General features: G+C 62.0%; 2 protein-coding genes and 3 long non-coding RNA genes across 6 annotated transcripts in view; 2 read left to right on the top strand and 3 right to left on the bottom strand.

Moving 5' to 3' along the window:
- Positions 1-402: 402 nt before the first annotated feature.
- On the bottom strand, positions 403-2996 carry LOC147574595 (uncharacterized). Its single transcript, XM_086686452.1, has 2 exons — positions 1947-2996; positions 403-1728 (listed from the first exon to the last, which is right to left on the bottom strand). The coding sequence occupies exon 1, from the start codon at positions 2994-2996 to the stop codon at positions 2019-2021; it is 978 nt and encodes a 325-aa protein (XP_086542578.1). The 3' UTR covers positions 403-1728; positions 1947-2018.
- A 5921-nt stretch (positions 2997-8917) lies between these two features.
- Positions 8918-13265, top strand: LOC147574594 (uncharacterized). Its single transcript, XR_015244353.1, has 2 exons — positions 8918-10001; positions 12284-13265. It is a non-coding gene; the product is annotated as an uncharacterized LOC147574594 (long non-coding RNA).
- A 9738-nt stretch (positions 13266-23003) lies between these two features.
- On the bottom strand, positions 23004-86053 carry BAHCC1 (BAH domain and coiled-coil containing 1). 2 transcript variants are annotated; one of them, XM_086685552.1, is made up of 28 exons: positions 85873-86053; positions 81649-82044; positions 58383-58562; positions 48167-48289; positions 43316-45034; positions 42893-43001; positions 42356-42561; positions 42024-42182; positions 41599-41777; positions 41132-41468; positions 39240-40067; positions 35258-35457; positions 34989-35125; positions 34519-34647; positions 32371-32488; positions 31597-31888; positions 30717-30899; positions 30323-30624; positions 29969-30076; positions 29703-29877; positions 29523-29637; positions 29346-29421; positions 29106-29214; positions 28740-28859; positions 28471-28647; positions 27123-28327; positions 25832-26068; positions 23004-25279 (listed from the first exon to the last, which is right to left on the bottom strand). In XM_086685552.1, the coding sequence occupies exons 2-28, from the start codon at positions 81830-81832 to the stop codon at positions 25067-25069; spliced, it is 7920 nt and encodes a 2639-aa protein (XP_086541678.1). In that variant the 5' UTR covers positions 81833-82044; positions 85873-86053; the 3' UTR covers positions 23004-25066. The 2 variants fall into 2 exon arrangements, with proteins under 2 accessions (XP_086541678.1, XP_086541679.1); XM_086685553.1 differs by lacking the exons at positions 81649-82044; positions 85873-86053 and adding an exon at positions 63011-63278.
- A 2017-nt stretch (positions 86054-88070) lies between these two features.
- Positions 88071-90403, top strand: LOC147574592 (uncharacterized). The gene is made up of 2 exons (XR_015243689.1): positions 88071-89118; positions 89844-90403. It is a non-coding gene; the product is annotated as an uncharacterized LOC147574592 (long non-coding RNA).
- A 30972-nt stretch (positions 90404-121375) lies between these two features.
- The window catches only part of LOC147574591 (uncharacterized), a 3978-nt gene continuing 3457 nt past the window's right edge, over positions 121376-121896 (bottom strand). Inside the window, exon 3 of the long non-coding RNA XR_015243688.1 lies at positions 121376-121896. This exon is cut by the window's right edge and continues 923 nt beyond it. This is a non-coding gene — a long non-coding RNA (uncharacterized LOC147574591).

The raw sequence follows: 121896 nt of genomic DNA, 5'->3' as shown, positions 1-121896 counted from the left end.
CCCGAGGAGAGGTCAGCATCCCCCCCACCTCAGCCCAGAGACTACCTGCCCCCCTGGGAGGCATGGACAAGAGAGGCCAGGGCCAGGCACTGCTGCCTGGAGGGGTGTTCTGGACATGGGTGTCCACCATTATGGACAAATGAGCCAGCTGCTAAGGACAGCACAGGCTCTGGTGATACTGCACGGGGAATGGCCCAGGGCCAAACGAAGGAGCATCCGGGAGACAGAAACGGGGCCTTCAGTGCTGGGGACCCATTACATCAGCCTTCCAGGGTCAGGAGATAATTTGTCAGCTCTCTGCCCCACGTGGCCCCTGTGGAAATCAAACAAGCAGTCTTGCCCATTTTTAGAGATAAATTAAACGCATCAATATAAAAAAGTCAGGCAGCAACGCGGAGAGGAGAGTGTGGGGAGGTGGACAGAGCTGTGATTTATTGGCCCTTTAATAAGTTTTTCTGGGGCTGTCCTGGCTGCCTCCCGCCAGTCGCATGGTGGCCGTGAGCCCCTCCACGGAGATCGTGAGGGGCGCTACCACCCCGACTTGCCAACCCACCGGCCAGAGAGGCGGCTCTCCTCCCAGCTGGTGTCTCGGAGCATCCAACACAAGCTGCACGGGGAAAAAGACGGAGAAGGAATGAGGGGCCAGCCGGCAGGGCGAAGGTCTCACCAGCTACCCTGGGGCCAACTCCTGTGCAGTCACAGTGCACCGAACACCCCTCTGAGCTACACCTGGGTTTCAGCATCCAAGGAGCCTGGAGGGTCCTTGCTGGCTATACCTCTTCAGTATGAACCTGCAAGGGCCCTGCGGGGCCACTGCCCGCCCTCCCACCACAGGCACCTTTCCCCTGCACGCCCAACACCAGCCGCGACCACCCTGTAAAGTGTACCAGTCTGGTAGGTGAGAAGTGACCCTTCCTGGTTATTTGGACATGCATGTCTGATTTGGGGGGGGGGGGGGCTAGAGCACTTTTTCATTTTGTCTGGAGCCACAGTGGGGTGTGTTTTTCTCCACTGATTAAATAAAGACCCTCTGACATGTTGAGAATGTTATACACAGTGGCCCAGTTTGTTGCCGTGCACGGGTTTTGGGGTGGGGTGGGAGAAGGGTTGACCTTGATCGGAAAGGTGGTCTGCGGATTTATAGTGGATTTATATTCACTACTTTATTGTCAACCAATACTTAGGGAGGGCCTCGTGGGAAGCATGCAGGACACAGCTAGAAACACAGTGGGCAGAAAGAACTCGAAACCTAGTACAGGGAAACAGACTTAAAAACCAGGAAACTGGAGAATGTCAGAGGGCGTGTAAGCTATGGAGAAAAAGCTGGGAGGGGGTTGCCAGTTTACAGAGGGGCCAGAGGAGGTCCCTCTGAGAAGACAACATTTGAGCAATCTTTGACAACAAAGATTTGAAGGAGGACATGGGGCACCTAGATGAAAAAGAGAGGTCCCCAGAGACAGATGGTGCAAAGGCCCTGGGGTGAGTACAGGACTGAGTGTATTCCAGCGACTGCAGAACAGCCAGAGCAGGGAGGTGGTCAGATGGCGTGGGGCTGTGGGCTCCTAGGAGGACTCCGGCTTCTCTTCTGAGGGCTGGGTGAGCAGGTGTCAATTGTATAGCAATGCAGTTTGGGCAGCTGAGTGGGATTCCCAGTGTGGGTAGAGAGCATTGAGGCTGGGAGCCAATTTACAGAGGTTTGCCTCCCCAGCCCTCCACCCCAGCCAGGACCTGGGGTTTCTGAGGCACACCCAGGCAGCCCTTGGGGTACAGAGACCCTGGACAGGTAGGATATGCCGCCTCCCCCCCCCCCCCCCACCCCGGACTCTCTGCAACAGAGAGGGGAGGGGAGAGGACATGGGGTGGTGCTTGTTGCGGAAGCGTGGCTTCCATTGTGCACAGGGGCGAGGTGTCACCCATACCCAAGGGCTCCCCGTTAGAGTGGGGACAGCACCTGCTTGGCTCTGTCACTCAGCCCATTCCCCTTCCTGCAGGCCCAGGGCTGGCCGGGGGCCTCACCCTCACTCTCCATCAGCTGGGGCCGGGTCACATGTGGTGCTGGTGGGTGTACGTGCTGAAGCTGCGGGTCCCTGCGGCTTTTGTGCGGAGCCCCGCCCCGGGCACCTGGGCAGGCCCCAGGCGGGAGCCGGCCGGCCACGGACGGGGGGGCGGGGATCCGAGCGCTCGGCCGCGTGGGCACGGGACCGCAGGAGAGACGGAGCAAGGTCCTGTGCTGGAGATTCCGGGTCCCCGCGGGCCTTTAGAACCCGGGAGAAGTTGTCTCCGCGGAAGGGGCGGGGGTCGCAGCCGCTCAGATTCTGAAGCAGAGCCGACTTAATGGAAATTCTCCCGAAGCCTTTTCTCGCCGCTCCGCCGAGGGGCTGGAGCAGAGGGAGGGAGGGAGGGAGGGAGGGAGGGAAGAGAGCCCGGAGGAGGGGGAGGCCGGCCTGCCTTGGGGGGCGGGGGGCGCACCTGCAGGCCGCCGCCTCCCGCGCTCGCCCGGAGGAGGAGCGACAGGACCCCCCGCCGCTGCTGCCTCGCGGGCCCAGGGACGCCTTTGTCTTCGGGTGAAGGGACCCCCTCCCAGCCCGCCGCAGAATGCGCAGCCAGATGTCGCCCTCCGCGCTCTGAGGGGGCCGTCTCGTAAATTTTGCGTCTCTTTTTTGTACCGAAGCGCTGGTTCTCCTACAATAATGACCTTCCCGGGCAGAACAGCGCCTCCTGCTCCCACTCCTGGTTGGAGAGTTCGGGCGCCCGGGGCGGAGGAGGGGCGGGCGAGCACTGACCCCGGGCAGGCTGGCGGGGCCGGCGGGGGAGGGGGAGCGGCCGTGCACCTGCAGCACCTCCGGCCCGCACCCCGTCAGAAAGCAGGAGCGCGTCCACACCCCCAGCACAGGGCACGGTCGCACCCGGCGCGGGAACCCCGAGCTCCCCCGGGGCCGAGGGTCGGCCGCGGGCGGGCCCCCAGAAGCGCCGGCGGGGCCGCACGTAGAGCCCATTGCGCACGCGCCTCCTGCCCCGCCCACCGCGCTCCCATTGGGCGCTGGGCCGCCGCCCCGCGTGATTGGCCCGGGCTGCCGTGCTCTCGGCCAATGGGCGTGTGGCTCCTGGTGAGCCGGGCGGCAGGGCGAGGCGGGCTGCGGTGGCGCGGTTGCCGGGGCCCCGGGGCCTCTCCTCGAACGGTCGTGTTGCCGCCCTTCGGTGCGGGCCGTGAGGCCCCGGGTGAGCCTGCGGTCCCAGTAGTGGACCTTTGCACAGTTGCGCAGTCCGCCCAGCGCGAAGCCCCCGCCCCACGTTGGCCGGGGGCAGCGCTGGGCGACCCTCGCAGGGTGTCGTAGTCCCCCCCCCCCCCCCCCGCCACCTGTGCTTACCCCCTTGCTGTCATCCTGCCGGCCCAAGAAACAAGGCCTTAGAAAGCAAACAAGCCTACCCTTGTAAAAAAACCAACAGTATCACCAAAAAATGAGCGGTTGGAGGTAAAGACAAAATGTTTCTTTCTTACATAGTTTATAAATTATCTTCAATGGATATATAATTTGTAATGAAAATATTACTTTTTAAAAAGTTAATGGTGGGGCGCCTGGGTGGCGCAGTCGGTTAAGCGTCCGACTTCAGCCAGGTCACGATCTCGCTGTCCGTGAGTTCGAGCCCCGCGTCGGGCTCTGGGCTGATGGCCCGGAGCCTGGAGCCTGCTTCCGATTCTGTGTCTCCCTCCCTCTCTGCCCCTCCCCCGTTCATGCTCTGTTTCTCTCTATCCCAAAAATAAATAAACGTTGAAAAAAAAAATTTTTTTTAAAAAGTTAATGGTACACATTAAGGGAAGGGAAGCAAAAATAATATAAAAACAGGGAGGGGGACAAAACAGAAGAGACTCATAAATATGGAGAACAAACTGAGGGTTATGGGACGGGTTGTGGGAGGGGGGGTGGGTTAATGGGTCAGGGGCACTAAGGAATCTACTCCTGAAATCATTGTTGCACTATATGCTAACTAACTTGGATGTATATTTAAAAAATAAATTAAAAAAACAGCTAATGCTACACTATGAGAATAACACTAAGGAAAGGAACAAGTGTTGCCCGGGGATGTAGAGAAAAAGAAGCCCTCATACCATGCTGGTGCATCCCGTAGGGAAAACAGTCTGTCCACTCTCAAAGAGCTAAAGATAGAATTACCTCCCACTGTTAGCTAGATGCCCAAAGAAATCGAAAAGAGGAGTTCCAACAGGTACTTGCATTCCGATGTTCCTTGTACCATTAGTCACAACAGGGAAAATGCGGGAACAACCCAAGTGTCCATCAGCAGATGAACAGATAAACAAAGCGTGGTCTCTTCACACAGTGGAATATTATTCAGCAATAAAAAGCCATTGTGACATACTGCTACAACATGGTGAGTCTGGAGGACATTATACTAAGTGACATAAACCAGACAGGAAAAGACAAATATTAGATGATTCCACTTACGTGAAACCTTGAGCATAGGCGAACTTTAGAGACAAAGTAGATTAGCAGTTACCAGGGGTGGGGTAGGGTGGACTATGGAGCTATTGCTTAATGAGTACAAAGTTTCTGTTTGGGATGATGAAAAAGTCCTGGAAACGGGTAGCGGAGAGGAGATGGTTGCACAATATTGTGAATGTACTTTAATGCCACTGAACGGTACACGTAAGAGTGAAAATGGCAAATTTAATGTTCGATCTATTTTACCACAATTTTAAACAGTAATGATGAGGGGCACCTGAGTGGGGCACCACTCAATGGGTTGTCTGTCTGTCTTCGGCTCAGGTCATGATCTCACGGTTCATGAGTTCGAGCCCCACATCCAGCTCACTGCTGTCAGCCTATCAGTCAGCGCAGAGCCTGCTTCGGATCCTCTGTTCCCCTCTCTCTGCCCCTTCCCTACCTGCGCTCTCCCCAAAATAAATAAATATTTAAAAAGCAATGATGTAATATACCAAAACCATGGTAAATTGCATGGTGTGTGAATTACAACTCAGCAAAGCTGTTGAAATATTTAAAGCAGTACTCTTGGAAATAGTGTCTGCTATCCCTGCTCCAAAAGTGCTCTTGACCTGGGTGAGGCAGGATTTGAGCTCAGAAGGAGGTGTTGACTACTTCTGGGTGGGCTGCCTTAGCAGGTGTGTGTGGCTCCTTCTCCATCACGCTGGGTGAGCTGTGAACAGGGCCTGACCAGGAAGCCCACCACTCCAGAGGCTGTGTCCCCTACAGAGACAAGGCCCCGGAAGCACACAACCGCACCTGATGGGGATAAAACTAGACCCAGCTCCTCACGCAGTGCTCCCTCCACTCCTCCTCAGCTCCGCCCCCTTGGGGATCCAAGCAGAAACCGAGCAGAGTCACCCCAAAAGGTGTCTTGGTTTTTACTCTCACAGGGCAGCCTCCTCTTTGGTTCCTAAGTTACCTCCCTTCCCATCAGGAACACGGGCGCGGGGACGGGCGGGGGCGCTGTCCACTGGGTGCAGAAGGGTCGCGGGGCGGGGCGGGGCGGGGGGGGGGGGCTGGAGAGCGAACAGCTTCCCCGCCCCGCCCGCGCGTCCTGCAGGTCGGCCGGCCTTCCGGGCCGCGGCCGCTGGAGGGCGCCCCGGGACCGCTCCTGCCGACCGGCTGGCTCCCGCCGGGAGGGCCCTTGGCGGCGCGGGAGGTTGATCTCCTGGTTCACGCCAGAATGGTGGGCGGAGGGCAGGAGCGGGAGGCCGCCAGAAGTCTTTAGACCTGGTCCCCAGACCCGCCAGGCGGCCACTTCCCGCCCCAAGGCTGCACTGCAGCTGGCGAGGTAGCGGCGAAAATGCAGCAAAGACTTAGTGGGCGGAGTAACCGCTTTGCGTTCCTTCCAAGGCCATGTGCCTCCCTGTTAACTGCTTGGTGCGCGGCTCCTCTGCAAGCAAAGCTGAACTAATCCCGCCCTTATGAAGCCGTGTCCCTCTCGGGTTTCTCTGGCCCATCCTCAACCCCTCTGTGCCTCAAAACTCTACCCTAGGGAGAGTTGGGGGATCCTCAGCAGGTGACCTGTGAGCAAGAACCAAGAGAGTGACTGTCACCCTCTCCTTGCACCTCCATGCCTTTCCCCCACCTGGCAGGACCTCTGGCTGCAGCAGCTGGCCTGGAATTCAGGCTGCCTCCCAGTGGCCTGGCTGGGAAGGGGGCAGCGTCCACACCGACGCCTCCCCTGCGTGGGCTGTGGAGACTGCAGGGGTCTCCTCTTCGTCTTCCAGGGAATTAGCCCAGGCTAGTTCCGAAAAGCGGGACCCTCAGCCAACCCTTTAACCCTGCAGCCCTTTCCCAGCCTCCGCCCTGTGGCTCCTGAGTGCCAGCAGATGAAGGTCTCCGGCTGACCACTCTGTCCTCCATGGGAGTTTACTGATAAGACCCTGTCTGCCGCAGGTGGCCCAGACACAGTCACTTGACATCAGGAGACAGACGTGGTCTGGCTGTTCAGGGTGACAGTGAGAGCATCACTGCCGTGGCCTGTGATAAGCAGCAGCCCTTTGGCAAGTACCTGTTGGGGGGAATGGCAGCTGATTCACTGGGACCCCGCCTGCAGTCCTAGGAGAAGCCAACAGCCCCCCAGGCTCCTGGGAAGCAAGTTTGAGGAGGTAGCCCTGCTGCCCTTGCTGGAGTGGGGGACCGGGTACAGCTTGGGCAGGGGAGCGCTCCAGCAGCTGCATGGGCTCCCAAGCAGTGGCCAGCCCTGGGTCAGCTGGGTCACAGAGCAGCCAGCCCCTAAATCATTCTGGGCCCGGCCTGCCCGAGGGGGAGGCTTCCGCTCCAGGTGGGTGACTGGGGCCCTAGCTATCACCTCCACAGTCTGTTTCCTCTTTCCTGTGCCGGCTCCCTTGGCCTCCTGGGGCAGCCTCCTCTTAGGTGGAGCCTCCCAGCTTCCGGAGGCCTCCGTGGGAGAGCAACAAAATACCTCTGAAAGGAGCCTGTGATGTTGGGAAGCTCTGGTGCCCCGAAAGTTTGTAGGGCAGGCAGCCAAGAAGCCCAGAGTGCCTGAATCTTAGGTGGAGAAGTGGGTCTCACTCAGCATGGTAGAGGGGGGCAGGCACCGCTCACCACTCGCAGAGTCTCCTCCACATCACCCTGGTGACTCTGCCCAGCACCCCTGGGCTGGCTTTTCCTTCCCTCCCTGTGGTCAGCACAGAGGGTCCTTGCCCCCCGAACAGCAGGGAAAGGGTGCATCCCACTCCCATGTCCACCCCGAACTCTCACCAAGGAGACGCCCAAGAGGAGGGCGTGCTGTCCCCTTCCCTCTGCTTCGCTTCTTCCTGTGCGCTATGCGCCCAGCCACCCGGATGGGGCCTGTTTAATTGATTCAATTTGTCCAACAGTAAAAACACTCTGCAGATGTCAGCCTCCCAGCACCCCACCCCCAGGGAGGCAGCAGACACCTGCCAAGGCCCTGGGGCTGGGAGTCCTTCCAGGGGCCACTACAGCCAGACTGCGGGGGAGGCCCCTGGCTCCCATGCTGCTTGCTGGGAGCTGGAGCCAAAGAGCCACCTATGGCTGAGGGACTGTTCCAACAACCGCCGAGAGGCATTCTGAATGCTGATCAGATTAGAATCTTTCTCAGGGAATTGCGGGTTTTTCGGACTCCCGGTTCCAGGCAGATGACTCCTGTTTTGGTCAAGGCCCTGTTCCTGGACCAGCGTTAGGGTTCCATCTTCTCCATCCTGTAGGGCTTGGGGGCTCTCTCAGGTCACTGTGGGATGTGAAGGGGACTGAGGATTCCCTGGGGCCTGACAGCACCCCCCCCCCCCCCCCCCCCCCCCCCGCCTGGCACCTCCCCCCATAGCTTGGTGGTCTCCTTGGTTGCCACCTGGTGGAATAAAAGGAGCTGAGGCTCTGAGCTCCTAGCTTGTTGGGGATTCCAGGCCCCTGTGTAGACAGGGTACTCCTGCATCTCAGGTCGGGGCAGACCTGCAGTGCCTCTGTCTGCCTGTGGCGATGTGTTCATAGCCCCGGCCTCATTGGAAAATGCTTTCCAATGCATTTTCTGGCCCTTTCTGGGGGGAAGGTGGTGGGCTAGGAGGGAGGCTCGGGCCTGAACCCCTCCCTCCGTGTGAGGGCCCCTGGCTCCTAGAGTCACCACTTTCTACCTCAGAGGGAGACCCCTGGAGCGAAGAGCAGGGATGATTTAGGGAGGGTGTGCACAGCTGGCCAGGCCGTGCTTCTTTCTGCCCCACCCCCCACCCAGTCCCATCTGGGACAAGAAACCTCAACCATGATTGGGAAGGGCCTGTCACCCGGAATACGGCCACGGGTTAGCCAAATCCGGACACCCAGTCTCCCCTTCGCAGCCCTCCCCCACGTGCACCTTCTCGGGAAAAATCGGGAGACTTTCTATCATTCACTTGTTACATTTTACAAAGATCCCAAGCTCATTTTTTTATGGCCTCTTCTCCACAATTCCTAGGAGACAGGGAGAAAGCAAGGGTAAGGGAACCGAGCAACGGAGAACGGAAAGGGCTTGTCCAAGGTCAGACCCTGCACAGGCCGCGTGTCAGGCGGTTGATTCTTTCTGTTGCGTGTGAATAAGCTAGGGGCTGGGGGAGGCCGGGCCCCCCCGAGCGGCCATTTTGGAAGGACGTCGGGCGGCGGCCTGCAGCCCCCCACCAGCTCCCCTGCGGCCCCGGCTCCGGGTGGGGGGGACCCGGGCGGCAGGGAGCGAGAGGCGGGGCCCGCGGCGCCGAGGAGGAAAGAACAAAAGGGAGCCCCGCCCCCTCCCCCGGCCAGCCCGCGGCGACCAATCGTCGCGGCCGCTGCTGATGGCGCTCTATGATTGGCTGAACGGAGACCAATCCGGCGCCGGAGCCGCGAGCCCGTGCGGCCCCACGTGGGGCGGCGCGCGCGCGCGGCACTTCGCGGGCCGCAGCGGGCGGGGCGTGTGGCTCGGGGCCGCGCCTCGGAGACGGGACCGGCGACCGCGCCCGCGCTCCGGCCCTGGGACCCCAGCCGCAAGGCTCCCCGCGCCGATCCAGCCGTCGCCGAGGCCCCCGAGTGCCCGGAGCGCGCGAAGTGCTGTGCCGCTTTCCGGGTGATTTGCTGTGCGGGGCCGGGGTGGTGGCTGCCCTCACTGCACACGCGGAGGTGAAGTGACAGCCTCAGAGCCACCCAGCCTGTTAGGGAGGAGGCCGCTGAGGACACTGTTTCCTGATCCCTCTGCTCGGCCACGGAGCATCCCTTCCCCTGAGGGCCTGGGCGCAGGGCTCCCAGCCCACCCCAGCTCTGTACCCCCAGAGGACTGCGCCCAGGGTGTTACGGGGCTAGGCCCTGGAGGCTGGAGCAGGTGGGGCGGGAGGAAGGACCAGGTGGTCTGCTGTTGGGTGGTGGAGGGACCTGGTGGCATCAGTTCATTCATTGACTGAGTCAGCTATTGATGCTTCTACGGTAATGTCCTGGGGATACAAACACCAGTGGCCCCAGCGGGGGCTTGGGGGCTAGCCTCCCCCTGGTTTCCATGAGTTACTCCAAGCTACACCAAAAGGAACATACAAGAATGTTCTTTGATAGGAGTAATTGACATGGTCTTACATTTTCATTGCACCCTTGGAGGGGGTATTTGAACTGAGGGTTGAATACACGGAAGTCCAGTGAATTAAAGGAGAGAGAGATTGTGCGGTACCCAAGGCCAGCAACAAAGGGGAGCTGTTACCGCTCCAGACCTGAAGGGCAGCGGTGGTCCTGGGAGAGGCAGAGCCCGCAGGAGCTGTGACCTTGGGGAGAGGGACGCTGCGACCTGGCACGGAGAATGAATATGTATACTGACCTCACTTTCCTCCTGCCTGCTTTTCTTGTCTGCGGGCTCCTCATTGGCTAAGTCCAGCCAAGCAGGGGCAAAGGAGTCCCCACTGATACTGGACAGCTTCTGGCTACTGTGTGCAGGGCAGCTGGGGCAGTAAGGTGCCTAGCGCCCTTTCTGAAGTGTGAAGAAAATCATCTTTGAAATGTTGCTGTTTTGTTTCGTGGGCAGTGGCATACGATGTAAGTGAAACGCATGTGCATCCTGTGCGGAGGTAGCCTCCAAGTGGGTGGGGGAGGGCACAGCTGAGTCCCTCCCTCCTGCAGAAGCCTTTGGAGCCTGTCCTGCGAAGGCATCAGGCAAATGATGAGTGGAACACAGGCAGGGAGGTGCACGAACAGTGCTCCTGTCAGTGCCTATGGGCAATGAAGTACAGGTGCCTCTCCTCCTCCAGGAGGCCTTCCTGGTTGCTCCGATTTCATTAACAGTTGTCACGGGGGACTAAATCCCAGTGGCGGGGACTGGCCTCGTTCACTGTCCTCTCTTCACGGCGGTCGTACACACGGAGAATGAATGGACCATGCTTTTTGCCTGGATGAGGCCAAAGACTGTTCCTTCCCTCTGAGGCGGGGGCATTTATTCGCCCAATAAACCTCTTTTCAGGGGCCTTTCTCTGCCCAGCCAGGGCTCCCCCTCCCAGGGCCCCAAGGAGAAAAGGATGTGTTCCAGGAGCGAAGTCCATGGTCGAATAGCACAGCCACACATGCGTTTAGGATGAGGAAGCCTGAGCCAGGGATTCCTTAGAGGTTCAGGAGAGAGAGGAGTCCTTGCAGACCGGGAACAAAGGAAACAGGTGGCACTTGTGATGCCCCACTCTGAGGGGCAGGTAGGAGTTGGAGCAGTGGACAAGGTGAAGCCAGGGGCAGAGCTGAAGCCAGAGGTGAAATCACGTGGCATCTGGGAGCCTGATCTCTATATTCATACTGACGGAGCCACCCTGCCTGTCCTCCGAGGCTGGCTTCTCGCTCAGCACAAACCGTGTCGTTCGTGGCATCACTGCGTCTGTCTGGGGCTTGTTCTATTTCGTCGTATGGGCGTGCCACGGTTTACGGTCCCGGTCTCCTGCTCGCGGACACGGGAGCTGCCTCCAAAGTTTAGGAACAGTAGTGCTGTGGACATTTTAGCGCATGTCTTCCGGGTCTGTGCCTGGCAGCGGAATGCCGGGGAGGCAAATGTTCAGCTTTGGTAGATGCCACAGTCCTTCAGGTGGCGGTCCTGACCGCCGTTTCCACCAGCAGTGTGGGACGGTCCTGGTGGCCCTGTACCCGCGCCAGCCCTCGGGGTTATTTGTCCTGTACTCTTTGCCATTTGGGGGCTGGGGGGACACATTCCATCCCTCGATCGTCCTCATGTCCCTGTGAATAGGATGCTGACCTGAAGCAAGGGGTCGTGTCCCGGGTATAAGACGGACGCTCTGGGAGGTGAAGCCACGGCTGTCGGTGAGCCCTGGAGCTGCTTCTGGAAGCCCAGTCTCCATGCTTTCAGAAAATGGAATGTGGCTGCTGTGGCTCTCTGGGTGGCCGCGGGGCCTGGAGCTCCCATGCGGGGTCAGGACTGGTGCGGAAGAAACTGCGCTGGGGAGGGGACTCTGGGCTTCGGGGGAGGGTGGGCAGCGGCAGGGGCTGTGGGAGCCCAGGAGGGGCGGTGGGGAGGGCGGTGGTGTCAGCAGGGCCAGCACCCATCTGGTGGGGCTTTGCCGGGTGCACGTTTGTGCCCAGACCCCGCGTTGGGTGCCGGGACATAAGGGTGAAGGCACACGGGCGGGGGCCCTGCCCTCAAGTTAATGGCAGTCCAGGGCAGCAAGGCAAAATCAAGGAAACCCACAATAAATACCTAATTACAGGCTGTGATGAGCTCCCTGTGCCGCGAGAGGGCTGACCTGGCCTCAGAGATCACAGCCTCCCGGGGACTCTTGAGGAGGTGTCCCAGCAGCATGCGGATGAGGGGCCGGAGGAAGGGGAGAGCTGGCCGTGAGGGCCCTCGGTGTGTGGCCCGCAGCCACAGAAGGAGGAGCCCCAAGAGCCTAGGGGTGGGCTAAGCCATACCCAGGCTCTCCACAGGAACTCCAAAATAACAGCGACTTCGACAGGGAGGCCTTTCTTTCTCTTTCACATGAAGGCTCCGGGAGAGTTTTGGAGGCTCCAGAGTCATCAGGAACCCAGGCCCCTTCTTTCTTTAATATTTAAAAAAATTGTCTTACTGTTTATTCCTTTTTGAGAGAGAGAGAGAGAGAGAGAGAGCATGAGCAGGGAGGGGCAGGGAGAGGGAGACACAGAATCCGAAGCAGGCTCCAGGCTCCGAGCTGTCAGCACTGAGCCCGACCCGGGGCTCGAACTCACCACTGTGAGATCATGACCTGAGCCGAAGTCGGACACTCAACCAGCTGAGCCCCCCGGGCGCCCCAAGAACCCAGGCTCCTCCTGCCGGTTGGCTCCGTCATCCTCAACCGTGGCCTCCTCCTCAGGATCCAGTGAGGCTGCTCCAGCCATCAGTATACATTACCGGCGGCAGGAAGACACAAGGGACGAAGAGGAGCCTGTATTTAAGGACCTTGCCATTGCACATGACATTGCTATGCACCCCGCTGGCTAGAACTCGATCCCCGTGTGGCATCTAGCTGCAAGGGAAGCTGGGCAGTACGATCTCGCCCCTGGACATCAGTAACTGGAAACCAGGGGCTGCTGCTGAAGGCCAGAAATGACCAGTGGATCGGATCCCCGTCCTCCCTGCACAGAATATGTCCCGCAGCGTCCGGCGGCAGAGGCCGTGGGGTCACGGGACATGCTGGAGCCTCCCCACGCTGTCCTGTTGGCATCTCACTTCAACTCATTTTCACAGATGAGGGAACTAGGTCTCAGGGGAGCAAGTGGCCTGTCCAAGGGCCCACAGCTGACAGGCCAAGAGAGGCAGGCCCTGCTGAGAATTTTCCAGAACTTTTACCTACCGGGCGTGCGGTGGGGGTGGTTCAAGACCATGAGGCCCCCATCACTCCCTCACCCAAGATGCCTCTTCTCTCCTGGTCTCTTGTTGACTGAGGCTGTCGCTGCCTCCTCTTTAAGCAGGACACAGGAGTGACCATAAACCCCCTCCTATCTTCCAGAGCACGGGAGGCAAGGCAGGGACAGTGACAGGTGGCCAACCTCTGGGTGACCAGCGTGCCCTCAGCACTGGATGGGAGCCCAGGCAGAGAGGAGGGGACCTGGAGCTGCCCCTCTCAGTCCTGATGTGCTCCCCCCTGCGCCCCCTCTGCTCACCCCCACCCGCCCCACAGCGGATCAGCTCTCCGCTTGGGCCCCAGGGCAGCATCCTCCAGGGCCAGAACTCGGTCTCAGTCTTAGTCACTGATGCTAACTCCCTGCCGTATTCTCTGTCTTCACATTCACCTTAAAACTCACAAAGGGGCACACGTTTATAAAAATAAAAGCAGACATTTCCAAGGTGCATAAGGTCAAAAGTCAAATTCTGCTCCGCAGGTGTGCTGATGCCTGGGTCGCAGGACCCGGAGCTGAGAGCTGACCTGGGGTGGCGGTTGCCAGACCGTGTCTATACCCGCGTGACTGCCGCACGCACACAGATGCACGCACTGTGCGCTGCCCTGCGGGCCGGTGCACGGCCGAGTTTGCTCGGGTGGCTGCAGATGGGCACGTGGGTGCTTCCAGTTTTCCGTGGGAAGCGTTGGCATTGCGGTACTTGCGCAGCGGCTCTGTGGGCGTGGGTCCCCAGAAACTCACCGCCCTCTCTCCCTCATCAGGCCTCCACCCCCCCACCCCCCGCCACCAGAGCGCCTGCGGGACCAGAGCCACCGGGAGCAGGGGGCACGGTGGCCTGGAGGCTGTCCTCTGGCTGCCTGGGGAGAGGCGGCCGCAGGGCTCCGGCCCCAGGCACGGCGCTGGCCTCTGGGTCTCTTGTTCCTTGGCTTTGCTTCTCTCTGCACGCTGGCCTCCTTCTCTTCAGGTTTCTCCATGCCGCGGGGGGGGGAACGGGACATGACCCAGACAGGGCCCAGCCACCTGTCCCAGCTTGGTTACCCAGTAGGAACACAGGGTTCTCTCTCCACGTCCAGGAAAGGGGCCAGGGGTCAGCGTACTGCGATCTCCAGGCCTGGGTCCCGAGCTGCCCCCTGCCTTGGGGGTGGGTGGTGGCTCTACAGATCGGGTGAAGGCAATTCCTGCAGGAAGCGGGGACATCTGCTATGGGAAGAAATGGCCGGGAGGCCCACACTCTGGCCCCGTGGAAGCCGCACATTGTCCCTCCACTCGCACCCCCCCACTCGGGGGGCCCTGCCTGGCACAGCATACTCCCTTCCCAACAGAGGTCGACCTGGGTCACTTGACTGTGACAGTGGGAGGCGACCTGGGCCACAGTCCCCTGGGGCGTGTCCACCTCCCTGAATTCTGGTCAGGTTCTGCCCGGTGTCTGCAGCCTGGAGGAGATGCCAGGGCTACCTGCTGCCAGCACGTCTGACGCTGCACAGCAGGAAGAAAGAAGAGGGAAGGAGGAGAGAATAAAGAGCGTTCAACCTCAGACAAGTCAAAATGATGTCCTTGCTTCTCCCCACTGGGTCACAAGCCACCGTCGGCATCTGTGACCCCTCTGCTGCTGACTCTCCACGTTGCCCTCGCCTCCAGCCAGTGCCTCGGACGGATGGGTTCTTTCCCTGCTGGGCTGATCCAACCTTTACTGCCGAGGGGGGCGGGGCCCTTGTGCCTCTTGCCCTCCTGGGGTTGCAAAAGTCTCCCACCAGCACATCAGCATGGCCCAGGGGAATGCTCCTGAGGTCCCCAGTCCCACCTGCGTCCCGGAGGCCAGACGGGTACTCCACACCTTCTTTCCCCATTCACTCGGTGTGGCCCCAGCCCCTATTTTCTGGGCTGGCAGTGTCCTCCCCTGGGAAACACACTGCAGACCAGCCTAGCTCTGAGTCAGGACAGAAAGCAGAACCGAAGATCACTGGTGTGACATAAGATGCTTGACCTGCTCCCCCAGCTCCCGGACCCAGGTCCAGGGCTGAGCAAGAAACACCCCTTCTGCGGGTGTGTGGGCTGCACCCCCGAGCCTGGGCACACATGCCCGGCTGCGCGTGGCCCAAGGGTGGTCGCGCTCCTTGCTGTACCTGTGCTCACAAAGGAGTCCCTTGGTTGCAGGGACTGGGTGGGGTTTCCTGAGCACGTCGAGGGGTCCACAAGGCCCATGACACAGCCACATCCAGAGCAGCGCCTACTCCTGGAGGGCACACGCCATGATGGAAGGACCCAAAGTAACCCACTGGCCGCTGCACAGCTGCCTGGTCCCCTAGGGTATTACAGTTGGGATCTGAGGTCTCTTGTTGTTGCTGACAACTGGGTATTTGTCCGAGGGGACCCAGGTCAGCTACAGGGAGGAGAGGTTCATGGTGGGGTCCTTGTCCATATCCTTCCCGCCTGCCCACTGACGGCGGGGCGGGGGGGGGGGGGCTGGCAGGCAGCCCCGGGGCGGGTCACATGCCTGCCTGACCATTACTAGCTCTTCTGCAGCGGGGCCTCCGATGATATTCACATGAGCAGGCAGGTGCCCGCTTCTGGGCACAGTCCACCATGTCGGTCCGCTCTCTTTCTTGAACCTGCCTGAGTCATCTGTCAGTCATTTGCTCTTTCCAAGTCCCTCACGTCTGGCCAGATGGTCAGACACTGCCCAGGACTCTGTGTAGACCTTGGCCTTGGACATCCAGGGCCTCTGGGATGACTGTCCTGTAAAGTTATGTCCTCTGGAAGGACTGTCCTGTAAGGCAGGGCTGTAATGGCACCGTGGTCCCCTTGGGGCTGGTGTTGGCACACGGGTGAGCCCACGCTGCTTCCTCGGCCAGCAGATCAGGGGGCTTCACAGAGGCCGTGAGTTTGCAGCAGGAAGTCGGCTCCAGCGGCCTCCTGTGCCTTAGGGCCTGCTCGGCGTCTTCTGTGGGCACCCTTTCTGCTCCATGATGGACAACTGCTGGGTGCACCTGCTTATGCTCAGGTGGGCAAGGGAGCGCCCAGTTTGACAGTTGGGTCTCAAGGTCAACCCACTGCCCCGCAGTAGCAAATAAATACAGGATGTCGTGTAAATTAAAATTTTAGGTGAAGGGCGCCTGGCTGGCTCAGTCAGTAGAACTTGTGACTTTTTTTTAATGTTTTTAATATTTATTTATTTTTGAGAGACAGAGACGGAGTGTGAGCGGGGAAGGGGCAGACAGAGAGGGAGACACAGACTCCAAGGCAGGCTCCAGGCTCTGAGCTTCAGCACAGAGCCCGACGTGGGACTCAAACTCACGAACTGCGACATCATGACCTGAGCAGAAGTCAGATGCTTCACTGACTGAGCCACCCAGCTGCCCCCACAGCTTGTGACTCTTGATCTCCAGCCGTGAGCTTGAGCCCCACGCTGAGGGGTAGAGTTTACATAAAAATTTTAGATGAACAGTGAATAATTTTTTAGTATGAGTATATCCCTAATACTTCACGGGCCATACTTACGCTAAAAGGTATTCCTTGTTTATCTGAAAGTCGAATTAAACTGGGTGTCCTGTATTTTTATCTGCCGACCCCCATGGGTCAGGTACGCAGGCCTCCCTGAGCACAGCACGAAGCCAGGAGACCCAGGTTTCACTTGGGTCCCCCAGGAAGTCGGTCACCAGCTCAAGCTCTCTGGTCCACCTGGTGCTGACGCAGGCCTTCGCTGGCCTCCGAGGCTGGCCTGCGAACCGAGGGGCAGACTCTGATTGGCTCAGCTTGGGTCACGTGCCCACCCGAAGCCAATCACCTTGCCAGAGGGGCCAGGCACCCTGATTGGCCCGGCTGGGGTCATGTGAGCGAGGGGAGGCATGGCGGCCCGCGTGGCTGCGTTCAGGTGGCCCTGGGAGGCCTTCGAGGGCTCGGGACTTTCTCAGTTCCGCGGGCCTGGGGCGGCGTCGTTTCCCGCTCTCTCTCTCCCCGGAGGCTCAGGCGGAGGTTGTCGCCGCGCAGGTTGGTGCCTGGCGGCGGCCTCGCGCGCCCTTCCCGTAGTGAGCCCCCAAAACCCGCTTCCAGCCGGCGGCCAGCGGGCGTCCAGTGGGGAGCCCCGGCCCCCGGGTGCCTCGCCCAGCATCGGAGGGGCGGCTGAAGGGCGCGGCGGTGAAAAATACAATTACCCTGTCAGTGCGGGGGCTCCCGACGCTCGCCCTGCTCACTGCCGGCCCCCAAGTCTGTTTCCTATAAGTGAAAACAGATTTCCTGACAAGGGGCAAGATCTTAAACTTGTTCAAAGGCTCCCAAATAAAAAGGGTGGTTTTAACTTTCCCCGCTCAGCAAACCAAATTGTGAGGAGGCCTCTGAACCCTTCCATCGCTGCGGGCAGGGCTCGGGGTTAGCCCACCCCCGCTGCCATCTGGAGCCCGAGCCCCGGCCTGCAGGCTCAGCTAGAGCATGGTTCCTACTGGTCTCAGGGCCAGCCTCCCCCAGGGTCAGGGACCCGGGCCCAGAGGTTGTCTTCCACGTCACTATTTTCTGAGATGATGCGGATGGAAGGTGGTTCCCACCCACCAACCCCTCCTTCTGCCCTCCTCTGAAAGCTGCTTCAGCTTGGATGTTTTTCTTTGGATGAAACCACTTAAAGGAAGCTGCTGACATGTCCCTAGAAGTACTTTCAGCTGGGGGCTGGGTTTCCTGGGAGCAGAGCAAGAGGGCTCCCTTCCTTGGGCTCCTTGACCTGGACTTCCTGGCCTCACTAAGGAGGGGCCTGCTATCTCTCTCCGTCTAGGGAGACAAGGCCGGTGAAGGTTTTTTTCTGGACCGTAGGCATTGGCCTTGGACACCTTGGGTGCTGGGTGAGTACCTTGCCTTTTCTTCCTGCAGACAGGTGCAGTCAGCCTCGGGAGCCCTGGAAAATCAGACAGGAGACGCCCATGGGAGAGGGCCCCCGCCGACTGAATTTGGGGCAGCATGTGATGAAGAGAGCACCTGAAAAGTCAGGGTGACTAAGCCAGAGAAGGGGGGCGATGTCAGGGGAATGCGGAACCAAGCAAACAGTGTTCTGAGTTTGCGGTGGCGTCAGGTGCCCGTGGCCTTGTGGTGTGCTCCTTACGAGCCCTTCTCTGGGCTGCAGGCAGCTCGCTCTGTTAGCTCACCGCCAAGGCAGTAACAGGGCAAGTGTTTGGGTGCCATCCAGACACGGCTCCTTCCTGTTTCGTTTGGGAGGGCTTCTCCCCAGCTGTCAGGACGCGAGTGGGCTGAATGGAGTCAGAACACGTGTCTGAACTTCACACATTTACATCTGATGTAAATGCTGGAGAACTCGGCTCACGGACTCCATCCCCTCGCTACCGTGCCAAACGGGGGCAGTTTGGAGGCTGCCCCGTCCCCTTTATGCCTGAACTGGGCCCTCTCAGGACTCCCAAGGGTGTGGGCTGGGGCTGGGAGGCTCTGCAGAGGTGGGTGTCAAGACTACAGAACAGTGGGTCTGGGGTCCAGCCAGGTCAGCGGGCCTGCCTCCCCCCCCCCCCCCCCCGCCCCGCCCGCCCCGCCCCACCCCACCAGCCAGTTACAGCCTTGACGATTGCAGCGGCCTCTCGCCGTCCTGGCCAGGCTGGCCACGTGTGACCAAATCTGCCATGCCTTGAGTAACCAACTGCTTTTTGTTTCACGGGAGCTGGTCTGGGCTCCCGGTAAGGAGGGCGATGGAGGGGGTCCCTGTGCAGCCCGCCCACAGTCACCCAATCCGTCTGAATCCTCCTGGAGTTCTGGTCCCTCGCCGATCTGACGGAGACTCGCCGTGCGGCCCTGTGTCCAACTGGACACTTGAGAGTGTGAGTCTCCCGACAGGGCAGATCCCAGGAGCTGGGGCCCGGGGACGTGGCACCCGGCGCAGGGAGGAGGGGCAGCAGAGAAGGGGCTTTGACATCTCCTACCCTGGCTTCTGCTCAGAAGCCTCCTCCCTGGAGGCTTCTCTGCTCACCTGGCCCGGAGGCCTGGGTGTTGCCTCATTCGTCTTCCTCTGGTGCTGTTTGTCGCAGAGCACTTGTCGCTGCAGCCCCCATGTTTCTGCCATCCTCGGGGCTGGTCAGGGAGCTGCATGGGGCCATGGCATCCCAGACTAGCGTGGGGAGGGGGCGGCTTGTCCGGTGGCTTTGGGACCCCACCAGGCCTTCTGCACCCTTCAGGGGTGGCAGGTGGGTGCATCCCTGACACTTAGGTGGTTCTGTGATCATTTGTCAGAGAAGGGGGTATAGCCCCCTCCATGCACCCCCAGGGAAGCCCCTGTGAATCCCTAGGCTGAGCCTCTGGGGAGGCCGCAGGGACCCTTGGTGGATTTGCTGTGGCACCTTCCTGGGCCCCGAGGAATCGCCAGGTGAGGGACAGCGGGGCCCTCAAGCTGGGTGGGGGTAGAGTCTGGCTCCGCTGCGTCCAGCCTGGGTCCTGGTGTGTGTCCCCAACCCCAAGTCCTGTCACTGCTGGCCAGAGGATGAGGAGACAGGGTGCTTAGGCATGTGAAGGGCCCAGCCCTGGCCCGGCCATTGTCCTTTTTCCCTGGGGCAGCGGTGTGGGGCCCAGAGGAGGGCCCTGCCCGCATGTGGCTCCAGAAATCCCTTCTGCCACCTCTTGTGAACCTCACCTTACTCTCACCGGTGGGCAGGGGTCAGGGACCCTGTTTTACAGATGAGTATTCTGAGGCCCAGGCTCACCCCTGCCGCCTCATCCTGCCCACCTCCATCTGTCGTCCTCTCTGGAGGCCCGAGTCATCCGGCCTCTTGGTGCCCCTGCCAGTGGTGGGCACTGAGAGGACTCAGCCTTTAGCGACCCCCAGCCTGTCTGCCTGGAGCTGGTGCGCGGAGCGGCCCTGCTTTCGTCACCGGCCACTATCCCGGGTCTGAGCAGGGGGCCCGAGTCAGGTGCCCGGAGAAGGGCACAGGAGGCCTGACTTTTAGAGGAGAAGCAGCTTTGGAGATGTGCTGGCGTTCACTGGGAGCCCTGGGGACTGGGACGGGGTGGCAGCAAGGGGGCCGAGACCCCTGGACTCCCGGCGGGAAGCAAAGGAGCCTTTCAGGGGCACTCTCCTCAGTGCCACCTCCGTCCACTTCCTTAGCTGGTACCCGGGGTCCCCAAGGCAGGTCGCTCCTTGCCTCTCGCAGGGGCCGTTGTGGCCCGCGGCCTACAGCTGGCTGTGTGCCCGATGCCCCCTCGCCGGCCGGGCCGCGGAGCCAACCTCTCACCTGTCTGCGGCCCGGGTCTGACACCAGCTCCCACCCAGCCCTGGGGCCGGGGCATAAACAATTTTAGCCCCGCGTCCCCAATTGGTTTGTGGTATTAAAAACGAATTGCGATCAGCCAGGTTGTCATTTCTGCCTGATAAAACATCACTTGTATTGATCTCCCCCACCTGCTGCCATCATTTATCCTGCTTCGACGCTTCACATAATGGCTCGTTTGTCTTGATCAACGTGTAGTCCTGCACGTTTAACCCTCGGGGCTCCACTCGTGTCCACCCCCTTCCCTCACTTGGGCCCTGTTCTGTGGGGTAGGAGGTTCTAGAAGGCAAGGGCCACCTTGAGTTACGGTGGGGAATGGGAGGCGACAGGGAGGCAGCTGGAGGGGCTGGGGGATGGGAGGAGGTGGTCCCCACTTGCTGTGTCCTTGAGGTCACCTGCCCACGTTCCCGGTTCCGTGGCAACCCCCCCTCCCTTCCCCTCCCGTGGTTTCCCGCCCTCAACCCCCCTGAGTCCCTGGCCTGGCCCCGTGCTCCTGGCCCCCACCTCAGGCCTTTCTCTGGGCACCAGCTCCTTCCCCTCCCCGGGGCTGGGCTGGCCCCTCTAACCCTGACCCAGGGCTGCAGAGGCAGTGGTCCCAACCTGATTGTGGACCCTCTGCCTACGGCCTCGGGTGCGTCCTGCTGTCCGGGAGACTCCATCCTGCGCTGGGGTCACGACCTGGCCTGTGCGGAACTCTGGCTCCAGCACCAGGCCCGCGTGCCTCCCAGCCACCGGCAGTGTTCCTCAGCTACTTTCCGCCTGCCCTGCCCTTCCTCCAGGACGGCCCAGGGCCTATCCCCTCTTCCAGGAAGCCCCCATTGACGGTTCCGGGGGTGGTGGTTCCTTTGTGTCCTTGGATGTCCCTGTCGGTCTGGCTGCAGCAGGGAGCTCAGTGCTGGAGCTACCAGGCCTGGCTCAGCCCTGGCGCTGACCGTGTAGTCCATGGGGGAGGTTGTCTTGGCCGCACGGCTGTTCTCGCCCTTGGCCGTCGGCCTCTCTTAGGGCCCACAGTGTCGGAGAGCTGTGGCTGCGGGCCCGGCATCCCCACCTTGGCCGATGCACCCTGCTGGCGCCGGTGCTGGCTGGAGGACTCGAACCCACACCCTGCCAGCAAGAAGAACTTTCCCACCAGCTCCTGGGCCCAAGTCAGTGCCGCCCTTTCTGTATTTTGTCACCCCTCCCACCCCGGCCCCTGCCCACTCTCTTGCCCCATAGCTTCCCTTGTGACCTCTGGTGTCTGCTGACCTCCCCACACCGTACCCCCCGTGCCCTGCACTGCCAGGCAGGTCTTGGTGTGGGCAGGAGGCGGTGCGCTTACAAATGCTGGCTCGGGGGCCCCAGGCCTTCCTCCCTGCCCTGGCCCTGGTCCCGCTTCCCGCCGCCGCCGCACGTAACCAAAGGTACTGGAGGTACTGAGGCTGGGGTCTCCTGAGCCTCTGGCCCCGCCCTGGTCCCTCCTCCCCCGCCCACAGAGGCTCCCTAAGCCAGAACCCTAGGTTAGCAGGCTCCCCTTCCCCCAGAGCTGCCGCCCCCGTCCTATCAAGTCCCAGCACTCAGCCTGGCCTCTACGGTCTTCTCTGGGCCCTCTCTGTCCCTCTTCCTGATGCAGCCCTTGGGAGAGTTGGGGCCACGGGCTGCCACGGCTGGAACCTCGCCAACTGACCTGCATAAAGTGGGGCCTGATTCCCGGACTGAGTCTAGGGGTAGAATGTGCCCGCCTTCAGGCACAGCTGGCTCCGGGGGCGCAGACTGTTTGGTTTGGGGCCGCTCAGAACAGGTTTGCGCCCCGCCCCGGCTCTACACAGCCAGGGGCCTCCCGCTCAGGAACTCGGCTCGAATCTCTTGCGCCTGGTGGGCTCAGAAGAGTTCCTGGGCCTCTTCCGTCCCGTCTCTGTGCTCAGGGCCCTGGCCGGGTCACACGGCCTTGAACCTTCTCCTGCACCCTGGAGAGGGGTCACGTTCCCTCTGCCCTCTCTGGCCAAGTTGGTCCAGCGGAGGAAACAAGAAAGGGGAGCAGGCTGTCAGCAGGGCCGGCCGAGGGCGGCCCCAGTGTGGTTGGTGGTTGTGTGTGTGTGTGTGCGCACCCAAGCACGCACGCACATGTGGGAGTTACATACCCACAGAGGCGGGGGGCAGGCGTCTGGGTCACGGCCCCGCTCCCCGCACTCACCTTCCTTCTGCAGATCTGCCCTAGTCTGAGTCCCTCACTGAGGTCTCCAATCCCAGCTGGGACCTCCCTCCCCAGGGACCCTGAAGGTGGGGGGAGAACAGAGTGTGCCTCCTTTCCGGCTAGGTGGCAGGGTTCCGGAAAGACCTCAGGCCTGCAACCTCGGTGGGCAGGGCTGTCTCTAGCTAGGAGCTTGTTGGGGTGGCTTCCCTGCCCCAGAGGTACCCTTCTTCCTGACACCCTCCAACCTGGGGACTTCAGCTCTCCATTTAACAATCTGGAGCACTGTTTATTGCCTCTCTACACAGTCATCAGCTGGGAAAATGTTTGTTGAACGAGTAACTTCACGCTCTCCTTGAGGAGGGTGTCTGCTCTCCAGTGTGCCGGCACCCCTCCCCCAGCTGGCCACGGCGCTTTGGAGGCCACCCTTCCCCCTGTGCCCTGTGGGGGCTGACCCTCCCTCCTCTCTTCTGGGGCACCTGCCCTGGTCACGTGGACAATCTGACTCAGCTCTGGTGAGACCTGTAAAGAGGGGAACCTACATCTTGGGGGGTCACGAAGGCCAAAGCCACCCCAGAAACTGGTAGCACGGTCCTGTCGTGTGTGCGGGGCTCGGTGCCCAGGGGCTCCGCTCTGGCTAACGTGGGGACAGACCTGGCCCGGGCCTGGACGTGGGGCTTGGGCACGTCCGCCGGGACCCCCGAGACTCCGGGGCCTCCAGGGAGTTGCCGTGCGAAGTGCACACGGGCGCCGAGGCACAGTTAGGATTCCGGACCACTGAACACCTGTACAATAGTTCATATATTTATTCTTAAGCAAGTTATCAATAAAAAATTTAATACTAAAATGCCTTTACATAGAGTTTGCTGTTCATAAAACCTTTGTGTTTTGTTTTTTTTGTTTGTTTGTTTTTAGTGTTTACATTGGAAAAAAAAAATCCAACCATCTTAGTTTACACATTTACAATAGTCGTGCTTCGCCAGGTCTAACCACGGTTAGAGGGAGGGCCGCACCGCCCACACGCACAGATAGAGGGAGAGAGAAGAGGAAGAGAAGGCGGGGGAGGAGGGCAGAGAATCGACACGAGGGCCAAGAAAAAGGGTTTCCTTCGCTCGGTGCCTGGGGTTTGAACTTTTGCGGCCGGGCTGTCCCCACTCGGCGCCCTGGCACCGGGCAGGTCTTCTCCTCCGGGCAGCCTTCTGCTTCTCCAGCCGCGAGCAGGCCCTCGGGCACCGCCTCCCGGGTGACCGCCAGGAATGAAATATTGCACTCGTGCGGAGACAAAGGGGAGAATGGGGTGGGAGAGGTAGGCCGGGACGCAGGGGAGCCCCCCCCCCCTCCCTGCCCCTGCACTTCCCACGGAGCCAGGAGTGGGAGGTGGGGCCGGGATGGTTTCCTGGCTGAAAAGGAAGGGGGCGGAGAGGGGCCGGGTTGGGGTGCCGGGCACCTGCCGACACCCCATGTTTCCCGGGGACCTGGGCTGCAGGTCTGTGGTCACACAAAAACTCGTCCTAAGGAACAGTGACTAACGTGGGGGGCTTTCCTGGGGCTCCCAGTGGGTGTGGTGGCACATGAGGACATGTGGCCCTCAGTACGTTTCAGGGACAAGGGTGGTTGGGCCGCATCTGGCTTGCCCTGTCTCTCTCTTGGCCTCGGGAGAAGTGAAGAGGTGACAAGTGTTCTGAGGCTCCTGGGGTGGCGCCGAGAGTCTGGGCCACCCGTCCAGCGCCGGGTGGAGGGGTGAGCGCCCCAGAGGGGTGCTCCCTGCACTTGGCTAGGGTGTGGGCTCGGGCGGGCAGGAGGGACCCCTGCTCGCTCCGCACCCCAGGCACCAACTGGTCATGCTGTCTGCCTTCCCAGTGGCCACAGAGAAGGCCCAGAAACCTCCATGTAAGTTGGTGGGGGCCAATCCCGTCCCTGCTCTGAGTGGAGGCTAGGCAAACCGGCCATCAAAACGGAAATCAGAAAGAACTTGGAATATTCAGGAAATAAAATGAAAACATCGCTTTTTCGTATCGATACTTAAAAATATTTGTTCATTTTTGTTTCGTTTTTAACAGAGGTAAGATACATTTATGGCTGCTGTCACGATCCCGGGCTGGGGGACCCGCTGATCCTGATTTTTATCTCAGCTTCTGGAATCCCTTCTCTCCCCAGGGACCCTCACCATCGCCCTCCTCCCCTCCCCCGCCCCCCAATACGGTCTTCCTAGGAGGTGGATTAAAAGGAAATAAAGTCGAGTGTGACTTCCATCTCAGCCCCCGAGATGGGTGGTGTACCCGAGGGTCCCCCTCCTGTGGCCGCCCCCACCCTCAGCTGCCTCTGTCGCCACAGACGCCCCTGTCGGAACTCAGCCAGGCTGAGCAAAACAGTGCATTTTCAACGAAAACCCCCCAGAACAAAGCCTAGACACACACCCACACACACACGCACACGCACACACACACATGCACATACACCCTTGTCACGCGTGTGGGGAAAAAAATCCTTTTCCACTATTTTTTTCCATAAAACTTCCCGCAGAAATACAATATTTACACAGAGAAATAAATAGACAACACACCTGATTTCTGCTTTCCCTGGTGGGAGACAGTCGGAGGTACTAGGGAAAATATGGCTTGGATTCTAATCTCTCGGGAACGGCCGATGGGGATCCGGGGCGCCGGCTGGGCCGGCCCAGGCTGGACGACTCTCCGGACGGGACGGGCCGCACGCGGGAGCGCCCGCTCGCCAGGGACAGTGATGCGAAGCCGGCGCCCGCCGCGGGGTCGGGGGGGTTGCATATTTGCTCCTGGCTGCGGCGTTGGGGGGGGGGGGGCTCCCCGGCTCTGCCCACGCAGCCGGGCTCAACACAGGATGGGCGCCCCGTCGGCTGCCACCAGCCGGCCCGTGGTGGGGTCATAGGTGCCCGCCAGGTAGTAGAGGTCCCGCCGGTCCTGGTCCTGGCACTTCCGGCTCCGTGTCATTTGCTCGTACTGCTCCCGCCCCACGACCTGGCACTTGTGGGAGATGGTCTGCACGTCGTTCTCGTCCTCGTGGCAGGACTGGTACAGCGCGTTCTGGGGGAGGAGGGGGGGCGGGCAGGAGCGCTGGGACCGGGGCCTCGCGCCCCCAGGGGAGGGCTGCTCGGTCAGCCTGTGGACCGTGCCCACCGCCTGCAAACCTGGGCTCCTGCACACCAGAGGGCGGTGGGGGTGTGTTCCGCCTGGAAGTACGGGCCGTGGGGGGGCTGCGCGCCCCCCACGGTGAAACCACCACCCCTTTCACAGGGAGCCATGGAGGCCAGGGAGGGACCCTGTGTCGTTTCCTGTGAGGCCCGGTGGTGGCCCTGGGCTGGGAGGCCCCGCGGTGTCGGGGACGGGGAGGGGGGTGTTCATGAATGAGACCACTCCTCCCATTTTGGCTGCCACCCCCCCCCCCCCCCACCTGGTCTCCATTCCCCCAGGCCCCTGCGTGCCCCCCACCTGTCCCGGGCCCCCTTCAGGCTGCCCTGTTGCCCAGTCCTCCCAAGCTCCCCACTTGCCCCAGGGCCCCCCACAGGCTCCCCACCTGCCCTGAGCTCTCCTGCCCCAGGGCCCTACAGGGCACCGCCCCCTCCCCCATTCTCTCACCTTCCCGTCACTCTGCCGCTTCCCCAGCTTCGTCTCCTCCGGGTGGTAGAACCACTTGACCTTCACCACCATGTTACTGCCCCAGGACTCCCACATGCTCTCAATGCGGCCGATGTAGGGCAGGTTGGGCCGCCCGGCCGACAGGAAGACGGCACAGTCCCCGATGCGCAGCGTCTCCTTGCCCCGGACGATGGCCTTGTAGAACAGCTTCCTGGCTTTCCCCTTCATGCCCCGCCTCTGCAGGGACACAACCAGAGGCCGAGGGCAATGAGGGGGCCCAGGCGGCAGCCAGGACAGAATGACGGGGACACACCCACAAGGGGAGGGAATACGCAGGAGGGACAGACGGCATGTCGTGTGTGCAAGCGTGTGTGCACGGGCACCCCAGGTCCACGCGGGGCACTGTGGCGGCTGGAGGAAGGCCAGCACAGCCAGAGGTCCAGGACGAGGTGGCCACACCCAGACCTACCCTGCCCACCGGTCAGGATGTCAAGATCCAAACTGACTATAAAGGAACAGTGGACCTGGGGCAGGGTGGGGTGGGGAGAGAGCACGAGGCGTCCGGTGCACACACGTTTGCAAGGACAAAACGCCCCGGACAACCGAACGTCCACACGTGGAGTGTCGGCAAAGAACAACGTTCGCGTCCATGCAATGAGGTGCTCGAGGTGCTCAAAACGCTCAGAGCTGCCTGTGTTGTTTACGGACACGGAAAGACGCGCAACCAAGTGGACCTGCCGCTCGAGAAACAAAACACAGGCTGGGGCGCCTGGGGGGGCTCAGTCGGCTGGGCGTCCGACTTCTGCTCAGGTCATGATCTCACGGTTCGTGGGTTTGAGCCCCGCGTCAGGCTCGGTGCCAACAGCTCGGGGCCTGGAGCCTGCTTCGGATTCTGTGTCTCCCTCTCTCTCTGCCCCTCCCCTGCTTGCTGTCTCTCTCTCTCTCTCTCTCTCTCTCTCTCTCTCTCAAAGATAAACATTAAAAACAACAATAACAAAAACAGGCTGTCTGCCCCAGTGCAAACATCCTGTACACGATCTTACAGGCAGAGACAAAGACTTGGAGGGGACATAGTGGCCGTGGTCATCTGCCTTGTCCCATCAGGTGGCAAGGTTTTCTCTTTCCTCGTTTTCCTTTGATTTTCTTTCTTTCTTTTTGTTTGGTCGACATTAAATAGGACAACCCAAAGAAAGAAGCGAGAGAGGGAGCAGGCCGGCCTCCTGGGCACCAGGGGCTCCTCGCGGCCCTCCCCCTCCCCCTCCCTCCCGGGCCGGGAGACGGGCCCACCTACCTGCGTGGGGTTCCCCGACCACTTCCAGAGCTGCCGGGCAGGCAGGAAGGCTGAGATCTTTGGCCGGTTTTCCACGGAGGGCAGCCGCTGCCTCCGGGAAAGCTCTTTGGCTTTGGAGAAGCTCAGGGCCTCCTTGCGCTTGAGCTTGGACTTGCCGCCGCTCGGGCCGGTGCCCGCGCCCCCGCCGGCCACCGCGGCCCTGGACAGGAAGCAGCGCTGCGCATGCGCGTGCGCGTGGGGCCCGCCCCCCTTGGAGCGCAAGGCCTCGGGCTGGGCCAGGAGGGCGGGCACGGGGTGGGTGAGGCAGGTCTGCAGGAGCAGCGCCGGGTCCTCGTCGTCCGAGCTGTAGGACGAGCCCTCGTCGTCCGAGGAGCAGAGGCTGGAGGTGGACAGGGAGCCCGAGGAGGAGGAGGTGGTGGAGCCTGAGGAGGAGGACGACACGGACAGGCGGGCGAGGAAGCGGGAGGGCACGCCGGGGGCCAGCCCGGGCCCGTCCTCCTCGTCGTCCGAGTAGGAGCTGTGACAGTCGCTGTCGCAAGGCAGCGGGAACTCCGCCTGGCCCGCGAACTTGCGCAGCGCCAGCCCCATGGGCAGCGGGTGCACGGGCGCCCGCCCCTTCCTGTCCTTGCCCACGAGGGCCGGGTGCGCGTAGCTGGGGCTGGGCAGGGGCCGCCCCAGCTTGGGCCCGAGGTCCTTGTCACCCATGAGCAGCGCCTTGCAGTTCTTGTTCTTGGGGGAGGTCACGCCCTCGTGGTCCAGCTTGACCAGGAACTCGCCGCCCGCCCGCCGCCGCGCGCCCTTCTCGGCCTCTGCCCGCTCGGCCTTCTTGGCCCGCAGCAGCTTGTGGGCGCCCCCGGGCAGGCCCGGCCCGGCCCCGCCGACGAAGGGCGCGTACGAGCTGGCCAGGCTGCTGAAGGAGTCGGCCCGGAAACCGTTGCCGAACACGGGCGCGGCCACGCTGTGCACGGGGAACAGCGCCTCCCGGGCCCGGAGCTTCTTCGCGCTGCCGTTGAGCTGGAAGAGATTCTGCAGCACGCCGGGCCCCTTGCCGCCCGCCGCGGCCGCCGCCGCCTTCCGCTTTGTCTGCGCCACCGCCGACCAGCTCAGCAGCGGGCTGCCCCGGCGGCCCAGGAAGTGGTCCGAGGCCCCGGCGGCGGGGGCGGCGGGCGGGGGCTTGGCGCCTGAGGTCAGGAGCTCCGCTTTGCCTGGGGGGAGGCCGGGTAGAGTCAGGGCCCCCCCCCCCCCCCCCCCCCGGCTCCACCCTCCCCCTCCCCGGCCCCGTGCCTCCCGGTCCCCCACACCCGGAGGGGGACCCCCACGCCAGGGTTCTGGGTGGTCCCACGAGTACCAGCTTTGTCTTTGCCGACGGATTTCTTCCCCGGGGGCTTGGAGGCTTCGGGGCCTTCGTGCGCCTTGGGAGACAGGCTGGGGGCGGGGGTCTCGCCGGGGGGAGGGGCCTCGAAGGAGGCTTTCTTGGTCCTCCGGCAGCTGCCGGACACCAGCAGGGCGGGCGAGGGCTCGGTGCCTGCGGAGCGGACGCGCGGCCTCAGCGCTGGGCCTCCAGACCCGGGCGCTGGCTCCGCAGGGAGGCCCCACCCCCGCGGCCCCGGCACTCACACTGGATTTTGAAGTCCGGAGGCAGCAGCCTGATGTTGGAGATGGCGATGTGGCCGGTGTCCCCGTCATCAAACTCCACGACCACGGAGTCCAGGTCCCCTTCCTCGTCACTGCAGGCACCTGGGGACGAGGGCCCCGTCACGGTCGACCTTGGCGCCGCCCCAGCAGCCAGGAAACAGACGCCCCCCCCCCCCCCCACCTCGCCGCCTCCCGCCGCCCGGCCTGAGCGGCCACAGCACCACCGTCCAGCACCCCCGCCTGGGGCACTGCCCGCTGGCTCACCCACCTGCCCGCCCCGGGGGGCTCCACATCTCCTGCCTGGATGGGGGGCTGCTGGCGGCCTCGTGGGGAATTCGGGGGGCTTACCTCGGACCACGTTGCCTGGATACAGGCAACGTGACTTCTGGCTCCAGTAGGCACAGACCCTCGTGCCGGGTGGGAGGTAGCGGCTGGACTGTGGCCGGACATCCAGCACCTGGAGGACCGGTTGGGGGGGGGGGTGTGAGTGGGCGGGGGAGAGGCTGCGGGGGAGGGGGCCCAGGAGGGGCGGGTGCAGCCAGGCCCACCTCCCCGGGGCGGCGGGTCCAATGGGGGCCGTCCCCTCACCGCCTCCTGCAGCAGCTGCTCCAGCGAGTAGATCCTCTGCCTGTTGCCTCTCTCGCCCTCGATGACGATGCTGTAGCTGAGGGGCGAGGGGGGCGTGGAGCGTGAGAGGGGCCTGCCGGCCGCGTCGCCCACCCTGGCCCAGGCCTGCCGCCCTCCCTCCCCGCACCCGGGCCTCACATGTCGGGGGGCTGCAGGGTCCTGACGCTGCCCGCGTACAGCAGACTGTCCTCCTTGGGAATGAGCACGGGCAGCCCGTCCTGCAGATCCTCCTTGTGGATGGTGCACGAGCCAGCTGAGGGGACAGGCTGTCAGCGCCGGCCCCGCCCCCACCCCCGGGGCTGCCTCCCGGCCACTCACCCAGGGCGGCGCTCTGCTCCGCGCTCAGAGGACCGCTGGCCCCAGCCGGCTCTTCCTCCACTTCGTCCTCCTCCTCTTCCTCCTCCTCCTCCTCAAAGCTGCCGTTGTCGTCAAACGCAAAGTCGTCTTCCACAGCAAAGCTCTCCAGCAGCCGACTCACTGCCCGGCCCTTGCCCTGGGGGGCCAGAGGGGTCAACTCCCTCTGGAGGTGGGGGCGGGAGAGGTCTGCAACCCCGACTGGGTGCCCGGGGGGGTGGGGACGCTACCTGCTTGCCGACAGCCTTGCTTTTCACCTTGCCCACCTTCCTGCCCTTCCCCAGGATGGCCTTGGCGTTGCGTGGCGACAGGGCGATGGACAGGGCCCCGTTCTTCCGCTGTTCGGGGCGGGAGGGAAGGAACCACGGTGAGGGGGGCCCCAGCCTCCCTGCTCACAGCCACTGCCGGGCGTGGTGCAGGCTGACCCGGAGTGTGAGTTCAGGGGCGCGGGGCAGGATCACCCCCGGGCGGGCCACATGAGCGGGCAAGGGGGACAGGGTGGGAGCTCCTTCTGTATCTGACGCCCGCCCGCGGAGCCCAGGCCGGCCGGGGTGCCCCGTAGCAGGGGTGCCCGCAGAGCCTACCCGCAGTCCCGGCTGGAGGATTGTGCTCTTGCGTGTGGCCCTCTTGAGGCGCTCGCTGGCCAGCTTGCTGCCCTCCTCACGGCAGGTGAAGGCGCGGGCGGGGCTGAAGAGGGTGTCCCTGCTGGGGGTGGTCCCCGGCTCCGCCCGCAGGCCACCTTTGGCCTTGCCCTTGGCTTTCTTTTTGCCTGGTGCGCCTGGGGGCCTGCGTCCTGGGGCCCGCTCCAGCTTGGTGCCCACCTTGGCCTTCACCGTGCGCCTCTTGACCTTGACCTCGCTCTCTGGGCTGGACAGGCGGCAGGCCCCTGTGCGGGGAGAGGGCGGCCGTCACAGGCGTCCCGGGTGCTGGGCCCCCAGCCGCCAGGCTGGCCCCAGCCCGCCCTGGCCTCCTCGTTACCTAGTAAGCCCTGCCTCTCCTTCTTCTTCTTGGCCTTCTGGTTGGCCTCCATCTTGACCACGGAAGAGGGTGAGGGCCCCAGCACGGCCACACTGGCCCCCCCAGGCAGCGCCAGCCCGGGCTCCTTGGGGGGTGCCTCTGTCGCCAAGAAATCTATGCCGTTCTCGCTGTCATAGCCGGCGCCTGGGGAAGGCAGAGCGTCCAGATGACTTGGTGTCACGGCCGTGCCATTTTGGGGGCGGGGGATCTGTCCACCTGCGTGCACGTGGATGGGCTGGGGGGCAGGGGTGGGGAGGGACAGGCACCTGGGCCGGTCTCCCGCTGAGGGTGTGTGGACGAGCACAGGTTAGGGGGGGAGCCCCTCTCTGACCTTCCTTTCCCTGTCTCCATTTTCCTCTCTTACGCCCTGGGCAGTGGGGCGCCAGCCCGCGGGCCTGGGGATCCCCCTCCTCAGGGCAGCTCCGGCCCCTTACTGCCCTCCTGCTTCCTGCTTCCTCTCGCCCTCCCTTTGTTCTCAGGCGCGAGCTGGGTGCAGGCGGGGCGAGGCCTGGTGGGGAGGAAGCACCTAGTTCTCCAGGCTCCTGTCTCTGGACACGTGTGCCTGCTGGAGGCCAGATAACCCCTCCAGATCAGCCTGCAGGAAAGCCGCCTCCAGCCGGCAGAGGGGCTATTTTTAGCCCCCTTTCCGGGATGCATCCAGAGGCCTCTTTCTTTCCCGTGGCTCTCGTGGCCCCACAGGGAGCCGCGGGGCAGGGTCTCCTTCCCCGGCTGCCCCAGCGGGGAGGCTGTCCCCGGGTCCCCCACACTCCACAAGCCGCCACCTGGCTCTGATGGCCGTCCGGGCCCGGCGGTCCCGGCTGCGGCCCTCGGACCCACTCGCCTGCCTCGTGTGCCGGGGCCACCGCCGACTGGGCTGGGAACTTGGGCGTCTCCCTGCCGCCGCCACCGCCATCCGGCTGCGTGTGCCGGGCGGCCCCCGGCACCTTGGTGCTCTTGGCTCTGGACAGCTTCTTCCGGATGCGTCCCCCTGGGGCGGCCTCCTTCCGCCTGAAGGGGCTGAGGCCGGCAGGCAGCCCCTTGCTCTTCACTTTCGGCTTCAGCTGGGCCACCTTGTGGGCCATGGCAGACGCCAGCTCGCCCTGACCGCTGCTTCTCTTGCACCGGACCTTTTCCTGTGAACGGGAAGGCGGTGGCTGCGCTCAGCCCTGCGGCCTTCAGCCTGCCCTCTGCCAGCGCCGGCTCACAGGTGGCACTTCCTCGGCCCCCGTCCTCTGAAGGGGCCCAGGGGGCACGGGGCTCGGCCACTGGAGCCCAGCACCCCTATCCCCCGCTCCACGGCACCTCCCAGACCGCCCACCCTACTTGAGCTTGGGGGACGGACGTCGAGGGCCCGGGTGTCTGTTCTGGGAGGGCCGGGCAAGGTGACAACACGCTCAGGCGGGGTGACAGCTGCCTCCAGGCCACCCACTGCACACGGGGTGCACCTGACACTGGGTTCACTGCTGAAGACTCCGCGACCTATAACACCGTGCACTTTTTCTTTCTGCTGGAGTGAGCATTGCCAGCCCCAGTCACACCTGCAGGCCCAGGGCCGGCCTCTGCCGCGAGGCTCACCGAGCCCCAGAGCCCAGGGCGAGGCCGCTGCAGTGCTCACCGCAGAGGCCGGCTGCAGGCCCACGTAGACGCTGCTCTCCAGGCGGGTTTGCTTCCTCGCAGGCTCCTCGCCACCCCGCAGCTCAGCACACAGCAGGCTCAGGCTGGACCGCACCGCCCTGGAGGCATGGGGGTGCAGGTGGGCACGGGCCAGCTGCAGGCACGCCTCGGCACCCTGGCCCCGTCCTTGCTCTGCCCTTTCCCGAATGAGGCTGCGCTCCTGTGCCGGGCTCCTCGGAGCACGCGCCGTGCTGCCAGGCGGCCCGGAGGCCGAGCCAGCACCGAGCCCCAGCCCGCCCGCCTGCTGGCCGGTCCTCTCGCTGACCGGGGAGGGGCGGCCTAAAGCTCAGGGGCCAGGGCTCTGTGGCCAGCTGGACCACTGTGTGTCCCAGCTGTGGCCTCAGTCTTCACACCTGGGAAACAGGGACGGGAACTATTACGGCTCTCTGCAAGGGTGGGGGAGGTCGGTCCCGGTCCCAGGACTGGCCCTCGTTGAGTGCCAAGGCCAGCGGCCACCACGGTTTGGAACAAGGGCGGTGTTAGAGAGGCTCCTGAGAATGGGGTCCCCTGCTTCCCTCTCCGCCACTGCCAGAAAGAGGTCGGGGCACAGTGGCCAGAGACACTCCTGTCCAGGGTCTGCCTCCCAGCCTCCTGGGACCCTGACTGCTGGGCTCAGACACCTGCTCTTAATCCCAGTTCTTGAGGGAGGGGAGCCTGAACCCCAGCACCCACATCCCGGGGTGGGGGGGTGGGGGGCTGGGAGTCTACTGACACCAAGTCTCGGTTTCCCCATGTCCCACAGGTGTGGGTGGGGCTGGGCCTGTCACCTGCCCCCTCCCCCACTCACATGGTGTTAATGAAAATGAGTCACAGACGGAGCCTGAGAACCCTGGCTTTGTGGGGACAGACATCACCTTTCACCTTCCCGCCCAGAGAGGGGACCAGGCAGGAAGCCGGCTGTGCAGTGAGGCTGCCCCCACCCCCCACCCCCCCACCCTTCCACTTCCTGCCTGGTCCCAGCTGCTGGCAACCACTGCAGGGCACGGCCCGCAGCGGGGGAGAGCCTGGGATTCAGGAGGGAGCCGGATCCTTGAGGAGGGAGGGCCCTGGACTGTGCGTCCTTCCTTGTCCCGAGGCTGCTACCCTCCAGCCAGGGCCGGGCTTCGTGGGTCGGTGGAGGAAGTGTTGTAATGCCAAGTACCAGGCCGGGGTTTCCGGGGCCGGGGGCCTGAGGGCAGCTCGGGGCAGCCTCGCCAGGACTCCCTGACGCAGCCACTGGCCACACTCTGGCCTCGGTGGGCCCTACCTTGGCCAGAGGCCCCGACAGCGCTGGCTGGTTCTCAAAGGGAGAGCCTGGGAGTCCCCTGGCTGGGGACACCTGGGCAGTGGGGGGAGGGGCAGCTCGGGGAAACGCCCCCCCCCCCCCCCCCAGCCATATGGCCTATCCCCGCCACCGCCCACAGGCGATGCGAACCCCCCTCCCTGTAACCTTCTCTGCATTTGCTAATGTTTTGTGACATAAAGCCCTGAGATTAATTTTTTGCCTCTGTCTTAATTGAAGGAACCATTTAGTGCCGATTTAACTATTATTACCAAATCATCAGGATTGATGCAGCGCGCACGCAGGCTCGCCAATCGCGTTTGGAGCAGCTCGTTGGATTTATGCAAATAGGTCTGCCGGGAGAGGCAATTTGTAGCCGGGAAGGACAATTATGCCCGGCCCGGGAGCGTGCCAACGAGTGCGCCGGGCGGGTAATGGATAATAACACTGCGCCGACAGCGTGCGCAGCACCGCAGCGTGACCAACGGCGTTACACGGTGCAGACAGAGAGGCTTTTCCGCAACGCCGCCTGGCACCCGAGGGGGCCGGGCGCGGGCAGGGGTGATGCCACGGCCAGGTGTGTGGACCTGGTGTGGCCACGCGCCGGGCCCAGCATGGGGCAGAGGGAAGGGGAGAGGTCTGCAGCGGGCTCTGTCCGTGGCTACAGCTCTGGGAGAGGGGAGCTGGGTCCTCACGGGAGCTTGAAGGGGGGGCGGGGGCCAGCAGCGTGCGGACAGGGGCGTCGAGGGCACCCTGGGCCCACCCCAGCCCCGCCACACGCACCCCCAGCCCGGGGCACCCCACGGCGGCCCACGCACCGGGACTTACTTGACTTTCTTGCCGTCGCCCCTGGGGAGCTGGCCCCCAGGACGCAGGGCGGGCAGCAAGCTGGGGTACTTGCGCTTCCTCGGCCGGCCGGGCCCCCGCCTCGCGGGGCTGCGCGAGCTCTCCTCTCTCCTGCAGGCCACGGGGGTGGGGGGTGCTCAGAGGCTTGCACCCACCCTGGCCCCCCTGACAGGGGCTCAGCAGAGGGCGCTGGCCTCGGAGGGCTGCAGGGGCAGGGCAGGCCCCCCCGACACTCGGGGAGCTGGGCCCTCACGTGGCCCAACGCACCAGCCTTCCTCCCACGGCCTCCGGGGGCCATCCTGGACGCCAGCCTCCAGCCCAGCTCAGCCCGGGCGTGCGTGGGGTGGCTCCCTGACCCCGAGGTAGTGGTCCCGGGCCCGCACAGCGGGGGGGGGCCCCCCACCCGGCCCCCTGCCGCGCACGCCCCGCCCGGCTGCCGCCCGGGGCCCTACTCGTGGTCGTGTCTGCGCTGGAGGCGAGCCAGCTCCCGCTGCTTCTCCTTGTAGCGCCGCTGCAGCTCTGCCAGCTGGACACGCATCTCCACCTCCTGCGTGTCCAGCCGGTCGATGGCGGCCTTCAGGGGGCAGACCTGGCGGGCAGGGGCGCGGGGGCCTGTGAGCCCAGGCGGGGCCCCACGGCGGGGGCGGCCGGCGTGGGCGCTCGGGGTGCCCCTTGGGTTGTTGCGCCGGGGGCGACCGGGCCCCCCCTTCCCCCCACTCACGGGCTTGGTCTTGGGGGTCCAGGTGTCCTTCCGTTGCAGAATCTGCATGCGGGGGGTGAGTGCGGGAGCCCTGCAGGGGTCGGCGGCGGGGGGCTGGGCAGAGGAGGAGGGGCTGTCCAGGCTAGCGGCCTCCGCCAGGGACCAGGCTGAGGCCAGCGTGGCCAGGCGCTGCAGGTCGAATGCCAGCACGTCCTTTTCCTCTGCGGGGGACACGAGGGTCAGTGTGTGTGTGCGGCAGGCGGGCACGTACCGCCCCTCACAGGGTCTCTTGTCCGCCTGCATCTTGGTACGGCCCAGACCCTCCAGGCTGCCCGGCTCCCCCAGCCACGAGGACCAAGGACCAGGGTGAGGTGGTGGGAAACAGCGAGATGGGCACAGGGTCAGGCACCGAGCACCCTGCCTCAGCTCCGGGGAGAGGAGGAGTCCCCCCCCGGCTACTGTGGGCCAGGCCAGTTGGGGAAGCGCCCAATCCATCCAATAGAGGCTTGTGGCTTATTCGGCCTCAACAGAAAGCGCCCGTGCGTTTCCTGCCCCTCCCAGATTCGTGAAGAGTGGGGTGAGAGGAACGGCCCAGTGCAGGGTCCGAGCTGAGCCAGTGGAGGGCAGCGTCCATCCAGGGGTGAGGCCTGGAGCGGAGACTCGGGACGGGGCGGGGTGGCGGTGGAGGTGGGGAGTCGGGTCCCCGTGGGCAGGCTGTTCCCACGAGGAGCCACAGCCGGGGAAGGGGAGCCGGCCAGGGGCAGCCCCGCGGGGTCAGACGGCTGCTGGGGCTAAAGCCGTCCACGGGCAGTTGTGCTTTTCAGGACCTGCAGCACACACACCTCCTCCGAGGTGGCCGGGGAGCAGCGATACCCCAGGGGCAATGAGCACATCTAACACCCTGAGCGTGGCTTCTAATTCCACCTCCCAGGAAAGGAGACTGGCTCCTGGGAGAAATGGCTGTTTCCAGGGGCGGGGGCGGTGTGTGGTCAGCCAGGAACACAGGAGGTGCTCAGAAGGTGAGGGGGACACGGCGGCGGGCACATGGGCCAGCTGCAGGGGCCGAATCTGACACAGCTCCAATCCTCCGGTTAAATAGCGAGAGTGCAGATTACAACCGACCAAAGAGAGTAAGAATCCGCGAGTCACCCTGCCACAAACAGGTAAAATGCACGGAGAGAACGCGTGAAGAGGCAGGGAGAACTGCTTCTAAGCACCTCCCTGCGAAATACTCGTTAACCGCAAAGGGGGGCCGCGGCCATCAGGGTGGGACAAGGCGGCGAGGCGGGTGCCAGGAGCTGAAACTTCTGGACGCCGGTTCTGAGCTGAGGCCACAGGGAGGCCGTGTTGGGTGGCCCCGGAGCGGGAGGCTAAGGGGCTCTCTCCTCCTAGGGCGTGGGCTGCTCTTCCCTCTAGAAGCCAGGGCAGGGCTGTCCGGAAGCCCTACTTCAGCGACAAGTCCCACACAGTGTCCTATCTGTTGGGGTCACTGTGGTCACCAGGAAGCTCCTTTGCTCCCCTGTCCGGCCGGCCCGGCCCCGGTCCTCAGGCTGAGCCTGCTGAGCCGGTACAATCGCGTGGGTGAGCCTGGCGGGGGGGGTGGGAGACGAGGCGGGGGTAGGTGGGGGGGGTGGGAGACGAGGCGGGGAGGGCTTTTCTTGGCTTCAAACAACACCCTGCAAAGCTCTGCAGCCCTGGGGGCTGTGGAGAGAGAGACAGCCCCACCCCGTGCCCTGGGGTGTCTCTAACTCCTGTCCCCGGAAGGGCCTGGGGCCAGGCTACCCAGACAAGCCGCAGCTTTGCAGACCTGGGTCTCAGGCTCACTCAGGAGGAAAGGGGCATCCACACTCGGGGACGGACAGGGCCTGGGCTCCCCAAACATCCAGGGTGGGAGGGAGGCTCAGGTGGCTCTCCAAGGGCGGGATGTTCTGGTGTCTCAGAGCTGGGCTCCTGGGTACAGACCTCCCATCCAAGGCCAGGCAGACACAGGGTCTGACTCCCCGCCCTTCTCCCACCCCAGGGCTCAGTCTGGGGCTCAAGTCCCTGCATCTGGTGCGGAGGTCTGAGGGCCAGGCAGTGCCCCCACTGAGCCCCCCGCCCCCAACTTGAGCCCAGGTGGGGGCAGGCCAAGGGTCCTGCAGCTGAGGTCTTCCGGGTGGGGCTGAGGGGCTCTGAGCACCCAGGTCAGTGAGGTTGCCCTTGAGCAAATGGCCTGGGGTTTGAACTCCTGCCCCACCACAACTCGGCTGCAAACCTGCCGACCTCCTCGTCCCTGCGTCCCAGGGGCCTTCCACCAAATCCCGTGCCCGGCCTGGAGGGGGTTCAGGGGGTCCCTTCTGGGGAGGAAGGGACAGGAGGCTCTGCTGTCCCTCGGGACCCCTGCTTCTGGGACATACTTCTCCCACTCTCTCCCTCTGTGAATCTTGCTGCTCATCTGAGATCACAGCCAATCTCCTAATTCGTTTCAGGCAAGGCGGTCATTGTGCTCATAGGGAACAGCTCCGGATCTGAGAGTGCACAGACTGGCCAGTTAACTGGGACAGAGGACAGGATGGGGCCTGGGTGCTCCAAAAGGGGAGGGTGGAGGTCTGGGGGTTCCAGGAGGGGAGAGTGGGGGCCTGGGTGCTCCAAGAGGGGAGGGTGGGGGCCTGGTGGTTCCAGGAGGGGAGGGTGAGGGCCGGGGGGTTCCAGGAGGGGAGGGTGGGGGCCTGAGTGCTCCAGGAGGGGAGGGTGGGGGTCTGGGGGTTCCAGGAAGGGAGGGTGGGGGCCTGAGTGCTCCAGGAGGGGAAGGTGGGGGCCTGCGGGTTCCAGGAGAGGAGGGTGAGGGCCTGGGGGCTCCAGGAGGGGCGGGTGGAGTGGCGACCTGGCCATGCATCTTCCTTGGTCCACACACCCCAGCGACTGAGGCGCCTGGCCTGGGCTGCAGTTGCAACGCCCACAGGGGACTCACGTGGTCTCCACGTGAGCGTTCTTTCAATGAATGGGCCGCGGTCCAGCAGGCATTCACATGCACAGACTGGGTGGCCACACACACTGGGCCCAGCATCCGCTCGGCACTTTCGTGCCAGCCACGCTCACGTGGTGGGTCTGGGCAGCCCGGCCCCGGCCCGGGGCTCCCCCCCTCACCCTACAGCCCGGAGCCCTAACTTAGGCCCTCCTGGGGTCCAGCTGGGAGTCCACGGTGGGTGCTCCCCAGCAAACTGCCCTCGGCACAGCGGTGGGCCCGTCTAGGTGGGCAGGAAGAGTGACACAGAGGCCTCTGGGGAAATTAACTTTACGAGAACATTTGCTTTATCTCCAAAGAGCACAAAAGGCGCCTGTGGCTGGCAGCAGAGCACTTTATGCGTCAGGAAAACAAGTGGGCAAGCTGAGAGAACTCTGTTGGGCTCTGTCTATAAATATCAGCGCGCACGATGCCTGGCTGGGGGTGCTCCCGCGCGAGGGTTTCCTCAGGGGGCCCCTCTGGGGCGACTACCCCGGCTAGCCTGTGTGGGGTCCCCACGGGCTCCAGTCCAGGGCTCACCATGGGGTGGCACCAGGCCCTGTGCCCGCACCCTGGGGCCCCTCTGGGGCCGGGAGCCCAGAAGCATCTCAACCTGCATTCCGCCCCGGGACAGGAAGGACCGGCACCCCGGCCCTGGTGACATTGCGGGGGACACGTGGTCAGTCTTGGACCACTTCCCCTGGGCCTGGGAGGCAACAGCCGGTGCGTCCTAAGCGAAGACCTGGCAGGCCTCGGGCCAGGAGCCACACAGGCTTTCCTCTGCCTTCCCGGAGGCAAGGCCCCAGTTCAGCCACCTCATCCCCCGAGGGTCTTGGCTTCCTCGTAATGTGACCGGGGGACAGCGTATGGGGACAACTGTAAGGCCCCCACGGGGCGCTGTGGACACTGCAACATACACGGGGCATGCTGACCCAGACTCTGTCCTTCTGAAAGCACGGTCAGGGTGCAGTCCTGGCCCCGAGGGTCCAGCTTCCAGAGCGTTCACAGGGTGGTGCTTACCTCGCAAGGTGGGCTCCCTCCTTTGCTGCTGGATCTCCAGGTCGGCCAGCTCGCTGAGCAGGGCAATTCCATGAATCCCTGAGCTACAGGGCGAGGGGGCTGTGCGTGGGGGCCCAGGGGCAGCGGCAAGCTGTGGGTCCGGCGGGCTGACACCTGGCAGGTCCCCCAGGTCGATGGTGGCGGCCACCAGGGCGTCCAGGCCCGGGAGTGCCCTGGGCAGGTGGCTGTTCTTGGAAGCTGGCCCCCGGCCCTCCTCCTCCTGCAGCTCGACCTCCTGATACTCAGCCCCCTCTTCCGGCTTTGCTTCCCTGGGGGCCTGCCAATTGCCCGGCCTGGCCTCACTGAGGGCACCTGGACTCTTCGGCTGCTGCGGGGCCGGGGCGCTGGCCCCCGATGAAGGCCCTGGCCCCACCTCCGTGCCCCTCTCCACCGCAGCCCCCTCCTCTGCAGCCCCTCCCTGAGTAGAATGAGCCTGGCCGATGGCCTCGGGGCCCCCTCCCTCGAGGAGGGCCCCACATCGCAGTTCTCGAAGCCCCTCCAGTGGGCTGAGGTCTGCTGCCTTCCCCAAGGGTCCCCGCTCGGCAGGGTGGGGGGTGGCGGCAAGGTCCTGGGTGGCCTCCCTGGCCCCCAAGGGCAACCCCGGCTCCTGTGGGCTCTGGGGGCTTCGGGGGGGCAGCTCCCCGGGTAGTAACGTCCTCGCTGGCTCAGGCTGGACCCTGGGAGCTGCAGTTTGCATAGTTTTGGGGTCCGAGAGGTCAGGAGAGTGCACGCTGGGGGACAGGGAGAAGCCCGAGCTGGCCACAGGGCACGTGTATCCGGGAGGCAGGTCTGTGAAAGAGGGAGTGTTGTCAGGAGAGGGCAGCTGGGGGCACGGGTGGCCCTGTGCCAAGAGGGTGGCCTCAAATCCCCGACTGCCACCTGGGAGGGAGGGTCTCCAGCCTGCCCTCTGCCTTCGAAACAGGTGAGATGAGGACAGGGAACACGTTACACTGAGGGGGCACCTGAGGGCAGGAGAGGAGGTCCCTGGAGCCAGCGCCCCCAGCCCAGCCCAGGACGCTCTCCCTGGCCAGACGGCTGTGACCACCTCAGCTCCTGCCGTGGCCCCAGGGGTCCACAGGGGTGTGCAGGGGCCCTCTGGGGCACGGCGTGCTGTGGCTAACCAGAAGGGGGGTGGTTTAAAACAAGATACTTGGACCAGGCTTTCTCAGAACCAGAACGAGCCGGCAGCCTGTCGGAAGCATGCCCCATTAACTGCATTAAAAAAAAAAAAAAAACAACTAAGAGGAAAAAAGCTAGCAACACTCCCCACCCCAAAACCCAAACCCCCCAAAAACAAAAACACAACTTCTGTTGGCTCAGTCTCCTTATTGTGGGACGGGGGCGGGTTTTATGTTCGCCACACGGGTTTGCCGCGTCAACGTGGGGCCTCGTTCCGGGACAGCGAGAGCCAAGGGGCGCGGCGGGCGGGCGCTGGGCGGCAGGGGCCCAGACGGCTCCAGGAGGCGCTCCCTCGCCCCGCTTCGCCGAGACCCGGAGCCAGGGATGGGAGCCGGTCCCACGGCTGTGCCCAGGTCCTGCCACCGGCCCCAGCAGGCCAGGCACTTCACTGTCCGTAGCCCCCACTGCCGGTCAGCTGAGCCCAGCCCTCATCCCGCCCCGTCTGCCAGGAACTGGGGAGGAGGTGGTGGGGTCCCTCAGTGCTCGCCGCATGGGTCATCCAGGATTGTGGACGGGGAAGGACAAGGAACAGCGCCCTGGGCCCTTCCTGGAAGGCCTTTGCAGGTGCCAAACCAGGCAGCCCCCTCAGTTCAGCTCTGCCCACCCGGAAGTGGAGAAAAGCCTCCGAGTGGAAGGGGGCGGGCCAAGGTCAGCCCAGCGCTGCCCGCTCTCACCTGGTTCCAACGCGCTCAGGTTGGCTCCGGACCGCCGGCCCTCCCCACTCTTGTCCTCGGAGCTGGGCAGCTTGGAGCCGGGCCCGGGGCTGCCCGAGGGGCGGACGGATAAAGTGCACGAGGCTCCGGGACGCGGTGGCGGTGGCGGTGTGGGGCAGCTGGCAGGGGGCTTCGGGGTAGGCGAGTGGCAGCAAGGGGACAGCTTGGCAGGGCCTATGGTGGCAGGTGAGGGAGTGCCCTTGGCTGTGGGGGTTAAGGCAACTGGCTTGTGGGTGGACTTCAGGGTCTTCTCCTGGGTGGGCTCTTCCTGCTCCAGGTGGTGGTCCTCGGGCTTCCGCTGTTGGTGGGGGAGGGAGAGGCTCAGCCGGCTCGACCCCCTGCTCAGGGCGTTGGGGGGTGGGGAGGCCTGGAGCAGGGAGGGAGGAAGGAGCCCTGGGTCCCCGCTGGGTGTGGCCTGGGGCAGGTACCTGGACGGGCGCAGCCCTCTGCTGCTGCTGCTGCTGCTGCTGTAGGGCATAGAGCTCTTGCTGGCGCAGGAGCTGGGACCGCGAGTACACGGGGAGCTGGCCGGGGTGCTGCACGTGGGAGGCGGGGCCCCGGCCCCCATACATGGGGGGCCACAGTGAGGCCTGGTCCATGACGTCAGCTGTGGGCAGGGCCAGAGGAACCATCAGGCAGATGGGCCAGGACCGGGCCCTGCGCCCCGTGTCCCGAGCCCCCTGGGCCGGCCCCTTCCCCGCCCCTCACTTACCTCGCGCCTGCTTCCTGGGCCTGGGCCACGGGCGGGCGGCCCCGCCTCACTGTCCCCACGGCCGCGTGGGCTGCTCCCTTCTCCAGACCCACTTCCCACAGCCCCCTCCCCATACAAACAGCCGGCCCGGGAGGCTCTTACCAAGCGTGTGGGGGGCTGTGTGGGGCGTGGGCTCCGAGGGCAGAATGACGAGCTGTGCAGGGCTGTCCTGGGAGAGGGGGAAGACGGAGGGTATGGAGCCGGGCACAGAGGCGGCGAAGCCGGGGGGCAAGTTCTGGTGCAGGGCGGGGTGCCCGAGGCCTGGGGAGACAAGGCCCGGTCACCAGGGCGCGTGCAGCACCGGGTCCTGCCACTCTCGGGCCTCCCACACCAGGCTGAGGACCGTCCAGCCCGGTCAGGACGCATGCCCCGCCCCAGGCATCCTGGCTGTCCCTCCCCCCCCCCCCCCTGCCGCCTGCCCTGGGAGCACTGACCGTAGGAATGCCCCCCCATCCACAAAGAGGGGCTGCGGGTGCGGGGCAGCCACGGAGGGTGGGCGGGGTGGGGGTGGGGGGCTGGGTCCCCGCCCAGCTGGCTGTTCTGCAGCGAGGAGCCGCTGGCGATCATGAGATGAGGGGCCAGGTCTCCGGGGCAGCCGCCGGGCGGGTGGATCCGGGAGAACTCCAGGCGGTCCTTGTCCCTGTGCATCACCGAGGGTGGAGGGGGCTCAGCCCAACCGCCTGGCCACCTACCCACCTCCTCCACCCCATCCTGTGGACATCAACCTTGGAGGAGAGAGTGAGGCTCAGAAGGTCCCAGGTACACCACAGGATAGGGCGGGCCTCAGTATTGGGGGCCTCCTCCCCCACAGCGGCCCCGACAGCAGAGGGAAAAGTTCATAGAGCTCCCCTCGACACGGGCAGAAACCCCCGCAAACCCGGGGTGGGGGTAGGCAGACCCGCCCGAGTCAGGCCACAAAGCCTGACCCCCCGCCCCCCCCGCCCCCGCGGCGGCTGAAGCCCTGTTCTCACTGAAGCAGGAGCTCCCGGCCGGCGAGCCCCAGGCGGTCCTCGGACAGGCGTGCCCTTTCTTCCTCAGCCTCCAGGTCCAGCACGTGGGTGGAGCGGGGCCCAGCTCCTGCTGCGGACATGGCAGAAGGGACAGGGGCTCGGGCGGCCGGAGAGCCAGAGGCTAAAGCAAGCAGGGCAAGGGGGGTGACAAACCGAGGGAGGGTCTCCCGCCCCACGGGCCTCGGGGGTTCTGCCGAAGGCAGGTGTGGGGAGTGGTGGCTTCGAGGGATGGGGGCGAGCCGGTCAGCCCAGCGAGGGACGGGACCGAAGACGTGGGGCGGGGACGGCGGGTGAGTCCAGGGCCCGCCCTTTGTTAGCTCCGGATGGGCAGAGGAGAGCAGGCCGGCCACACTCCCCGTCTCCCTCCCTTGCGCAGGGGCCTACCTTTGAATGCAGGGGCTGCCCGGCCCTGCCGCCCGGTGTTGGTGCCGTAGGCCGTCTCGGGCCGGCTCACCGTGTCCTTCTGCCGGGACAAGGCCACCGCGATGCCCACGGGAGGCTGCCTCACTTCCGCGTCACTGTGTGGGGTGTCGTGTTCCCGGCTTCGGGCACAGTCGGGCCTCTCTGCCTCGCCCGGGGCCTGGGCTGGGCCTTTGGAGGCGGGGAACTTCACATCCTGCTGGGCACAGCTGGCCTTGAGGCCACCCAGGCCCACGAAGGGTGCCTTCTGGCCGACGACCAGCGCTTGGTTGCTGTATTTGAGCAGGTTCTTCATGGCCGAGACCTCATCGGGTGGGGCGGGCAGATCCTGGGGCAGGAGTGCGGCCTGCTGCAGGCTGCCGCTAAAAGGGTCCAGGTAGGTGCCAGCCTTATGCTCCTCGCCAATGGCCATGGCAGTGCCCTGGCCCGACTGGATGCTCCATGGGGGTAGGTGGGGCCCACCATAGCCCAGAGACGCCAGTTCCAGGGACGTGCGCTTGGCTTCGGCCCCACTGCCCCCTGGCTCCACCTCGGGGGTCACCAAGTGCTGCTGATGCCGGATCCGGGCCACCTTCTGGGCCCCAGGGGGACCGGAGGGGGCCTCCTTGCTGGCGGTCTTATCTAAAGTGCAGCAGGCCTGGGCGACCTTCCCACCCAGCGGGTCCTGGTGACTCGGCCGGGCACAGTCCTGTGAGTGGGCAGGCAGCTCGAAGTAGCCACTTTTGTCCAGACCACCTTTGGGGAGCCCGGAGAAGGGGGTCTCGGGGCCTGTGCTGTTGAGATACTCCAGGCCCTTTAGCCGGGGGTTGAGAGCCGCCTCGAAGCCCCCAGGCCGCCGCTCGGCCTTGCCCTCGGCCTTCAGGTGAGCGTAGGAGACCCCATAGGGCACAGCGTGTTCAGGGGCCAAGGCCCCCTCGAGGTGCCGGTCTTTGCCGTCGCCTGCCACCGCACAGGCCTCGGCTGCCTGAAAGGGGCGGCTCTTGTCGGCCAGGTGTCCCACGGAAGGCACGAAGGTGGGCCCGCTGGCCTTCAGGTCTCGGGGGACTTTGTCCTGCAGCGGGCAGAGCCCGTCCGGGCCCGCGTGCAGCTGCAAGCAGGGGAAGGAGCCGGTGGCTGTGCTGAGGGGCGGGGGCGGCCCGGCGGGCAGGCCAGACGGCACCGCGTAGGACGCGGCCTGGCACCGCGTCTGCCGCCTCTCCGGGCCCTCGCTGAAGGCCGGCCCGGGCTCCGCAGGGCCCGCCGCCTCCTTGGTGCAGCGTCCGGAGGCCGCGACGCCCACGCCGGGCCGCACCAGCATGCCCCCCGCGCAGCTGGCCAGCGAGGCCTTGCCCGTCTCGCCGTTGAGCACCTTGGTGTTGAGGAGGCAGGAGGCGAGGTGCTTGGGGCGGCCCTCGCAGGCGCCCCGGGGCGCCCCGCCGCCGTCCTTGCAGTGGCCGTCCTCCTCCCCCGCTGCCGGCCTCTCCTTGCCCTCCGCAGCCTTGCCGGCCTTCTCTCTGCCCAGCTCTCTGCCCATGAGGAAGCGGTCGAACTCCTTGGCACCCTTCTGCAGGGGGCCGGCCTCGCCTCGGTCGCGGCTACAGGAGCTGATGGGGTGGCCGGGGGCGGCTCGGGCCACGCCGGGGAAGTTGTGGTTGGCAGGCAGGAGGGTGGGCTGGGGGGGCAGGTTGCGCAGGTAGAAGTTATCTGCGTGCCGAGAGAACCGCGCGGTCACCGGAGGGCTGGGGGACTTCCCCAAGACACAGGCTCCAGGAGCCTGTCCAAGGCCTGCTGGCAGTTACCGTCCGAGAAGGTTTAAAGTTGTAAAAGAGACCTCATGTCGGGTCTACCCCTTTAACCGTGTTTAAGTGCGCCGTCGGCTGGCACTGCGAACCTTCACGGTGCCGTGCAGTCGCCACCACCGTCCGTCTCCAGAACTTTATCGTCGTTCCGTCCCCGGGTAAACACTAACTCCCTCTCCCTTGGAAGGTTCTGACTCGCGTTCGGCCCCCCCGGGAGGTGGGAGCTGCGAATGGCCCGGGGCCCCTGCCCTGCCCGGCGCCCACAGGCCCGGCGCTCACAGGGATTAGAGCCGGGAGGGGTACGGGGCCACAGGCATCTCCCCCGCCCCAGGCAACGCCAGGGCCTCGCAATCGGCCATCAGAACCTTAAAAGCAGGGGAGGTCGCTGACTCACGGTTCGGGGCTGTCTAAGTGGCCGGTGGCACACAGCATGTGGCGTGATGTGGCCACCACACCGCTGGCTGTGCCCGCACACCCGTCCACTGCAAGCGGGACCGTGCACTGTGGACTGCGAAGTGCCCGTCTCTGACTAGGCCCCTGTAAGGGCTAAGACCCAGGAGAAAGGGAGGCCAAGTCTGAGGATGGGCTGGGGGCGGAGGACCCCGCTCGCCTACCTCCTGAACACCCTGGCAGGCCCCCAGCTCCTCTCTGCATGTCAACTGTGGCAACCTCAGGCCGGGGGATCCGGGGATGCTTTGAAGGGAGAAGAGGAAGTGATCACAGATGGCAGCCCCCACAGCTCTGGGCCCGTGGAGGCTGGCGGTGGGTGGTGGGCAGTAGGGGGCAGTGTACCCCCAGCTCCCTGGGCCGGGCCGTGGCCTGCTGTCCAGCCTGGGCCCTGGGCCAGCCCTTCCAGCCTGGGGCCACGCTCTCTATGTGGGTCCCAGGCTGGCCCTGGGGTCGCACGCTGCTCCCAAAGCCGGGCTCCTGTCTCTGTGGACCTGGGGTACCCCGAGGGGGCAGACAAGGGGGAACAAAGAAACATTTGGAACTTGTAAAACTGTCCTCGTGCACAGAAGTTCCTTGTCAATTTCCTGCTAATTAAAACTGGCAGGGAGGGGGGCAGGGGGCGGGGCGCTGGGGAAGAGTAGCCTGGGTGAAACCTAATTAGCTTGATTTCTGAAACCAAAACGTTCTTGGGTGGGGCTCCACCACAGCACTGAAAGCCGAGAGGCCACGAGCGCCCCATTACTGCAAGGGCAGTTCTGGGCTCGGGGTCACCGGGTCGGGCTGTCGCCCCTGACAAATGCTGTCAAAACGGCTGCACGCGTGGGAGTTTGGGGGACCCCGCCTGGGGCCGGTGGGGGCTGTCCTCTGGCTGGGTAGCGGAGCACCTGGCCCCACATGCGGGAAACTTGGTTTCCGGGGACCATCCCTCACCTACCCATCTCCTGGGGCAGGGGGTGGCGGGCTTTCCTGGCCCTGGCACAGGCCGACCCTTGTCCGAATCAATCCCAGCCAGCCCATCCTCGGCTGGGTCAAGGCCAAAGCTTTCCGGACCTCAGCTGCCCCGCCCGGCCCAAAGGCACAAGACACAGCAATGTCCGGGAGTGGGAAGCTTGTTGGGAGAAAGGACTGGGGCAGGGCTAGGAGGACATGAGCACTGGCCATAGGCTCCACCCCAAAACTGCCTCACTGGGGGTCACCTTGCTGAGGGCCTCCCTTCCTTCCCTGAGGCCCCCTTCAGCACACTCTGATTGAACTGCTAGGTCCTGAAGCCCAGCCCGGTGTCCTGTCCATCAGCCAGACCCTGCTGGGTGCTTTGTGGTCCCCTCCTCTGCCTCCACTGAGGGCCCCAGGCTTGGGGCTCCTTGGGATCCCCGGAGCTGTGTGTGTCCTCACCCAGGTTGGCCCCTCTCCCTGGGCTGGCTCAACCTGTCCTCCACCATGTGTGTCCAGCCACCTCCTGGATACCCCTAGGAAAGTCCCTCTGTGTGGAAGACGAACTCACCCCTCCCCTCTGAACTGCTCCCCCGCAGGTGCACCCCTCCCACAGCCTGGCCATGAATGGGGGTCACCTAGGACCTCTCGACCTGCATGTCCCCTCCACATCCCCAGTGGGACCCCCATGCCCCAATTCAGGTCCATATCACTGGTCATCTGAAACATGGTAAGGAACCCAACAGCCTCCCTGCCCATCTACTGGCACGACCCCAGAGAAACCTTCCTAAAATGCAAATGAGATGTGATCCCATCCAGGAAAAATCTAGGAGACAGGGCACTGAGGGCCCCAGCCACTCCCCCGGTGGCCACATCTCCTGTGGGCTCCCTGATGGGATCCATGACCTTGAGGTTGGGCTTTTGCATGAGAGTGCGTGTGCACGCCCGAGAGGGCATGCATGCACGTACACACGTGTGCACGCACACCCTCCCCACAGTCCCGTCAGCACTGCTTTCTCATCAGCAAAGCCCTGACCTCGGTGTCCCCTCTCCAGAGACACCTCCTGGGGGCCCCCTCCTGCCGATGGAATGAGAGCCCCTCCTCTGCCTGCTGGGGCACATTGATGCCCCAACACAGCCTGCAGCCTCTGTCTGACCTGAGGCCCTGGTGTGCAGCTTGGGTGAGGCAGGAAGTGCAGGCTTCTGGGGGCTTCCTCCCCCCCACCCCCGCCCGATGGCATCCTCCCCCCGAGCTGCCCAGGGCGGTGGGGATCGGGAAATCGTGTGTGCAGGTCAAGGCTAGGTGCCGAGGGGCTAGGCACCACCCCTTAGGGGCTTCGGTCGTTTGGGAATCTTCCACCGGAGCCGGAGATATCCAGACAGCATGGCTGTGTCTTCAGGGTGCGCACCTAACCCCAGCACATGACCTGCCTCTTGGCCATGGTCCTGAGACTTTAAATCCTCCGGGAGCCTGAGAAGCAGGCTCCCTGTCCTCGGTCCCTACCCCGCCGTGGCCTGAGACCCGGAGAGGAGGGTCTGCCCAGGCTGGCCGTCTTCACCTGGTACCCCAGAAGCCCCCAGCCCAGCCCCGCCCGGCCCCACCCTCCCGGATGCCCTGCGCCCCAGACCCCCAGCGAGGCCCCAAGCCAGCACTTGCCTTTTTGGGTTCCATAGAAACGATGTTGCCCATAGAGAACATTGCTGTTTCCATGGTGATCCAAGTGGCTCATGGGTAGGAAGGTGGATGCCAGACTCCCCGAAAATCTGGGGTACCCTGGAGCTGGAGGAGCAAGGACACTGGCTGCAGAGGCACCCTCGAGGCCCCGGCCCGCATGCGCCCTGACCCCAGGGAGGGGAGAAGCGGTGGGCGGCCCAGGAGCGGCGCCCCGCAGAGCCTGGTATACAGCCCGCCGGTGGGAAATCAACCCATCAATACATCATATTAACTCTGACTCGACTAACACCATCCCTCTGGTGCGGCACAAATTGAATTGCTGATGGGCTGGGAGAGAGGAAGATGGGAGAGGGCGCCTGCGGTCCCTCCCCCAGTAGCACACGGCGGGAGCTCTGAGGCAGGGCAACAAAAGCTCCTCTCGGAGAGGCATCTTGGGAGGACGGGGCCGCAGCGGACACACATGCTGGACGGAGACCCTTGCTGCACAGGCCGAACTGCCAGCCAGGACAGCCAGGGCCAGGTGCCACCTCGGCCCACGCCATCCAACGGGCACCTAAGTGCTCGGGCAGCCTGCACCCTGGGGCTGGCGCCGTCGGGGGGTGCCGACTCGCATTTTGCTGGGGCTGCCAGCATGGCGGGTTCTCCAGCGGCCCGGCCTCCACTCTGAGATCTACAGAGGGAGCTGGCCCCCAGCCCTGACACCCCTCCTGGGGTCTGAGTCATGCCAGGCAGGCCCTTCTCCGTCCCTCTGGGGCCTAAACCATCCTTGGGGCCTGGCCCTGCCCAGCACAGGAACGCCAGCCATACCCTGGAGCTGGCCCCACCTGTTGGCCTTGGACCTTGGGGGCTCCTGCCACCTGGGATGCACACCCTGTCCCCAGAAGGGACGAGGACAGACAGGCATAAGCACAGCCTGGGGGAGCTGTGTCTGCTGGATGTCCAGGGCCACCAGCCACCCTGACTGGGGCTCCTCACCGCTGGTCCTTCCCCCTCGTGGCCCAGCAGGGAGGGGCGGGGGTGGGGGCCCACAGCTGGGGCAGGCAGGAGACAGTCTTACTCTGACTCCTGCTTGGAGGTGACGCTCTGAACGTGCTCTGTAGGAGTTTCTCTCACCCCATGGTTGTCCCAGGAGCAATCAGCTCCCAGGAGCGCCTTCCCGCCCTTCAAGGTGGCCTTGGCTGTGAGGAGGGAACAGCCATCCAGGGTCTTCCCCGGGGAGCAGCGGCCACAGGGACAAGGAGGAGCTCGAGTGGGGCCCTGCGGACAGCAGTCCTGGGCGAGGAGGGCAGGCTGGCCCCCCAGGCTGGTGTGTGTGGCCTGTCGCCCTTGAGAAAAGGGAGCCGTGAGCCCCGTGCCTGGGGAGCGGGCACCAGCACCCCTCCTAGTGTCACAGTGGAGTCCGGACGAGTCCCGGGGCAGAGAGCCCCATTTCATCCTGCCCATTAACTGCTTCCCTGAGTCTATTTACGACAGAAGCCCTCTGCTGTTCGAGTGGAACGTTCTTTGTAACAGCTGGTGGCTGAGCACCCCACGGAGTATCTTCTGGGAAACACCTTTCCAGAAGGGGCGGTGCCAGAACCACGGGACAGGCCTCCAGTCCCCCACGTCCTTGGAGGGCCTGGGGCATTACTCCCGGCCTGAGGCTGGTCTGTCTGGATACAGAGGCCGCAGAGGCGGACGGTGGAGTGTGGAGGCCGGCGTGGGGGCTCTATCTCAGTGCCGGGGGTGGCGGTCGAGGCAGCTGGGGGTCAGCCCTGGAGCCCACCGCGAGCACCAGGGGCCCGGGAGTCCCCTGGCAGGCCTGAGGCTGGGGGCAGGGCGGGGGGTGCGCTGTGCCACCGTGGATCAGGCTGCGTAGCTCAGCTCAGAGGTAAGAACGCAGCCGCAGGGGCAGAGCTTGGAATGGAAAGCGGTCAGCACCAAATGGGGGCCGTCTGGGATCCCCCAGCCCGAATGGGGTGGCCTGCACCCTGATCCCAGCGGGCTGGGTCCCTCAGACCCAGATGATGCAGTTTGGTTTGGAGGTGGAGCTGTGGAACCCTGTCCCCAAGGGACGTTCCCGGCAGCCCCATCTGGAGGCCGGAGAAGTCCCTGGATGGCTCTCTGCTTAGGGCTCACGTCCCCAGGCACATGTGAGGGCTCGGGAAAGGTGCCAGCCACCGCCCCGGCCTATCCCCTCCTAGCCCCCTCCTGCCTGGCCAACTGGCCTAGTTTGTGTGGGGAGACGCATCTGGAACAGCTGTTCCCTAGATTAAACTCAGCTCCTGGGAGACTTGACAAAAGCTGAGAGCCGGACGGGCCGGGAGCAGCCGGGGGCGGCGGGCGGGGGGCCGGGGCCTGTGTGTGCCGCGCGGGCGGGGGCCGGGGTGGTAAGCCACCGCAGCTGTCCCCTTTTAATTGGCCGCTGTTAAATGTTTTACGGGGCCTCGTTTTGGTAAACAGAAGTCTGTAAATTCCTCCTTCCCAGAACCCGTTTCCCGGGCGTGGACACCCCCGCCTCCCCGTGACCCCTCGGGAGGTCTAGGCCTGCCGCCCACCCGTGGCGTCCGCTGGCTGAGCGGGGAGCCCCTCCCTGCGGCGCCCTGGGTCGGAGGGGGGGTGTTCGGTGTTAGGGTGCCTGTCCGAGCCCCTCTCCTTTTGAGCCGAGCTGGTGGCAGTCCAGGCCAGGGAGCAGGGGACTCCCTCCCACCTCCAGCTGCCTGAGGCCCTGCCCTCGGGGATCCCACAGGGAGATTCGAGCCGTGGGGAGGAAGTTGGGGGAGAAGGAAAAAGCAGCAGAAGGGGCATGGGTGGGGGGACTAGACGGGGATGTGGAGGGGGCCTCCCAGCCAAGCATAGAAAGGTCCCTTTCTTTTCGCCGAGATCATCCTCTCTGAACTGAAGAAAATAAAGCTGATTTTACAAACCACAGCAGCTGTCATGAGAAGGCATGAGGCAGGGCCGCTGTGGGTCCTTGACGGGGCCACGGCAGAGGGCGGGGGCTGTGGTTCTCAGGACGGCTCGGGGTGCAGGGAGAGGGAGAGGGGCAGGGGCTGGATGCCCAGGAACCCAGGAGCCCACATTCCCGCAGGGAATATGGTGGTCCAGGACCCCGTTCCAGATCCTCGTAATCCTTGAGGTGGGAGCTAATTGACAGGTGGCAAATCTGTTAAGCAACGGCCCACGGTGGGGAGCCGGGCCCCAGGTCTGTCCCTGGCCTCCCACTGCCTTCCAGGCCCTGGAGGCTCTTGAGGCTCTTGATGGAGCTCTGGGGAGGGGTCCCGGGCCTCAGTGGATGTCTCACTGATGACACCGTCCACCCTGCCCGCTGCTGTGAGTTGCCAGGACACTCAACCCCACGACATAAGTGAAAATGGGGGACCCTAGAGGGTCAAGGCCATCACCCGATGCCGATGGGTGTGATGAAATGGGCATCCTGCCCGCTGGGGACTGCTCTTGGGTCTCTCGGGAGGCTGGAGGGCAGGCATGCTCCTGGCCAGGTCTGGGGCGGGGGGGCTGCGGTGTGCGGCCAGCCAACCAGAGGACCAGGGCTCTCTGGCGGGGAGGCCAGGGAGCCCCAGCCCAGGCCCACAGAGCTCCACACAGAGGCAGCACGCTCAGCAGACTCTGGGAGGCTCCAACCACCTTCACCCCGCCAACGTCCTGCCCGGCTCTCAGGACAAGATCCTTCGACAACAGACGCCCCTGTGCCCCGGGCCACTGTTGTCTCCCTGGAGGGTGACTCCCTCCCCTATCCTGAGGCTCCAATTGCTGGAAAGTTCTCACCGGCCATCGAGCCTCAGGTTGTAGCTGCCAGCTGATCCCAGCATCAGCTCCCAAGGGCAGCTCCCCACAACACGACCACTAGGCCCAACTGGCCACCCAGGGCGGGCTCCCAGCAGCTCAACTGCCCATCTGACCAATCAGAGCCCATCTCCTCTGGGTCAGGCCCTCTCTGGGGATCAGCAGGGGTAAGTTCCCCCAGATGGAGCCCAGCAGCACCCCCCCCCCCCCGCCACCTCCTGCCAGCCCTGAAGGATCCCACACTTGCTTCACCCACGACGACCTCCACAGAGACACCCAGGGACACAGCTGGGCAAATGGCCCCTGCTCCTCGGGCCCTGACGCACTGCTATCATTTAGGATTCTGCCACAGGTACCAGGCTAGGGGTCATGGCCCAATGCCCGACACTGACTGGACGCCAGCTCCCTCCCACGAGACGCCCCTTTCACTCAGGACGTCAGCGGGTTTCCATTGTGGCGTCAAGTCTACCAGATGATCGGGACAGGCCAGAACTGGGTTAAGAAGGATTCTGAGGCTGCACCTACAGGCGGCTCGAGTGCGGCGATCGGCTAATCACGTCTGCCCGGGCTAACCTTGCCACAGCCCCTCCCCTGGTCCTCCCTGCTTCTGTCCACAGGCCCCCTCACGCCTGGTGGCCAGACCCCTGGGTGTCCCCCTGGACTTTGGGACGACCTGCCCTGCGTGAGACCCCTTCTCTGGGAGGGGGCGGGCTTTGGAAGCTCGGCCCTCGGGGAGTGCCCCGGCCTCAGCCTTCCGCAGCTGGGCGGCCAAGCGCAGGCTCGTGTGGATTCCTCTTCCATCCCACCTGTCGAGTTTCCAGTTCAGGCGCTCCCTGCATACTCACTGCCCCCCGAGGCCCAAGGCGCAGGGCCTGGCAGCCTCGGTCTCTTCCCAGGCTCGGAGGAGCACTAGGTGTTGGGGGAAGGGGCCAGGCTCCTGCAGGCGTCTCTGGAGCACAGGCAGCGGGCAGCTTGCCCAGGATCCGGGCGGCCTGTGGACAGTCCCGGGCTCCTGACACGTGCTCCCAGGGAGGAGGGAGGCTCAGGCAGCACAGCTTAGGGGAGAGCCCTCGGAAGGAGGGGAGGCCTGGGAGGGCTGGGGCCCCAGATCGCTGCAGGCCTCCAGCCGGGAAAGACAACAGCCCCTCACAGCTAGGAGCTGGGGGCGGACCGGCGTCACCCCCAAAACCTTCGCTGACATCCCACCATGCAACTGGCTGCCCGGGAAATGCAGGGGGGCTGCCGCCTGCCCTGCCCAGACCTCTTGGCCCAGGCTCTGCACCCTGCCCTCCGGAGGGCTCCAAGCCCCCTGGGTGGGGCGTCCTGGCCACACTCAGGTCATTGCACCTGGGGGATCCTGGCTGCTCAGACCTGTACAGTCATGCTGCAGACAGTCCATGTGCCCAGGCAGCGACAAGGGGCCTCCCCCTCGCCCAGCCAGTGCTGCCCCCACACACGCTCCCACTGCAAACGGCGGCCCCCGGCCCAGCAGCGGACGGCTGCCGCGGGGAACAGGCCAGACAGAGCGGTCGGTGGCAAATGCTTCGTACTTGCTGGCTTTGACTGTGTCACGCTGGGTCTGAAGGGTGAGGGTGGTTTGCAGATGGGGAAACTGAGGCTCAGAGGTGCGCTGGCTGTCCCAGCCTCTCAGGCGCTATGGACCTAAGGCTGACACAGCTCTTGAGCAGTGACGATGACCCTTACGAGGGGCAGGGGCCTTGGGCTTGGTCCAGCGCGGTGCTGCCCCGCCCACGGCTGCCTGGGCAGGGGCCCACGAGGCAGGCACCCCCGGCCAGGGTCCCAGAGCAGCCTCTACGCCAAGAGCCTGGCTGACCAGCAGGAGCTGGAAACGGGGAACATCTACTCCCAACACAAGGAAGGCAGAGGGAGACAGGCCTCAGAGGGCAGCCAAGAGAAAGAGAGGACCAGACGGCCCCCGGTCAGACTCTTTGGACTCAAAACCCACCACACAGCTTCCCGAACCTGTTTCCTCCCCTATAAAATGGGTGAACAACCGCCCCCCCATATCTCGGGATTGCTCGTTGAAGTTAACGAGGCAGGTACCATCCCTGGGCCAGCAGCAGGACAAAGCATCATTTTCCTGAGCACCACAGGCGTGCTACCTGGCCTGACCTAGAGCTAGGGATTGGCCCTGGCATCCCTACCTCAGGGCCACCTGTGGCTGCAAGAACCAAGCCAGGGCTAGGCAGGCTGGCCCAGTACAGTGAGCCCGCCGGGGACTAGCCTCACAGGGATTAGGTGGGACCCGTGCCCTCAGCAACCAGTTGCTATGTAAAGAGCCACATGAAGGAAACGGTGGTGAGCTGGGGCCACGGAGGAGACCTGCCAGGGCATGAGGGCATGGGGAGGGGTGAGAGAAGGCCGGCCACAAAAGCCCCATGAAGGCTCTGGAGGGGTCAGAGGTCCACAAGAGACGGACCTCCCTCTGGCCGGATATGGCCTATCCAGCGGGGCAGCCCCGATTTCTGTGTTGGGATCTGGGGAGTTCGGGCCCCTCCCCACACTCTGTCCTCAGATCTCAGAGCAGCCGGCCGCCCCCACTTGCCTCCTCCTTCCGTCCAGCATGTGCAGGACTCAGGGAGGCAGCCTCGGGGCCACCGTACCCAGCCCAGGACGGGGTGCGCTAGGAGGGCGACCATCGGTGGTTCTGTGGGGGCAGAATCAGAGGCAATTTTAGCCATCGAGGAAACTGAGGCCAGGAGAGGAAGAAGGAGCCGACGGGGCCTGGGGGAAGGGGCTGGGGTCCAGGGCAGAGACCTACATCAGAGAGCCCCTCTAGACGGCTCTGGGAAATGAAGCTTCCGCAGCCAGGACGGCCTCTGAGGTCACACGGAGGTGGTGGATGCCAGGTGACACCTGTGTCCCTCACACAGACATGACCCCAGGCTCCTGCTCCCTCCCAGAAGTCCCCATGAGGTCTCAGAGGGGACAGAGGGGGCAGAGGGGAGGCCGGGGGCCAGGAGCAGTGGGGAACATCCAACCACATTTTGGTGTGGTCCCCAGCGCTCCTGGAGGCCGGCCCAGCCCTGGATGGAGAAGTAGGGCCTCGGATAAAGAGGCCAGTGGGGCCCACAGCCGGCGATGGCACGCGTCCCGCTGCCACCCAAGGCTCCCCTCCAGGTGGCACAAGAGACCACAAGTAGCGGGGCTGTGGTGCACAGCAGCCAGGGGGCCCCACCCCTCCCCAGCGGAGCCCCCAGGAACAGAATCTCCTTTCACCGGCCCTGTGGGTGGTCCCAGCCAGGCAGCTGGGGGCGGGGTGGGGACAGGGGGGCCGGACTCCATGACAATGGGACCAGCTGTGCTGTGCCCCCGCCCCTGCCCCAACCCCCCCAGGGCAGGCGGGCTGGACACTAGCTCACCCCTGCCCCAGGGCCAGCTCCGACGCCCACTCCCACCCTAAGCCTCGGTGGGGAATGTCCAGTCTCTGGCAGGACCCCTCACTTGGGCGAGCCTGGAGCGGGGAGCAGGAGGCCTGGGGGCTGGGCAGACAGGCTCTGCCTCCGGCCAGATGTTCCGGGGCGGCTCCTCCAGCTCCAGGGTGCCTCCCCTGCACCCCAGCTGCTCAGCCAGGGAAGCAGAAGCCTGGGCCCCTGTCCTGGCGGCTGCCACCCCCCCCCCAGATGGCAAGCTAGGTCCACCGGTGGGAGGGTGGGGAGTCCTGCCTGGAGTTGGGGGGGGCACCTGGGCCCATCTCCCCTGACCCGGCCCCCACTTACTGCCGGGGCCTGGCCTGGCTGCCCTCCTTAAGATAGAGCCATTTCAGAGGCCCTGCCCCGGCCACCCCAGGTAAGGGAGGGGGTGGGGAGCAGGTTCTGCTGGGCACCTGCCGCCCTGTGGTGGGAGGAAGCAGGACTCGGGGGAGACCAGACCTCTGAGCGGCCCGCCCAGGCAGCCCACCATGCCTGCCGGCCCCCACGCTCCGGCCGTGTCGCGTGCCCCCCGCCCGCCTCACCCCCCTTCTCTCCGAACACACACGGCAGAGAAACAGGCCCCTGCACGCGGGGAGCCAGCTGGCACCCAGTCAAACTAGCAGCCAGGCATGCTGCCAGGGCAGGCAGCCAGCAAACGCTGCCACTCGCTCCGGCCCCGCCCGCCCGCCCGCCTGCCGGCCTTTACGCTCCAAGCTCACAGCGAGGCAGCCGGCACCACGTGGCCTGTCGGGGAGCGAGGCTACAGCAGGCAGACAGGCGGAGGGCGGAGGGCAGGGAACCCCCGCAGGAAGGAGATCCCGAGGCGGGGCGGCTTCACGGAGGGCAGAGAGAAGGAGGTGGCGAGGGGGTAAACTGAGGCACGGGCCTGGAAGGTGTATGTGGTTGCACGGTCGCCAGGACATATAGATCCCGGCTACCGCCAGGTGGGACCTGGCAGGTCGGGGGTGCCCTCCCCCTCAGGGCTCCTGCCTCTCCCGAGGCTCCTCTTCGGCCTCGGGTGGGCCCTGCTCCCTGCAAGCCCTGTGCTCAGGGGGCTGGGCGGGGGGGGGGGGGGGGGGGGGGCTAAGAGCCACACCCTGTCTCCCTTGGTCTTTGGCCACCTGCGCTTGTCCACTAAGCCCATTGGCCCGGCAGGCACGCCCTCCCCCACTAGGCTGTGGGCATGTCCAGCCTGAGGAGGTCCAGGTGGATGGACACACGACTTGGAATCCTGGGGCAATCCAGGGCTGGTCTGAGCGGGAGCAACGGACCCTCTTCTTGCTCAGGCTGCCCCTGCCTCAAAGAAGGTTCTACGGGATGCAGGACAGGGTGGAGGCAGGCAAGAGGCCCGCACGGGCCCCCCGACCCGGCCAGCGGACTCCCCTGGGGCTGCAGCTAAGGGCGGTGGGGAGCCCTGAAGGCCAAAAGCCACGCCACCAATGTAGCCGTTGGCTCAGGGGAAGCGAGTGGCGGGAGGCCGTTGAGGACGCCGTCTGCAGGGTGCCTCCCACCCCGCCCTCCCCGCAGCCCCCAGAGGCAGGACAGGGACACCTTCTCCCTGGGCCCCAGGGCAGGTGGCACTGCCCACAAACCGCCCTCCGCGCTGCTGAGGTCCCCAAGGGCAGGCCGGAGGGGAAACTAAGTCAGCCAGCCCGGGTGTGCCCATGCACCTGTGGCGGGGCCAGGGTGGGGCCGTGGCCGTTCCTCCGTTACTTCGTTATTTTGAGGTGGTCCCACGTGGCTGCTGCAGCCCCCCACCCCTCCCTCCTACAGACATCCTTCCCAGATGCTCCCGCCAGGGCTGGGAGTTTGCCTGGCGGACAGAGAGGCGGAAGAGCTGCAGGGGCGGGGAGGGGGAGAGGCACTGAGCGCTCGGGGCCACCCACCGCTGCCAGGGAAGCCTCGCCCCAGCGCCCAGCCCCGCCCGCACCAGCGGGTCCCCCCTGGGGAGGCTACTAAGAGTGCGGGGGTGGGAAGCGGGCAGCAGGGGGGTGAGTCTGGGCCGGGGACCCTGCCCCGTCCACCCGGCCTCCCTCCAGCGGGAAGGAGACCTCTTGCTGCTTATCGCCTGCCCAACATGTGCACCCTGCGCAGCGCTTAAAGCCTAGATTATTTTAACAACTGTCCCTCACTTGTCACCTGTCCTGTTTGGAAAACAGCCCCTTTCTTGTTGCACAAAGAGGTTTCTCTGGCTCTCCAGCAGCGCCGGGCGCTAATCTCCCTGCCTGGAACACGGACGGCGGGCGCGGCGTGTGGGTCCGCGCTCTGCAAACGCAACGCTTGCCGCTCAGCAGTCACTGAGTTACGGCGGCGCCGGTGCCAGGAGCGGAGAGCCCTCTGTGCCCGCTGCCAACTGCAATTACCTCTCCGCGTGCCAGCCACCGCCGCCGGGCTTAACCCTTCCCGGGCCGCACGGATACCAGCAGCCACGGGCCCGGGCTGCCACACACGTCCCAGCGCGAGGGGCTGAACAGACAGCAGGCGGTTGGGAAACCAGAGGGGAGCCCCAGAGTCCCCGAGGGGCCCCCGGGGCTGTCCTGCCGGGCGGCCGCAAGGCCTGCGTGCACAGGGCCGCATTCCGAGGGGAGGCCAGGGGCCCGGGAGGGGCTCTGCTCCGGGCGAGGCCCCCGAGGTGGCTGCAGGAGCATGTTGACAGCTCTCTCCCCCCCCCCCACCTCCCTCCCAGCTGGCACATCTGGAGCCCATACCGCTCTGAGTCTGGGGAGGTGGGCGCAGCCCCAGGCAGAGGGTGCAGCCCGGCCCCGGCCTGCCCAGCTGTGTTCCACATTTCCTTGGCTCCTCCAGAGCCCTCTCGGCCCCACCTCCTTCTCCACCACCCCCCCCCCCCCCGCCCATCTGCGGTGCACATCTGGCCAGGACCACTGCCTGGTGGGGCCCGCCCCCCGTTTCCAACCAATTACCACCTCCCCTGTGCGTGGGGGCTTCCTCTCCTGGCCCCTGGCCCCTGGCCCCGGACTCACCTTCATGGGAGTGAGAGAACCAGATCTGGGAGGTGGCGGGGTGGGGGCCGCGGTAGGCCTGCTCCGAGGGGGCGGGGGTAGGGCCGCTGGGGTGCGCGGGGGCCGCCGAGCCCAGGCTGCTGGTGAGGAAGCTGCCCATGAACGAGGGCGCCGGAGAATTCCCCATCAGGCGGCTGCTGGCTGTGGACACAGGGGGCAAGGGTGAGTCTGGACCGGGTCAGCCCGCCAAGGTGCCCGTCTCCAGGGGTGACTCTCGAGCCCCAAACCCCCGGGGCTTCTGTCTTCAGAAGCAGGAGAAACGGCCCACTCGGGCTCCCGACAGACACGCTCGGGGTCCCGTGCCCTCCTGCCACTGTTGGCACTTTTGCGACCAGCACCGCCCCCCGCCCCCACCCTGATCAATGGGATGCCGAGTGCCGTGACCGCGGGCAGCAGGCGGCTGGCTCTGCGGTGGGCCTTCTCCTCAGAGGCCGAGCCCCTGACTCTCCCAGGCCACGGTGGCGGGCAGCTCCGGGGCCCCGCAGCCACCGGCGCACCTGCCAGAGCGCTCTACCCACACCTCCCAGAAAGGCCCAGCATCAGCAGGGGCCCTGCTCCAGCCTTGTGGGCCCCGCGGCCTCTGCTCGCCTTCTGGGCAGCACTGGGGGGACCGGCCCCTCCCCACAGTGGGGTCCTCAACCTTCTCCCCAGGTCCAACCAACGGACTCATCAGCCCCACCCAGGTGAGAGGGACAGAAACGGAGGCAGAGGCAGAGACAAAGGATGAAGCCAGACCTGCCTTTTGTCAGCCCCCCGGGGCTCTCAGGGTCACACCCCGGCCAGCCTGGCAGGCGGACACACATAGTCATCTGTTCCCCAGGACACCCCGCGCTGGCGCTGACAGCCGGCTCTCCGTGCCCACCTGCACCCCCGCCACCGTGTCCCCTCTCCCTGCCCAAATCCAGTGGCCAAGGCCAGGCTGAGCGCGCCTCCCTGGATTTCCATGGCGACGGCAGCTTGCGCAGGAAGGACGCAGGCGGACACAGACCGCTCTCTGAGGAGCAGCCCCTGGGGGTGGTGGGGGGTTAGGACAGCCGTGCTCAGCCCCCGCCCCGCCATCTCGTCACCCCTGTTCACAGGCAGTGAGCCTGGCTTGGGACCAGCCCAGGGATGGGGAGCAGCGGCCTGGGCGCTCAGCACCCCATCAGGCTGGGTGTAGGGAGGGGCCTGGTGGGGTTCGCGGGAGTTCTCAGGGGGTCCCCGGAGGCTGCAGGCCCTGCCCTAGGTGAGTCAGGGCAGCTGTTTCCCTGCCCGGGAGGCAGGGGGATTTTGTGAATTTGTGATTCCTCATCCAGCCCGGTTTCGGCTCTGGGAGCTTCCCAGACACCGGGTGACTCAGCAGAGAGGAGGCAAGGCCCAGAGCAGGGGAGAGGGAGGGGCTGCCCTGGTGGGGACCCTGGCAGCTTCCCTCCCCTCCAGCGTGTGAACGGGACAGACGGAGGAGTGGGGCCTCTCCTGGGCGCCGGCCACAGAGGCAGGTGTGTGAGTGCGGCCAGGGGCTGGAGCACACGCCGACCTCTGTGGTGGGTGTCAGGATGCAGGGAGACCCTGGGAAGACTCAGGGGCAGGGGACGAAGGTGCCCCGGGGGCCAGGGACTTCCCGGACCGCAGGGTTGGGACTGCCATGGGCCTCGGCCAGACCACAGGCGTCCAGCCAGGGGAGGGGACTCTGGGCTGGGAAGGGAAGTGTTGGCCTCCGGGGGCCGCGGGTGGAGGGGCAGGAGTGGGAGGGCGGCCCCTGCTGGGCCCCAGGGACCTGGGGGGGGGGGGCCATGCCTGGAGGATGAGCAGGCCTTTTCCTGCCTCGCCCAGGCCAGCCCCGAGTCTCCCAGGCCTCCCCACCCCCGCACCCTCCCAGGAAGGTCCCTCCCACCCTGCTCCTCCCGGGACACTGGGAAGCAGCCCAGTCCAAAAGCCGGGTCTGGATAATGAATTTCTCCAGGAGCTCAGCCTGAGAAGCCCACACCTTGAGCTCTCCCACACCGCGGGGGCGAAGCGGTGGGCCAGGCTCCAGACTGGGCAGGAAATGCAGCTCAGGGTCCCACGGGGCCCCCTGGCCCTGGGGTCCAGGGAAGCCGAAGCTTCCAGGTGGGTCCCGTGCAGGGTCTCCCGGGCCTGAGGCTCTGGCCTCAGAGGTCTGGCCTCTGCAGACCTCCCCACCCCCCCCACCCCCCCCCCCCCCCCGCCGCCACATCCCCAAGGGTCAGCCACCTGGGGCCACAGCGGGTGGGGAGCAGGGCCTGAGGCCCAATACTGGACCTCTAGGCTAAAATCTGGGTTGGGGGTCCCAGGACCTCATGCCCTCCTCCGGACACTGATCCTGGCCTTGGGTGGGGACACTCACGGGTGCTCTGTTCTGGCCCTATCCCAGAAGGGGGTCCCACCGCACGGGGGCCTAGGAGGGTGGCACCTCAGCTCGGCCGGCCCCTGGTCTTAGCTCTGCAGAGCAGGGGACATACCGGAGACAGGCTACACTTCCCGCCTCGGCCAGAGACCCCAAGCCTGGGGCCCACCTCGCCCCACACCGCCCGTCTCCTGACGCAGGGGACCTTCTTGGGGGCCCTCAGAGAGCTGGCTTCTCTGTGTCTAGGGAGGGGACCCCTGCCCCACAGTGTGGGGAACGTAGTGGAAATGCTGAAACACTGTTCCAGCCCAGCCCCCCTCCCCGGCCCGTGGCGGGGCTGCCCCTGCCCACCCTGCTAACTGAGGGGCTGCCCCGCTGGCCTGGTGGCTGACTCAGACATCCACCTGGGGAACCTTCTCCACTCTTTTCCTTTCAGCTGGAAGACAGAAGGGGCTTGTCATGCGAACAGGATGACACAGGGAAGGAAGCAGAGGGCGCTGGAGACCCCATCGCCCCCACACCACAAGTGCTCTTGGGCCCAACAGCGTCACAGAGGCATTGGCCGGCCCCGGCTGCACACACAGACACCCCGTGCCCTGAGCCGCTGTGGGAGACTCCCGCGGGGACCCAGGTGGCCTCTCCCTCCTACAACCCCCGTCTGCAGCGCCGGGTCCCGCCAGGGGCTCCCATTCCCGCCCCCCGCTTCCTGCAGGCCAGTCCCCCCTGCCTGGGCCCTGTGCGGCGGGCTCCACGGTCCTTGCTCTGAACGGCTCGGTCTCTTCCCCACCGTCCTGGCCTAGAGGCGTGGACGCAGCCGAAGGTGCCGCAGGCCTTGCCAGGTGGGCTGTGGGGCCGGGTGGCGGGGAGAGGGCTGATGGCCCCTGGAACCTCCCCCCACCCCCAGCCGGCTCGCATCTTCACCTCCACCTCCAAGGAGTCTGCAGCTGGCAGCGTGCCTGGCCAGCAGGGGCCTGGGGCAGACCTGGCTACCAGCTCCCTAGCCCCTCCCGCCCACCAGTAGCCAGCCCCAGACAGAGCGTGAGCAGAGGCGGCCTGGGCCAGGGCCAGGGCCGGAGCCTCGAGGCCAAGTCTGGCCGGGAACTGGGCTGAAGGCTTCTTTCCTCTTGGCAAGGTCCTTGCCCACGGAGCGCTGTGGTCACCAGCCTGGGAAGGGACGGTGGGAGCCTGAGCAGTAGGGAAGGCCAGAGGGGTTCCTGGTTTGGACGCCCCCGCCCCGGCTGGGAGCTCCAGTCCTCCAGTCCTGGAGCCACTGACACTACCCCTCTCAGACCAGGGGCTCTACAAACCTCACACTAATTGCTTTCATGCAGTCCCAGACAACGGGCCACCACGGGGCTGACCAAGGAACGGGGCATCGTTAGTCTGGACCCCGGGGTCCCCAGTGCCTCAGCTGAGGTCTGAATGAGGCCTCTCCATCCTGAGGCTGCCCCGTCCAGTAGGAGCGGTCATGGTGGCCACTGCCCTGAGATTCTGTCAGCTCCCGTCACAGATACGTCCCACGTTCACGATAGCCTCGGGGAAGGGGCCCGAAGCTGTGTGACGTTTCAGCAGGGCCAGAGGCGAGCCGCCGCGTACTGAGCGTCATGCATGGCCCGCCGTGCCGCCAGCCCAGGCCAGACACGGGGCTCTAGTCCCGGCCGTAGCACCGCCTTCGCTCTGCCTAGTGTCCCACGGAGGCCTGGCCTGGGCGCCCGGCTGGCTGAGAAAACCGCTCCGGAAGCCAGCACGCCCGGGAGGCCTGGTTGACACCCTCTGGCGGCCTAGGTCCTCGGGCACGGCCCCGACCCCGGAGCCCCATCTGACCGTACACCCCGAGGCCCAGACGACCCGGCCCCTCGCCGCTGTCCCAGCTGGAATGCCCCGGACACCCCAGGAACCTCCAGCGACCACTGAGTCTGGCCTTGGCCTGCTGGAGAGGGGGCACCACGTGGCCGGGCAACACTGGAGAACGGGGTCTTCCTCCATCAATCTGTTTGCCAGGCCCACCTGCCACGGCCAAGGTGCTGAGGACGCCCCTGCCCCAGAGCACAGGTGTTGCCCGGGGGAGAGCCTACGGTCTAGGGGCCACCGAGACCCCCGCGGGCCTGACTGGCAGCAACACGGGTGGCCCTGTGCCGTGCACCCCAAGTCTGAGGTGCCAGGCGCCCACCGTGCCCTCCCCTCCGCCCGCATCTCCCCACCAGGCTGTCCTGTGGTGGGGGTGCTGAGAAGCCTGTCTCCTCACCGTGACCCCAGGCTGAGGGCAGAGGGCAGAGGGAGTGGGCGTCGGGGAAAGACAGGCGGACAGAAGGGCCTCCGAGAGCTGGGCAGAACGGGCACTTATTGTCTGACGTGAGCCACGGGGACGGCATCCTCCCTCTCTGGAAACCGTGACACGGGCTGTGAAGGAAAGGCCTCACCGAGATGGCTGCCGGCCGCCTCCGAGAAGCAAGCCCTTCCCGGGCTCTCAGGGCTCCTGAGGCTCCTGAAGCCCAGCTGACTGGCTACTGGCGGGGCTTCCCCAGCTCCCACCCTCCCGCTCATACCTGCTCAGGCTCCCCACTTCCCTCAGGCCTTGCAGGGCCCACCTGGGCGCGCGGGGGGCACCCGGGGTCTCCCCCAGGACACCAGAGGCTGCTGAGACACTGGAGGGACAGGCAGTCTGCCTGGGGGGCCAGAGTGCCCCTCCTGTGCTGAGCCAGGCCTAGAGGGAGCTGTCAGAGAAGAGGAGGCAGGAGGTCTGCCCCAGGGACCTGGCCACACCCCTCCTGTTCCAGGACAGGGGACAAGGAAGGAGAGTGTCCATCGGCGTTCAGCCCTGGTCCTGCATGGACTAAGATGGAAAGGCTGGGAAGCAAGCGGGGGGGAGATCCACCCAAGAACGGTCCCGGCCGGCTGGAACCCACCGCTGTCCCGGGCACACGCGTGCGCGTGCACGGAGGCAGCACAGTGACCGTGTGTGGGGGCTCATGGGGCGTGTCCGGGCACACACTCGTGGCCACGGCTGTACACGCTGGCCACGGGCGTGCACACAGGACACAGATGTGCACGCGTGTCTGAGGTACGGCCCCGAACACGCACGAGGTGGCTGACCCGACTCTTGCGAGAGGGGGGCCTCAAAGACCCGCTTCCCAGGGTCAGACCCCCACCAGACTGGTCCCCTTACTGGCCCCGGAAAAGGCCCCCCGACCTTTGATTCCGTGTGCCCCCGGGGTGACGTGGGAGGGGCCGCCGGACCCTGCCCACCTCCACCCCCGCCCTGGGCAGTGGGAGCACATTCCGGCTCACCTGTGCTGGAAGGGGACCCTCGCCTGTCGTCTGCACCAAACTAGAGACCCCCGAGCCTGAGCCCCTGCTGCATGGGAGCAGGCCCCTCCCCAGGCCGGCTGCTCAGCCCCCAGCCACCCGGAGCTGACAGTGGCTCCAGGAGTCGTGTGGATTCTGGGGGACAGCTGGCAGGCCACGTGGCCAAGTTCGCCTCCCCACAGGCAGCCCACCCCCCTCTGCGGTGGAGAAGCAGCTTAGACTGGCACGAAGTCCCCTCTGATCTGTGACACCCCCCCCCCCCCCCCCCGCAGGGCAGGCTGTCCAGGACCCACGCATCGTCCAGATCTGGGGCGGTCCCCTCCGGCCACAAGCTGGCCGCCCCCAGATGTTGGCCTGTCTGGCCCATTCCCTCACTCCGTCCCACCAGACACCGGGTCTGCCCTGCTGCTACCACGGCCCCTAGGAGTCCCTGAGGGCTCCTCCCAAGGATCCCGGCTGCCATCCATGACTCCGAGACGCTGGCCGGACGAGAGGAACCTGAGACGGGCACAGGGAGGGAGGAGGGACGGGCGGAGGAGGCAGGACTGTGAAGCCGTGGGTGAACCTCCTGGCCGGCCCAGCCCTAGGATGTGGAGGCAGCCCAGAAACATGCGTGTGTCACATGGGAAGCCCCTCTCCGCTGGCCCAGGAGAACCTTCCAGAAGCCCCGGTTGGCCCAAAAGCAGCAGTTCTCAGGCCATAATAGGAAAATTCTGTGGTTGCTGAGCCACCCAGCCGACAAACGTGGAAGCAAGATGACAGGGGAGGCCCAACCACCAACAGCCCAGAACTAATAAAAGAAAAGGAAAATCGGATATAAGTCTGGTTCTTATTAGAAGGGTAAATTTAGCCCTTTGGCTGGGCAGAAGGGGCCGCCCTCGGACTTGGGGCTGAGAGTGACTCAGAGGGCCCCTCGGCCGGGGGGTCTGGGCAGCAGCGGCTGAGGGCCGCCCCCTCGCTTCTCTTCACACGGCCTTCCTTCCCTGCACACTCTCCCCGGTGGGGCAGCCAGCACATCCCCCTCCAGGACACTCCGGAGGGCAGGCAAGTGGGCTGGGGGGGCGTGGAGAGGGCCGAGCAGGTCTGGTCTCGGGGTTTGGTCTGATCTGGTCCTGCCGGCACGGGATGGAGACCGCGATGGGCGGGTCCCGATGGGACCACGTTCGTGGTAAGGCTCCATGCCTGGGGGTGGTGAGTCTGCACTGCCAGCCAAGAGGACCAGACACCGGGTCCTGTGTGGCCTGGCAGTGGACTGGGGCCCAGAGACTGTGATCTTCCTCCTGCCGCCCCAGCCTCACGAAGGCAACACCACTGGCTGCGTTGGGCAGAGGCCCCGAGGCCAGCACAGCCAGAGAAATTGAGGGGTGGGGGGCAGGTGCTGGCTGGAGGCCACCTGGGGTCAGGTTCACCCCAGGTGCATCCCCCATCCTGTGGATCCCTCTCTCCCTCTTTCCCTCCATCCATCCTGCCCTCCATTTACCCATCCATCTATCCACTTCTCCACCTGTTTATCACTCCTACCGCCCCCAGATCAAGGTGCACGACTTGTCCCTCTCCTGCCACCCCTCACCCCCACCCAGAGGCCACCCCTGTTGCATGCCCACCTGGGTGCTGGCCCCGGAGCAGAAGGCATGTGCGTCGCAGCTGTCGGGGGCACAGGCTCCCCACGCCATCACCCTAGCCTGCTGGCCACAGAGGTGGTTCTCTCGGCACTCAGAGCCGAGCTAAAGCATCACTGAGCCTGGGTTCGTAAGCCCCTCTGCTGCCCCAAGTAAGTGCAGGGCTCTTGCCCTGCCCGGAGCCTGGCAGCTTCAGGATGGGGCCCTTGGGGACGCCACATCTCCCCGGTATGAGGAACATCCTAGATGACACCCCACATCCAGCCCAGGTCCAGACACAAGGCCTGGAAGCTGGGCTGGCTTGGGTGGGCGTGGAGGGGTCTGGAGACGCCTCCCAAAGACACCTAGGGAGGCTACAGGCTGACCAGGCACCTGGCGCCCACAGCCAAGCGGGAGAGGCACTAGTGTGCATCAGTGAGCTCCAGCAGAGTTGTGGCCGTGGGGCAGCGGGCAGGGACGGCCGTGAACACTGGGGTCACTACCTCCGGCCATGGGGTCGGCTACCATGTTGGGCTGGGAGAGCTCTGCCCGGCCATTGCAAGGACCCAGGTCAGCTTCTGCTCCCTCGTGCCTGAGAAGGACCGGGGACCGAGGGCCTGACTCCCAGAACGGGGCTGGCTCGGGCTGCGAGGTCCTGGAGTGGGGCCAGAAGGGGCACCGAGATCTCCATGGGTCACTGCATGGACGAGCCTGTCAAGAGTCAGCGCTTAACCCACTGAGCCACCCAGATGCCCCTTTCCTTTTTCCTTCCTTTTTTTTTTTTTTTTTTTTTTTTTGCCAGTACTGACTTTCTGTCCTCATTTCCCAGCCACCTCCTTTAGGTCTGGTTCGATCCAGACACGTGGGGACTCATGCTCTAGGGCTGCCCCTTCTAGAATACATCCCTTCCGGCCTCTTTCTCAAGGCTCAGTGTGCACTCGGCCTCTTCCGTGAAACCCAGCCCGACCCAGCCCTCCACTCGGCACCCGGCAGCGCGTCCAGGCACTAAACCCCCATCGGGGCCCCGAGGGAGAGGCCCGCTGCCAGGCACGGGCCCCTGGTGAGTCCAGGGTCCCAGCAGCTCAACTCTGCAGAGAACAGAGACCAGAAAGCAGCAGGGACGGGCTGAGGAACAGCAGGGTGAGGCCACCTGACCCCAACGCCCCTCGGAAGCTGGTCCTGCCTCAGGCCCAGTCAGCGCAAGGCTGCCCTCAGGGCCAGAAGGGTCTCTTGGCCCACAGCGCTTTGCTCACAGCAGGGGGCTCCTGAAGGATGGGACACGGGACCTGGCAGGAAGGGCACAGAGCCAGAGAGAAACCCGGGGCAAATGCCCACAGTAGAAGAGCCTGGGAGGCGGAAAGGAACAGAAGTCCATAGAGCATTGCCTGCAAATGCTTTGCAGGGTGTGGGATTCGAGGGCCGGGGGAGGGAGGTGGAGAAGAGGCAGGGGTCTAATGAACCAGAGATGCCGTTCCTCTCTCAGACGGCACCACCGTGCAGGGGTGGGGGGGTGGGGGTCAGAGCAGGGGCTCCCGCCAAGCCGATGCCCTTGGCCGCGTGGAGGCCTGGCAGTATCCTGCCAAGAGAGCCAATGTGACTCGTCCAAGAGACGCCTGCGTGAGACCAAATCCCCAAGGGGACCCTGGGGGGAGCCTGGATCTGGGCCTGCCCGGCACCCGTGTCCAACGTTCCCAACAGACGGGGTCCCCAGTGACCCAGGCCCCAGGCCTCTCCTGGCCGAGACCTCTGGGCAGCCCGACCTTCTGAGGGGCCGTCCCTCTGCACCCCTTCCCTGCTGGCTCCTGGTGGGGGGTGTAGACCCCTCCTGGCCCACAGGGCTCGCAGGGCAGCCCGGGGAGGGGACGGGTGTGCACCGGGGGCTCTCTGCACCCTCGCCGTGTCTTCCTGCAGCCAGGCCACTTTGACGAAGCACCCCATTCCCTCACATGTGTCAAGATGAGATATTCTAGTCTCTAAGAACAGTCAGAATACGGGGCGCCCGGGTGGCTCAGTCGGTTGGGCGTCCGACTTCGTCTCAGGTCATGATCTCACGGTTCATGGGTTCGAGCCCCGCGTCGGGCTCTGTGCTGACAGCTCGGAGCCCGGAGCCTGCCTCGGATTCTGTGTCTCCCGCTCTCTCTGCCCCTCCCCTGTTCACGCTTTGTATCTCTATCAAAAATAAATAAACGTTAAAAAAAAAAAAAAAAAAGACAGCATAAGTAGAAGGAAAACTCACTCCTCAGAGGTAAAACGATGGTGCTTCTGGGGACTCTTGGGGTGCAGGGCAAGGTGGGGGTGGGGAAATTGCACCCCACTGATCCAGAGGCCCCCAGGACAGAGCAGTAGCCCTGAGGTGGGAGGGGAGGCCTCTGGAATGGGGCTAGATTGAAGGCCAGCCCAGGGGAGGCCATGGGGGACCAGGCCAGGGCCAGCCCAGCAGGGGCTTCCAAATGACAGAAAACCCAGCAGCCAACCCCCCATCCCAGCTCACCTGCCACCTGGCACCCTGCCCAATGCTCCCTGGCTGCCCAGCCGCTTGGGGCCGGGGCCGGGGTGGGGGGCGGCGGGCTGCACGGGTCCAGGGAGGAGGCACGTGGGCAGAGAACCAGCCCGGGGCTTCCGGCCTGGAGGCCTGTGCTCCCGCATTGCTCCCAATGTGACCAAGGGCAAACCAGTGGTGTCACTGAGCCTCTGTCACCTGGAGCCCATCTGCCCCAGGAGACTCGTCCCCGAGCCTGAGGGTGATCCCCCTCGCCCAATTCACACCCCGGGCTCCCAGCAAGTGTCCTGTGCAAAGGAGGGGAGGGGGCTTTGCGCTGGGCTGCCCAGACAGGCAAGGTCCCCCAGAGGACACCTCACACATAGCCTCTGAGGGTCAGAGGCCACAAATGTGCCATGACCCCTGGCTGCCTGTGCAGTGGCCAGCCCGGGGCCAGCTCCCCTCTCCTCAGGGGGACCCAGGGCCTGCACTGGCTCCAGGTGGTCCAGGGGGCGGCCCAGGTAAGCCCAGGGCACCTGCACCTGCACAGAGCAGGCGGCTGGTTCCGGAACAGCAGCAGAAAGTGCTGCCCAGACCTGACGGTGCGACATCCCTGTCACCCAAGCCACAGCCTGAACCCCGGGCTCCGTCCGGAGAGTGAAACTCTACCAGGCTCATTCAACGTTTATTTATTTTTGGGACAGAGAGAGACAGAGCATGAATGGGGGAGGGGCAGAGAGAGAGGGAGACACAGAATCGGAAACAGGCTCCAGGCTCTGAGCCATCAGCCCAGAGCCTGACGCGGGGCTCGAACTCCCGGACCGCGAGATCGTGACCTGGCTGAAGTCGGACGCTTAACCGACTGCGCCACCCAGGTGCCCCTCTACCAGGCTCATTCATTAGACAAACAATTCCTGAGTGCCCGCAAAGCGCGGGGTCGCCCGCCCTCACCCAGGCCCCGCCTGGGATCCGAGGAAGCCGCAGGCCAGGCACCCTGGCCTCCAACAGTGGCCCTTGGATCTCTCGGTGACCCGCACCGTCCTCGAGGCTATTTTGGGGCCAGCCTGCTGGCCTGCTGGTGGCATCCTTGGGGGCAGACATCTCACAGGTGGGAAGATGATGCTGTGCTTCTGTGGACAACACGCCCGGCCAGCGGGGTAAGCAGGCCCACGCTTGTCTGAGGGCCCTCTGCCGAGCAGGGATGGGGCTTTTGAAGGGGACGGGCCAGAGCGGGGTCCCCGTGACCAAGTGACGACAGGGTTGTGGAGCAAGGAGGGGGCAGGGGCCGAGAGGGAGGGAGTTCTCCAGCGGCTGGGCCGGGTCACACGCAGGGAGCCCGGGAACGTGGGGGCCTCGGCTGGCCAGCACTTGGAGGAGGAGGGCCCGGGCCGCAGAGGGGACCTGAGAGTAGTTGGCATACTGGGGCAGTTATGGCCTCAGGAGGGGTCCAGATCCAGTGGGGCCCCCCACGAGCCCTGACCCCTGTATGGAACCCCCTCCCCTTGAGCGTGGGCAGGATTAGATTCACTTCTACGAACAGAAAACGCCCTTTGGAGATCAGGTCATAAAAAGACCGTGGCTGCTGCCTTGCTCACCACCCTTGGAACCGTTGTCACCAGCCAGCAGTCGACAAGGAACTGGGGCCTGTGACAGCCACGTGGGGGGGAGGGGGAGCTTGGAAGGGGGTCCCCCACAGCCAAACCTTGAGATGCCTGAAGCCCGGGCGAACACCTTCACTTAGAATCCTGAGCCACAGAAACAGAGAGACAATAAACGTCTGCCGTTGTAAGCTGCCAAGTTTGGGATGATCCGTTACACGGCGGGAGCTAGCTAAGACACAGAGAAGCCCTGGAACCCAAGTGCAGAGGGTTTTTGTAGCATTTACAGTGGAACCCGGAGCAGAGAAGGAACCTTCAGCAAGGGGAAGGGAGGCTCAGGAGGGGAGTCGGCAACTCAGGGAACAGATCTGCTTCTGCAGACAAGCCAGAGATCCGGGTTTATGTGGGAAGTGCCCCAGCCCCGCCCTGGCCAGCTGGCAGCCTCCCAGCCCGGCCACACAGTGGTGCCCCCCACCTCCCTTCTAGTAGAGCCGGAGCACCGTAGGTGCACGGGCTGTGAGGCCCCTGTGAGGTGTCTCGTCCTGTCCCTCCTCGCGCTCGGCACCGCAAGGACCGCTGGCTCAACTCCCACTCAAGCGAGGGCCCTTTGGACTTCATCGTTTTGGGTTTCTGCTACTTGTCATCAAATCTGCAACAGGTTACGAAGGACGAGGCAGCCGCATGTGCACCTTTCCAACTTTTCTCGGTCTTATCTGTGTTCACACACGTTTAGGGCTTCTCAAGAAAGAGCTGGCCTAAAGATGTATTACAACTTAATTTAGATTTAATTCTAATGTTAATTTAAAATAAATTAAAACCTTATTTTTAGGAGACCCAAAGGGATGCAAAAAGTCTCAAAAAGGGGACCAGCTTCAGGCTAACTGCCCACAGGCGACCTGCTGGCCGGGGTGGCTGGGGCACGTGGTGGGCTGCCTGGATGGGGACACAGGACGCGTCCTGCAGGCTCCGGAGTCCAGCCCCTCCCCCTCCCCAACCTGTGCAGGGTGAGGAGGGCCGGGCACACAGGCCAGGGACAAAGGGATCTGCCGTCACCTTCCTACAAGAAGCAGCTGAGGCCAGAAGGCAGCTGGGGGCTGAGGCGCCTGGGTGGCTCAGTCGGTTGAGCGTCCAACTTCAGCTCAGGTCATGATCTCATGGTTTGTGAGTTCGAACCCCGCATCGGGCTCTGTGCTGACAGCTTGGAGCCTGGAGCCTGGAGCCTGCTTCGGATTCTGCTTCTCCTTCTCTCTCTGCCTACCCCCCGCTTGTGCTCTGTCTCTGTCTCTCAAAAATAAATGAATGAGTGAATGAATGAATGAATGAATGAATGAATGAAAAAGAAAAAAAGAAGGCAGCTGGGGGCCCCAGTTCTGCCCTCACCGCGTTCTCATCCATGTCTGGGTCCTGAACCCACCAACTGCTGGCCGCCAGGGCCCTGGGGAGTGCAGGGGAGGAGGCACCCGGGCTAGTGCCACAGGGGAGTGCAAGGTGCCTTCCTAAGCACACGCACAGGGACAGGACAGGGACAGGAGCGAGGGGCTGGGAGGGAAGAGTGAGTAGGGCCTGCAGGGGCAGGTGCAGGGGGGCTTGTGGGGAAGGACCTCAGTGAGCCGCAGGCTGGGGTGGCCTGCAGTCCAGCTGGTGTGCTGGGTCAGGTCAGCACACAGGCTCGGCTCGAGAGAGACGAGGGCAGCCCCCGGGGCATCCCCAGGCTGGAGAGCCAGAGGAGGAAGGGAGGACGGGGAGAAAGGAGGGAGGGAGGGAGGGAGGCGCTAACCTGAGAGTTTCCGGGCCTCTCGTGCTCAGTCAGGACCTGAGTGGCAGAGGACAGAGGCAGCCAGCTGTGGCTGGGTGACCCTCCCCGTCTGGCAGTCAGTGGCCGCCACCCAACCTCCCCCCCTGGCAAGTGTCCCCAGCCCCGGGGTCTTGCTGAGTCTTGCTCTCATTGGCCCAAACTGACTACAAGTCTGGGCCCGGGTGCCTGTCTGGGGCCAGGGTTTGGGGGTGTAGAAAGGGGGGAGCAGAAGGGAGGCTGGCTGTGGAGTCCTGCTCAGGCCCTGCCAGGTACACACGTGCTCGGGGAGGCCCGGGACACACACAGGCCGGGAGAGGAGAGACGCAGGTCCACTCACAGCCCCAGGCCGGAGTCCTGGGCCGCGACCACCTGCATCTCTGCACACTCACGAGGGAAGAGGTGCCCACAGATGCATCTCTCCCTGCTGACCCGCCTGGGGGGTTCAGGGTCGGTTCACAGGCAGGGCCCCTCCAGGATGCAGTGGCACCTAGGCCGAGGAGCCCAAGGGAGACCCCAAGAGCCTCCCTTGCCCCAGGCAGAGAACAGCCCTGCACCTCCGGGCCCCGGGGCCTGCCCTGGGTCATCTGCCCAGCCTCCCGGGGCCATCCTGCCTCTGACCTTGGACAGTTCCCTGTGGGCTCCAGAGAGAGATCCCCAGTGTCCCCTCCATCTACCGACCCAGGGCCACCCACACCACGCTGCGGGGCTCTAGGACCTGCAGGCCGCTCGGCCCAGACCTGGGTCTCTACCTCCCCAGTGCCGAGGATGGTGGCAGGACCCCAGTGCTGGGGTGCAAGAGCCAGAATGCATTTTTTAAAAGTTTTTTTTAAAGTTCAGTTATTTGTTTTGAGAGAGAGAGAGAGGGAGCAGGAGCAGGGGAGAGAGAGAATTCCAAGTAGGGTCCACACTATCGGCACAGAGCCTGACACGGGGCTTGAACCCACCAACCGTGAGGTCATGACCTGAGACAAAAACCGAGAGTCAGACGCTTAACCGACTGAGCCCCTCGGGTGCCCCCAGAACCCCTTGTCTAACTCTGTGGTCAGACTAAGGCCCCAAGACCACAGGACCTCAAGACAGACACCACGGAGAAGGGCCAGGGGGACTATGACCCGTGAAGGTCTGCCTGACTGTCCCCAGGGAAGCAGCCCTTCCTGCAAGACCCAGGGCCCTGTCACTTTGTCTCCAGGCCTCCGGGCACATCCTGGGGCAGGACTGTGTACAAGCATGTGTCCAGCCAGCTCTAACGGGCTCCTAAGGGACAGAGCCGGGGCTGCCGTCCCGCCATGCACACCTCCCAGGGCTCGAGCTCCAGAAAGCAAAGCGGCACAGCGTGAAAGGCTTGCCTGCCCGGGACAGAGACACCACGGTGGCAGGGGGTGAGACCCACCACCCCTGCCTTCTCCCTGCCCCCTTTTCCCTCCACAGCTCTCATCTTCCTTTGGTTGGTTGCCCCCCACCCCCACCCCCACCCGTGACCCCACTGCCGGGCGCAGCCACCCACACGGCCACCAGGGAAGGGAGGGGCATGTCCTCCCCTCCCACCAGCGCCCTGTGACCCAGGTGAAGCCTCTGGCTTCTGCCCCCAACCCCTGCCGCCAGGTGTGATACTAACACAGGGGAGAGCTCACTGTGCCAACCTGCTCAGCTCTGACACCTTTTAGAACGTGGCACAGCTTGGGAGCCTCTGCAATGACACAAGATGCTTCTGGAAGGTGAGGAGATGCTGCCCTGGCCCCTGGGAGGTGGCTGCAGAGGCTGGGGACATGTGGAGGGCACCGCCAGCACAAGCGTCCCCGCGTCGTGCTCGGGTGTGGGGGCGGGGCAGCTTGGTTTTAGCGAGGAGACCTAGGGCCAGTGCAGGCCCTGGCACATCTCCCCGGGTCGGTTCCCCCAGAGAGGGTCCTGGTCTGCCCTCTTCTCCAGCGTGGGGGTGACACTGCAGGACAGAGACCTCGTGTCCACAGGCACACACGTGCCGCCCGAGCATGGCACACACCCCCCTTACGGCCTCCCCCGTCCTGGGTGGCCCAGCTCTGGCAGGCCGCGGGGACAGAGGACACAGACACCCCACACTCAGGCCCCTGCTGTCCACTGGGGAAGGGACCCCCACCGCCACGGGTCAGGGCGGCTGCGCTGGGATTGCCACGGAGCACGTGGGGCAGGAGGTGGGCTGCAGGCGCAGAAGGCCCTCCGGAGTAGGACAGGGGGAGTCCGAGCACAGCTGGGGGCACGTTCGGGGCTGGGGGGCCTGGGCAGAGCTGCATGGCAGAATCACTTGGGGCTCTGGAAATGCGTGAGGCCGGGACCCTCTAGGGCCAGCTGCGGATCAGAACAAGGGCGGGGGACAAGGCCTGGGCACCGGCGGCCTAGGCACCGGCTGGAGGGTGGCTCCGGGAGGGGCGGGGGGTAGGGAAGCAGAGGTGCGTGGGGCAGTGCAGTGGCCATGGGAACAGCCTGCGGCAGGCCAGGGGCTCCGGGGATCCACAGTGAGAGGGCAGGAAGGAGCTAAAATGAGGTGGGCAGCTCACCAGGTCCAAGCCCCGTAAGTGAGGGCCCCGAAGGGGCTCCACCCCGGCAGGGGCCCAGGAGCAGGTGGCGGGAGACAGAGCAGCGCGCACATTCAGGTCACTGGGCAGGTGGGCGCACAATTCGGGTGGGATTCCCCGAAGGCTGGTCGTGGGTGAGCGTGAGACCTGTCCGGTGGCCTGAGCACAGGTGAGCAGGGTGCGGCCTGCATCCGGGCCCTGGGGGCACAGGTGAGCTCAGCCAGTTACCCTCTGGCTGGCCCACTGGGGTCCGCAGGGTGGGCCTCTGCCTCTGTCCACAAAGGGGACACGGGCTGTGCCTGGGATGGAGTCTGTCACTCAGTGCTGCTGGGGGGACACCGGGCGGGCAGTGTAGCCCCACCCACTGCCAGCACCGCTGTCCCCACCCTGGGCTCCGTTCCTGGGGCCCCCAGAGGGCCTTCTTCTCACCCCTGTCCAGCCGTGCTCCACCACGCCCGCCTCTGGGTCGGCGGGGGGGGGGGGGGGGGGGGGGGGGGGCCACAGTGCACTCCCCCGGCGCTGCCTGTGGTGTGGACATCCCCCGGAGGAAAGCCCCTGGCTTCCCAGAGGGACGGGCCGAGGGACCCGGCCGAGACCCACCTTCCTGGGAGGACGGCACAGGGGGTTGGCTGAGCTCTTATTCAACTCACCTCAGGACTCACTTTCTTGACGGGGCGCCCCAAGAAGGCACTGCTCCCAGACCACCCTCGGGGACCCCAGCCTGCTGCTTTAGAGGCTCCTGCGGACAGCACACCCATCTTCTCCTCCCCTCCCCCATTTCTGGAAATTTCCAGTGGAAAACCAAGTTCCTGCCCTGAGGGGGGCGGGGGGGGGGGGCTTCGTCTTTCCATCCGGTTCCAGGCACACAGTGGGTCCCCCCACCGAGCCTCAAAAGCATTTGCATCGAGAGACACTGGACTCTTTGTTGGGGGGCCTGGGAGGGGACAGGGGGCAGGGAACCCAACCCACCTGTTTATTCCCTTCTCCTCCTCCCCCCGCCCCAGGTCAGAATGAAAAACTCTTCCTGGCTGATCCAATCTGGAACCTAATCGTCTAGACAGCTGCAGCGGCCCTCGGATGCCAGCCCGGCTGGCTCCCAGCTTGGGCGCTGGACGCCTCCCCGCCAGGCCCTCGGCAAATCCAGCACCCCCCACCTCCCGCGGGCGTAGCCCAGTTCCCACCGGTCGCCTGGCCTCCGGAGGCAGCTGTTCACAGGGCCACAGGAGGCAGTAATATTATATATTACAACAAACAGGGGCGGCCCACTGACAAATAGACCTGCGTGATCTAAACGGTATATTATCCCATAAAAACGTCAGCGGGCAGAGCGTCAGAGCCAAGGCAGAGCGGCAGCCCCACGCACATGGGCTCCCGAGGCCCGAGCTCGGTCGGCGCGGCCCGGAGGCTGCGGGACATTTTCTAGAGGCCGCATGCTGGCTCTGATTTTGTGGTTTGCTTGTGGTACCCAGTCTTTGGTGCGACAATGGAGACCCCAGAGGTTAATGGGGGCCGGAGACCCGGGAGCTGGTCCCTAGTGGATGAGTCAGGGATGGGCGGTGGGGGGGGGGGGCCGGTAAGAGCAGAGCAAGTCGCCTATCTGCCAGACAGGCTGTGAGCTCTGCGTCCCAAAGCCCCACGTCAGCGTGGAGAATGTCGTGTGATGCGAAGGCCCCAGGAAGAACGGGCAGCAGCAGGGTCACCTCTCCAGTGGGCTGCGGGCAGCGACTGGTTTGAGAACCTTCTCTGGACAGGTGACGATGAGCCAGGCTTTCCTGCACAGGGGCCTGTCCTGGGGGAAGCTTTCTTCTTAGAAACTGCCAGAAGTCACTCAGGGTGGATGCTGATAGGCAAGGCAGCTGCTGTCTGAGGACGTGAGACCACGACAGCGTGGCTGTGAGGGGTTTTCTCGTGGCACTAGGTGACAGAGAGCAGCCCGGATGCGGGGCAGAGGCCTCACGTCCCTTCCGCGCCGGCCCTCGCGTAGAGACCGGACCCCTCTGAGAAGACCACGCCGAGGGAAGGCATGGGCGGCGGGCTGAAATCAGGGGGCCTGGTGAGGACCCCCAGGGACTCTGGACACGCCAATCAAGACAGCGGCCACACAGGATCCAGGGGGTGGAGGGCAGCTCCCATCTGCTGGGGGCCCATATCCAGAGGCCTCTTCCAGGATGCAGGGAAAGATGGCTGGGGGGGGCGGGGGACGGGGGGCGCCCAGGGCCCCTCTCCACCCACCTGAAAAGAGTTCACTCCCAGGGGCACTGGCTGAACTCTCTCTGTGCTAGGGACCCCCCCCCCCCCTCCCTGGAGCTGACCCAGGGGCATCCTGGGAAGTGTAGTCTTTTAGGGATCAGGAAGGCCTGCAGGGATTTCTGGGGGTGTTCCACCGAGGAACCACGGAGGAAGAGGAGGGTGCAAAGGGGACTACCTGACCCTAATCCCTGCGGGAAATTTAACATGCCTGAGAACGGCTGAATTTAGACACCAGCCAATGCTGCAGTTCCCGCCCCAGGCCTTTGCGTGCTGGTTTCTCTAGCAAGCCCACCCAGCTCTTATTTTGATGGGGAGACCCGGGAACTCCCTAGAGAGGAAAGACCTCGACCAAAGTGCCCCCCCCCCCCACCTCCTGCCCTCCTCTGGTCACTGACCCCAGACACCAGGAGAGAGAAGCGCCGGCCAGAGGACAGGGGTGCTACCTGGCGGGCTCCAGGAGAGGCTGAGACGCATCCCGCACACTCTAGAACATTATTTACGCTCACAGCCCGCTCTGATGACATATGTAAGTTGACAGCGAACATCCTATCAACTTGCTGGAGTGTATCTTGATTGTTAAAACACACTCTTAAAGGTGTACGATCATTTATCAAATTAAAATAGCCACACCTTGCCGGTCTCTTTTCTGCCTCCCCTGACCGCCCCACCCCCACCCCCACCCCGCGGCCTCCCTCCTCCTCCGGCCTCCTGGGCACCCCACCCTTTCACCCAGGCCCTGCTCCAGCGTCCTGTGCTTCCAGGGACCCTAGGCCCAGCGCCCCCCCCCCCAACCCTGCCCCAGGCTAGGACAAGCCCACTAATCGCCAAGAAGTGACAAACGCCAGAAGCCCCACCAATTAAATTTAAACTCATGCAAAGCTCAGTGGCCAGTAAATTATTATTTTTATTAGCTTGAACCAAGTTCCCGTAAGAGAGAAAGTCAACTTGCTCCCATGAATGGCTCTTGTATAATTTATTTAACTCTGTGCTCTTTGCCAAAGCCTGGAATATTTTTAGCCCGTTCTGTTGTTGGATTTGGCTTTTTTATGTGTGTTTCTGAGGGGTATTTTTAGCCTCATCCGTGTTATTCTAACAGACTCCTATGCGTTCGGTCCTGTCTGTGCGGGCTGTTGAACCCAGTCTCGAAGCAGAGGAGGGAGATTTCTAAGAATAACCGGGGAGCGTTTGGGGGGGGGTGTGTGTGTGTGTTTTCCAGGGGAGATGTGCTATCTGTACGAGGCCGTTCCCTGCCTCGCCGGCTAATTTGCTTTATTACTCACGTGACCTGAATATTCCTATAGGAATATCCTTATAGGCAATAATCAGACGTGGGCAGCACAAGCCCCACTGAGAAAAAACCCACATTCCAAAAATGGCTTCGGTGGGGCGGGCAGGGCGGCCACAGCCGGGCTGGTCTACGCGGCCGCCGGGATTCCCGGGGCTCTGCGGCTGGGCGGCCGCTTTCATGTCTGGTTCTGTCACTTTCAGAGCAGGATGGGTAGAGTCTTCAGAAAGTAACTCTTTTCACACCTACTTAATGTTGGTAACTGTTGCAGAAACACTCCATCGTGTCATTGAGTTAATGAGGTATTTACGAAAATGTATTTTTTTCTTTACAAAAAAATATCACATGATGAGGGAGGGGGAACCTTTGATGGGGTCTTTTCACACTAGGAAATTATCTTTTTTCCTCTAGTGTGTTTTGCTTTCTTTCTTTTCGAGGCTGGCAATCAGAAGCCCGTTCAGCAGGGAAGGAGCCTGTGGCACTCCCAGGAGAAGGGACCTGCCGCCCGATTTATTCCCAACGTCCCCAGGCCCCAGGCACCTGGCTTCCAGGCCAGGCCATTTATACCATTTATACCCCGAGAGAGAGAGACAGAGAGAGAGACAGAGAGAGAGAGAGAGAGAGAAGAGGTAAAGAGGAGAAGCCAACCCACAGCCAGATTACTGAAACCAAGACTCTCGGCACCTCCGCCTACCTCGGCTGGAGGCCCGATGATTCTCGAAGGCTGGGCCTGATGGGCCTGAGGGGGTATGGGCAGAGGAGGATACAGGAGGCCTGGAGCTGACCGGCCGGAAGAGGCGGTGGGGACCCGCTTCTCCCAGGCCAGGCTGCCAATTTTTAAAATGCTCCGAGAGAGGCGCGGTCCCCGATCGCTCCGGGCAGTAGTGCTGATGAAAAATCTTGGGTTGATGCGTTGTTGATTCCCCCCCCCCCCCCCCCCAGATTTCACAGCTTTGCCTCCGGACCATCTGTATTAGAGACAAAATCTAACACTGCACTAAAAATAATGATTCCAAACATTTTAATTGCACCTTTTGGTGACAAGGTTACTGGAACAGCACTTTACCATAAAACCGTACAGCCCGATTCTAAAGCTACAAGCACTTCCATTTTTAGAAAAACAATGGAAGAAACCTGACGTCCCATCAGGGTCCTCAAGCTGACATTTTGAAAACACTGGGTGGGGCAGCACGGGTGGCGGCCTGGTGGCCCGAGCCCCTGGGCCCGGCCAGGGTGGCCGAGGTGACCGGACCCTACTACGCCCCCGTCAGACCTGCACATAGCAAGAAGCTCAGACCATTCTCCTTTCGGCGGGGCGGTCGGAGCGGGGAGGGGCGGCCGGCTGCGGCAGCCTTGGCCTGGCCTGCGGATCCGAGGCCATCTGCGGAAATGGGAAGAAGAATCCGCCAAGCTAGCCATTTGGAAATCCGTGCACAAGATGGGGAAAAATTTTTTTAACTTAATTATACTTTTTTCTTTCTAAACTAGATCATATATAGATACAGACCAGAGCAAAGTGATCTGGTGTATAATTCCTTTAAAAAAAAATTGATGTAGCTAAATTTTAAAAACCAATACAATATTCTGGCTTTCAGCAATTTCAAAAGGCTTTCAGCAGCAGATGTTTCTTGCTGGATGCCCGCTCGGCCAGCCTTTCCGTCACTAATGGGTCGGACACCTCCAAGCACAATAGGTCTCTCTGGTCCCCCAGGGGGGTGGAAATGGCCTCCAGGAACAGGGAACACGTGGCCCTTCAGCCCCCCTCTGAGGGTGCCCTGGGGACCTCCAGCGCCCTCTAGAGCACCCTGCGTATGGGGAGGCGGGCTGGGTCTAGGTCAAGGACACACACCCGGCCAGCGCCCACCCAGTATCTCCCAAACCCAGCATGGCCTCTGCTCCAAGAACCACGTGGTCAAACTTGAAAAGAGCAAGACAATGGTTCGGGCCACCCCGACCGCATTCCCACCTGACTTGGTGGTGCCTCCATCCGGCAAAAATAGCAGAAAAGGGACATGGTGGCTGACCAGGACCTGGCTAGGCTGTGGGCGGATGAGTGGGGGCAGAAGAGACAGCGGTGACCTGAACAGACGGGGAATCCCACCTGGCTGTGCCTCCCCAGAGTGGGATAGCCCTGGGGAAGCCTCAGTGTCAGGGGCCCTTCCAGACCCTTGTTTTTTTCTGTGATGCTGCTACCTGCTAGGCTAGTGGGCCTGGCATATGGGGGGGGGGGGGGGTGGTGAGTACAGCTGCTCTCTCCCCATCCCCCAGCCTGCAGGCTCGGCCTTCCCACCCTCAGCAGGGGCTGCAAGCCAGCAGCCTGGAGAAGGGGCTAGTAGGGGGGTGTGCTGTCCCTGCTGCCACCGTGAGCCCTGGGCCGCAGCCCCCCAGTGTGGGCTGAGCCGGGTGGGCAGCACCTCCAAAGCAGGGGCAGGAGGGACACTTAACTTCAGGGAGAGCCTGGCCGGATATTTTTAAATCACCCATTTCCCAAGCAAGTACTTTTCCTCTTTTGAGTTATAAATCTAGAGAGGGAAAAAAGAAATGGATAGAAAGAGGAAACAGTGAGGAAGAGAAAAAAAGGGCAGCCTTGCCGAAGGCTCGCGCTGGGGCAGGAAATGGCACGGGGCTGATTCCAGGAGGGCACGGGAGCCCAGCCCCTCCACTCCCTGCCTTCGTCTAACTTTCCGAATCTCTTCATGTTGTGAATGCTAAAAGCCCATTAGTAATTAAGCAATTTTCATATTTTTTCTTTTTAGGAAATTTATGTTTTCCTTTCTGACTGCCCTCCCTTCTGACTTTTTCCCTTCTAGCTCGACTCTTCCATCCGTTTTAATCCACACGCTAATTGTAATCCCATTAAAGCAGATATAATTTTATTAGTATTCACAGTTCATCAAGCTAGCAATAATAACTGTTACTGCCAAATTGACAAACAAAAAAAGGCGGCAAACAACATTTCTGATGTTTAGGACAAACTGTAAACAAAAGCAAGCCAGCCTTCAAGGGTGACCAGCAGGCCCCCACACCAAGCCCCAAACCATTCCTGCAAACTCTGTGGCCACTGGCCAGTGACCCCCGGGTCTCCTAGAGGGAGCTGCCCCTCGGCTACTGGCTGCCCGGCTCTGCTTCTCCCCTGACCTTGCTCAACAGTAATATCAAAGCCACCTCAGAAGGGTTAGGGTGGCTCCGGAGGCCTGGGTCAGCACTGCCAAGGACCAGCCCTCTCCGGAAGGGGATCCGAGAGGACAGGAACGCCGGGCAGCCACAGTTCCCTCCTCTTGGAGCAAATTCGCTGCGAACTCGCCTGCACCGAAATACGGAGGCAGTCCCGCGCCACCCCCAGCCCGGCCGGCGCCCGGCGCTGCCCTCCCCCAGGGCCGCGGGCCGCCAGCCTGGGCCGCGCTCTGGCCACGCTTTGTCCGGCTCTAGCAGGATACCAGAGGCACTTGTGAAAGCACACGCAGCCCCTGCAAACCCATTCTCACCCTGACACTTCAAGGCTTTATATAGAAACAGGATTTGCTCGTCTTACACCGGCAGTCCCTATTAACGCTCGCCCCGCGCGCACACCGCCCTAATCCGCCAGGCCGCGGCGCCCCCCCACCCCGCCCCCCAGTCACAACAGCCGTTTTGTTCCCGCAGAAAGTGCCTCGTTGTCCCAGCCCCAGAATGTCTTAAGGATGTGAATGCAGAATGCAGAAATGAGGTTTCCGCGGAATTTAGTTCTTCTGCAGGAACGGGTGGGGGAGGGGGGCAGGAGGGGAAAGGCTTTATTTTTAGCCGGCTCCGGGGCTGCCCCTCCGAGACCCCGGAGACCCCGGGGAAGGCCGCTCTAAACCGCGATGATCCGGCTCGGGGGGCCCCCGCTCGGGGCCCGCCACCGGTGCCCGTGCAGGGAAATGAAACCGAAGGCTGCTCCGCAAGCGCTCCGAGCCGCGGAGGGGGCGCGCGCCCGTTCCCCCAGGCCCGCGCCCACCTCGCGGCCGGGCCTCCTCTCCCGCGCCCGCCCGGGCCGGCACTGACCTGTGTGCGAAGCCATGGGCAGCGGCGACGGGAAGTACTTTCCGGGCTGGAAGTGCGCCGGGGGCTGCGCGGCGGGCCCGGCGGGGGCAAGGCGCGCGGCGGCGGCGGCGGCAGCGCTGCGGTGGCCCAGGCTCCCGCGCTCCGACAGCAGATGCGGCGGCGGCGCGAAGTCGCGGCCATCCATGCCGGGCCCCGGCCCCGGCCCGCCGCCGCCTCCGGGGAGCAGCGCGGCCGGGGCCCGGGGGCGGCTCGGCGCGCGGGCGGCGCGCGGGCGGCGCGGAGGAGGCGGCGTCCGGGGTCACCGGCGGGGTGGCGGGCCGGTCAGCACGCCGGCGGACTGGGCTCCTCGGCGGGCGGCCGCGCGCCGAGCCGGCGGCCGCCGTGCGGGTCCATAGTCTGCGGAGGCAAGCACAAGAGACTCGGTGACTCGGGGGGCTCGGCTCGCCTGGGGGTCCTCGCCCCGCCCGCCGGCCGGAGCCGCGGCCGGGCCGGGCCGGGCCGGGCGGCCGGGCCCGGGGCACGCGGCTCGTGTCCCGCCGCTCACGCGCGCGCCGGGGCCCCCGGACCAACCGGTCCCCGCGCGCACACGCACCGTCCCGGCCACGCTCGGCCCCGAGGAGCCTGGGGGAACCCGGCTGCAGCGCTCGCCGCTTCCCCTCCGCGTCCCCGCGGGTCCCTGCGGCGAGGGCGCCGCGGCAAAAGGCTGCTGGCTCCGCTGGGTGATAAAAACCCAAATCTGCGAAGCCATCACGCACACGCACACACACACACACACACACACACACACACACACACACACACACTCACTCACTCACACGCACACCCTCTCCCCTCCCCCGCTGCCCAGAGGTGTCTCGGAGGAAAAGGCCCGAGGTCCACGCTCGCCTTTTTCCTCTCCCCCGTCATTCCGAGGTCCAGCTTTTACTACATTCCGCTTAACCGAATAACCATGCTAATTAAGCGAGTAATTTTATTGATTGTAACTCAAGACTTTTTTTTTTTTATAACCTTCCTTTTCTCCCCTTCTCCCATCCCCCCATGCGTCTTTCGGCCCATTCTTTAGAACCTGCCGCCCTCCCCCCTCAACCGGACGAGGCCCCCGTCCCCAGCACCAAGCGGGGACCCTGGGCCGGGGACCCCGGGCCAGCTTCCCAGAGTCCCAGGAGTCTGCGTCCGCTGCCGGTATCACCTGGGCGGCCACGCCGCAGTGCCCGGCCTGCTGTCCCCGAGCCGGGAGCTTCCCGGCGAGGCTGGAACAATTACCCCGCCCCCCAAATTCACCCAGGATCTGCCTCTGCGGACTGGGGACTTTAGGGAGGGGGGGGGTGCTTTGAGAGTCAGAAATTGTTTTCTCTTAACGCCCCACATCGGCCATAGAATTTCTCCCTGCAGCGCCTGCCCCGAGTCTCCCGGCGGCCAGCAGCCCGGGGCAAGCAGGGTCTGTGGCGGCCAGCTCGGCCCCCTGGGCGAGGAAAGTCGGCCAGCCCCGTGCACCCTTCCTCCCAGCTGAGGCCCCAGCAGACCCTGGGACTCAGTTATGGGTTTCCACCTCCCGGCAGGGACACTTAGAAACACCCCCCACCGCCCTTCTTTTCCACCCCCACCCAACCAAGGGAGTGCACTGCGGGGCTGAGCGTGGAGCTACGGAGCCGGGGACAAACTGCACCACTGTGAGTGAGCGTGTGCAGTTCTCCCACCCTGCATATCGCTCTTAACCTCCTAAACCTGCATTGTTTTAATGTTCTTTATCACCTCCAACAAAAGGGAGATGGGTAGGCTCAATGTTAATTGTGAACCCTGCAGGAAACCTGGTTTGTTTGGGGTTTTCTTTAGCCGTCCCACCGTGAGGAGAGGGCGAATAAGATGTTTTCCATCTCGTGAATACCATTTTAAATTGCTATATTTAATGCTACGAGTTCTACAACGTCTTATTTGCAGACTATTTGGGGTTTGATTTAATCTATAACCAAAAACATAATGTATTAAGTGAATACATATTTGCTCAGCTGATAAGCTTAATATTTATTCGGAGAACTTTTGCATTGTAAATAAACGGGACCTGGACAAAGAATTCTCTTTGTCTCTCAACTTCATACAAAGAGGTTTGGGGTTCCCTCGCCTCTAGGGATCGCCAGCTCTCTCCCCCGGTCTAACAAATAACTCGACTCGCCGCCGCTTGGGCCTGCAAAGCGAGCGCCAAGCTGCCGGGGCCAGGGCAGCGCCGGCGAGGAGGCTGCCCGCGCCGGGGTCAGGGGAGGGGCGGCCCGGGCCAGGGTTGGGGGGGGGGGGGGGCTTGGGGAGTGACAAAGGGAGAGAAGGAGGGGAGGGAGGTCGGGAACCTGCAGCTTCAAAGGCGCCGAGGGCCCGCGGCTGCGCCCGCGGGGGTGCGAGGCTTCCCGGCGGCCTCCGGGGAGTCGTGTGTGCAACGCTTTTGTTTTGTGGGGGTTTCTTTTTTTCCAGTACGAGATTTCAGAACTGCCGAGAAAGCGCGAGCTGCTCGCGATTCTCGGGACGCGGGCTCGGCTGCCAGCAGCACTTTTAACCTTCCACCCCTGGCCGGCGGATCGCGGGTTCACCAGCCCGCCAGTTTTTTTACGCAGACTGGGGTTGAATTATCGTCGCCCGTCCGTGCCACTGAGATTCTTACTGGATTGGAGGGACTTTTCTTTGTGTCCTTTGCTCCGGAGGAGAGGCCGCGCAGCGCCTCCTCGGCCGCCAGCGAGCGGCTTCCGCGGCCTGCGGAACCCAGGCCGAGGAGGGAGCGGGGCGGGGAGGCGCGGCCGCCGCAGCTAGGGCCCGAAGGCCCCGTGCCGTCACCCGCCAGTCCCAGGGCTCCAAGCCCCCTCCCCCCAGCTGCTCGAGAGGCCGAAGCAGAGGACAGCACAGCAGCCACAGGCCTGGCCGGTCTAAGGAAGGAAATGGGAGGGAAAGCGGCGGAGAACGGGGGACCCCGCGCCGGCCGGAGAAACGATGACAAGGGCATTTTGGAAAGAACCGAACCTCGGAACGCTCGGCTCCTCCCTGGGCTGGCGGGGCTCGGTCCCCAGAGCCACCGTCCCCGCTTTGCGTGGCTCACGCTCTCCTGAATGCGGGGCTCCTTTAGGTTTGCTTTGGTTGTAACTAAAGGACTAAAAATCCCACCGTCGCTTCGGCCGCCCCCCGGTTAAAAGCACCCATTCCCGTGTGCCTCCCCCGGCGCCCGTCTCCCAGCGCGCGCGCGCGCGCCGTGGGGCCTGCAGGCTGGGCTGCGGCCAGGGGCACACCGGGGCGCGGACTGCTCCGGCGCCGCCGCAGAACCCGCTCCCTGCGAAACGGCCGCGCCCGCCCCCCCGGGAGAGGACCGAGGGCCCGGCCGCACTAGAGACCGCGGCCCGGGGTGCACTCGCCCGCAGACCCCCGCCTCGCTGGCCGTGGCCCGAGCCCCGCGCGCTGCCCGGAACGCGCGCGGTGAAAACGCCCCGCTGCGCCGGCCTCGTTGCCCCCCTCATCCATCCTCAGCGCCCCCCACCCCCCAGGAAAAGAATTTCTGAAATGTTCTGCAATGAATTAGGCTCTGGAAAGCGAAACCCGAAGAACTCGCGTTACCCCTCCCCGCCCCGGCCCCTCGCCCGCACCCAGCCGGCGGCCGGAAAGCCCCTCTGGTCAGCGGCCCGGGCCGCCTAGGCCACCCCGAGCCGGCCCGTTCCCAGCGCCGCCGAGCGGCCGGGCGGGGCCGACCCGGGGCTGCTCGGGGGAGGGAGCGAGATGGGGGGGCAAACAATCGGGGTTCGTTCGTGGTGCAGCCGGAGCTCGGCGCTCGTTGGCGGCGTCCGGGGGTTCCTCGCCGACGGTCCGCCCGGAGCCGCCCGCGCGGTTCGCGCTGGACGCAGCCTGGCTGTCCCTGTCCTGTCGCGATTATTTATTTTTAATGCTGGGTGTCGATCGAGACAACAAGCGCTCAGAGCAAAGCAAGGACGCATTACGGGGGGAATTTTAAACCGATCGATAAGATTTTTCAGAGGAAAAAAAAATCGCTCTCCTATTTAGACCATCTTTAAAAAAAAAAAGCCTACTCCACATTATAACGGAATTTTAAAAAGGGAAGATATATATTTCTTAACATCACAACCCTGAATTTCTCTTGCTAAAAAGAAAAAAATGTAAATCCCCAAAGCCAAAATAAAAAATAAAATAATAATAAAAATACAAAAACAAAAAAAAATGAAAGCAATTTCAGTTACTTACTGGAGGTTGTTTCCTGGATACAATTGAATGCAATACAATTAAATCAGTAAATGTGACTTTGTTTTGTATTCCTATTGGTATTTTCAATGTGCTGACTGTTGCACTGTAAATGCACCGCTTCCACCACAACGACTCTAGCGAGCCCATCCAGAGCGGCTCTCAAACCTGCAGCCCGGCGCGGCGAGCCACGGGCCCTGCATACTAATAAGCTCGTGCCACTCAGCCCCGAGCAGCCAGCGCGCTGATTGGCCGCGCAGCCCTCCGCGGCCGGGAGCTCGTGCCACTCATTCGGCGTAAACAGGCCTCCCAATAGGCTGGCGCCGGGCCAGAGAGCTGCCAATCAGGGAGCAGCAGGGCTACTACTGAGCCCGATGGCGCCTAATTCAAGCCCGGCGACTGCGCAGCTCCTCTGCGCAGATCGTTGCTGTTGAATGGGAATGTGGTGGCGCAGGGCGGGAGAGGGAGCAAGGGCGAGTGGGAGCGCGTGTCCGCGCATAGGGGGAGGCTTTTTCTTTTCTTTTTTCTTTTCCTTTTCTTTCTTCCTTTCTTTTTTCTTTCTTTCTTTCTTTTTTTAAAATTAATCCAGCAGGTCTAACGTTTGGCTTCTGGTGCAACAGAGGCCGGGAGAAAGAAACACCACCACCCGTTAAAGCAGATTTTTTTTTTTTTTTTTAATACCTGGGATGTCTGGCAGGTGGCTGAACCCCGCACAAGTAGGCCCGAGCTCCAAGCATAGAAGCCTTCTCGGGTTGCCTGGTCCTTCCACCATCCGGACCTTGGCCTGGTCGCACCGACCTCAGGAATGCCTGCACTCCCGAGGCCAGGGCAGCGCAAGCCCCAGAGTCACCTGCCTGGTCCCCTCCTGTCCCTTGCCCTGCGGATCGGACCTCAGGGACATGGTCCTGCATCTCTGGCTATCTGTCTACCAGCTCTCATTTTTATCTCCCTTGGCCATACTTTGCAACGGAGCACCGATCAGAATGAAAATCCGGAATTCATAGCTGAGACAAAGATTGCCCTTTTCTTCAGCTGTAACTAGATTTTTAAAGTATGTTCACCTTGATAATGCACAATGCGAAAACCTTGCATTTCTCAAAGCCAGTCTCCTGCATATCAACTAAATTCTCCCCACAATTAATAAGAGCCACTGAACAATTATCGTTATTGGATTTAAAGCACTTTTAAAAATATTCTCCAAACAAATATTTCTGTTAGAATTTGATTTCCCAACAACATGCTATTTATTTATTCCCGGGGAGTCAAGGTGATGTTTTAGTAGTGATGGATACATATTTACTCCTCTTTCTCCTTGTGAATCTCTGCCTCCCCCTCTGGGAGACACAAAAAAAGGATATTTAAACTAGATGCTAACAAACTCATGCACACGCATTAGAAATTCTCCACCGGCTCATTCCAATAGGGACATGAAGGGGTTAAGCCTGAGGCCTTCTGTTGTCTCCTTCCTTTTCCCGCCCCCCCCCCGCCCGCTCCCGCGGGACCGCCGGGATTGGCTGGCACGCTGCCAGCAGGCTGTCAATCACCGAGTGTAAACAAGGCGCTGATTGGCTGTTGTCCAGTCCGCACAGGGCCTCCTGAAAAAAGCAATTACTGGCTCCGCGGTTTCAAGGCGCCCAAGGCCGCTTGATGAAAGGAGATAAGCTGGGGACAGTTTCCAGGACCCCCACGGGCCGACCCCAGCAGCCCGGGAGCCGAGGTGCGCCGCAGAGCCTGCGGATCAAAGGAATCCGGAGAGAAAGGGGAAGCAGGCGCACGGCCCGGGCCGGCCTTCCCCCGCGGGCATCTCTGACCTGGGGTGGGGGCTTGGGCGGCGGGCGGGGGCTCCGGGATTGGGCGCCCGCTTCGGGCGGCGTGGCCGGCGGGGCGGCTCCGGAGAGTCCGGGGCTGGCAGGTAAGCACCGGGACACCGCGAGCGCGGGACAGGGCGCGCGGTCCCGAGCTGAGGCTCCGGCGATGCCCCGACGCGGCGGCAGAGATAAAACCCCAGCTGCCGGAGCCTCTGGCCAGTCCCGAGGCCGACGCCTTCGGAAACGACCCCAGGCGGCGCGCGGCAACCGCGGGAGGAGAGGCAGCTTGCATAAATCCATAAAGCGCCTGGAGATCCGATTAGCGCGCGGCTATTCATTAGGCCGTGGGCGATTGAATTAGGTCCCCGTTGCGGACCGGGGGGGGGGGGGGGGGTGGGGGCCGCTCGGGCTTGGCGCTACCATCGGGGTGGGGGGTGGCTGACGCGGACCACCGGGCTCGGCCCGTGGCTTCTGGAGGATGGAGTCGCAGTGACGGCCCCGGCATGTGTTGGGGAGACGGACTTCCTCTGGGTCCCGCCCCTACGGGTGCGTGCGGAGGCCCCCCGCTTCCCACGCACATCCAGGAAAGCCGGCCCGGTTGGGGAGAAATCGCTCTCACCTAGAGGTGGGTCGGCGGGGACGGCCTCCAGCCTGGGCTCCGGAACCGCTTGCAGGGCCAGGCGAGGCCGGAGCTCGGGCTGGAAGCGGCTTGCAGCGCCGTCCCGGAGCGCGCCGGGCTCACACTGCGTCCCTGGCCCCGGTGGCCTGGTGCGCGGAGGCTGCTCGGTCCGTAAGCCCTGGGACCCCCACCAGCTTCCCGCAGCCCCTCGGCACAGCTCTCCAGCCGAGACTTTGAAGTCTAGACCCCCGGCAAAGCGCCCCTAGCTGACAGCACGTTGCCTACTCTGGTTTGGTAGGGGAGTACCCCATTGCTGACATTCTCCAATGAGTTGTTTCCCGGCCCAGGAACCTTCTTTTTTTTAATGTAGGATTGAGTTTTAAAGTTCCGTTTGAAATGAAATATATATGTGAGCAAAATACATATAAGAAAAAGATTCTCCATCCAAGGGAAAGAACACCTTGGCGACCGGCGGAATCCCTGGAGTTTCTCTGAGTTCCCAGAGCTGCGCCCCGGCCCGATGCCCATGGGCCAGGAGGGGACTCCTGGCCTCTGACCGCCTGTGGGGGAGACGAAGGGGCTTCCAGTCTCCAGGATCCCGCAGTTTGCGCAGACAGGCACCCGCTGGGAAATCCCCATTCTCTGCTCCCCACCTCCGAGGGCAGAAGATTGTCTGAAGGTCCTGGAGCCTGGCGGATGGGCCCCACCCTAGCGGTACTGGAGGCCTGCAGGCTGCTTGAGACCGCAGAGAACTGTACGATTCTGGGACCTCCCTGCCCTTGCGGGTTGCAGCTGGCGTTCACCAGATTACTAATTCAGGGGGTGAGAATTGGCTTTCAAGACCCCCATCCCCAGTGCTGTCCCCTGCCCCTGCTGACTTGCATCCAGAGACAGGCGGCAGGCCTGGGGAGGGCCTAGAGGCCTTGGATGTGCTTAGGCTTCACTCTTCCCTGCCTAGCTACGCCCCCCCCAACCCCACCCCCTCCTACTTCCCCCAGCATCACTTAAAACAAATCTAGTGGGCTCTCCCCCCCCCCCCCCCAATGCTGTTTCAAAACAGTTGTTACAGCAAATAGTTGCAGATAGGCCTGCTGGATGCGGCAGGGTCTGGCAGCTTCCCAGCTCGGGCACCGGGCCGCCAGGCAGCTCCCCAAGTACCACCAAAATAAGCTGCCCGTGTTCCCCCGTGAGGCTCGGGCCGGGGCCTGTTTGGCTGGAAGCACTATCAGCAACGAGGAAACCTCCGGTTTCCTTTTCGCTCTCCCTGCTGCCCAGAGCTAACAAATGTTTTTAATTTTAGAGGAACATGGTGTAGGGATCTGAGGGCTCGCCTTCCACTAGGGCGGGAGAGACCCAGGGAGAGGGCAGACGCGAGAAACGAAGGGGTCCTGATGGGAGGCCAGGTTGAGCCGGGGTGCCCAGGGCTCTGCAGCCGCCTGCGGTTTCACAAGGGAAGGGACCCCCACACCCTGGCCGCCTGTGGGCCTGGCCCCAGCCTGGACCACTGCCAGAGGCGTCCTTCAGCTCCGCGTGCTTCCTCCCTGCAGGAACCCCTGCGTCCACATGCCTCTCCTGCCAGACACCCCTCCTGGCTTGCCCTCTGGCCTGGGAAGAAGGTAAACAGATGCCCGAGAGGCCAGCTGTTCTCTGACACCTGGGCGTGCTCTCTCAGCACACTCACATCCACACTACACTCTCGCGCACACACCGCCCCTGTGCACACGCGTACGTCTCACACACACGTGCGCGTACATCACACTCAGGCGCACCCTTGAGCACCATGCAGCACGTTACACTCCCATGTGCACAAAACATACGTGCACACGCTTCATCTCACATAGCGGCCCATGTTTACACGTGGCCCGGCGTTCTGGAGAACCTGCCTTGCCCCACGCAGCCTGGGGGCCCCTGACACATCCCCCCCAGCCTGTCCCCAGCCACGGAGTTCCATCTATAGTGCTCCCAAAAGACCACGATCCTGCTCTGCCTGAAATCATGAAATAATCATTTTTTTTAACACAAGGGTGTGGGGGTGTCGGGTGAGTTACATAAAATTGTGAATTAGTCCCTGCTCCAAATAAATGCCTACTTGGGCCAGAGAACAGCAGAGAGAGAGCTGCGCGCTCCGTAATTGTGTGCCGGGTGTCTCTCCATTGTTCCCAGGGCCATTAGTCAAAGGGCAAATTAGGAATAATTTCTTGACAAAAATTGACTCTTAATTCGCCCCCACCCCCTGCCAGGCTCAGGGGGCCAAGTCCAGAGGGCAGGCAAGCAGGCCCGCCTGAAGGGGGGGCCCTGTATCCACAGGTTTGCACTGGGCATGAGGGGGAAGGAGGGTGAGGTGACCCAGCACCCCCTACCCTCCCTCAGCGGGAGAGCGGTGCACATCCACTCTCTTTCCAAGGACAGTACATGAGGGGTGCAAAAAAAAAAAAAAAAAAATCAGACCTGTTCCCAGAAGTGCCTTAGCTGGAGGAGCTCCCCAGGCACCACTGAAGCCTCCAGGAAGCAGGGCTGGGCCCCAACACCATCTTCCAGAAGGAGGTCTTCCACCAGTTACAGGGTGGGGGTGGGTGGGAGGGTGCGCTGGAGGGAGCAGGGGTGTGGGGGGAAGGGCAGCCCATCCAGCCCACCTGAGAAGCCCCCAACTGTGGCTCCCTCACTAAGCACTCCCCAGAGCAGCCTGGATCCCTGCCTTCCCAGGTGCTCCCTGGCTGTGGGTGGGACCCCAGGAGGTCCACTCCAAGGTGCTGCACCAGGAATTTGTGCCTGGACTGGAGGGTGGCCTTAGCTGCCGCATCTTCAGCTTCCGGGGCTTCCGCTTTGTTGGGGCGACCCACTTTGGAGTGGAGAGAAAGATGAAAATCCCCAGGACTCCCGTCCCCCAGAGAAGGATGCTGTTCCCGCAGAAAACAGTGCCTCCAGTCACAATGGGCCTGGAGACAGGAGAGAGGCAGCAGACACAGAAACAAGAGTAGTTGGGGCCAGGTCTGGCTGGGAGGGTCCCCCGCCACGCCTCCCCCAGGAAGTCTTCCTCCAGCATCACCAGGCTCTGTGCCCTGGGCCGAATCCCTCCCAGATCCCAGCTCCTGAGCCAGGGGCCTGCTCACTCGGAAACCTCCCCCACCTCCCAGGCGCAGCAGCTGACCCCTGCAGGCCACAGACAGGCTCCCAGACAGACCTGGGGATGTGGCTGGGAGTTTCAAAAGGCAGCAAGAGCTGCTGGGGAGCCAGACTTTGAAGTTGGGTGAGCAGGCCTTCCCAGGGCCCCTCCCTCCTGGGGGGTTAAATCTGTTGCTGGTTGGTCCGAGCAGGTCAGGAGGCTGCCCGGCCCCCTCGGCGCAGGGAAGGTGCTTGTTAAACACAAGAGGCGTAATTTGCGGCTAAATATAACCCAGTGTGTTCACACGTAAAGTATAATTCAGGGTGCTGCTTGTGTGAGGGTAACAGGAGACCCATCTGGGTTAAATTGAAGTGATTTTCATAAAAGGGCAGGAGCGTCCCATCAGCCAGCTTCCCCTCCCCCCCCCCCGATGTTTTATTAGTGGGAACATGACTGGTGGCCTGATAGGGAGGATGAAGGGGCTGGGGAGAGGCCTGGGACCCCCCAGAGGAGAGGGAGCCCCTCATTGCCCCCCACTGCCTGCTGCCCTCCCCACCCCCCCCCCACCGGCCACTATCTCATACAAGCTGGAAAAAGGCAGGGGAACCCCCAGGAAGTCTGTAAAGGGTTAGGGTGTGTGCAAGGCTGCCCTCCCCTAAAGGCCAGCTGGTCCTTCCTGTGAGGAAAGACCCTACTGATGAACAGAGCACAGCCCCATGGGAATGGAGGCCGGTGGCTTAGTGGCTGGACACGTCCTGCTGGGGGACAGAAACTCTGGTGGGGCCTGGCGAGGGGTCAGCTACGTGCCGCTTCCGGGCACACACACCGTCACAGACGCCGGAGGCTGGCCGTACACGCTCCCTGGAAGGACACCTGCCTCCTCCCGGACCAGGCCTCCCAGACCAGCTAGAGGAAGTGCCCGGTAAGCAGCTGCCGCAAGCCCTCCTTCACGGCTGTGTTTGGGTGTGTTTACACATGTCGCTGTCAGGGTATGTCTGGACAGGGTCTCTGGGGCCGGACTTCCCGGGGGCCTGGTCTCACACTGGTGGGAGGGCCCTCAGACAGGGGTACAGGCTGGGGTGTCAGGGTTTCCTCTGATGAAATCCAGCTGGCCCAGGCAGAGCCGCAACGGGCCGGCAAGGTCAGTAGTAAAACCCAGAGGAGGAGTCTGGGGCCAGGCTGACCCCATCTTCAGGGCCGAACTCAAGTCCAACAAAGTTCCTCGGAGCACCAGTTACGGAGCTCAGGCAGGAGGGAAGGGCCCTGAGATACAGCGGGGGGGCGGGGGGGGCGGGGGGGGGAATGGCACCTGCCCCCTCCCACCCCAGGCTCCAGGGTGGACGGTACCTCAAAGCAAGCTTCCCTGCTGGGTTTCTTCACATTCCCAAAGGTGGAAAAGCCCCAGCCGCTGCTAGTCGCCCCTTCCTACCTCTGCCCCAGCACCGGGCTCTGGGAAAGACCCTGCCTACGGCCTATTCACACCGGCTTCTGACACACAAAAAACGAAGGCCTGGACGGCTGTCTGGCAAGGTCCCATGCCCAGCCCTCCTGTTCTCTTCCTGCTGTAAAGTTGTTGCTGGCCAAGCTCCACACTCACACCCCAGACCCAGCTGTCTGCGGTGGGCCCACCTCACCAACTTCCTCTTCGGAGCCACAGCCCACACCCCCTGTCCAGAGGCCATGGGACATTTCTCGCAGCCAGATGCCCGAGGCTGGAGGCTCCCTCCCTGGGCTGCCTCTGCTTAGAAACCAGGGCTTGGAAGGCAGCAGACCCGCCCGCTCCTCTCCTCCTTGTGCTGGCCTGTTTACCTGCAGCGTACGCGGACCAGAAATAAATTAACTCCCTTCAGAGTTCCCACAGAGCAGCGGGGGCCTGTGGCAAAGCCCTTTCCCCTTCCGAGCTCGGAGGCAAGCGGTGGGGCTGGCCAAGGCGCAGCCACAGGACCACCACTGGGGCCTGATCGGAGCACGCCCGCCCACCGCCTCTTTTGTTAACAGGGCAGTAGACCCATTTAATTAAAAATCATTCAATAGACCCGTTGTTTTTTTGTTTTTTTTTGGCCTGCACAAACATATATTCCGTCCCAATTCATGATGCATCCGTATCGGCTGCAGGTGGTCACTGGCGGTGGGAAGCTTCCGGGAAAGGGTCCCAAAGGGAGACAGACTCCGCCGAAAACTCCCTAGTCCGACAGGGCAGGCCAGGATGGGCAGAGGAGGCTGACCTGGGGTCAGCGCTGCGCCGCGGGCGCCCGCCGGCCACTTCCGCCGGGGCCTTCTGGAGCAAGTCGCTGCCGGGCCCGGCCTCTGCCCCCGCGGGCCCGCGGGCAGGGCCGGTGTCCACACGCGGACCCAGAGCCCGGCGGCCGCTGCCCGCTCTGCCCCGTGGGAGCGCAGGCGCACATCAGGGAGTTTTCTTTCCACCGAAATGGATTTTCTTTGCACAAGTATTTTTTAGTAGCGGGCATTATGAGGCAAAGAGCCTCCGCCCGAGGCGGGTGGGAGCCGAGCGAAGCCCCGACCTCCGCGCTGGAAACAAAAGCCCGCTGGAAGGAGCCGCGGGGCGGGCGGCGGGGCGCGGGGCGCGGCGGCCCGCGTCGGGAGAAGTGCACGTACCGCACGGCGGCTTCGGGGCGGCTCGGGCCGGGGTCCCGCCCCGGATCCCCGCTCCGGGAGCGGCCGCGGCGCCGTCCCGACCTGCTCTCCGGAGCCCGCCCGGTCCCGGGAGCGGGGAGGCGGCTGGAGGCGCCATAATCGCAAATTTATGGCCTGGGTGACGTGCTTCCCTCTCCCACAATGGGGCCCGGTGACATTAAACGGAAAATTGATGGGAGAAGAGCGGAATCTAATCTCTACCCTCCACGCAGGCTCTACTCGCTTTTCGAGGAGGGGGGGCTGCGGGACGGGACGCGGGGAGGGGTCGCCGAGAGTTGGTGCGCTCCGGGGGCCCCGCGCCCGGAGCTCCCTCCCGAGCTCTGCCCGGTCGGCGGCGGGCGTGCGGGGGGGGGGGGGGGGTGGGGGGGGAGGAGGGGAGCACCCAGACCGTCGCCGCGACCCCCGGCGGCCCTCCGACTCTCCGCCGCATTTCGCACCCCGGTCCGACGCGCCCCTGGCCTTCGCTCGGCTCCCCAACTCCGGGGACCCCCCCGTCCGGCGAGGAGCTCCCCGCCCCCACCGCGCAGAGCCCAGCCCCCGCCCGAGTAAGTGGGAAAAGGGCAAGTGACCACGCGGGGCGCGCCTGGGGTGGCTGCGGGGCTGGCCGCGGGCGAGCGCCCGCTCCCCTCCGCTCCCCTCCGCTCCCCTCCGCTCCCCTCCGCTCCCCTCTGCCGGCGCTGCTCCCCCGGGGCGCGCCCGGCGCCTCCTGGCACCGACCCCGCCGCGCCGCGTCCTTAAAGGCGCCGCCCGCCCTGCCGGCCTTTGTCCGTGCGGAGAAGGTCACGCCAGGGGGCGCGGGGCGCTGTTCCCCCCCTCCCCCTTCTCCAGCCCAGGGGCGAAATTCCGCCGCTGGAGGCCTGCAGGAGGCCGGGGCTCAGTAGATGCCTGGTCCTGCTGGGGTACACAGCTGGGGCCAAGGATCCGGCTTTCAACAAGTGACGGTGAGGGGGTGTGCTTCTCAGAAGGAGCATGAGTTGCAGAAAAGAAGGGCCACGTGCTCAAGAGAGAACAAACCCTCACACACACACACACACACACCCCAAGTGGGGCAACCTGGCAACCTAACTGAGCTGCCCTCTGGCCAATGAGGGGCAGCCCCAGGGGATGGACGCACTCCTGGCTGGGAGCTCAGACCAGGATCCAGAGGGCAAGCCTTTTGGGCCACTCCACTGGTCGGCCTCTGTGGCCTCAATGAGAACATAGACATCTGGGTTCCAGGTGGTGTCCTTAGACACTCATTTAGTCCTCTGGACCGCCTGGGACACAGATGGCATGATGATCATGCCCATTTTACAGATGAGCAAACTGCGACCCAGACAGTAAATAATTGGTCTGTTCTCACCCAAGGGCTGCATATCTGGGCCCCAGACTCTGCAAAACCAGATTGACTGATCTCTGGGTCCCGAGCAGCCCCAAGACTCTTGGACATGGCAGACTGTGCAAGCCCTTTATGCTTCTCGAGGAACAGGAGAAAAACATGGGTCTCATGACGCCACGTTGTGGGCCACAGCACCCACAAGAAGGACGCCACCGGGGCCCCATTTTCCCTGGGAAGCCCCCTCTGCAGGCGCTGCCAGCCTGGCCTGTTTTTCCGAGTCACTGGAAGCAAGACTCAGCAAGGCAGGTCAACATCTCCACAGCTGGGAAGACCTGCTAATACATGGCAAGAATCTGGAAGCCAGATTCCAAAAGGTCACGTTGGACTGAAACCAATAAGATTATGTTTAACAGGCTGGATATGAACCTCCACTTTTAGGTTCAAAAATCAGTTGTAAAAACGCAGGCAGTTTCCCGCGGAAGACGTGATGGGCCGACTCGCAGCTGTCTGCTCTGTTCAGGCAGAGCCAGCTCCCCATCGCAGGCCCCTTGTGAATCTCGCCAGAGCCCCAGCAGCTGAGCCTGTGCCCTTGGGGGCCCTCCCGGGGTGTCAGGCTCACTGGGGGAGGGGACACAGCTGGAGACGCCGGAGAATGGGGTCCTTGTGCGGCTATCATCAAACCCAGGGCTGGATGAACATAGCTTTGTCCGCACCCACACTCCCGTGCTCACCACGGGACCAGGGATCAGGGCCGGGGGCGTCGCCTCGGAACAACAGTGGCTGCTTTTGGCCTCAGTTAACCCTTGAGTGGGTGTCGGATGCATGGTCTTCCCCCAGCTCTGTGCTTGGGGGCCGGGGGCTTGCAGGAGAAGGGTAAAAATTGGTGTCAGTGTCCAAGGTTCAAAACAGGGTTGTTAAACCCAATTCTTTCTAGATTTAAACGGCCGCGGCCATTGGGGAAGATGAGAGGGTGGCCCTGGGGGAGGGGATCCAGGCGGAGGTAACTCTGAGACAGACTCAGGCTTCCCCACAGAATCCCCTTCCTGAGTCAGGCCCATCTGGGAATAGAAGCCCAACCCGATGGTGCCCCAGCCCCGGCCTGGCTCTGGCATGCACCTCACTTTCGGAGAGCTCTTGGTCATGCAGAGCGGGTCCCACGTGGGCATCCCTCAGCCCTGCCAGATCTCAGCCCCCACGATGGGGAGACCCAGGCGACCCAACCTCAGCGGGGAGAAGAGTCCAAACATCCTTGGCTGGAAACCCAAGGACCTTGTGGTGACTTCAGAGGAAGTCCGGGTGGGAGTCAGTCAGGAGGGGCTTCCCGGAGGAGGGAAGGGCAGACTGAGGTGGGGAGGTGGTAGATGAGGGTGATTCGCAGGCCTCGAATCGGGGGTCTGGGCTAGGAAATGGGGTCCTCCCTGTGAGTTTGCATTGTTCTCTCTTAGTAAAAGGCCGGGTGGCGAAGGCCCAGCGAGCTGGACGATAGGGGCACCGGAACGCCCAGGGCTGCTGCGTCCCCGGTCCAGGCCATACCACCTGCCGCCTCTCTCCTCCCCCTGCGCAGGCAGCCTTGGGGAGGCTGTTCTCTACCATTTCCTAAATTCCTCAAATTTCTCTTTTGAAATGTATTCATTTTGTAATCACGGAAAACCGAGATAATCAACATTACCCCCCAACACACGTCCAGGCCCAGAGATCCCGGCCCCCTCGCCATGCTCTTGGGAAGCCCTGGAACACCCTGCTCCCTCTCCTGGCCGCCCTGTGAATTCACTGCCCCCGCTGGGTGCTCGCGGTTCCGCGGAGCCTCTCCGCCCCATCCCTGCCCCACAGGCTCCCTGATGGTTTGTGCGCCCTGGGGAGCCTCCGTTTGCCCTGCACCCACCACCCCCAGGCCCCGTGGAGACCACCGGCTGGACCCAGGGCAGATGTGGCCTGCTCCGGCTCTGGTCCCTCAGTGCACAGAGTCCAGGGGGGACGCAGACCAGCCCCCAGAAGCCCTTCCCACTTCCCCAAAGCTGGGATGTGACCGGTGACTGGGCATTTGTGTCCTGAACACCCACAGTAAAGTGAGCCCTGGGCAGTCAGACCCCTGCTCGTGGGAGGCCCACGGCCAAGGCTGAAGGCGCCAGGTACCCCACGACGGCGGGGCATATGGGGCCCAGTCCTCCAGGGCTGAGCCAGCCTCCCTCACCCCGTCGAGGGCCTTGGGAAAGGCTCACCCAGGGGACAGGGTCCTCTGCTGCAGGCACACCCATGTGTGGGGCCTCCTGATGCCTCAGGTGTGGGCGAGGGTGAGCTCACTTCCTTCTGGATCCCCGGTGGGATCCCTGGGCCCACTGCACCCCCTGCCAATGTTGTGGCCCCACCCTGCCTGCAGAGGGCTCCCGGCTGAGGGAGGCAGAGGGGCTGGAGCCCCTCACCCAGCCTGCCCCTGTTTTCACCACAGTGATTGTTTTGTGGGCTGTCGGTGGATCTGCCCTGCCCCCTCTCCAGGATCAAGGGCCATGGGCCGGAGGCCCCTTGAGGGTGGCTGGGTGTGGGGGTGCGGGAGGATTTTCAGCGGAGCTGCTGGGTGAGAGTTTGGCTGCAAGGAATCTCTGGCTTCACACACTGGGGTGAGGGGGTGCCCAGAGTCCTGGGGCCCCCGGGAGGGGGCAGGAGAGACCCCCCCCCCAACAGAGTGAAAACAGGAATCTGCAGTGGGGGGTGGAGAGGAAGAGAAATGGGCATGGCTGCCAGCTAGGCCAAGGGGCGCCAGCCATCACCGCTGACCAGGAGGGAGAATGGAGCTTTCCTGAGTGCCAAACCTCAGCCAGCGGGTGACCCCCATTCCCGGCCAAGGCCACGCAGGCGGGAAGGGGGAGCCAGTATTTGGACCCAGGCCATTCACCTCAGTCGGAGCTCTAGCCCTGAAAACCCAGAGACACGCAGGGCCTGGGTTCTGATGAGCAACCTCAGAGTTGCCTCTGTGGAGCGTTTCGGCGGGGACAGCTGCCCCCGTCCTTGGCTGAGCCCAGCTCTCGGTCCCCGGTGGCCGCGAAGCACGCAGGTCCCCTTGTCCTCAGACGGAGGTAGGGCCGGGCAGGTGGGCTTGTCTGTACTTGGGCTCAGGTGCTGGGTGATTTCCTCACTTGGAAAGGCCTCTTGGAGCGTGGAGGCAAGGCCGGCCTTGGGGTTGGTGGGGAAGGGGCTGAGCCAGAGGTGGGGGTGCCTGGGAGAGAAGGGTGAGGCCCGGCCCCAAGGTTGAGGGGACAGGTAGGGGGCCAGGCAGAGGCCAGTGCCTGTTTCTTCCTCCTGCTGGGTGTTTCGCATTATATAAACCCGAGATACAAAGGTCAAAGGTTTGAGTGGCATATCAATGTCGCGAAGGTTCCCTGGCCTCATCTCCAGCCATTCTGGGCCGCTCCGGGACAGAGGCTGAGACAGGCCCCGGCCAATCACACGGAGAGGAAGTCGGCCCCCTGAGCCCCACGTGTCTCTGGCAGCCTAGGCCACCTGCAGCCCACTGTGCACCCACACCAGTGCCCCGTCCCCTGTCACACACCATGCAAGGCCACACCCAGGGCCCACACCACACCAGACACCCACAGGCCCATCCTGTGACCTGGACCCCAGAAATGGAGCCTGTTGGGGGCACTTCTGAGGTCCCTTTTCCTCCTGTTTCTAAGGGGCTGCCTAGCATTCGTGGGGCCCAAGTCCCCCATGACTTGGGACGAGACCCTTCACTTCCTGCAAGCTCTCTCCAGCCCACCTGCACCTGCTTCGGTTCACCGAGGGCTGCAGGACCACCACCGCCAAGCTGACGTGTGCCTCCTTGGTCTCAGGAGAACCGGGCCCAAACCCAGGTGTGCCATGTACTGCCGGTTGAGCCGGGCAGGTCACGTCCCCCACAGTCACGGGGAGGACCTTCTGTAGGTGGGGACTTGGTCCCAAGTGACAACGGAGAAGCCTGGGGGCAAGTGTCCGTGCACAATGGCTGCCTGCGTCCTCACCGTCAGAACCACCATCATAAGGGCCTTAACCCACGTGGGCTTGTTCTCATCTGGCGTCTGGGTTACGGAGTTTGGAGACTTGCCCACAGCTCTCAGACCCCACACCCCACTTTTGCAACCACACGGCCGGGAGAGCTCTGTCCCCGACTCTCTGATATTTTGGGCACCCTGTTGCGGTAACTGGATGGTAGCCCCCAGAAGCCAAATCCACCAGGATCCTATGAAAGTGAACTTGTTTGGAAAAAGAGTCTTTGCAGATGTAACTGAGGGAGAGACCTCGAGATGAGGTCATTCCGCATTAGGGTGGGCCCTAAGCCCAATGACACGTGTCCTTTTAAGAGAGAGGCAGAGGGAGATTTAGGGAGGCCGCGTGACGACAGAGGCCAGGACTGTAGGGACGCGGCCACATGCCGAGGAACTCGTGGGGCCCCCAGAAGCCAGAAGAGATGGGAAAGATGTGTCCCTGGAGCTTTCCGAGGGGGTGAGGCCCTGCCACACCTGGATTTTGGACCTCTCGCCTCCAGAGCTGGGAGAATACATTTCCGCTACGTTAAGCCCCCGGTTTGTGGTCATTGGTTTTGACAGTCCCACGACACCAACCCCCATGCTGTCCCTGGCCACGGGCAGCTCCTCCGATCTTGGGTGGCAGGTGAGGGTGTGGGCTCCTCTCCGGGCAGAGCCGCGGCGGAGGGAGCATGTGCTGTTGGGGAGCAGCCACCAGCCGGTCAGGAAAGGACCAGGATCCCAAGACCCGCTGGGACAGGTGGGCAGAGAGGTCTAGGTCATGGTGATGCCTGATTGGTTTTGGAGATCACCAGTTTGGAATCCGGGGCGCTTCGAACTGGGTTTGAGCGGCCACTGATTTTCTCTCTGGAGAAGGGCTGCTGTCCCCTGACGCATCTCGCAGAGCAGGGCCATCCGCAGTAACACTGTGAGCCACACACACAGAATTTAAGCCTTCGTGATAGCCAAGGCCTCCGTCTCCCCTTCCCCAACGCAGATTTCCAATTAATACATTGACGCTCGTGCACATACGAGCACACACGTTCATACGCGTGGGCACACCAGTGCAGGCGCGTCTGTAAACACTGGTTCTGGCCTCCTGCCTTGACCTGGCCCTGGCCCCTCGCCCCGGAGCCAGGTTTCCCCCTGGAGCAGAGGGGGTGAGGGCTGAGAACTCCTTACACACCCGTGCGGCCGGCAGGTCCTCACGCATTTGACAGTTGGGGAAACTACTGTTCAGAGAGGTAGAGGGAGGTGTCTGAGGCCAAGCTTCAAATAGCGTCACCGATGCCCCCCAAGCCCTGACATCATCCACGTCCCCATGCTTCCCCAGACCCGAAGGTGGGTACCCTTGTCCAGCAGGCATCTCCCCAGCCTGAGGTGTGGGGGGAGGGGTCCTGTCTTAATCAGGGGACAGCACACGTACGCTAAGGTGCACTGGGTGAGGACAGAACAAGTCCCACCCTGTGGGGTGACCTCAGGGTCTTCCTGGTATATATTTTTTAATTTTTAATGTTTTTTATTCTTGAGAGAGAGAGAGACGGTGCATGAGCAGGAAAGGGGCAGAGAGAGAGGGGGACACAGAATCCGAAGCAGGCTCCAGGCTCCGAGCTGTCAGCACAGAGCCCAACACAGGGCTGGAACCCACGAACCGCGAGATCATGACCTGAGCCGAAGCCAGAGGCTCAACCGACAGAGCCTCCCAGGTGCCCCATGGGGACCTTGCAGTTTTTAACTGCCCCTCGTAGCGCGTGGATTTGCTTTGCTTCTTCCTTAATCTCGGTGTCTGGCTTCCTTCAGTCCACGCTGCTTCTGTGAGACTCTTCTGCTGTGGTTGCACGTGTCAATACTTCCTCCTTCTGGCCCAGTGATATGGCATCACAGGCAGAAACCACCGTTTGTTCACCCAGTTTTCCTACTGAAGGGTGTTTGGGTCGTTTCCAGTTTGGGGCTTGCTGAGTATGTGCCCCACTGAAGGCTGTGTGAACCGGATCCTGTGAATGTGCCGTTATTTAGGAAAAGATGTAATTAGTGATCCTGAGATGAGACTACCCTGATTAGGGTGGGCCCTAAACCCCAAGACAGATGTCCTCATTAGAATGGGGCAGGCTGGGGGCGCCTGGGTGGCGCAGTCGGTTAAGCGTCCGACTTCAGCCAGGTCACGATCTCGCGGTCCGTGAGTTCGAGCCCCGCGTCGGGCTCTGGGCTGATGGCTCAGAGCCTGGAGCCTGTTTCCGATTCTGTGTCTCCCTCTCTCTCTGCCCCTCCCCCGTTCATGCTCTGTCTCTCTCTGTCCCAAAAATAAAAATAAAAAAAAAAAACGTTGAAAAAAAAGAATGGGGCAGGCTGAAGAGAGACACAGGAAAGGCCACAGGGCGATGGAGGTGGAGATCAGAGTCATGTGACCACAGCAAGGGGTGATGAGGATTGTCACAGCCGCCCGGAAGCCAGGGGGGAGTCACGAACAGAGGGACCAGAGCTGCGGATACCTTCATCTCAGACGTCCGGACTCTTGAACTGTGAGAGGTACACTTGTGTTGTTTTAAACCAGCCAGTCCGTGGTCCCTTGTCACAGCAGCCACGGGACACCGACACAGTGCGCCATGGAATAGAGAGATTTCGTGTAAGGAATTGCCCACGTGGCTGTGGGGCTGACAAGTGCACAGATGTGCACCTGCTGCTGGAAACCCGGGAAAAGCTGATGTTTTGGTGTGAGTGCTAAGGCAGGAAAAAATGGGTGTTGCAGCTCGGGTAGCTGGACAGGAGGGAATTCTCTCGCTTTCTGGAGGGGGCCCCTCTTTGTCCTCCTCACCCGCTAACCCATTGGATGAGCCCACACACAGTAGGGAGGGCAGTCTGTGGCTTTAGACGTTAACCCCATCCGAAACCACCCTCACGACACGCTAGGATGATGTTTGACTATATGTCTGGGCAGCCCACGGCCCAGGCACATGGACACATAAAACTAATCACAGGTAGATCCCTAAGAGTGCAATTACTGGGTCCCAGCTCTGGCGTGGGGACGGGTAGAGATTGCCAGGCGGCTTTCAGTGGGGGCACGCCAGCCTGCACCCCACTGGGAGTGAGGCTCCCAATGCCCCACAGCCTTGCTGGCACTTGACTTCTCGTTTTAGCCTTCCTGCTGGATGTGAAGCGGTATCTCATTGTGGTGTAAATGTTTGTTTCCCTGATGATCAATGAGGCTGACCAATTTTACACCTGCATACTGGCCATCTGGGTGTCCTAGAGGTCTGTGAAATACCTGTTCAAGTGTTTCACCCAATTAAAAAATGGCCTGTTTGTCTTTTTTTTTTTTTTTTTAATGGTTTTGTGGGCACTCTTTATACGGTCTGGACATGAAGTTTTCGTTGGGTTCCTCTCTATCTATCTATCTATCTACCACTACATAGAGATGTGTGGGGGCGCCTGGCTGGCTCAGTCAATAAAGCATGCGACTCGTGATCTCGGGGTTGTAAGTTTGAGCCCCACGTTGGAGACAGAGATTGGCTTAAGAATAAAATCTTTATGAAAAAAAAAAAAGGTGTACAGATGTATGGAGTGGATATTGTCGCCTGTCTGTGGCTTTACCTTTTCACTCTCTTAATGGCATCTTGATGAGCACATGTTCTTAAATGTAATGAAGTCCAGTCTTTCACGGTGAGTGCCTTTTGTGTCCTATATGAGAAAGCTTAGCCGGTGACAATATCTTGAAGAGATTCTCTTATTTTTATTCTAGGAGTTTTTTGATTTGACTTTTCACATGGTGGTCTGTGATCCATTTTTAATTAATTTTTGTATATGGTATGGATGTGGGGATCAAGGGTCATCTTTCCCCATCAAATCCAACTGAGATGGCACCTTGAATGAGAAGGCCATCCTAGGCCACCCTTTCTCCCTGCGCGAGAGTGGCCTTCGTTATAAACCAGTTGATTCGGAGATGGGCTGGAGGGAGTGTCTCGTTCTGGACCCTGTCTCCTGTTCCGCTGGTCTGTTTGACTATTTTTCTGCTAATCATCAGAGCCTTTTGCTCACTGCTCAGTGAGTCTGCCCGCTGGCTCGAGCAGAGGAGGCTTCTGGAGGGAGGTTACAAGGCTGGCCTCTAAATGTCCACCCGGCTTGCTCCTCTCCACCCCAGAGGGTGGTCTTCCTCTGTCCGCCACTGAGCGCAGCCACCCCCACGGAGTCTCTGCAGAACCCCGAATTGCCAGGCCAGCAGGTGGCCCACGGCCCTGAGAGCCAGCTGCAGCTCCCAGGCTGGGGCCCGACCTCAGACCTGTTGCTGAGGCCGAGCACACCTTCCGGAGGATGCTGCGGATGAGAGTGAGGGCAGCTCCTAGGGAAAGGGCAAGCCCAGGTCCACCTCACCTGCCACGCAGCAGTCCTCACCACCAACCCTCTCATTCAGCCACCACACAGTCACCTGGGACCAGGCGTGGGCCTGGTGTGTGCGCACAGGGAGCTGGGACCACGAGCTGACCATTGGAGCTTATGCTGCAGTGCGACTGGGGTGGGGTCAAGAGCGCGCACCAAATGAGTCCGCTATATAGATAGATGCTCCAAGGGTGTGCGCAGAGCCCAGGAAGCTGGCGGGGCAGGGTGGGGGGGGAGGGGGTGCTGCGGTTTTAGATAGGGCACTCGAGAGGACGTTTGAGGAAAGCAATAAAGGAGATGAGGTACATTAGGGGGAGGGAGTCGGGAGCACTTCAGCCAGAGGAGCTGGCAGGTGCAAGGCCCCGAGGCTTCCGGAAGCAAAAGGAGGCCAGTGGGGGCAGGAGGGAGGAGACCCGAGGCAGGGGCTGGGGAGCCAGGGGCTGGTGGGGACACTGGGAAGACCGGCAGGGGTGGCAGCGGAGAGCTCTGAGCGTGGGAAGGACGGCTGTGCTGCTGGTGGGGGGCCTCTTGGGGGCCCCCCATGGAGCCCAGGGGAGGGGGCTGCAGGTGTGAGGGTGGCTGGAGCGGAATTTTTCATGAAGTTTGTAACTCAGAGCCACGGAGATTTGCCCCGGGGTTGCAAGAACAGAGTGGAGCACGACTGCAGGCTTGGGCCTGAGCCTGGAGGGCTGGGGGGCCCTTGGCCAAGAAGGGGTGCTGAGGGCCGGCAGGCTTCGGGGCGGGGGGGGGCTCAGGGGCCAGGGTGCGCTCCGCTCTGCTCGGCATGAGGGCGGCGATGAGGCAGCAGGTCAGGCTGGACAGTGTGAGAGCCACCGACTGGCTCGCAGAGTCCCCGGGCATGGCTGGCGTGGCCGGCAGAGGCGTGGATGAGGCCGGCGCAAGAGCGACACCGGACGGCCTGGGAGTGGGGGACAGGCCAGAGAAGCAGGAGGGACACCAGGCCTGGAGGCCTGGGAAAGCAAGGTCAAACCGGGCCGGCGTCACCCCCTGGGTCCCCCAAGAGCAGGGCTGAGCACCGACCGTTGCATCCTGGGCAGTGGCGGCCACCGGTCGCCTGGACGGGCCCCTGCATCTCTCCCCTCCCCCTCTCAGGCCTGGGCCAGCACACAGAGCTGAATCCCACCCACCCCAGGGTGGACCACGGGGCCCCCCTCCCTGAGCTGGCCTCCCGGCCCCAACCTCTCAACCCTGCAGGGAGGCCCCGGCCCCGAGGAGCAGCCCCTGCGTGCCCCGGGAGCCCCGCCGTGGCCCCGAGGTGCCCAGGCGCCTCCGTGGTTACAGGAGGACTCCCGGAGGCCCCGATGGGACTCGCACTGCCTGAGGGACGGGACGGGCTCCTGCCTCCCGTCTTGCTCCTGCGAGACCCTGCCAGGGCACATGTTCCGTCCTCACACCCCGGGGCGAGTGTGGCCCGTGACCCCCGCCAGGTCGCCCCCGCCAGGGCTTGCAGTGAGCGTGGCATGTGACCCCCGCCAGGTCACCTCCGGCAGGTCACCCCCGCCAGGTCACGTGCTCTCTCCTTACACCCGGGGGCGCGGACCGGGCGGGGCAGGCCTGGGGCCCCTGAGGCTGAAAGACAGTTCTCCCCCACCCCCCACCCCACCCTCCAGCCTCCGTCTCTTCTGTGTCTCAGATCTCCCGCTGCCTTGCTCTTTTCTCCTCTTTAAAATTTTTACTTTTTTGAAAAAGCTGTGGTGAAATGCACATAAAATGGGCTCTTTGAACCACGCGTAAGTGCAGGGCTCAGGGCATTAAGTGCACCTGCCCTGTTGTGCCTCGGCCCCTGGTGCCTCACTTTATAAAGACCCTGTCACCCGATTCCAGCCTTGGTCCCCAGGAGCCGGGAGTCAGGGGTCTGTCTGCTGTGACCCCGCGTCTCCCCCCGCGTCTGCCCCTGCGTCTGCCCCCACCCTGGAGCCAGGGGTCTGCTGCAGCCCGGGACCCAGGTTCCCCGCGTCTGGCCCTGTGTCTCCCCCCACCCGGGCCAGCAGGGCCCCGAGGGGCCGCCACCCTGCAGAGCCTCGTCTGAACACTGGGCTAACCAGGTGGTTGCGGGAATGAACCGCCCGCCTCGCAGAACAGCAAGGAAGGGCCAGCAGCTTCCCTCAGGACACCCGGGCCTCCCAGCCCCTCACCCCACCCCAGAGGAGAAGCACAAGGAGGGTGGAAGGGGTCGGGGCAGCAGGGGGCCCGGGACATGCGTGGGGTGAGCTGGCTGCTCCCAGCAGGGGAAACCACCCGGAGTCCTGGAGGGTGATGTCCTGGGCTGGCCCCTCCCGCCCCAGCCGCAGGAGCACAGAGGGATGGGCTCCGGGGACGCCAGGGCAGCAGCGGGCAGTTGTCCGGCTCACCACGAGAGCCTCAGGGCCTCTGTCTGCCCCTCCACCTCTCCCGGTGTGAGCCTGGGGGTCACCGGGCAGCCTGGGGGAGGGAGGGCCCTGGCTTCTCAGCTGCCCCCAGCAGGCTTTGGCCTACAACCCTCGGCCTCCTGTCCCAGTGCCAGGCCTGACCCTGCTTCCAAGAGGGGGAAAGGACCTGAGCGTGGGACCCTGGGCTTGCCTTCTCTCCCAGCCACCTCCGTCAGGCCCTACACCTTTGCAGGTAAGGGTACCGCTGTGGGCCTGGCCGCCTCCAGAGCTGGGGAGCACAGAGGGCTGGACTGGCCACCCACTTGTGCTTCCCAAGGCCGACTCTTGGGTGAAGTCTGGCAGCCAGACCAAATCGGTCTCCGTGGGCAGCCCCAGGGCCCCCAGTGGAGGAGGGGCTCATCTGTCTACAGGTGAAGAAGAGAGGTCACTTGCCAAGGCCCCGGGGTTGCACACAGAGGCCGGGGCTGCCTGACCCCACCCTGCGGGCTCCAAGGCCGCGTGCGGGCCGAGTGCCATCCGAGGAGTTGGCCGGGACACCGGTCATAGCTGCACCATCCACCCCCTCGGCCCCACTCAGTCTCTGCAGCACCTGGATGTGAGCTCAAATATACATCAATGTTTTACTGTGGCTTTTCTGGACTCTTCCAGCCAGGGTGTCCTGGGAAAGCAGCCCAGTTGCCCAGGTGCCTAGGTGCTGAGGGCACTGGCCTGGGCCGGTTCCCTCTCGGGCCTGTGCACCTGCAGTCATGGACGAGGGGCCGGGCTCCAGGTCCCGGGTCCCTCCTGGTTCTGGCTTACATCCCATTTCCACATGAGGCCATCGTGGACTTAGGTTGGGCCCTAAGACCAGGGATGGGCACCTTGTGATAAGAGAAAGGCAGAGGGACGTGTCAGACACACACACACACACACACACACACACACACACACACACAGAGGGAGAAGTCCCGTGAGGAGGAGGCAGAGATTGGGGACATGCCTGGGGCCACCAGCAGCTGGAAGAGGCCAGGAAGAATTTCCCCGGGAGCCTCTGGAGGGGCTCAGCCCCGACGACACTTTGGTTCGGGACTTGTGGCCGCCTGAACTGTAAGTGAAGGCCGTCCTGTTGCTGTCAGGCATCCGGTTAGTGGGGACTTGTCATGGAGGGTCCCAGGGAGACACTACAATCCTTCAAAAGGAAGGTCCGAGCGGTAGAGACCATAGCGTGAAGGGGCGCTCCGGGGGCCTGGCGCCCTCCTCGGGACCACGGGGGCGCGTGGCAGCCCACCCCCGCCCCCCGGCAGACCTCAGCGGCACCCGCGGGCATGCGCGTCCAGCTCAGGGCCTTGCCCGGCCCGCCCCAGGCTGAGAGCACTCCCATTTTCCCATGACGGTTCCCCTAGACTCTCCGGGAAGGCCCGCCCAGACCCCCCCCTTCTCCAGCAAACCCTGAGGGTACTGTCTCCTCTTCCAACCACGTCTGGGCCGGTTCACAGGAAGGGGTGTCGAAGGAGGGCTCTGGGACACAGGGGGGCTGCGGGGTGGCCTGTGGCAGCGGGAGCGGGGAGCCGGCTCGGCCAGGACACCCAGGAGGCTGCAGGGCTCCGCTGGCTGCCGCCCCCGGCCGGTGATGGACGTGCAATTAACCTGCCTGTGGTTATGTTGGCAAGGGACTGGAACAGGAAGTCAGCGTTATAAACCAGGGCCTTTCAAGTTATGACAAATTCATCAAACAAATGAACCCGTGAGCACGGAGGGCAGCCCGCCTCCCTGCGCGTCGGGAGATAAGGTCCCCTCCAGCTCCCAGGACTGCCGTGCCTTCCAGCCCCTTCCAGGTCTTTCCCCGAACCCCAGGCCCTTGCCTCTCCGGCTTCAGACGCAACTGTGCACGGGGCACATAAGGCAGGTGTGTGATCTTTCACTGGGCCTCAGTTTCCCCCTCTGGGAGCGGCCCGCACTGTTTGATTCCCTCTTGAATTCCAGATGCCAGACCTGGCCTGAGGCTGCCAACACCTGGATCCCTGTCCATCCCTGCAAGAGGCAGCAAGTTCCAGAACCCCGCTCTCTCTAGGATCTGGCAGTGCTTAGCAGCACCTCTGGGGTGCTGCCGGACCCCTGCACTGCCCCCACCCCGGTCCCCAAAAGGCCTGAGCAGCTGACACCTTTATGGCTCAGGCCTGCGCTCATAGAGGTGGGTGTCTTTTAAGTTTTAGGCCCAGGATGGTTTTCGAAATGGCCCGGATAGCACAGCAGAGCCTGAACAGTGTGGGAGGGGGACACAGCGTCAATGGGGCACGGCCCCTCTGGGGCAGCCACGTCATCTCACAGGTAGGAACCTGAGCCAGAGTTTCCGGCGTTTGCACCAGGGCCACCCAGCTCTCATACAGAGACCGAGTCAGCCTCCCGTGCAGACCCCCCAGAACCACTCTGGCTCGTCCAGACCTGAGACCTGACGTCACTGCAGCACCAAGGCTGGAAGAATCAAGACAGGTTCCCTTTTGGGGCCTGGGGTTCAATGCCGGCTGCAGTGCAGGGGGTCACCGGCCAGCGCTGCCCTGGGCCTAGGTCGAGTGAGCTGACATCGTCCGAGGACAGGTTTCCCACGTCCGGCCCACAACCACCTGTCCTTTGCTCGGGTAAGCATCTAATGGCATGAACTTGCTTTGTAAATATAGAAATAGACGGAGGTGGGGGCCGCCTGGCTGGCTCAGTCAGTGGAGTGTGTAACTCTTGATCTCGGGGTCGTGAGTTCAAGCCCCACACTGGGCATAGAAATTACTTAAAAATAAAATCTTAAAAAAAAAATAAATCGATATTAGGGTGTGTGTGTGTGTGTGTGTGTGTGTGTAGGGGGGTTCTTAGCTCTGTCTGCCCACAGGGCCCGGGAGCAATGACGTCCCAGCAGCACTGAGCACACCTGGTGCCCAGATCTTAGTTTCCAAATTCCATTCTCCTCTAAAAGGAACAAGGGCCTTTTGGAGAAATGGCGGGTTCTGGGGCTGGGGCAGGGAATGCTCCAGATGAGCGTCGACACCGTGCGATGCCACAAAGGAAGGAAGCATCCACAGACAGGGAGACACGTCTAAGATACTACTGCCAGATGTGGAAGAAGGAGACAGTAATGGACGGCTCTCTTCATCTGTGGGGTAAATAACCCGTGTTGCGGATAGATGACCGGATACCTAGACGGCAGAGACGGAATACTGGAATTAGCAAACTTGCGTCTGGCAGCCCACAGATTCGTCACCGATTCAGGCAAGAGTCAACAGCAAGGTCTCTGCCGGCGGCGAAAGCCTGGCGGAAACGGGACATTTGCACAGACTCAGCATATCTCCTCACGAAGTTTTGACTAATTATTGTTTATTGACTGTTGAAAATACGAATTAATTAACCTTACGGTGGAGGAACTCGGTAGACGCGATCTTAACCGAGTGATGAACACCGATGTCACCCGCACTGGGGACACACAGACACCGGGTGCCTCCCCGTGTGATGATGCACCAGGAGAGAGATTCTGCCGGGAGCGCAGAAATGGAACCTAATCATGAGGAAACATCAGACAAACCCGAACTGAGGGATATTTTACAAAATCACTGGCCTGGACACTTCAGAAAGATCGCAGTCAGGAAACATAAAGACCAATTCTAAAGATAAAGATTTATTTATCACATTTTTTAAAGTAAGCTCTCTGCCCACTATGGGGCTTGAACGCACGACCTGGAGATCAAGAGTCCCACGCTCTGCCGATCGAGTCAGCCAGGCTGACTTTTTATCCCGTTGTAAAAAACCGTTATTGAAGGATAGTTGACATACAACATCGTATTCGTTTCAGGTGCACGACATGGTGATGAGTCGTTTGTACACATTATGAAATGGCCACCATCCCGTCTGTCACCACTCAAAGTTGTTACAATATCAATGACTACATACCCCACGCTGTCCATTCCATCCCGATGTCTTATTTACTTTGTAACTAGAAGATTATACCTCTTCATCCCCCTCGCCTATTTTCTCCATGCCCCTCTGGTGACTGCCAGCGTGCCCTCTGTATCTGTGAGTCTGTCTCTGTTTTTGGTTTTGTTTTGTTTTTCAGGTTTCCACCTTCTGGGTGAAATTATACGGTATTTGTCTCGCTCTGACGGACTTATTTCACTTGGCATTATACTCTCTCGCTCCATCCGTGATGTTGCAAATGGCAAGACGTCATTTTTTTTGTGGCTGAGTAATATTCCGGTGTGTGTGTGTGTGTGTGTGTGTGTGTGTGTGGATACACCCCGTCTTTATCCATTCATCTATCCGTGGACCCTTGAGTTGTTTTCATATCTCGGCTATTGTAGATAATATCACCACAAAGAGAGGAATGAGTGGGTGTTTTCAAATTCGCTTTTTTGTTTTCTTTGGATGAAAACCTGGAAGTGGAATTGCTAGGTGTTAGAGTTCTTCTTTTTCTTCTCCTTCCCCTTTTTCTCCTTCTCTCCCTCCTCCCCCTCCTCCTCCTCTTTCTTCTTTGAGAGAGGGAGAGGACGTGAGCTGGGGAGTGGGCAGAGGGAGAGAGAGAGAGAGAGAGAGAGAATCCCGAGCAAGTTCCACGATCAGCACGGAGCCCAATGTGGGGCTCAGTCCCACCGCCCTGGGATCACGACCTGAGCCAAAATCAAGAGTTGGGCGCTCGACTGACTGAGCCACCCAGGCGCCCTATGGATCGTACATTACTTCAATTTTTAGTTTTTTTCGGGAACCTCCGTGCCGTCTCCCACAGTGGCTGCACCAGTTTACGTTTCTACCACAGTGCACGAGGTTCCTCCACATCCTCTCCAACACTTGTTATCTCTTGTCTATTTGATAACAGTCAATCTGACGGGTGTGAGGTGGTATCTCATTGTGGTTTGCACTTGAATTTCTCCGAGGATGAGTGAGGTTGAGCATCTTTTCATGTGTCTGTTGGCCATCTGTGTGCCTTCGTTGGAAATATATCTATTCAAGTCCTCTGCCCATTTTTAAATTAATTATTCGCGGTTTTTTTTTTTCATATTGAGTCATGTGTATATATTTTGGATGTTAACTCGTTGCCAGATCTGTCATTTGCAAATATCCTCGCCCTTTAAGTAAGTTACCTTTTTGTTTTGTGGATGGTTTCCTTTGCTGTGCAGAAAGTTTTTTTAAAGTTTATGTATTTTTGAGAGAGAGAGAGTGAGCAGGGGAGGGGCGTCGCGGGAGGGGACAGAGGATCCGAAGCGGGCTCTGTGCTGACAGCAGAGATCCCAATGTGGGGCTCAAACTCACGAACCACAAGATCATGACCTGAGCCAAAGTTGGATGCTCAACCGAATGAGCCACCCAGGTGCTCCCAGAAAGTTTTTTTTTTTTTTAAGTCGTCTCTACACCCAACGTGGGGCTCGAACTCAGGACCCTGAGATCAAGAGTCACATGTTCCACCAGCTGAGCCAGCCAGGCGCCCCAGGGTGCAAAAGCTTTTTATTTTCGTGTAGCCCTATTTGTTTATTTTTGCTTTCCTTAGCCTTGCCTGAGGAGACAGACCCAAAAAATACCACCAAGACCCAAGTCAGAGAAATTACTGGGTTTTTTCTAGGAGCCTTGTGGTTTCAACTCTGACATTTAAGTCTTGAATCCATTTTGAGTTTATTTTTGTGTATGGTGTAAGAATGTGGTCCAATGTAGTACTTTTAAAAAACACATATACATTTTTAATTTTCTTAAATGTTTATTTATTTATTTTTTTAAAGGAAATTCTATACCCAACGTGGAGCTTGAACTCATGACCCCGACCGAGATGGAGAGTTGTGCCCTCCGCTGACGGAGCCGGCCAGGAGCCCTCAGCGTATCACTTTCTAAATTCGATTTTGTTTTTTTTTTTTAATTTTTTTTTTAACATTTATTTATTTATTTATTTATTTAAAAAAATTTTTTTTTCAACGTTTTTTATTTACTTTTGGGACAGAGAGAGACAGAGCATGAATGGGGGAGGGGCAGAGAGAGAGGGAGACACAGAATCGGAAACAGGCTCCAGGCTCTGAGCCATCAGCCCAGAGCCCGATGCGAGGCTCAAACTCACAGACCGCGAGATCGTGACCTGGCTGAAGTTGGACGCCCAACCGACTGCGCCACCCAGGCGCCCCAACATTTATTTATTTTTGAGACAGAAAGAGACAGAGCATGAACGGGGGGAGGGCCAGAGAGAGAGGGAGACACAGAATCTGAAGCAGGCTCCAGGCTCTGAGCTGTCAGCACAGAGCCCGATGCGGGGCTCGAACTCACGGACCGCGAGATCGTGACCTGAGCGAAGTCGGACGCTCAACCGACTGAGCCACCCAGGTGCCCCTCTAAATTCGATTTTGAAAAAGTGACTCTTCTGTCCTCTGACCTTCTGGGTTGCCTTCGCAGTGGACAGCAACATCCAGAGTCCCAGGGCATACAGGGTCTCAGGGCAGGGGCTAGTGAGCCCAGAAACCCCACGCTCAGCTGGTTGTGGTATCCTGAGCAAGCCCCCACGTTTTCTGGCCTCGGTTTGCCCGTCTGCTAGACAGGCTTTGCCCGGCCTGCCTCCCTCCCTGAATTCCCAGGTGCTGAGCCTGGCCCTCAGACCGAAGTGTAGATCACAAGCTTTCCGAAGCCTAAGTGACAAAGCCACAAGGAAAGAACTGAATTCCAGGTTGAAGGAGACTAAGGAAACACGACAACAAACCCGGTTGGATTCTGGGACTCCAAAAGACTTTTGGGGGGCAATCCGCCACATTCTCCTGGGGCTTGTGGCTGAAGGGTAGTGTCGTATCCCCATTAATGTCCTGGTTGTGACTGCTGTGCTGGGGCCACGCGGGGGCTGTCCTCGTTTCAGGAAGTACACGCTCAAGTGTGAAGGGATGACGGGGCTCGCGTCTGCAACTTACTCTCAAATGGTTCAAAACAACAGAATAAGAAAATGTGGTAAGATGTTCATACCTGGGGGACGTGGGTGAACATTGGGGCTCTTGGTACCGTTCACACAGCTCTTCTGTAAGTTCCAAACTGTTCAAAAGCGAAAAGCTAAAAAAAGGAACCCACCCCGTCCAAGCTGCGGACCGGACGAGGACACAGGCCGACCGGAGACCCGACCAGGGACGAGTGTGGGAAGCGTTTCTGACGTTACAGGTGAATCTCTAATTATTTCAAAATGAGAAGCATAACAGCAACAATAAATCCTGATATTGGTGTGCGTGCGATGTGATTTTATATCAACGCTGAATACATATTGCTGTACAATATTTATTTGTTTATTTATGTAATTTGAGAGAGAGAGAGAGAGAGAGAGCATGAGCGGGGAGGGGCAGAGAGAGAGGGAGAGAATCCCAAGCAGGCTCCACCCTGTCAGTGCAGAGCCGGACGTGGGGCTCGATCCCACAAACTGTGAGATCATGACCTGAACCGAAATCAAGAGTCAGATGCTTAACCAACCGAGCCCCCCAGCTGCCGCTGTGCAATATTCATCACAGACATTTGCACACACAAATGACGTTTTAAGTGTTTAGGGAAAAAAATGCCAGTCTCTGGGTCTCTGGAGTTGCTGCTGGCAAGATCGGCGGGCTCCCAGTGGATTCTGTTGTGCACTCAAACAGAGAGCTGTGGGCTCTCCAGGGTCTGCAGAGAAGACAGAGGCACAGCCCCGCATTCCAGCCCACTCCTAGGATTTGCCGGTGTGCTGTGAGCAGAAGTGGGCCTGGTGCTGGGGGGCAGAAAACAAAGCGGGGACGCCAGCTGCTCGCGGCTCCCAGGCCTCGAGGGGACGGAGTTGAGGTCCCGCAGCACAGGCAGCCGGCAAGGCCAGGGCCCCCAGACCAGAGAGCATCCCCCCTGTTCTCACCTCTTGCATTTCATGCCTGCGGGGGCGGGGGGGACCCCTTGTTCACACTCAGTTCACAGCCCCATCCCCAGCCAGGCCTGGGGCCTCCCCCTCCGTCTCTCCGCCCAGCTCTGACTCAGGGCAGGAGTGGTGACCTTGGCCGCTCACACTCAGGATTTGGAAAAACCAGGAGAAACTCACTCTGATGTCTTCGGAAGTGAGTTTCTCCAGGGGATCCTGCTTCAGAATCGCTGGCGGAGCCTATTGTGTGAGCTTCCCGGCCCCGCCCTGAACGAAGAGACCAAATTTCCCGGGCAGCGATCTGAATTTGAAACAGACTCTCCTGGGGGTTCTTCTGCACCGGAACAGGCGTCTCAGCAGTTAGACTCTCCCTCCCCGGAATTTCCACTTGGGCAGTGACAGAAGCTTATGTGACAATTCCTTCGTGCGGTAGTTTGAAAAAAAAAAGATGCTTGCAGATAGCTTGATACACTTTGCACTGCATCCCCCCAGCCCCGTCCGATCGGGGCTGGTCCCGCTCCCTGGCTTGGCTGCGTCAGAAAAGACCCGCAGCTTCGACCCGGTTCTCTTGGTGCGCGGGCCTTTGGAGGCCCGAGCTGTGCTACAGAAAGCATGGTACCCAGGCTGCCAGGTCGTGTGGCCCAAGCTACCAGGAGAGACACGGGAGAGACCGACAGCTGGAATCAACCACCAGAAAGATGAGCGCGGGTGTTTCCAGAGGATTCCAGGCCCCCGGCCATTTAAGTCACCCCCAGCTGTCTTCCCAGCCCAAACCCCAGACACTTTTGTCCTGTGGGGCGCTTGGGGACGCGGCTGTGCCCCCATCTGTGAGCCAACCCATGTCGCTCCAGGAACCCTAACCGATGCAGGGTTGCTGACCAGGAGGAGCTGTGAACACCAAAGAGGAGGTGACCAGCAGACGGGGCGGGGGGGGGGGAGCACAGGGAGGCGACTGGGGCAAGAATCTGGACGTTCTCTGGGTGGCTCAGTCGGTTAAGCCTCCGACTTCGGCTCAGGTCATGATCTCACAGTTCATGGGTTCAAGCCCCGCGCTGGGCTCTATGTTTTAATAAACATTAAAAAGAAAAGAATCTGGATGTTGTCAGCACTCAGGCGACGGAGGTCCAGCCCACGGTGTGATTCTCCAGAGAGAGCATGAGGAAAGCCAAGAGGGGGCAGGGTGCGGTGTTTCGGAGGGTTGGGGGAGAAAGAAGGAGCCAAGCAGGACAAGAAGCAGAGGAAGGAGGAGAGACAGGAGAGCAATCTCAGTGAAGAAAAGGCACGAGGAGGTGGCGAAGGAGGCGCCCAGGGAGGGAAGGGCTGAGGAGCCGCAGGGAGCCGCTGGAGGCCGTGGGAGGGCAAAAGCCCGGCACTGCCCTCGAGGGGCCGCACACCAGGCCCGGCTGAGGGGCACGGGAGCCCGGAGTGAGCATTTAGCAGCTTTGATGGCAAGCTGACAGGGTAATTCAGATCTGTGGCATCTGACAACACAAAGGTGGGGATGTCTTTGGGGTTCTTGTTTCGTCTTCCTTTTTCGTTGTTGTTGTTTTTTGTTTATTTTTGAGAAAGAGAGACAGAGCATGAGCAGGGTGGGGACAGATAGAGAGGGAGACACAGAATCCGAAGCAGGCTCCAGGCTCCGAGCTGTCAGCACAGAGCCCGACGCAGGGCTCGAACCCACGAACCGCGAGATCGCGACCCGAGCCGAAGTCGGACGCTTAACCGACTGAGTCACCCAGGCGCCTCTCATTTTTCTAGTAATTCAAATTGATTATATTTTACAGAGGTATTGGTTCCAATGGATCGGGATAAAAACAAACCAAAACAGAAGCCCTGAGTAACTAGTCTTTCCAGATGTTTTGCCGAGGAGGGACTGAGGGGGACAGAGCACAAGCCAAGGGGAAGTCAGTGTACAAGGAGGTGTTTGGGATTGTTTTGTTGTTGATGATGGTGCTGTTTGCTTTTAGGGTGAGAGAAACTTGAGTGCATTTATACACTGGAGAAAAGCCAGTGGGGAAAGACGGGTGACAGGACACAGCAAAGAACCCCCCCCACACACACACGGAATAAGAAAAGGGATGAGACACAAAAATGCAGAGTTGTGTGGGTTTGTTTGTTTGTTTGTTTTTATTATGAGCATGTGTGGTACACCTCAGCACCCACAAAACAAAAAACAATCTGGATTATTTTCTAGGGGAAAAAAAGTAAAACTGACTCAAGAAGAAGTAGAAATAACCATCAGAAGTTGGCAAGATGGACGAGTCTATCCATAAAAATGGCACCAGTCCCAGATGGCCTTCAGGCACGTGCAGCCACATTCTCACGGAGCAGATATGGAGACCCCTCCAAACGCAGAAGGTAGGACTCTGCCCGACTCTTCTACAAACCAAAGTGGAAAAACCAACGGAAATCTGTTTCAACCTCCTGTGTTTTTTTTTTTTTTTAATTTTTTTTAACATTTATTTATTGTCGAGAGACAGAGAGAGACAGAGTGTGAGCAGGGAAGGGGCAGAGAGGGGGGAGACACAGTATCTGAAGCAAGTTCCAGGCTCTGGGATGTCCGCACAGAGCCCGATGCGGGGCTCGAACTCACAAGCTGTGAGATCATGACCTGAGCCGAAGTCGGACGCTCAACCGACTGAGCCACCCAGGTGCCCCTCAACCTCCTGTGTTCTTTTATGAACTAAAATGTTGAAGTTTGTCGCTTCTTATACATTTCTCTGGTTAAAAACTGAATTTGTTCCTTTTCAATCTTTCTTGCCTTCGAGGACGTAAGGGTACACATTTTCAATTATTCCTTTGGGGTGGCCCACAGGTTTTGAGTAAGGTATTCTCATTGTTCCTCATTTGTAAATAGTTTATGATTGCTGCTCTGATTTCCTTCTTTAGCCAAGAATTACTCAGAAGGATGTCCTTAAACATCCAAGTGACTAATTTTTATTTAACCTTCCTCCTCTTAATTTCTAAATGATTTCATCGTAGTCAAGGATGCGAGCTTCATGATCTCTGCTCTGTTAATCTGTTAGATGTCTTTCTTCCTTTCTGTCTTTTTCAATAAGTAGGCTCCACACCCAACGTGGGGCTCAGACTCACAACCCCGACATCAAGAGTCCCAAGCTCCGCCAACGGAGCCGGCCCGAATCTTTTGTGGCCCAATAAATGGACCACTTTTTGTGACTGGTCCATATGTGTGAAAATAATAGAACCTCTGTTTGTTGATCACCAAGTTCTATCACAGAGATCGGTTGGATCGCGTCTGTTAGTTGTGTTTTTCAAAGCTGTCATTTCCTTCACTGTCTTTCATTCGCCGGGTCTCTCAGTTTCTGAGACTGATGTTTAAGATCTCCTACTGTGTGCGCGTTTGCGTGCTCTATACTTTTTTCTTCTCTATGTTTTGAAGATATGTTGGTTGCTCCACACCAGTTCACAATCGGTGGGGCAGCCTCTGTCCCCCTCGGAGACAGGGGTGTCCCTGTGACCCGGTCCTGGCTAAGAAGATGTGGGCAGACACCTCTGAGGACTTCCCCTCCTAAAAATAAAAGGAAGCTTCCTGGAGACCAAGCTCTACTTCTTGGCCCTTCCCCCTTCCTCATTTTTGGAAACAGGATGTGACTAGAGGCACCACAACCCCGAGGACACAAGCCAATCGCCCCCAAAGGACTGAATGTGCTTGTGCGGGTCATTATCTGTTAAGTTTTCTGTTATTTGCAACTAAACACCTACGTTAGTACAGATACAATTGACAAAGCTCCGTGACGACTGGAAGTGAAATACAGTGGACTTTGGGGGGGTCTCTTTACATGCCTTTGGCCTTGAATTCAATTTATCATTAAAATTACTACATTTGTTCCTTTTTTTATAGTCTAGTTATTCATTTTGAGAAAGAGAGCGTGAGCAGGGGAGGGGCAGAGAGAGAAGGAGAGAGAGAGAGAATCCCAAGCAGGCTCCCTGCCGTCCGCACACAGCTCAACGCAGGGCCGGGACCCACAAACCACGACATCACACCCTGAGCCGAAATCAAGAGTCGGACGCTTAACCGACTGAGCCACCCAGGCGCCCCTACATCCGTCCCTTTTGGGGAGCATTTGATTTCGCATGTTTTCCGTAATCCCATGAATTTTCCTTTCGTTTGCTTGTAGGAAAACGTACATAGAGCCTTCATCATGTCAATCAGCGATTCAGTGACGCTAAGAACTCCCACAATGCCTTGCAACCGTGACCACCGACACAGCATTTTGAAACGTTGGACTGCAGCACAAGACGCACGTCCAAAAACACGCCTGTGTCAGCGGCTGCATTACAGATCCTCGCGCAACGAGCGCGCCAACAGCCGGCTCACCAAGCCACACGTCTGCCTGCCGCCCCGGGCCTGCCGTCCTTTTCTGGCCTTGCGCAGTGCTCCCCCCCGGGCGGCCGTGCAGGGGGCGGTAACTTGGCCTCACGCTGGCGTCAACGACGCCGCTTAAGGTCTCGCACGACGGAGTTGGGCAAGCAGTAGGGTTGGCGACTGGGGTGCCTCCGTGTCTCCCAGACCTGGGGGCGCGTGCCGGGACTCACAGGAGAGGTGCGGAAGGGCCGGGTCTGCCCCCAGGCTGGGCGAGGCGGCTGCTGGATGCAGGCTCCCCACCCCGACTGGGCAGGATGCAGGGGGAGAACGGAGCACCTCCTCAGAGAGCACTCCGCCTGTCCTGGAGTCCGGCAGCACATGTCCGTTTGCATGCGTCGTGCACAACCGGACCTATGCCCACCCCGCCCGGATCCGGCTCCAGCAGCAGAGTCCCCGAGATCGGCCTGGGCTCTTCTTGGCACCTGGTGGTCTGTGGACCCCTTCTCCGAATCAGGTTTTAACGTACAGGTTTTAACATAACGGGGGCGCCTGGGTGCCTCGGTGGGTTGAGCATCCGACTTCGGCTCAGGTCATGATCTCACAGGTCGTGAGTTGGAGCCCCGCGTGGGGCTCTGTGCTGACAGCTGGGAGCTTGGAGCTCATTTTGGATTCTGTGTCTCCCTCTCTCTGCCCCTCCCCCGCTCACACTGTTTCTCTCTCTCTCAAAAAGAAATAAACATTAAAAAAATTAAAATGAACAAATACATAAATAAATAAACAAAATACAGAAAACACATAGGGTTATGAAAGAAACCAATTATGTTGAAATACAATCATCAAAGTCTGTATGCTTTCTGTACCTATGGTTCACATGTACGTTAATGTCATCAAAATTGATATGCGATATTTGAGCATCTTCATTAACACGTTAAATAGCTACCAACATTTGGAAGGTGTTGACGAACAGAAACAGTATTTCAAGACGTCTGCGGTAATCGCAGTGTGCTTTGAGAGTAAATGTCATTCCAGCGAAGTCCACTTTCATCACCCACGGAAACGCCGAGTTGCGGTTGGGAATGAGAGCAAAGAAAGGAATTGTGGTGCACTCCCGTCCAGGCTCCTGGGCCCTCTGACTCTGTCCGGGAGCCTCCACGGGCCCGGGTCAGTGTGGGGTCAGCCTCCCTCACAGCACAGGTCTGGATTTCGAACTTCGACTTATCCCAGGGTCTCTGCCTTTGAATGCATCAACTTTGACTCGTTAGCATTTATTGTGATTACCAGCACACGGAAACCTAGTCCTGTGAGTTAGGGTTAGGTTCTCCTTTGCCTGTTTCCTGCCCTCGCTATCCCCCTCCTGGCCTCACTTCCTGTTCCTGTTCGATTCCAACCTTGTCTTCGCTCCAGTGTTTTCTTCTAATGGTTTGAAAGGTTGGCACCATATTTCTGTTTGCCTAGTGGTGACTTAAAATTTTTAGCGTGCACATCTGAACTCACCTTTCCCTACCCATGTGGAGAATTAATCAGTATTCCGGTCGTCCCCCAAATAAGACACATTTGGCAGTTTTATTTCCCGCCTCCTCTCCCCGCCCTGCTCAGGATGAGCTCATCTGGATTTTCCTGCCAGACTGTTGAGAGTATTTTCCGGCCTGAGTTCCCCGGTAAAAATAGTTTCACTGACTCCTGAAGGCCATGTCTTCCTCTTGGATTCATTTTTCGTTTTGCTAGAGCATATAATCTAGCAATTATGTCAGATAGTATTTGTTGGAAATAAACTCTCTGAACACTTGGCATGACCCAAAAAAGTGTTTGTTTTTCCTCCCAGCTGAATGGCTGTTGGGCCTGGCAGAGAATCATAAGCTCAAATAATTTCCCCTCCAAACTGTGAAGGTGCCCCTGGATTGTTTGGAATCCAAAGTTGCTGATGTCTGACATCAGGCTTATCCTTTTCTTTCTTTTTTTGGAAGTAACATGTTTTTTTTTCCCACTGGGAGCTTTTATTTGCTCCCTTTGTCCATGTTCCAAAGTCCTGTCACGGGTTTTCTTCAGTCCAGGGTGGTTTTCCTGTATTCTTTGTTGAAGTCGAGCTCCCCCTCTAGTCTCTGTCCTTTGGAATTCCTCTTAAATAACTGGATGTAGAAAACTGTGGAATTATTTTTCATGCTTCTTAAGTTTTCTTCCTACGTTATAACTTTTTATCTTTTACCCTGCGTTCTAGAGAATTCTTCAGCCTGACTTTCCAGCTCACCAGTTCCAGACTCAACTGATTCTATTCAATTTCTTGGCCCACCTATTGAGTATTTCCCCCCCATTTTTTTTTTAAGTAATCTCTACGCCGGACATGGGGCTCGAACTCACCACCCTGAGACCAAGAGTTGCTCGCTCCACTGATAGAGCTGGCGGGGCGCCTCTGAGTATTTTTTTTTAAGTATCTGTTATTTCAATGTCCAAATTTTTTATATCCCAAGAGAGTTGACTTCTGGAAAGTATCTTTTTAAACTCATTTTTCTTTAAAAAATTTTTTTAAGTCTTTATTTATTTTTGAGAGAGAGAAAGAGAGAGAGACCAAGCATGAGCAGGGGAGGGCCAGAGAGAGAGGGAGACACAGAATCTGAAGCAGGCTCCAGGCTCTGAGCGGTCAGCACGGAGCCCGACACAGGGCTCGAACTCACAAACCGTGAGATCATGACCTGAGCTGAAGTCGGACGCTCAACCGACTAAGCCACCCAGGCGCCCCTCATTTTCATTTTCTTTCACAACAGAGTTTTGCTGTTGTCTTTCCTCTTAACATGTAAATAATAAATTCTTATAAAAATGTGTATGATACATAAAATTATTTTTTGAAAAAAAGCAAAAATCATCTGAGCCTTTGCTTCCCCAGATGCTGTTTTTAAAAGATAAACTCTCTTTTCTCTCTGATAGTATTACTGAGGCTGTTTTATTTTTATTTTTTAAAGATTTGATTTTTATTTTTATTTTTTATTTATTTTTTTTAAGATTTTATTTTTAAGTAATCTCTACACCCAAGGTGAGGCTCGAACCCGCAACCCTCAGATCAAGAGTCACATGCTCCATTGACTGAGCCACCCAGGCGCTGCCCCCCCCACACCCCCCATGCTGTTTTAAACGTTCTTTGTGTTCTGGAAACTCTTGCTTCTTCTCGTGTTAGCACAAGCGTCGCTGTCTCTCGCCTGCCCAGGGCAAGTGTTCCAACTGGAGGCAGGAAGCCCTACCTACAACCCGTGGCTTCCACGGTTGCCGCGCCTGTCCCCGCTCCAGCCACCGGCAGGGGAATCAGGGAAACGTGGCTCACGAGAGGCTCCGTGCTAGTCTGAAGCTGGCACTCGTTTGCTTCTCCCACGTGCTGTTGGACAGGACCAGTTACCTGGTCACACCAATTGCAAGGGAACCTGGGAAATGTAGTGCAGCCAGGGGCGCACTGGTGGACGGCTGAGACACCCGCAGTCTGCCCTCTGGGCTCCGGAGGTCCGTGAGCACCCGGGTTTCGCGCCCCACCCCCAGGGTGAAAAGCACCTCGTCTGGAGGGAGATGGCCCAGCCCAAAGCCCAAGTCTCTCGGATACGTGCGACCTCCCACCGGGTCCGGCTCT

This window comes from Puma concolor, chromosome E1, assembly GCF_028749965.1.
Source record: "Puma concolor isolate L17-30 chromosome E1, mPumCon1.1.hap2, whole genome shotgun sequence".
In the NCBI taxonomy this organism is placed as follows: Eukaryota; Metazoa; Chordata; class Mammalia; order Carnivora; family Felidae; genus Puma; species Puma concolor.
The sequence above is the reverse complement of the archived record's forward strand: the minus strand, read 5'-3'. Positions and strand labels throughout refer to the sequence as shown.

Excerpts from the sequence above, each read along its gene's own strand:
- BAHCC1 (XM_086685552.1), bottom strand. The coding sequence starts at position 81,832 with ATGGATGGCCGCGACTTCGCGCCGCCGCCGCATCTGCTGTCGGAGCGC. Across the intron at positions 42,562-42,892 it reads GGCCGGGAGCTCCTGCTTCA|GGACAAGGACCGCCTGGAGT; the intron begins GTGAGAACAGGG and ends GGTGATGCACAG. Across the intron at positions 41,469-41,598 it reads AGAGGGCTGCGCCCGTCCAG|CGGAAGCCCGAGGACCACCA; the intron begins GTACCTGCCCCA and ends CCCCACCAACAG.
- LOC147574595 (XM_086686452.1), bottom strand. The coding sequence starts at position 2,996 with ATGGGCTCTACGTGCGGCCCCGCCGGCGCTTCTGGGGGCCCGCCCGCG.